The sequence below is a fragment of the Onychomys torridus genome, chromosome 3 (genome assembly GCF_903995425.1).
Source record: "Onychomys torridus chromosome 3, mOncTor1.1, whole genome shotgun sequence".
In the NCBI taxonomy this organism is placed as follows: Eukaryota; Metazoa; Chordata; class Mammalia; order Rodentia; family Cricetidae; genus Onychomys; species Onychomys torridus.
The window spans coordinates 57,402,835-57,547,013 of record NC_050445.1 but is presented as its reverse complement, the minus strand read 5'-3'; positions in this window follow the sequence as shown (position 1 = coordinate 57,547,013).

The following is a 144,179-nucleotide window of genomic DNA, read 5'->3' as shown; positions in this document are numbered from 1 at the left end:
GTAGATTTACTTTGACATTAAAGTAGGTTCTAGGAAAGTTATTCTTAACTTTGTATAGTCATGAGTTGAACATACAGAAAACTAGATTCTCTGTGTCTCTGTCTCTGTATCTGACTCTCTGTGCCTCTCTCTGTTTCTCTCTCTGTCTCTCTCTCTGTCTCTCTCTCTGTCTCTCTCTGTCTCTCTCTCTCTGTCTCTCTCTCTGTCTCTCTCTCTCTGTCTCTCTCTCTGTCTCTCTGTCTCTCTCTCTCCATTTTCTTAAGTGAAAACTGGACTTCTGTATTGTAAACTTATTCACTGACTTCAGCTAACACTACTACTGGCTTGAGAACACATGAGCTTGTCACAGTAAACCTGTATTTTCAAATATGACACCTCCTGGCAACTGTGTTCTTCCACTCCCAATCATTTTCTACAAGAACCAGTTCAAGGCACTGACTCTCTCTGGCCCTTATGCCTGCCAGATGGCTCCCGTGAAAACTTGTGCTCAGAGATCTCATTCTTCTACTATTTCATGGGCCATTGTAAGATCTTTCTTTTCTATAGCAGCAGGTGTGTGGCATGATGGCATAAGGCACCATTAGATCATTATTCCATGAGATCTATGTTTGTATGCAAATTATATCCCTGCAACCCACAAAAAAAGGAATAAGATTACAATGTATGAGAAAAATGTGTTCTTGCATTTTTTTCTACCTTAATACAGAGGACTTTCTGCTGCAGGATTATGTTTGAAACCTGTAGAAGGGCATATCAGGTAGGTTCCTGTTTCTGCTTAGTTGGTGCAGCTGGTAAGTACTCCCTTGAAAGGAGAACAAGTCATGCAAGACTATATTTGATCATCAGCTTAGGCTATTTGCTATGTAAGTAGTTTGTCCAAATAAGTCTCCAATAATCATGAAAGTCAGAACTTAGAGGAACTTCCAGGCATAAAATCATGATCCCCTGGAAAACTGCAATGGCAGCAGGCTAGAACTACTCTGTTCTAAAGGTATAGCCAAACTGAGTGTAGTTTTTCTTATTTGTAAATGGCACAACAGCAGCAAGCTCATTAAGGGAAAGCAGCTATTCCCTTCAGTTCAAGAAGATGAAATCTAGGACTGGGATGGAGACCCAACTCTTCAGTGAGACCAGGTCAGTAATCAGTTGACGGGCCATGCTTCAGGAATAGAAGACCACTGCTAGGAAGGTAAATTCACTTTAAATCATACTAAAGAGGTAAGTGAAATAATTATTTCTTTAATGAATAATGTACCTTTTCATCCCCAAACTCCTTCCCACTAGCACAGTAGTTTACAGGGCCACAGTCATGCAGCTTTGTAAATCTACCTGCTTTTCTGAATTACTCAAAATCTTTTCTCTATCTCTATACTAAGTATGCTTCCTTTGGTACTTTGGGCTTCCTTGCTCTTTCTTTAAAATTCCCCTTCCTGTCACATGGTTATTTGCCCATCATGTCCTCTGTGCCACCTTAACTCAAACAGTAAACCATTTAAAAAATATCTTCTTTGTTCTCTTGTCTCTCATTCTCATCTTTTGGGTAGCTTCTGGTAGTTCTAGCTTGCCTGTACTGGGGCTTTCCTCTATAGTCACAGAAAATTGATCTTAAGCTTCGGTTTGAATCTATTCTTAATTTCTCTTTATTTTAAATATTTATTATTTTTTTTGTGTGTGCATATACACATGAATGCAAGTGCTTACATGAACGAAAGGTATGAAGACCCCTGAAGCTGAAGTTCCAGGCAGCTGTGAATTGCTTGGCATGGATTCCGGCACCTGAATTCAGGTCCTCTTCAAGAGCACTATTCTTAACTGCCATAATTTCAGCACCCGTTACTCTTAAATTCCTTTATGGATGAGACTAAGAACCCCATGAACGACCTTGATTTCTCCAGTATCATGTGACCATCATGAAAAGACTCCTCAAAATGTCAAGTAATATAAAAAGAATTCATACTTATCTAAAACTCAGTATTAGTAAAGATATTCAAGTTCTCTAGTTTCCTACAGCTACTCTAGACTTCTCTTGATCCCCAGTTGTCTGTTAACAGGGAAGCTACCACTGGACCATAGAGAAGTCAGAAACTAATTTGCATGAGGTTCTCTGTCTTCTGCTTCTTTGTATTACAAAGCCAAGGCTCTGGCCACAGTCTGATGTCACATTTTGGAAATGCTACAAAGCAATAAATTGTAGAAACAATCAAATAAAATCACAGCAGCATTTTCTATTCTCTACAACAATGTAGGAAATAAACATCTAATAAGAACTAAGGTAGTTTGCAGTAGTGTGGAGCTTGCTCTTGAAACTCTATGCATAAAAACTGTCAACCAAATATAAGTAGCACTATAAATTTTGAATACTGGATGTGTACTATGGGATCATTGCACAAAGCTACAGAGTGTTCTAAGTGGCCCATACTAAACATAAGAAATGTTACCCAAACATTATATACCACCCATCTTGTCAAATAACTCTTCACCTAATATATAATATAGCTAAAGAAAAACGTTATAAATATCTAGAGACTGTTAAAATAAAATTATAAAATTCACAAGTAAATGGACAGAGCTAGAAAAAAACATCCTGAGTGAGGTAACCCAGACCCTGAAAGTTTGTATAATACCAAGGAAAACACTGTCTTTCAGACACAGTACAAATGACACACATATGAACTCACAAGACTGGAAGCATGCATGGGGCCTACATAGGTTCAAGCTAGACAGAATGTGTGCTGGCTAGTTTTGTGTCAATTTGCCATGAGCTAGTCTCACTGAAGAGGAGAGAGCCTCAATTGAGAAAATGCCTACATATGATCCCGCTGAAGGAAGGTTTGTATGTTAATTTATTAACACTAGACACAGGATGGCCCAGACCATTGTGGGTAGACACATCCCTGGGCAGGGGGTTTCTGGGATATATAGGAAAGCAGGCAAAGCAAGTATGAGATAAATCCAATAAGCATTACCCCTCCATGGCCTCTGTATCAGTTCCTACCTTGCTTGAGTTCCTGTCCTGGTGCCCTTTAGTGATAAACAGTGATATAGAACAGTGATTTTTGGTCATGGAGTCTCATTGAAACAAGAGAAATCCTAACTAAGACAGAGTCCCAACAGTGTGTGTGTGGGGGGGGGGGGGGAGGATGTGGATTTAAGCTCCCATTACTAACTAAGATGCTATCTTCAACTGGCATCTGCTTTCAAAGGAGAATGGGTTTTCATCAATAGAGTCTCACTGGGTATATAAAGAGCATTTAATGGTAGATCCCATGCCCAATATCAGATGACTAACAAAAAATGAATTCAATAATATTTTTATAGAATTTTTCTGTGATACTTTTTTTTGTTTTGTTTTTCGAGACAGGGTTTCTCTGTGTAGCTTTGTGCCTTTCCTGGAACTTGTTTTGGAGACCAGGCTGACCTTGAACTCACAGAAATCTGCCTGCCTCTACCCCTCAAGTGTTGGGATTAAAGGCGTGTGCCACCACCGCCCAGCTAATACTTTTTGTTTAGTCATTTGTTGTCTTGTCTTTTGCTTATATGTTATGGTTTCTAAATCTATGTTTTCATGAATTTTTGTGTGTTTATTCATGTGCTTTAGTGTCTGTGTATGTGTGTATTTCTTGTGGATTTTTGTTTCTTTTTTCCTTTAATTATGATTTTTGGGGGGTTGTTTTGGAGTTAGGTAGGTGGAAAAATGGGGAAGATTTTGGTAGAGTTGTGGAAGAGAAAACCATGATCATAATACATTATATGAAATTTTTTCAATAACTTCAGAGATTAAATATCAATTCATCAAATGATGTTTTCCACTTTATGAAGTATTAGACAAATAATAGTACCAAGGAGGAATTCCACTGAAGTATTCTTTTCCTTTTTATTTGTTTGTTTTTCAATGGAATAAATTATAATAATTTAATTTTAGAAAAATAAAATCCTAGTTTTAAAAAAGATCAAAGAAATAATCAAATAGTAAAAAAAGCAAACAAGAAAAAAAAAGAAAAAAGAAACAAGGCCATGTTTTCATTTGTATTCTTTTTTCATACAGTTTTTTATCTCTACCACAGAGCAACCAAAGTACCTCTTTCCAGCTATCATTAGTTTTTGTAAATAAACTTTGAGTGCACAGTGGACACCTGTCCATCAACACAAAACTGATAGCTGCTTCAGAATGAAGCAAGTATAACAGAGACTATCAGGTTAGCATGATAAAAAAATTAAGCATGAGCCATCTCATCCTATGGAAAACTTTTGCCAAATCTGGCTGTTATCTTGGTTCTGATAACACAAAATTGATTTCAATCTGGGTAAGATAAGAATGGTTTCCTTCTTTTTATTTTCTCTCATAGATAAATTTAAGTTTCATAGTTTTCTATTATATAGTATCATAAATTCCTTAAACGTTCAATTGATAAAAGTCACATGCCTTTTGAAATTAGATAGCAGCCCATTACTCACTGAAGGCTGTTCTTCTGTATGAATCATTGTAAAGAACAGTAATGGGAATTTGTAAGAATCAAACTAAAACTTATTAAAATTCAACCATAAAGTCACAGGAGATGTTTGTGGATTTGCAAATGTTCTGAGAAATTTAATCACAATAAAAATATTCTTGGTTTTAAATATTACTAAATTTTTGGCATCTACCTTCCAAGTTAATAAATAAATGAGAATGAATGTGATTAATGCAGTTTGTAATCTGAATGTATCTTTACCAGTATTAAGTTACCCACATAATTTTTAGTTTTCCTAAATTTTAACAAACTGAATATCTTAAACAACATGTGAATGTGTGGGTATGGTAAATGTTTATGTGTATGTGTATGTGTGTGTGAGTGTGTGTGTGTGTGTGTGTGTGTGTGTGTGTGTGTGAGAGAGAGAGAGAGAGAGAGAGAGAGAGAGAGAGAGAGAGAGAGAGAGAGAGCATCTTATTCTCTTATAATTATGAAGGCTAGAAGTCCAAAAACACAATAGTGGTGGGTTGGGTCATGTCCTACTCACAGAAAGACACTGGCCTTACTGGATTTCATTCTACCTTGCTTAATTAACTTATTAAAGATCCTTTTTCTACATGCAATTAAGTTCTGAGTTGTGGGGATTTAGAACTTCAACATACAAGTAGAGATCAGAAGATATAATGCAGTTCATAAAAAGCCACAAAATGTAAATACTTAGAGCATGTTTTCATATATGATATACACTAGATATTCCAATTAATAAGTTCAACAGTAAAATAATTGAATTGTGGACCAAATTCATGCTATAAAATCTACCTAGGTACTAACTCATAGTGTTGCAAATCTCTGATGTTTTATATTATTTATATTATTTTATTCTTCTTTAAAATCACCATTGGCAAATTTATTGACAATTTCTAGGAATTCAAAATTTAAATTACTGAAGTTATAGCCAAAAAAACCCAAAAGAAATGTAATAACGTACTTTAATCTGAGTTTTGAAACTTCTTAAAAATTATCTTTTAAATTTAAAGTAGTCTGAGAAAATAAATTAATCTAGTTTCAATGGTGTGGTCTTAAAGTTGCTGCTTTGGCATTCAACTCTACTTTGGGTATTATATAAATGTAGGGATCTGAAATATACTTGTGATAAATACATATTTTACACTATTTGATAGTTAGCAAGATTAAATTAGGGGTCCTTATAAGTATTTTCCAAAACTGTTTTGTTTTGTTTTGGTTTGGTTTGCCCTTAATGAATTACTATTTGCTAAGGAAAATGGCAGGACTCACTGTGTGGTTATATAACCCAAAATTAAACTTTTCTTATGTCTTCTTAGAATTTTGACTTGTTGAATCAAGTTAGAAATACAGCTTTCACTTTCCAGGGTTTTTGGAGTCAGACTAGCTCTTGCTTCTTCCAGCATGGCAATGTGCAGGTAGCTTTTTTGATCATAATTCTAGCAAAACTCAGAAGTCCAATTTCAAAATCTCCTTTGAAAGTCAAGGTAAACTCTTGTGATCCTTATTTAAAATAATTTTAAAGAAAGTTTTACACTCCCAACATATAACGGCATACCATAATGACACCCATCTCAAAAGCAAGGGATGCCAATCTAGGAAGTTGACATGGCATAAAGATAAGCCCAAACCCAGCACAAAAACATTAAATCCTATGCCTTCACTTCTGGCATTTGGAATATTTAAAAATGGGGTGTGAGCTTCAAGGGCTTAGGCACCTCTGCCCCATCACCTTGTTGACTGTAGCACATGTGGCCTCTTTTGTGGTATGGCTGTGCTTGCTTCCTGCTATTCTCCTCAGTGGATTGTCTTCATTTCTATCATTTCTATACTGAAACCTCCACTATATCTCCAACTTCATGCGCCTATACCTGAACTTTCCTTAGAAAGCTTGATGGAAGCTTGCATGACCTGTAAGTCTTGGGTTCTAAATCCCTAAAAAAAAAGGAAAAACATGTTTGTCATCAGCATCTGCAACCAGCTCAACAGTGACAAAATAATGACCTTTAATTACAGCTTCAGAGGCATCTGAGTGCTTAGGTAGCCGAACAAACGTGAAATGAAGCCTATAGAAATAATTTCCTACGTGTTTGTACATGACCAGGTTCCTGGATGATATTCTCTTCTCAAGGAAAAGTGTTTTAAGTAAAATTATAAATTTATGACTTCAGCTAACAATGGCTGATGTTTTACTCATTGCTAAGCTGCCCCAAGCCTTTCTGCTGTTGTTCCAACAAAAAGTTTAGCTTCTTTTATTAGTTGTATTAGTTACTTTTCTTTTGCCATGGCCAAGGCAACTAGTAAAATAAAGGTTTTATTTGAGGCTTAAAATTTGAGCGGGTTATTACTACCATGGTAAGGAGCATGGTAGTAGGCAGACAGGCATGTCACTGTGATGCAAAAGCTGAGAGCTCACATCCTGATCAATGAACAACAAGCAGAGAGCACACTGGGGTTAAAGACAGGCTTCTGAAACCTTAAGCCCACCCCCAGTAACACACCTCCTCCAACAAGGGCCACACTTCCTGTTCATTCTCACTAGCTCCCAACAGGGAGCCATAGATTCAGATGCCTGAGATTTATGTAGGAAATCTCATTTAAACCACTAGAACTATAAATTCTTCAGAAACCTTCAATTCTCAAGTCTCTACTGCACATTTGCTTTTCTAACCAAAATACAGTATTTCAAATCTTCATAATCTGCTTTCTACTCTTGCTTCTTATTGCAAATCTGGATAAAATAATCTAGAAATAGTCAAACTGAATGCTTGACCATCTGAAATTCCTTCTACCAGATTAATTAATCCATTACCTTTAAACTCAGTTTCCCACAGTCTTAAAACTTATATAAAATGCAGGCATATTTGTTTGTTTTGTTTTGATAAAATGTAACACAAATATTCCCCATTTCAATTTCCAAGAATTCATTCCATCTGGAACATAGTGAACCCAATCTTTTTAAGCTACTTATGGTAGCAGGTAGCTGTTCTAGCTTTGACCTGAAAGGACTACCCCCAATGAGGTTTCCAGTAACTGTCAAAACTACCTATGACCTGCCCATGAGGTGGAGCTGAACAGAGCCCGTAACACCCAAGAAATGGATGTACTGTCCCTCTTGGTTCCTGGTGATACTGGATACTGGATGGTCTATCAAATGGAGTTCTCCAGAGAACCCAACTGGACTTCATCTCACCTCTCCCAGATCCTGTAACCAACTCCTTTACTAGCTGTAAGTTACCCCCCCCCCCAAAAAATAAACCTCCGTTTTAACTATGTGGAGTTGCTTTAATAAATCCCTCAATAACCTATTTTAAACACTTTGGTCTTTGAGTTCCCACAAAAATCATCCACTAAATTCTTCTCATGGTTTCCAACATTTTTCTAGCATGCTTTTCTATACCTTTCTGCATTCATCCCACAAACTAGTTCTGAATCATATGATCAGGAACTCACAGCCATGCCTCCTACCTCTTGCTGTTTATTATATGCCTCAGTCTTGTTTCATGCTGTTTTGACAAATACTTAAAACAATTTAAAGGAGTAAAGATTTATTTACTTTTTTGGTGGATAATTTTGAAGGTTATGGTCCATAGTCACTTTGATTGTGTTTGTAGACTTAAAGAGAGACAGAACATCATGAGAAAGAGGGCATGGCAGAGCATCACCATTCACCTCATCATTGCCAAGAACCAAAGAGAGTATATGCCTACACTCTTAGACTTCCTTTATTTATCCCTTTATTCCATCAATGCCCAAAACTGATTTTATGACACATCCAACATCCAGGGTGTATCTTCCTACCTTACTTGATCATTTTTGATAATACTCTCACAGATAAACCAAGAGGTATACTTTACTAACTTAGATATTTCCCAAGCCAGTAAAGGTGATAGACAAAACTAAACACCAAACACCCTTTCCCAAAGCAAAATTTTCAATTGGTTTAATAAGGTATGTAAAACCTGTTTGGTCTTGCCACGGACAGCCCCTCTAGATTTATTTCTTCCTCTCTTTATTCATTCCTAAAAATATGGTTATATTTTCAAGCTTTAACTATATGAAATGTTAATATTTGAGTAGACAAGATGCCACTTTAACTTCTCTCTCTTGTTTTAGCATTTAGGATACTGCCATTTTAACTAAATGTATTTACTGTACCACATCACTTAGAACTGTGTATGATGAAATTTCTGTTTATTAGCTATGGACCATTATAGACAGGAATCTTTAAAATATCCATGGCTACAATTTGGGGGTGTTCTATGGTTAGGATTTTATAATGCGGTAGGTCAATAAATATTTGCTGAATGAAGTATATGAGTTTGTGCTACAGCAGGGAAAAATGGAAACATAATTATAGCTATTGACAACACCTTAGAGATGTGTCAGCTAAAAGCTATGAATGTCCACATTCTGTTTGTTAGAATTTAGAAAATGTGTTAACACTTATCTACTAGACTCCAAGTTTACTGGTCAAAATATTCATGTCCTCTTGGTCTTTGTAATTTATGTATTTTTATGCTCAGCAAAGTTACCATTGTGTAGCAAGTCAATGCTTGTTTTTAATGAATAATAATTCAGATTGCTTCTTGAAACTGAGGCCATTCAAGAGAAGTTTTATCTTAAGTTTTACCAACCAACAATTTAGTCATGTAAGATACAGAACAGAAAGAGAGGCTAAAGTAAGTTATCAAAATAATCAACACTGCCACCCTCATAGCTGTGTTCACACTAAACCATCTCATGGAGCCTCACACTAAGCAGCTCTTCTCTTCAGCAGTGGCTACCAGTCTACCCAAAATCAGTGAGGTTTTTGTCTGCAAAAAGAATTTTTTGAGATCAATGTATTTGGGCAAAAACATTATACAATAAATATATAGAATACTATATTATATTATTCTTGTTTACATATTATAAAACAATCTTGGAAAGTTGACCACATGCACATTTGATAATTGTCAAAGATAGACCTGGCATTTAGGGCAGGCATCTTTAGAGCCTGCTCATCTACCATTATTCTAGGTCTTAGCATTATGAAAATAAAAACTAAAAGTATCTTGAAAGAAATCCAAGGTAGTAAAAATCCCAGTAGGAAGAACATTTTATATTTAAAGTTCCTCAACCTATTCCTTATATCTTATGGAGAGAACTTACAAATACAACACTATTTACTCCAATTACCAAGATCTACTACTCCTGGGCAAATGGCCTTGAGTTTGTATAAGAAAGCAGATTGATCAAACGTTGGGGGGCAAGCAATGAGTACCATTTCTCTACTTCAGTTCCAGCCTCCTGGTTCTAGCCTTGAGTTCCTCACCTGACTTCCCTTCGTGAAGGTTAGCTTATATACCTTTTGGTCGTGTTGTCCATCACAGCAAAGAAACCTAACTAGGGCATTGAACAAGATTTTCTCAAGATGAGATCTGTCAATATTCTGTTATGGAAGAGAGAAGGAATCATAAGATTCCCACCACTCTCTGAGGATTTTCAAATGGTTTATGGTTGATGGTTTATGGTTGATAGGGGAGAGAGAAATATTTGTAGTCATTAATAAAATATCCATACTCCTGCATAAATGAAATAAAAAGAAACACTTGTAATGAAGGGGACTACTTGGGAAGATGAAAGAGGTCAGTGAGAAGGAATCAAAAGAAGATAATAGAGGGGGAATATGATCAAAGTGCATTATGTAAATGCATTAAAATATAATGGTAAAGTCATAATTATTTAGAATTAATATATTTTCCAATTAAATCTTTAAAATAGAGCATTAGGTATATTATATTTAAAATGATACTAGTTTCCAGGTTAACAAACATGTGGAACTGCTACAGGCCACAGCAGAAATATGAAGTAGAAATTCAACTGATTATGACAAAGCTAATACCAGGAAGAAGCTAAGGGCCTTCCAGAGGATTAAGCCAAATCTCAAGGAGTATTTTGGTGTTATTCTGCTTTTAATGTATCAGCTGTTTCCTGCTATGAATTTCTTGTACACTCTCATACCTTCCCCAAGAACTAACAGTGTATTTGTCTTATATACTTCTCTAGACCTAGGAAACAGGCAACATTTTAGGTGCATAGCTTTGTTTCTTGTGCAAATGAAGCTCAGACACCCTTTTTTCTCACAGCTCAATGGCATTCCAGAACAATTGACTCAGAACAAAAGGGTTTTTGTTTGTTTGTTTGTTTTCATACCAGGTGCAATGTAGATATGAGGCAGCTTTCCTAGCTCTGAGCAGAGTTACCCCATCTTGCCAGTATATGGCAGCATAGGAAAATATAGGCAGTTCTTAGTGACTTATAGACTCTTACCTAACCACCTGTAAGACTGTAGTTTGAGTACATTTATGATAGACTCATAACATTCCACCTAACCACTTATAGGAATATGTTTTGAGCACATGAATTCCCTTTCTAACTTATTCCAGGCCTTCTGACCCAACCTCTTGCATTTACTCTCCTTTTGAATTGCAAATGAAGCTGAATACTGCTCTGGTGGGGACATTGGAAGTTTTGGATTATATTGTAAGGATCAGGCTGCTGGTAAGTCTGTGACAGTTTCTGAGAGAGGAAGGGAAAGGAACAAAATGGAGAAGAATGAGGATGGAGATGGAAAAGAACTTAGACTATGAGAGGACAGGAAGAGAAGGGACAGAGAGGAGCTGAGTGTGAGAACAGACCTGAAGCCATGTAAAGAGAGAACTGACTCAGAAATATACAGCAAATGAGCTGAAGGGTTTTGTGTACATAGATTCATTTAACATCATCAAAGATTAGATTATCAGCTGGTTGTAGACTCTTCCCAGACCCTGGGAGAAGGCTATCAAGGGGCTGGACCCCAAACAGTCCTCATCATGGAACAATTTCTTAGCCATTAAGGCACATGCTTCATACACTGTGAACTTAACATTCTCATGGGATCATGAAAGAAGCCAGCAGATAGAAGCCATGGTAGCAAAGAGACTGAGGCTACTACCTTAACTCTAGAACTCAGTACTAACCAAGAAGCAGGCTATGTTGTCGGTATTCTAAACACGCAAGAGAAGATATAATGTGGGATATAAGGGAAATCTAAAAGTTATGTGGATCATGAACTCATAAAAAAATTGCTTCAAGAGTCACTATTATGTGAGCTAAGGAAACTGCATCTTTAATAAATAGGTAGTGAAAGACTCCTAGGTAGCACCAATAGTCTTGATGTATGGCCAAGTTCTGAGAGTCTGAATGTGTGTTGTGACTCCTCATCTAATTAATATTTATAAAATGTTTGCAGCTGTGAATACAACAGGTTAAAATAACTGGACTGGAAATGGTACTTAGCATAAGACTGAGAAAGTAATTAGCTTTCCAAGTGCCTATCTGTCTCTCAGTTTTCAGACTTTAATATATACAAAGATCATGTCTGATGTAATTCACACTTGCTCTCCTTCCACACAACACAATCTACCTGATAGAGACTATGTTTTCATTGTTACCTGCAAGTGGAATTAAATGTTTAAAATTAACAGGTAACCCACAAATTGGTTTATTTTAGAGGAAGCCCCACCAAAGAAACAAAGTTTTATCCTACTACTTTTACTTTTCATCTATGCTTATAGGTTCTTGACACTCAAAAAGTAAATGCTGCATCTCTTGTAACATCTTGAGGGAAAGGCAATGGGTGTGGGATGCCCACTGCTTCCTTGGATATAGTGTAAGATAAAAACCATGCTGATGCATTCACACAATGTCCTTGAAAAGAACACAGGGCTGTATTATCTGTGGTTTCTGGATGACCATAGTATGCAGTGGATAGAATCCTTAACAGGGATTCAGAAAGCCACTCTTTATCCAGAGTCTCTGTGACATTGGCCAGAGGTTCCAAGTCCCAGCTCAACATCCTTATAGTCAGGATAAATTATTCATTTTGGGGTATGAATTACTAACTCTTAACATTTAAATATAGTAACACAGAAGTGAAATAAAAAAAAAAACTAAAAAGAAAAGGGGACACAAGGATGAGAAAGACACAGAGAGAGGGAGAGAGGGAGGGAGGGAGGGAGGGAGGGAGGGAGAGAGAGAGAGAGAGAGATCCAAAGCAATCAAGCAAGACAGGAAATCCAAATCATGGTGTCACCATTATAGGAAATGTAAGCAAGTGAATTATGAATTATCTCTCTTTTTGCAATCCTTAAAATTCAAAGACTGTGTAGACTCTCCAAAAGATATTAATATGAGAAAATAAATATGAAACACAAAAGGTATTTCATTCTTTTTTAAAGGGAGGCATATAATATTGCATTGACCCAAATTCAAAACTTTATGTCAAGATAGAAGGTGATAAGGTCAAAACTGCAAAGGGGAGGTGGACCAATGGAGTTAGCAACACAAAGGACAATGGAAACAGTATATATTTAGTGGGAATTGGCATCTTTCATATTAATAGTTTGAGTCATTAATTCCTCAGGAACATGGTTTCAGCAGGAAGCTCAAGAGTTACAGAAAAATAAGACCTTGAGAACTTACTGAGCTCTGAAATTCCATCATCACTCTCAACAGGTCTACTTTTTTATTTTTTGTATTTATTTATTTTGTCTGTTTGTTTTTACATGCCAGCCACAGTTGTCCGCTTCTCCTCTCCTGCCAGACCCCCATCCCCACACCAGCCACTCCTCCTTTTCTCTTCAGATAAGATCAGACTTCCCATGGATATCAACCAGCCATCATATATCAAGTAACAGTGAGACTAGGCACCTCCTCTTCTATTAAGGCTATACAAAGCAACCTGGTATGAGGAAAGGATCCCAAAAGCAGGCAGCAGAGTCAGTGACAGTGAGAGCTCCCATCATCAGAAGTCCCACAAGAAGACCAAGCTACACAACTGTAACATATGTGCAGAGGGCCTAGGTCAGTTGCATGCAGGCTCCCTGGTTGTTGGTTCAGTCTCTGAGAGTCCCTGTGAGCCCATGTATAGATTTTTTTGTGGTGCCCTTGCCTCCTCTGCCTCCTACAATCTTTCCTCCCCATCTTCCTCAGGATTCTCTAAGCTCCACCAAATAATTGGCTGTGGGTCTCTACATCTATTTCCACCAGTTGCTAGGTGAAGCCTCTCTGATGACCATTAGGCTAGGCTCCATTTTACCAGTATAGCAGAATATCATTAGGAATCATTTCATTGACCTTTTGTTTTGTTTTCTTTTGTTTGACAGTCCTGTTTGATTCTATCCTAAGGTGTCTGGCTATCTCACCTCTGGGTCCTGACCCTCCAGACAGTGGCAAAAGTGAGCTCCCTGTCATAGATACCAAAAGGACATCTGCTCAACTATGTTCATAGTACCTTTATTCATAATTTCCAGAAACTAGAAACAACCTAGATGACTGTTAACCAAAGAATAGATAAAGAAAATGTGGCATGTGTACACAATGTAGTATTACTCAGCTGTTAAAAAAAAATGACATCATGAAATTTGCAGACAAATGAATGGACTAGAAGAGATCATTCAGAGTGAGGTAACCTATACTCAGAAAGACAAACATGCTATGTTTTCATTCATGAATGAATATTAGCTGTAAAGGTACAATCTGCAGACCCAGAGAAGCTAAGTAACAAGGAGGGCTCAAGGGGAGATACATAATTTTACTGTGAAGAGGAAATAGAATAGACATTGCTAATGGATGTGGAGAGGGGCTTGTATGGGGGTGAGGATAGAAACAGGAAGAATCAGAAGATAGAGGTAGATCTACTTTCAAGGTCAGTGAGATGGCTTAGCAAGTAAGACTGCTGCCTAGAGTGATGACATGGTTTCATCTCTAAGACCCACATGATACAAGGAGAAAACTAACTCTTTTGAATGATCCTCCGACCTCCATATATGCTCTGTAGTGAAGACACATGTAAAAGTACATATAATTTTTAAAAAACAACTCATAATGGAGGGAACTCTATGTTAACATACTACATCAGTGCTTCTCAACCACCTTATTGTTTTGACCCTTTAATACAGTTCCCCATGTTGTGCTGACCCCAACCATAAAATTATTTATAACTGTAATTTCAATACTGTCATGAATTGTAATATAAATATCTGATATGCCAGATATGTGATCCCTGTGAAAGGATCATTCTATCTCCAAAGGGATCATGGCACACAGGTCCTCATTATTCTTTGAAACAAGAAAATAAAGCTGTGTTTGAAATTCTTACACTCAATCTTGATTTCATAAAACATGGTAGGGAGTAAAGCATTTAAAGTAGTATATTGCCAGAAGCCAGCCCCAGCAGTTTACAGGTCGCAAGAGTATATAAGATGTCTGTGAGGGAAAAAGTGACCAGGCCTTATGGTCAGGGGAATCTTGCAGCCTGATTGACTAGCAGCCAGAGAGTTTCTTTATTTATATAGAATTCAGCAAACAGGGATGCATTCACGTTGTTCCAAAACATAGATCATATTATTTTTAGTTTTGGACATGTGTTTCCCTTTCTTTATTCATCTTTTGGTCATCATTATTAAGCTATGACAGAACAGAATCAATTTTCCAGTCATTTTCCCTCAAGTTTTGACAACATTGATAAACAGTTATTATTTTTACTCATTAACCTCATTGTAGTTGGAAGTTTTCCTGTGTCCCACCCAGTCTGCAGTCACTCAGACCCAAATAAACACACAGAGGCTTATATTAACTGTGAACTGTATAGCCATTAGCTCAGCCTTATTACCAACTAGCTCTTACATTTAATTTAATCCATAATTCTTATCTATGTTTAGCCACATCGCTTGGTACCTTTTCTCAGTTCTGCCTTAACATTTTGCTGTCTCTGTGTCTGGCCAGTGACTCCTGACTCTGTCCTTCCTCTTTCCAGAATTCTTTTAGTCTACTCACCTCACCTATACTTTCTGCCTGGCTACTGGCCAATCAGCATTATATTTATCAACCAATCAAGCAGCACAGATTCACAACATACAGAATGACATTCCATAGCAATGCCCCTTGTTTGTCTAATCAAAAAAGAAGGTTTTAACTTTAGCATAGTAAAATTACATATAACAAGACAGTGATCAAGCAAGAATTACAGTTACAATATCTAGTCTATTTTTATTTTGCAAAATTAAAGAAAATATTCTACCATCTATCCCATATTTGCGTGTCTAAAGTTTCATATCTAATTTATCTTTTATAATAACCAAGGAAAATTATAACTATCTAGCCTTCAACTACATCAAAGACCTCAGAAAGATATAACATTACCTAAGTAAACAGGAAATGCTTTGTAAGCAACTTCCAAAAATATGAAAATGGCAGAGACAGCTGGATGCCTGGACAGTTACCCAAAGTTCCTCTATAACGTTGGGGCATCCTTATTCAGCCTATAGGTCTAGAGTCTCTCAGTCACTTCTCTCTGTGTCTTGTAGAATGTCTGGCAGTTTCTTCTGTGAAACAGGAACCTGAAGGACCATCTTGCCTTGTAAAGTTCAGTGGTCACCTTTCTATGGGTCCTATATGTCCAGTTTATACAACATATTGTCAATCAGTCAACACAAGGGCTTTTTTCCTTGCCCAGTGGCAAACTTTTGCCACAAAGAAAGTAATCTCTATAATGAGTTTATTCAATGCCTATAATTCTTCTTGAAGTAATTGGTGCTACCAGGAGCAGACATGTCTCATTGAGTCCAAGTTCTTAAAACATTTTAAAAGTCATATTTATGGGTCTTTGAAGTGTTTGAAGATTACCTAATTGAAATATATCTATGTATATCCAGAAAACTTAACTAACATGACTACAAGTTTGATTATCATAAATGATCAGCTATTAATCTGTATTTGCTAATGATACATTAAAATTTTAAATGAGTTGTATAAACATAATACCTTAAACAAGAGTGAAAATATACATATAAGCTGGGTAGTGGTGGTGCGTGCCTTTAATCCCAGCACTCGGGAGGCAGAGCCAGGCAGATCTCTGTGAGCTTGAGGCCAGCCAAGTGAGTTCCAGGAAAGGCACAAAGCTATACAGAGAAACCCTGTCTTGAAAAACCTGTATGTGTGTGTGTGTGTGTGTGTGTGTGTGTGTGTGTGTGTATGTATATATATACACATACATACATACATATATATAATTAACTTTAAATTTGTATCAATAAACTAAAATCCATAGCATTGTAAAATATTTTACACAAGTTGTTACTCTTTAAAAGTAAATTCGATAATCTACACTTTCATCCTAGCATGTCTATATCCTATCCCCCTTTTTTCTTTAGAAAGATATTGACTATGACCAATAACAATTCACAACCAACAATCTAAACAAAGAAAAACATCCATAATCCATTTTTTTGGGAGTATGGGCATAGGGTTCTAGGCTACTTATTGCTGATAGGGGGTGCTGGTAGTCTTATGAGGATCCTGAGAAAATTCCAGATAATGTTCAAGTCCTGGAAAGACTAGCTATAACCTGTGTTGAGAGGTACCATCTGTTAAGGTTCAGAAGGTCTGGCTTGATCAAATCTGATCCATCTTAACCTGGAACAAATCCATAGCCTCTTGCTTCCTGTGGACACAAAAACAGAGACTCTTTTCCAAAGCAACACATCCTTAGATCCAAATGTTGAAGTCAAGATACCTTTAAAATATACATATTGATTTAACTGAGTAGCCTTTACAGTCAAATATCTCTCTGCAGTTAAAAATCCCAAAGACAATATAATCCGGACTCTCTGTGTGATTTCCATCTTTACATGGCTTATTTTCTACATTACTTTTACTTTCTCTTTAAAGACTTTAATTTTTAAAACTTTCTATTTCTTTATATAACTGTCTATATTTCTTTTTCTCACTCTTTCAAGCCTATGTACATTTTTACACACATTATAAACTGTTGAGAGGTTTATTTCATCTGAATCTGTTTTATTGTGAATTTATTGCTTTAAAATGCAGCATGACTAGCTTTGGCTGCTGGCTTTGCCCACCTCAGCTTTTCAACATGGCAGAACTACATTTACTACCACTAGCTCTCAGGGGACTATGCTTATCATTGACTCTGTAAAGCAGAGGGTCTATGCTTCCATCCAGCAGCATGTATCCAAAAACCTTTTTTTGTGTGTTTGGGGTTTTTTATTTGTTTGTTTTTGTACAAGCAAAAGCTATATCCACCACACACCATGCTTCATGGCTTAAGAAACCTCTGTGTAATCTACCATGCTATAGCTCAAGTCCAGATGCCACAAACCAACCATACTGTAGCTCAAGTTTGCATGCCACAGTGTCTCCATACCTTGGCATCTCTAGATCTCAACCCACATGAAACATGAAGTAGAAAGCTGGTTTGGGCTCCATTATTTTGTATTTAGAAACCCCTTTTAAACTCTTTTAGGCCTTATGGAAATTTGAGAGCCCCACGTTGGTATGACAAAATGTAGTCAAAAGTTTTCCTGTGTCCCATCTGGACCACAGCCGCTCAGAACCAAATAAACACACAGAGGTTTATATTACATGTGAACTATATAGCCATTAGCTCAGGCTTATCACTGACTAGCTCTTACACTTAATTTAACAAATAATTCTTATCTATGTTTAGACATGTGGCTTGGAACCTTTTCTCAGTTCTGCCTTAACATCTTGCCTCCTCTGTGTCTGGCCGGTGACTCCTGACTTTGATCTTCCTCTTCCCAGAATTTTTTTACTCCCCTGACCCACCTCTACTTCCTGCCTGGCTACTGGCCAATCAGCATTTTATTTATCAACCAATCAGAGCAACACACATTAACAGCATACAGAGCGATATTTCACAGCACCCCATAACTGAATTTTAAGTATCTAGAGGCATATAACAGCCTGTTCTCAGGCTGGTAGCTCTGGTTGCTTCAAGGACATTAGATCAAAACAAAATTTCCAAGCCAGCCCAGGCAGATTGCAATGTCCCAAGCAGAGTATTATTAATCTTAAGGTTCAGAATACCCAAGAAAAATCCTCAGGCCAAGGCTATTGCAGTTATTATTCAAATTCTGGCATGCTATTGCAGTTATTATTCAAATTCTGGCATAATACAATGTTTATATTTTATATCTTTATCGAGTTTTTTCTATATGTCTAATCCTGACATTTTGTTTTTTCTGGTTCATATGACACCATATTGGCTCTGCATTGTGATAACTTTTCTAAGAGAAGGAGGTCCTGACCTCTCATTCTTTTATCATCTTTCCAGTACATTCTTTGTTCATCAATATAAGTCTCTATATAGGGCAGAAGCAACTTCAGCTAATCTAACTTTGTTGCTGTATATGATACATAATTGCCTGAGTGTATACTGGGAAGAGGCTTGCCATCTGATTTGTGGCCAACTCCTCTAGCCCACTGAAACTTGTTGGCCTTTTTAAGTTTACTTTGATTTGAATATCTTGTTCCTGAGTAAGTACAAGGACAGATGTTTCAAGAATATCTCATAGATTTATAAAGAGACCTCTGGCTTCTTCGTGTGTGTCACAACATCCAAGGCATAAGAAAGACCATGAAGTAGGTAAGGATATCTGCCTAAAAGTGGGAGGGGTAGTATGTTTAGGATTTTCTAGGGAAAACTTGATAGAAGTACTCCTGGGACAAGGCATAAATGATTCAAAAGAAAATTTCCATCAATCCAATATCCCAAAATTGTACAAATAATAAAAGTCTGGCAAGTATACAACAGGTAGAGATGAAAACTAAAGGTGGCACAGTGACCATCATGTGGCTTAGCTTTGCTGGATTTTTATCAAGCAGATATGCTGGCCTTATGCCTCATGCTGTTCTCATCAGATATGGCTGTCCCAGGGTATTTAAAAAACAGAGGCCATGAATTTAAAAGTGCAAGGAATGATATGGGAGAGTCTGAAAGGGGAAAAGGAAAGGAGAGATAATGTAATAATATCACAATTTCAAAAACAAAATAAAAACAAAAATAAATAAAGTGGAATTTTTTAAAGAGAATGTTCAGAATAGGACTTTATCTCCAACTCTCTTAAATTATATTTGAAGCTGGACTCAGTGGTTGTCTTTTCCATGTAGTAGAATAGAAACTCTTAGAACAGCTCACAGCATAAAATCATGTATGAACAGCATGCATGCCTTAAAAGTGTTTCTTGTCTTCCATAGGGAAACAAAAAGGTAAGATGCAGTCATGGGCAGGTGCTTTGACATTATGAAACCCACAGGTAGAGAGAGGTGCCACCAGGGAGGAAGACATAGAGAAGAGGGCAAAGGATTCCCATGTCTGCTCTGTAGGGCATTGTTAATGAAGACCTTAATTTTCTACTTTTCCCCCTTTATTAAAACTTTACCCACCCTACAGTCTTCACAGGACTTGCTCACTTGCTCAGAAATCCCTGGAGAAAGGCTGTCTTGATCTAAATGTCTATATGCACTAAATATGTGTAAGAGGAAAAAATATTAGCTACAACTTCCTTGTTAAGCTGTCAAGAGTACACAGGGGCTTTTCATAATGACATTGACCAGCTTCCTGCTTATCCATAGAGACTCTTTAATGCAGTCAGAAAAGAATCCACTGCATTGCATTCATGATGGTTGATTCCATTCAACTGCTTAAGCACAGAAACAGAAATAGTGAGAGCCCAGTGATCATGGGCAGCCCCTTAAGTGTCATGCAGAAGGCAAGGGAATCATGGAAGGTTGGAAGGTATGTACCTTCTTCTGTACTCTCAGAAGCTCAGTGAATTTCCATAGTTTCAGAAAATATTATTTAGTATTTTTTCAGTCTGAGTAACATTTGTGTCTTGACCTGAAATCATCAAAAATTAATTTTAATTAAAGTATCTTCTGGATGTATCATCTCTATACTTTAAATCAAATAAAATATGAGTCATGGTTGGGACCTTTCAGCTGATCTCTGACTATAGTGGTACTGATAGGTTGGGATATAAAGTCCCAGCTGTATGAACAGAAAGACCTATTTGTAGTTAGAGTTTTCCTGTCTGGCCCACAGTCAGGACAAATCTCTCTTACCCATCAGTCCCAAAGTCGCTCAGACCCAACCAAGTAAGCACACAGAGTCTGATATTGTTTACAAACTGTATGTCCATGGCAGGCTTCTTGTTATCTACTTCTATCTTAAATTAACCCATTTCTATTTATCTATACTTTGCCACATGGCTCGTGGCTTACCAGTACCTTACATCTTGCTTCTCATGGTGGTGGCTGGCGGTGTCTCTCTCCAACCTTCTACTTCCCAGAATTCTCTTCTCTCTTGTCCCGCCTATACTTCCTGCCTGGCCACTGGCCAATTAGAACTTTATTTACACAGAGCGATATCCACAGCACTTCCCCTTTTCTTTTTTTTTAAGGAAGGTTTTAACTTTTACATAGTACAATTACATATAACAAAACAATTATCAAGCAAGAATTACAGTTACAATATTAAAGAAGATATCCTATCTACCTTATATTTGTGAGTCTAAGGTTTTATATCTAACTTATCTTTTATCATAACTGAGGAAATTATAACTATCTAGCCTTCAACCACATCAAAGACCTCAGAAGGATATAATATTACCTGAGAAATGGGAAAAGGATGCAAGCAACTTTCGGGAGTCTTACAGGGTAGACAGAGACAGCTAGCAGCCTGGACAGTCACCTAATGTTTCTCAGCAATGTTGGTCCATTCAAATTGGCTACAGGCCTACAGTATCTGACAGACTATTTTCAGAAGCAGGAATTCTGAAAGACCATCTTACCCTGTCTTGGCAAAGTATAGTGGTCACTTTCCTTGTGTCCCGCTTGTCCAGAAAGGACAGCATTTGTACTGTCAGCAGTTGAGGCAAGGCCAGTTCTTTGCCATTTTGTGCCAAGAAGACAAACTTCCAAATGGAAATGTCTTAGAAGCCCAACATTCTCTCGGGATCAAATTGGTGCTGCCAAGAGCAATTGTGTCTCACGTCAATAGAATTCTAAGTTATTTAAATGCCATATTCTCTAGGTCCATAAAGTGTTTGAAGATTACCTGTCCATCTGACCTACGTATTTATAAATCTGGATAACCTAACTAACATAATTATAGAGATGACAAGCATAGGTGACAATAACTCTGTAAGTCTTATCTACCTAAACAACCTAAGGACTAAGCTTCCTATAAATAAGTCAAACAGTCTGTAAGCAAATGTACAGTAAAAGGACAATGACTTTAAATTGTGACAATACACAAAGTATCTTTAACAGAGGTAGGAATGTATAGTGCAATATGCAATAGGATAATAATCCTAAATATATATCAGTATACAGAATATCTTAAACAGAAGTAGAACATACATACAGTATGACAGATATAAATTCACATTTGTATCAATATACAAATATTTCAAATAAGAGTAAAAATATGTGCACAATATAACAAACATAGTTCTGTATTTGTATCAATATACAAATTATCTTAAACAGGAATGTAAAAAGTTTGTATTTGTATCAACATATAAGAATTCATAACAGTGCAAAGGCTGCTATATTACTAAATTTGTTTACTAATGTATATGATAGTCTACCATAATATCTTATACCTATCCATTCCATTTCTTCTTTTCCCTTTTTTTTTTTTTTTTGAGAATATTTTCTTTCCTTAAGGAGAGTACTGAGTTTAACAGTTTCTTCCACCCCCAACCCTAGAACCATTAAAGATGTGGCAAGAATCTTAAAGAGTTCTTATTAATGAAGTCAAACCTGAGGCCAGTTATTGGGGTGATTGCTGGAAGACCAGAGAAGCAGAACAAGTCACAGCTATCTTACCTTGCTAGTTCCTCGGGTGATCCTATTTCCTCAGGCTGGAAGCTTCTGAGTCCTCATCCCAAAGGCTCTCAGCTGAACTGTGTTGCTCCAAAGCCTGAATGCTAAACCAACCAAATGCTTAACTAACTGCATGCTTTTTCTCTTCCGGTGCCTTGGTTTTCTCATCTTATATACCTTTCTTTTTCTGACCCCACTCCCTGGGATTAAAGGTTGGGTTTCTGGGATTAAAGGCATGGGACACCATACTTAGCTGTTTCTAAAGTGGCCTTGAACTCAGAGATCCAGCTAGCTCTGTCTCCCAAGTGCTGGGATTAAAAGTGTGTACCACCACTGCCCAACTTCTGCTATAGCTTGCTCTGACCCATTTTCTAGCCACCATTTCTGGCTCTGTTCTAGTGACTGTCTGTTCTCTGACCCCAGATATGTTTATTTCAGGGAACACAATACCCACCACATTTCCCCTGTTTTTGTCTAAAATTAAAAAAGGTTGTAACTAATACAAGAAAAACTATCCAATAAGTATATACAATATACACAGTCAAGAATTACATTAACAATGTCTAGTCCATTAACATTTGACAGATTCAGGTGAAAAACTCCATTATATGTATTAACAATGTCCAGTCCACTAACATTTTATAAACTCAGACAAAATTTTCATTACTTATGCTATTTAAAACAAGTAATTTCTTTTTAAAAGTAGATTCAATAATTGACCTTTTATCTGATCATATCCATATTCTTTTTTCTTTTCCTAATAGATTCAATAATCTACCTTTTGTCATTTTTATATTTTTCCCTTTTTCTTTTTAGTGTAGATTCAATGATCTACGCATTTATCCTATTATTTCTTCATCATTTTTCCTCAGAGTAGATTCAGTGAATATCTATATTCTCCTTTTTCCTTTTCTCTTTTAAACAAAACCTCTGAATCTAGTCTTCATGTTCAGCTTTTTTCCTAATCATTAACAATTAACAACTTGTAACCAATCATCATAAACAATGACAATATCCAAAACTCATTAAACAACCGAAAACCTCCCATCCCACCTTTTGGGGAGGTGGGCGTTGTCTTCTTAAAATTACTTCCATCTTTAGGGGATCCTGAAAAGAAAATTTTTGGGTTAATTGTCAAGTCTTTTATCATTTGTGCAGCCACTGCATAATGAGAAAGTGCAGGGCTTGTTTCAAGACATTGTTCAAGTAGTCTGTCAGGCTGGATCATCTCAGCTAGCCATCTCAAAATTGTCCTAAGTAGTTTGTAGTCCAAAGTCGATCTTTTCATGGTGTTAATGGCTTTACCATAGTCCATGTGGCATCATCATTGTGGAGTCCCATCATCCTTTTGAAGATTTCAAGGTCACTGTTAGGCATGATCATGGTTCCCTTCAGATTTTTTTTTTATTTTAATTTTATTTATTTATTTATTTATTTATTTATTTATTTATTTATTTGTGTGCCTCCTCTGTGGTTTGGAGCAATCACAGTCTGATAAATGTCCGTCTCTCGGGACCATGAACATTCTTCCCTAGAAGAGAAAATCTTCACAGCAATTTCTCCCCAGCATTTCTCTTGCCAACCCTTTCCAAACTGACCTTTGCTGATGCTTTCTTATAACACGCTGGTCCTGGCAATTCTTCTCTGAACAAGCAGCAGTAAATTCTTTGTTCCAGGTAGCAGTATCACCAAAGTCACCAACACGATGAAAAGCAGCCGGCAACTGGAAGCAGCAGCCACTGCCTCTATGGTCCCACCAACACTGTGTCTCTGCCCTGCCGAAGGCCTCAACTTGGGATCCTCCTGCCTCTGCCTTCTTCAGTAAATCCTACCAGCATGCACCACCACCATCGGGCCTGAGCTGGGCCTCAAAAACCGCTTGCCTTGGCAGTGGGTCCGGCTTCCCACCTGGGCGGGTCCGGCTCCCTAGCTCTGGAGCTCTGGCCTAGCTCAGGCCTAGCTCGGCTTAGGACTCAGGCCCAACCTACCTTAGCTACAAGCGGTTGCCACCACAGCTGGAGTTACTTGCTTAAAAAACCCGGTGCTACGAACAACTCAGGACTGCGGGAGCTACTGCTAATTGCAGTAGCTACATGCAACTGCAGATAGGCTGCTTTTCGCTGAAACACCAGTGCACGTGGTCGGTCGGAGCTTAAGGAAGCCAGGTCTTTGATGAGGTTGGAGATTAGCAGTTATAGTTACAACTTAGTATATATACATATATAATATCTTAGATAGAATATATTAAGTATTAGACTCAGGTTCTTTAGGATAGGACACCTTTTGGAATGATCTTTGTAACATGCCACCTACCCATGCCCTAGACTTCCCTGGATTTCACTATGTGTTTTTTGCTTGATATTGTTTGCACTTATTGTAATTCCAACTTATCTAAGTCATTATCCCTCATTACTCCTGGACAATATTTGATAACCATCTCTTTGTATATAGTCTTGTATTAGGTTAGAACTTTCTTACTTAGACAAAAGGGGGAGATATAGTGGATAGCCACCCCAGCATTGGCCTGGAAGTTCCAACCCCCATTGAGACTTCGGTAATGGTCACGCCCACAAGGCGGGACAGAGAAAGGAAGCTGAAGACCGAGGATCGAGAGGAGGTCTCGCTCTTGGTTCTGGGACCCTGGACACTGGAGGTAGACCGAGCAGAGTTCTCCAGAGAACACCGCCGGACTGCGCTATACCTTTGCCAGACCCTGCAACCTACCCCTTCATTTGTAAGTTACCCCACAAAATAAACTTCCCTTTTAACTACATGGAGTGGCCTTAATAATTTCACCAATACCTATTTATTAACATGGGAAAAAGACATGTGAATGTGGCATGTTAAAAGACAGTAAATATTTCATGATATGTGGAACACAACAGACCTTATGATTAAACTGCATTTAACCACATTCTCTCTGTTGTTATTTCCCAGGCACAATGTCTCTGGAATCCTATTTGATGTGTTGGCCTGTAACATTTGACCACACTTACAGCACAAGTGTAAAATCAATTTTCTGTTCCCCATTTATCTCCGTGCTGATGTTAGTTGGCTCACTAATGGAATGACTCTTCTGGAGAGGTAGTTATTTTACTTCAGAGTGGCATTTCAGAAGCCTTAAATGGGCTGAAGAGATGGCATATGACCTTTAGGAATATTTTAGGTCTACATTTCTTTGAGAAAGAACTGCTTAACCCTGTGTGTGTTCCTACATGGCTGACACTGCTTTTGTTCCTCTTTATATTCATTATAGTAGAAGAGACTGCATTTTTATATGCAATAATGTTGGGAATTTTAGTGCTTGTAAATTCTGATACCTTTGTCTTTACTGAAAGATAGACTTTCACAATTAAACTGTATATATTGTCCAATATCCAGATAAAACTTTCCCACAAAATTGTGTTCTAACCTTGCTTTTGTCAACTTTTAAAAGTGATATATGTACAAATGTACATATATCTGTATAAAAAGGAAATAATTTTTTCAATAAACATTGCAGTTGATCTACTTCTTTTGATTATATGGGCAAATATCATGATGTTCTTTTAAAATATGATTTTGTGTTTTCACTGAGAGCTGTTTCATATATTCACCACTTATTTATTTATATTTTTAAAAATTATTTTACTTTTTTATGTATATGAGTATTTCCCCCAAATGTATATCACCACATGTGTGTCTGGTGCCCACAGAGACCAAAAGTGGATATCAAATCCCCCGGGGTTGGCTTTACAGACAGTGTAAGTTACTGTGTCAGAGCTGAGAACAAAACCCAGGTCCTCTGGAAAAGCAACCAGTACTACTGATACTCAATCCTCTTTCCAGCCCTACATTCTCTTTTTCATATGAATTATCTATTTTGTTTTATTTCAAATGAATGCTGCTGATAAAATCTGAAGGCAGAGTTTCTTTTTCTGTTTTACTTGAATTATAAAAATATTGAGATATAATTTTAGCAATCCTTTTCAGTTGGTTCATTCACATAATTATAACCTATCATTTTTATAAATCGCTGCATACATGGTGTCTTTCCTAGCAAGTGGTGGTCTCCAAATGTAATTTTCTCCTCCCTACAGACAATAACAGTGTGTAAGCCCCACTGAAATACCTTAGGAGGAAACTTTAAAATAATCATTAAAAGATACATTTATGGTTTAAGCTAGAGAGATAGCTCAGTAAACTCTTTGTCTTGCAAGCATGAGCACCACACTTTGATCCCCAGAACACATACTAAATCCTGCTGGACTTAGCAGCACATGTTAGTAACCCCAGCAGTGGACAATCAGATTCATGGGGCTTATGGGCCAGCCAGGCTATTTGACATGTGCCAGAACAGGGAGGGCCCCTGTCTCTAAAAACAGTAGCCAGTATCTGAGGAACCATATCAATACTTGCCTGCTGGCCTCCACAAGCATGGAGGTATGCACACACAACATAAACTATGGTGGGCTAGATTCTTCAACTTTAGAACTAGACACAAAACAGTTTATTGTAGTCATTATGAATCATACTTGATTACTTTTCCTTCAAATATAGTTTGCAATGAAAGATACATAAGAAAGCTTTTTTAAATTGAGAAACAAATATGTTTGTGAAGTCTTTGTTTTCTGTTATTCTAGTCTGTTTTTCTGATATAAGAAAATTAGCAGCTGCATATTTATATTTTATAAATATATAGCATCAATAGGAAAACCTAAGTCCTACGCCTGCCAATTGATTGGGTCCTAGTGCATCAAACTATTGAGTCTTGCCAGCAATCAAAACATTTTACACAGGTCAAAATTACCAAAGACCTCAAGAGTGCTCGAGAAGATGAAAGAATTGACCCAGTGAAATGGGCACACTGCTTGCATGTTGCTAGATAGATGACTGTTAGTCTGATGTCATGAACCTTCTTACACCTTAAACATTTTTAACCAGGCAAAACCCTCTATCTTATAATCTACAAAAAAATGCTTTCCTATTAATAAGGAGGATATTCAAGTATTTGTAAGTTGTGACTAAGGAAGAGGTCCACACACTCAGCCCGGTCATAGAAGAAAGCCATCCGAACAGTGTCATTCATGGTAAACAGTCGACACTCAAGAGTGAGAAACCCCAGAAAAAGATTTACAACGCTAAGTGCAATTTTGCCATATACAATTGTATATTTTGTCACAGAAACATTCCACATATGGGATATATGTAAGGAAATGTACTCTTTTATTGAGATGTCATAGTCATGATTTTGTTGTTGTTGTGTTTGTTCTGGGGCCAGTTCCTATTTCTCCAGCAGACAGCAATGATCCTTTGCTTCTCTTTCTTCTTTGGCACTAATTTCTAAATCAAAGATTTGTTCTTCATACCCCTCTGACATATAGGTTTCTCAGCATAATTCTTCACCTTGTACTGTCTCTTTACTGCAGCTTCTACTTACACTAAGACAATGAGTTTGGCAGGATTTAGTTAAATACCAAGTAAATTCTGAGGTCAAATGTTGCTGATACTTAGAATAGCAAAATACCGATTCATCTCAACTATCTGAGCTTGCAATTGTCTAGGATTATTTATAAATCAATGCTACATAAAATGAATTAGAAAGCACTTGAGAAATCTAATTTATGAAATAGTGCTTTAGAGTTAGGCAGGCTTTTCACTGTCCTTTAGAATTCTGGCTGTTAGAGTTCCACAAAAGTGTTTCTATATTTTTATTCCCAATCACTAATCAGGATAGCGCTCATAATGATACTTAGAATAAAGAAAGGAAGCACTTTGAGAGCTATAATAATATTAAAATGACTTAGCAAATCCATGAGGAGATGGCAGTTAAGTTACAATCAGAATACTAAACATAAAGCATATAAAGGATTTTATAGACAGGAAGCAAATAACTTGACATACTGCACTGGTATGTCAGTGTCAGAATAATACTAGGATTTAAAACAATCTTGTCATATTTACTTTATTTCAATATTCCTACTTAGCACAAGTTTTTATTCAGGCTCTCGATCATAATTGAAGTATGTATATGGAACTGGAAAAGGAACTGTACATGATAGTGCCGTGGTTCAGATGGGGTCATAGGAAATGAGACCAGGATATTGCTTTTGTTGTTAATTCCTTATGTTCCATTCCTGGCATACCTTCCATATAATGTATCTCAGCAAACAGTCCCTATATAAAGAAAAAAAAAATCTACTGAGAGAAACTGAGATCTTCCACCTCTTTGGTAGTATTGGCAAAAAATAATCTGACAAACCCAGTTGTTTCTGATTCAATCTGCTACATAATCACAACCTTGTGTAAATAGAGTTTTTAATGCAGATTTCATCATCTAAGGCTTATAGCAAAATAAATAAGTTTTCAGTTTTATAGAGTACATATGTATAAAAATCTCACCAAGATCAATATCTTCCTATTTGAGTTATTCTATGTAATACCCCACGATTCCTGAAATACACATACATGCACAGGCAGCTGCCATTGGCAGTCTGTGTCATTCTCTCATTCTTATACAAAACATTTAAACACAAAAGCATCATGGGAATCATCCTAAAATATGTGAAAATGTCATTTTGCCAAAGTTGTATCACCAATCTCATTTTTGTTCTTTATATAACAAAGCTCTCAGGAAGTAAATAAACCCTGTACAGAAAATTGAAAATGCTTATCAGTTTAACCAAAGCACAAACTTTGATCCATAAAGCCAAAGTTATAATTCTTTTCATTATAAAACAGAGAGGCTTAATATCACAGAGAAGTTGACTTTCTGCTTGAGGAGGTGCTGGAATCTATGAAACTGCATGGTAGAGTCAGTCTACAGATGCATCAAGTTCTCGATCATTAACACTGAACTTGCTTGTTGTATCGACTTAACCTTCTTACATCTTATTTTGCTTTTTGTTTCTTTGTTTTTTAACAAAGAAGCTTCAATCGATCTAGAAGGTACTTATTACATGCTGCAATTTACTCTCCTAAGGAATCAAAGCGATGGTTTACAATTCAAATATTTACATTATATGCAATTATATAAAAATCACAGGCTGTCACATTTTAGGGTCTTTATGTTGTATGATTTTATAAAAAGAAATACTATTTCAGTGCCTAACAGAAATCTTTCTAGAAAGGTGCTGTAGTATGTTCTATTTATTTAACAAAATTGACATGTTTATATTAGTTATAGATAACATTTAAACACCTTCTAAGTATATGTATGATATATCACTATATTTCTTCCAGGTCTTCAAAGAATGTGGAAAGGGTGTAATGTTAGGAATATCTTTGAAGCTTATAGGCACATACATACATACACATACACACACATCACACACATACACATATGACACATATCCTATTCACACACACATATAAATATATCACAATATCCTACACACACACACACATATATCACATATCCTATACATACACACACATACACACACAAACACATACACACATTACATCACATGCACAAACACACATTTTTGTTTAAGAATGAGTGAGCCCGGAGGAAACAAACTAACTCTGTCTATTCTCTACATTCCCTTAAGTCACATGGTGACTCTTCATCCCTCTTAAGTATTAAGTACTGAAGCAAAACTGGTAGGAAAGGAATGCTAGCTCTGTATTTATTCATTGGTGAATGAATCAAATATTCTAAAACTACTAGATATGTGGCAATATTTTGGTTGAATTCAGCACAGGGTTTGTTTAGCAGACATGGTTTGATATACTGACTGTTTCAATTTTCCTAGGTAGTTAATGAGGCTTTCTAAAGAAGTATCGTATCAAGTAGAAGGTTCAAACACAAACCCGCCCCCTGAGGCTTCCAAACTGGATCACTTCACATTCATAATCTGAAAGAGAACGATTTTGACACTGAATTTTTTGATACATCAAAGGATGCATAATTTCCCTTTAATTTTTTTCTGATGTAATTTCTCCTTTGAGGTTACATGCCTGAATACAAATTTATTGTCCTTTCTGTGTATGAATACCTGTAATATAGATATAATGAAGCGTTCTTACCTACACTGCCAAGTATAGACTTAGAGTCTTCAACTTGGTCACAATTGGAAATTTGGGTCAAGTAATATTTTTAAGGGGAGCTAACTTGTTCACAAAAGGAAATTAACATATGTAGCCTGTTTCTACTTAGTGCCTTTAGAAATCTACCTCATGTTGTATTTTAAGAAAAATTTTGCTAACCATTTATGTCAATAAGGTGAATTGGTTCAGGTATTAAAAATCTGTTCTTTTCATTTGAAATTAATTTTAACTGGTGCAGAAACAAATGACCCTTTCTTATAAGTTATCATGTGATCTGATACACATGCATGTTCAATAATGTTTAAATCACAATATAGCTCCCAATGTTCCCGTATGTCCTTTGATGAAAACCCTCATGCTCCCTTTTCTTCTAGTTTCATGGAATGCACAGTAATCACCTTCTTGCACAGTAATAACTCAGCAAACTTCTCTCTCCTCTCCAACTGTGAGATGATAACGATTAACTAACCTCCTTATCCTTCTCTCCCTGCTCTCTGCTAAATGCCACCTTTCTACACATAACTTCTATGAATTACATTTTGGGGATTCCACATGAGTGAGACCAGGAGATACCTGCCTTTCAGCTGTTGGCTCGTTTCAAATAACATAATGAAATGTTTTTATTATGTTTCCTATAACATAATAAACTGGAGAGTTCATTCATCTTGTCACACGTGGCAGGATTTCATCTCTTTTTGGCTGAATACTATTCCCATTGTATACTTACCTTATTGTCTTTGCCGTTTGTCACTTGATGGGTACCTGGGGTGCTTCCGTTGGCAGTTGTAAATGACGCTGCAGCAAATAGGGGAATACATATGCCTCTGCAATACACTTACTTCCTGTCCTTTGGTTGTATGCTCAGTAGCAAGAGTGCTGGATCATGTAGTATTTTTTTTTTCATTTTAAAGAAACTTCCAGGCTCTTTTCTGAATATCTGTACTAATTTGTGTTTCTACTAAATATACTTGAAGGTTCATTTCTCTTTAATTACCATCAGTTCTACTGCAGTATAGAGGGTCAGAGGACCATTCTCAACACTGATAGTCTGTTCAAAACTGCATGAAGGAAGTAGAATGCTGTGTGCAGATTCATTGGCTAATGCCATCTTCAAACCTTTTGTTTAAATGTATAGATTTTTCTGTTTTAATCGTGGTGGAGTGCTCTTTGGTAAAGGCGATATTAGAACAACATGAATTAATCAATGAATATGTGCCTATGTACCTGTGAGGGCATGCCAAAGTACACAATAGAAAATGCCTTCTTTACAAAGGGAGAGCACACTGCTAGACCATCAGACATGGGACTGTCAATACATCTTACTCTGAATTTTACAAACTGCTGCAGTCGTAGTATGCCCTGCTTCTAAATAACAACAAAAACCCAGTTCAGTGTGTGAGCCAAATGGAAATCTGTCAGAAATAACAGAAATAATTTCTTTAAAATATCCACAGGGATATAGAGTTAGGAGACTTAATGCAGTCAATGCATCATTACTTCTCAACCTCCTTCAACAAAAGGGGAATCAGTTGTGGGTGTATGGTGTATTTCAGCGCAGAATAATAAATACATGTACATTATACATATAATTCTAAACCCAATTGAATAAAGTAATTTTGTTTCTAAAGCAGCAAACAGAGGAGTCCATCCATCAGCTGAAGTACACTGTGTTTTGTACAACACGTGTGAAGAATAAGTGTGAGAGTTTGTGTGTGCCTTGCATGCTGTGTGAGGACTTTCTGGGAACCACTGACACCTGTTGGTCACAGATTTTAATGCATTCGATATTTATAAATAGGGTCTTTATCACTGAGTTAATGATTTTTCACTAAAAATGATTGTTTATGTTAGTGCACATTTTTCATATTTCACTTGCAAAATGCTATTTCAAAAACTGCTAGGATTTTGAAATAGAATCAAACCTTGGTGCAGACAGGCAAGTAATACAGAAAAAGATATTTCTCTAAGAGGCCTCTCTGTTTACTGATGGCTTCCACAGAGCAAATCCTGTTAACGAGCACGAGGATCGTGCTGTTTCACAGAAGAAGACTGTTGTCAAACTAACAACTGGAGAAAAACATAAGGATAGGACTTAGAAAAGTAGGATTCCTGTGAACAAGAAGGGGGGTCACGGGAACTGCACACACTCAGAAGGGACGGTTATATACAAATACCAAAATAAACATTTTAATGTTATTTAATTGTTAATTACAAGATAGAAAAAATACCCATATGTGGTGCTTTATAAGGTAAGTACAACAAAATGCTGAATTCAAAATATATCTTCAAATCCACTTCTTATTTCAATATATTTTCAGGAGTTTCAGGAGTCCAGCTAGGAAATTATGTCAGCCATCATAATAATGCTGTTTTTAAAAGCTATACAATAATTTATTCAATGTGAATTTTTTAATTTAATTGACAAATTTAAATTGTGTGTATTTATGATGCGCAACATATTTTGATATATATGTATAATGATAATTATTAAATCTTCTTAGCATATTTATGCATCACACTTGGAGGAAAGAGAATATTTCAAAGCTGTTCTTTTAGTAATTTTTATTGCTACAATATATTGTTTTTAGCTTCCATTGTCATTCTGCATAAGAAACCAACAAAATAGCTCATCATGCAAAATCTCATCAACTTCCTTGGCTTCTGTGAGCTCAACTCTTCAAGATTGGACATGTGAATGACATAATAACATATTCACATGTCTATCAGTGGAATATTTCCTTTAACACAATGTCCTATAGGTCCTTAGTGCTATGGAAAAAGACAAGATTTCCTTCTCTTTGGAGATCAAAGAACATCTTTTTTAAAAATCCTTTAATCAGTTGGGCACTTAGCTTGTTCTCAAACTCTGGTTTGTGTGTGTAATGCTCCAGTGAATGGGAATGCCAACACATGCATCTTCAACATACTAATTTCATTTCTTTTGAATTTTCCCCAAGAATTAGAATTGCCAGCCAAAGCAATACACACATTAGATTGTAATGCAAGCTTCATCTAATTTTCAATGATTTTTTTTTACAAAAATAATAAAACACAATTTTAAAAGTTGAGTGGAATCACCAAAAATACTGGAAGCAACCAAAACAAAGCTAGGAACATTTATCTCACTATTTGCTCCCAAAATGTTTTTAAAAGGTATTTTTATATAGAAGGCAAAGTATTGGCATAAAAAAATCAGATATGGCAATGAATGAAAAATACTAGAGAATCCAGAAACAAATTCTTACATTTACAAACAACTACTTTTTAAAAAAGGAAGCAAGGGTAAGAAATAGAAAAAGCAATATATTCAAAAAGAATGTAGGGAAAATTAGATTTCCACAAATAAAGGAATAAATTTGGGTCATTATTTTACATTATATAAGAAAGTAAATCAAAATTTATTATGAAATGATAATAAAGTCTTGAGGAATTAAAAAATAATAATATCTATAATTAGCCACAGGAGGAATGCACCTGACATTGGTCTGGGCATTGAATTTATTTTATTATGACCACAAAAACTCAGGTAGCAAAGATAAATATAGATAAGTAGAGTTTCCATGAACTGAGAAAGACAGCAAACGAAACAACAAAATGAAGAGATGAGCTTCAAAATAGAAAGGGCATTTCCAAACCATTCATTTAATAGGAGATATTATCCAAATGTTAAAAAACATTAAGAGTGCAAAAGCAAATGACTTCAGTTAAAAATGGTGAAAGGGCCAAAATAGTCCTTTACCAAAGTAAAACACACCAATAGTCAATAAGTAAATAAAAAGGGGCTGAATTTCACTGGTTATGAAAGTAATGAAAATTAGATCTACAAGGAGATGCCATCTCATACCTGTTAAAAGGCTTCTGACTAAAAACATAAAAAGCAGCGAGTATTGGCAAAAAATGTGGAGAAAACAAATCTACGTACACTTTTGGCGGATTGTGACATTATCCACTGTACTAGAGTGTATACAAGAGTCTCAAAAATGTATAAACAGAACTACTATAGGAGCTGATGCATATGTTTACACAGGAGTACTTGTTCCATACAGGTGTCCCACAGGTACTAGAGGTTGATCTTATGATCACAGATAAAAAGGCCATTCCATTTATTAAATAAAACGATAATCCAACTGTTGCTCATTGCGCATCATGCTGGTTCTAGTGAACCCTTTCCATCTTCCCTACATATGGAGTGGAACAACAAAGAGGAAAATGGAAATGAAATAGGAAGGATTAAAATGGGGGTACATGGGAGATCAGGGTAAAAGAAGGAATGTGGGGAAAGGGATAACTAAGACTAAACACCTTTTGAAAATCTGCTACAGTAGAAGATTTAGTTGCTCTATAATGGGCAATAATATTTAAATATGAGACCCTCAGCTAGACACCACACACTGCCAAATAAAAACCCCCAATACCAAAAATGATTACCTTTCTTTGAGTTGTTGGTTAATGGGGTCCCATAAAGCCCTAAACATTACAGGCTATCACTGTTTCTCACAGTTATGCTGTAGAATTTGATAAGACCTTGTTGCTGAAACCATCACAAACTTGAGTCTTAGAACACAGAGGAATCAAGCTGTTATAAACCTGAAAACTTTCTCTCTATTAGCCAGCTTTCATAGTGCTGGAAGAGCCTGTGCATGTGATGATAAGAGAAAAGTCATCATCAATCTCACTCAGCTTGAACCCTGTGAGCTGTAATAATGACCAGCCAGGTAAGAGATGCCTACCAGTGAAATAGCGGCACAAATGTTGTGGGGTAACCACTCACTTTCTGGCTGAATATAAGGTCCACTCCACTAGATAGAACCCATTCCTGGCATTGTTAACAAGGCCAAGAACTGTGACTAGATAGGTCATAGGCCCTAGGGGAACATTTACTACTATCACAACACTAGGAGGAACATAGCTCTAAAATGATCCCAGATGATTTTTTACTATACTCATAGATCAGTACATCTCTCAGCCTTCATCAGAGATGCTTAGTATTGCAGTAGGTGGTGATTAACACAGAGACCCACAACTGGTCAACATGTCAAGAGTAAGGTTTTAGCCCTAAATAGGATATTTCTATCACAGCTCTCCCTTCATGTCTTAGGGATCTTCACAGAAGAGGGACAGAATATTTTAAGAGCCAGAGGTGGTAAATAACATCAACAAAACTATTTTCTAAATACAAGACAGATATACAGACTCACAGCTACTGTGACATGTATGCATAGCTTAAGCAAATTCAAGACAAAATCCTAGCATGGTGGGGTACAGGGAGTCAGGAGTTGTACATGTAGCCCCATCCTTAGCTGGAGAGTTTTTAGCATTTGATAGTTATTATAAAGAGAAAAGGCAAGTTCTCTAATTTTGTGATTCTGATACACTATACTTCAGTGTGGGCCCCACACCCAAGAGTACTTGGCTAACACAAACTGGGCTCCAGGCATTTAAGAAAAAGAGAAGAGACAGAGCACAAAGCTGGGTGAGTTAGTAATTCTGTTAACGAGCACAAGGACCTAGTAATGAATTCTGGAGGAGTTGGGGGAGGGGAGACAATATGATAAAAATACATTGTATGAATCTCTCAATGAATTAATCAAAATATTATTAAAACAATGAGAAGTACCTGGAAGAATTGTATAAGCATGAACCCTGAGATGTACCTCACTATCGTTGAAGACTGCAGAAAGTAGTGAAAAAGAGATTAAAAAATGAACAAGACCCCAATGTCAGAGTGGAGAAAGCCAAGGAAAGATTGTGACAGAAGGCTTCTAAGAATGACTTCTTTACTTACATCATCTGTAAAGTGTAGTGGGTAGCCATCCTAGCTTTGGCCTGGAAGTTCCAACCCCCAATGAGGCTTCGGTAATGGTCACACCCACAAGGGGGGGGGGCTGAGGGAGGAGGCTGAAGACCCAGGATTGAGAGGAGAGGCCTCTCTTGGTTCCAGGACCCTGGATGCTGGAGGTAGACTGAGCAGAGTTCTCCAGAGAACACCATCAGATTGTACCATACCTTTCCCAGACTCTGCAACCTATCCCTTCATTTGTAAGTTACCCCACAAAATAAACCTCCCTTTTAACTACGTGGGGTGGCCTTAATAATTTCACTAATAGTAAAGTCACCAGTTTCTGCTTTCTTAAAATTATTTTCTCTTTTTTCTTCAAATATCAAAAGCATAACCCAGAAAAAAATTAGAATAAAGAACAGTTAGATTACCTTTCAACCATAATAATTCTGCTATTCTAATCAAATCTTAATGGTAGCTTCATATTCTAAAAAATACACTATTGTGAACCTTGTAATTCTTTTAATAAACATAAGCTCTCCTGTGAAGGTATTGTGTTTTATTTTCATGTTGACAGGTAGAGGATTTTTAAATATAATAATTTATTAGTTCTTTGAGAATTCCATACATTCTTACAATATATATTAAGCATATTCACCCCCACTCCCTCCTACACCTAGCCCCCTTCAGATGCATCTCCTATTCCCCCAGCCCTCCTAACTTCATGTCCTTTATTTTTGTAAACCCACCAAGTTCAATTTGTGTTGCTCTTGTACCTGTGAATGTGAGGTGATCCATTTGAGCTTAGTCTGCTTTCCAGGACCCACATTATTAAAAAATAACTGTCTCTTCCTTTCATAGAAACCATCAACTGTCAATAGTTCCTCTTCTAGTGGTGAAGTTTTGAGCCTCACCCACATCCCCAAAGTTAGAATGCTGACTTTTTACAGGTCTAATACAGACCTATACATCAACCATAGCTGCCATAGGTTCATGGCTACAGCAGTCCTGTCATATCCAAAAGACACTGCTTCATCCTGATCATCCATGGCCTCTGTCTCTTGCAATCATTCTTTCCCTCTTCCATGATATTTCCTGAACCCTGTAGAGAGGGACTATAACATAAATGTTTAATTTATAACTGTGAACAGACAATTATTCTCTGCATTTTGGCCAGTTTTGTGTTTCTAAATTAAACACTGTCTACTGCACAAACTTTACTGATGAGATCTGAGAACTGTACTAATTTATGGGTATAGAGATACAAAATTAGAGGTCAGGTTTGTATTTTTTCCATTTAGGAAAATAATAGTAATAGGCTTACTCCTGGGTCCTATGAGCTCCACAGCTTTGTATTTCTATGGATCAGGCCTTAAATCTGGTCATAAAGTAGCTGGTCACCACCATAATATTCATACCACTATTGCACTCAAAAGTATACCTTGATAGGCTGGTCATTAGTGTAGACTGTCAAGTTTGCAGGTGAATGAGACTGATAATGAATTTCCTTCCTCAGAAGCCAACACAGCTAGCCACTTGGAGAAAGCATCTTGGTCAGGACTCGCTTTACTTCTTCATGTCCTGCAACCAAAATGTGTCATGCCTTCTACAATAAAAATCGTATCATCAAATTATTGTGGACAACCAAGAACAATGCCAATAATATTATTGACATGATTATTTAGGGGGTCTATGACTCATCCCTGACAACCACTTGAAAAGAGCTATTCCACACAAGACACTGTACTTTTTCTTTGGTAAACTATGGCTTCTGGATGAGCATTATCCCCTGTGAATGTAACTGCAGTTAAACTCTTGTATGTGTATATTTATGATGCTCGTAAAATAGTGGAGTTTCATATGGCTTTTTCAAACATCCATAATGTTAGTTAATCCTTCCTTCATTCCTTCTACCCTACTCACCCATCCCTTTATCCCATGTAAAACTTACTCTTCATTTTTAAATTTCTTTATGTATACACACTGTCATTTTGGAAGCTGTTCATAGTGTCCTACTTGTTCCTTTCAACCAGCATTCTAATAGTTAGTTTCAAATATTAATATCCTCTTGTCTCCAGATAGGTAATAATCTGGTGAAATGTAAGATAAAAAAGCACATAATTATACTGACCAAGTATGGGAAGTAAACATAAGAAACAGACATAAAAGCCATCAAAACCAGTCTTATAATGAGTAGCAGGAAAGTCAGATGTTTCCTGGTGGGATGAATTGACCAGTGGGGGCTTGAATGGTGGCTTAAAAGATGATTAAGAATACAAAAATAAGCAAATGAAGTAGAAAGATATAAGATCTTCACAAAGAAGAGAATAAAGACACATAGATAAGTATAAGAAAGAAGTTTCTTAAAAAACAGACAAATATATGTAAGAATAATAACAATATTGCACTCTATAATGGCTATATAAAAATGCCTAGAAATAAAAAGATGGGAGACATAAACTTTAAAACTAAAATTAGTATTGCTTAAGAGCCTAAAATGGAACAAAAATAGTAACTATTAAAACAAGTAGTAGAAGAAATTTCTGAAAAAATATTTAGATCTTTATACTTAACAAGCTAGACAAATCTGAAACATATTGATTCACATAAAGACAAATAGAGTTGAAATTAGTATACTTTGAGAACAATAAAAGCATGTAGTAAAAGTTGGTACCACAAATATAAATCACTAGCATGAAAGGTAAAATATTGAATTCAAAATTCGATAGGATAGCAAAAACAATTTGTATCATACCAGGCATTAAGCCTCAGGGTCTTGCATATGCCAGGCAACCCCTCTAAAATAAAGTCACACCTCCATATCCAGAAAAATATTGGTGTTAAAGAAAATTAATAGGGTCAGAAGATAGCTAATAAGAGTTAATTATTAAGCAGTAGCTAAGAATCAGGTTTCAGGGACATAATATGGCATCATTGTGACTAGGGTGACATATAGATTGATAATCTTATATTTCCTTTCCCTAAAAATAAAAAATGATGATGGGTGGCATGTACTATATCTGGGCCTCCTGCTCTAGAATTCTAGGTCTAGAATTGTTTCAGAGAAAGAAAAAAATCTTTCCAACAGATCTATCTTGGAAAATGAAGATATAAGTAGTCATCATCTGTAGCTCAGTGGATCGCATGGGAAGGGAATAGATGAGGTGCATGGTGGTTCAGAAAACTCTGTTTTGCATTGGCAAGCCTGAGTAGGGATGTCACAGTGGAGTTGCTCACCTTATTGAGTACACTTACCAGATCACCACACCTGGCACCCTTGATACTTATCCTTCAGCCAGTGCCTGTGGTTTCCCTACACATTTGCCATGAAGAGTTAACTGAGCATGAAATGATGCAAGCAGAATGTGTTATTGTGTCTTCTTTTGCTATGATGAAAGTACACAACAAAATGAGCTTAGGGAAAGAAGGGATAATTTGGGGCTCATAGTTCAAGTATGAAGGTAATTGTTGTATGTCCTGGCCAGCGGGGTTTCAACAGGGGCGACCCACCTGTGGGAGTGAATGAAAGAGACAGAAGACACAAGGGACCACAGCAAGACAAGATTCTGATCAAGCTGCAGATTTTATTTTTCTCCAAAAGGCTTATCTAGCATAGGAGGGGAGGGGGCAGGAAGGAGGGAAGGGGAAGGGACATGGAAGGGGTGAAAGATGTGGGAGATGTGCAGGTCGTGCAACTGCAAGATATCGGCTAAAGACACTGGTCAGGGGCCATTTGTTCTGTTGCTAGGCTACCTGACCATGGAATGCTCTTTACATTTGGTTGTCATGGCACCTCACTGTGGAATGTCTTCTTATCTTTGGGAGCCTCCAGTTAGTAAACAGGTGTTACTGCTCTGGGGAAGGGCAGTGGTCTTATGACTTGTTCCCTGGCCTAGCTAGTACTTTTCCATGGTTCATGTTTGGTTCCTGACATCTTGGTCCTTGACAGTTGTACAGAAGGCTGGTCACATAGCATCAATAGTTAGGTAACAGAGATGAATGTTCGTGCCCAGCTTGCTCTCTTCTTCTTATTCAGCCCAGGACCACAGCCCATGAAACAATGCCACTCATGATTATGGTGGGTCTTCCAACTTCAACTAACCTAATCTAGATAATCACTCACAGGCTTGTCCAGAGGCCAATCTAATCTATCTAATACCCTACAGGCATGCTCAAAAGCTAAACTGATCTAGATACTCCTTTGGACGCATATGCAATGGCTAACCTTATCTAGATATTCCTTCACAGGCATACCCAGAGTCTTGTCTCCCACATGAGGCCAGATGATGTTAATTGACACTCACTATTAACCATCACACTAAATCAATTAATCCCACAGGATATACTGAAAATAACTTAAAGTTGACCTGTTGCAGCCTTCACAGACATACTCAGAAATATCACTATATTAAAATGATGATATTTATCCTTAAGAGAGTAACATCAAGCTTTATATTTTTTCTATAAGACTTGTTCCTGATGCCATTCTTATGAAACCACCTGCCTCTTGTCTCATTACTGGATAATCTTTTGTAGAACTAAACATAGACATGCTTCTTTTCATCATTTCTTCCTTTCTTTTGTTCCTTCCTTTTATTTTAGAACTTTGATCCATCTTTCCAGGCCCCATAGTCAATTTCTTCAGAATGCCTAATGCTGTGAGAACAATTGATTCAAAGGAATCCCATCATCAGGTATATCCTGTACCCAAGAGCATCCAGTATCATAACCTAGAGATTCACTCTTCTCTCAGCTTGTCCCCCACAATTTCCTATTTTAGGAAGAACTAGGATGTGCTCCTGGAGATCAGTGTCCCAAACCTTTACTACCAATATCCTATGAGGAGGGGAGGGGAAGAAGAGAGGAAAGGAAGAAAATTTGGAAGGGATAACAAACCTGCCATACACCTTTCCCAGAATAGCTTTTCAAACAGTCCTATTTCCTACCCTCCAAACCTCCAACAAGTCATCTGGCTCCATGATTCTGTTCTGCTACTGCTCTCTAGACATACCATCAACACGTGTGATTCTCTTATGTGAAAAATGAAGTTGCAGGGACATAAAGCAGTTAATACAAAAACAATAAAGTCAAAAGACTTGTCCTTAAACAATTCAGAATCATGCAGTGCTTAGAAATACACATCAAATGGCTACTACATTCCACAAGTATAGCATTTATAAATGTATGTATAAATCCCATTACTATCTTATCAATGTTCTTAATAAAAATGTTTTGATTAGCTGAAGCCTGCTAGAACTGTTTAGCAATTGTGTTTCAGGGACAAAAGCATTCTTTATATGCTAAGTCACACAAGTGAGAAGGAAAATATTCACACTAAACACAAATCTAAGATACTCGGGTGAGAAATGCACTCACTGAGCACTTAGAAAATATGAAATGCTAAAGTGATTTGATGTTTTCCTGATTTTTATGATGTTTCTGAGATTTGCTGAGTTGGTTCTAATGAAAAAAATATAACTAAAATACATAAACATTAGATAACAGTTAAAAACAACAAAAGCCATCATTCTACTCAGTTGGCTTTAATTGTTGCAGAGTCTGCTCTATTGTGCATTTTGTTTAAACACAAATGCTCAGCAGAAAGATAAAGAGGAGCCTTCAGCGCTCTTAGCTGAAAACTTTGAAATACGGATACTTGAACATGGAATGAGAATTAATCAATTTCATGGCCCCATTGCCAACAGAATTGAAGCAATAGGGGAGTTCTGAGGAACCTGCCTTATGTATGCACCTGCCGATTATTACACAGCTACTTTGCATTCAAGATTTCAACATTGAGAAGTCAAGTTAGGAGAGTCAAGAAGGGTGAAAACCTTTATGAGGATAAATGATTCACCCACAATGTGATTTAGATAGAGTACACATTTGCACAGACAATCCCAATCACTGCAAAAAGAAATACCATTTCCTAGCACAAAGGACACAAGTGTATGTCAGAGTACATTTGGGAAGGAATTTCTCCCAGGACCTTGATAGCGCAAGTATGGACAGAATAAATAAATCTGTCAGTGTAAACAAATTACTCACAGAACCTGCTCTCAGGGGCAGTGTTTTTGCTCTCGATCAGACCTTTAGAAACAGCAGGATCTGTCACCCAGGGACAGTGAGGAGAGGCTCTGTCAGATTAGCCGAGTAGTGACTGCGTGCACATTCTCAGACAGGCGTCTCCACATGAACAGTTCACCTGGGGTCTGCCGCCTGGGTATCATCCTACCTCCTCCTGACAACCTGCCCCTCAAGCCTCCCCAAGGGCACTATTTGTTGATAAAGTCCTGACAAATCCCTGTCTGAGATATCATAAAGCTGCTGAAAGCTCAATTAATTTCACTTAAAATAGAAATAATGTCTGGATTTCATTCAAATCCAGTTTGATGTGTGTGTCAGCAAGGAATCTATAAAGAACTCCCCTGGGGCTTTCTGTAGCATTTCACTAGACCCTCCTCTTGTGAGAAGCTAACCTTAGAAGTTGCCGTACGTTGTATTAAAACATGAAGCCCTGTTGATAAAGTCCTAAATTGCTAAGTCTTGGAAAAAACCTTTTTCCTCTAGTTTTTTCCATCTTCTATTTGTTTTTTAATGCCACACTAGTGCTCTAATATTTTGTTTTGGCTTTCTAGATATGGCCTTATGTAGCTCAGCTTGGCCTCAGACTCACTATGTCTCTGAGACTGGCCTTAAAGTCCTGATCTACTCCCCTCTACCTTGCAAGGACTGAGATTACAGATGTGCACTACAATGTTTGCTTGTTTCAAAAATTCACCCTATACCTAGTGATTGGAGTTTTCTTATTTATAGCTCATAGTTGTTGATTCTAGAAAAGGGAAGGCATTCTGTAGACATTTGTAATTTGGGTGAAATTAATTCTGTCTCCAATAGCATGGACCTGTTTCAGCCTGTTTTCTTTTACACTAAGGATGGATTAAAGCAGTTTCAGCTCAAATGCCATTTCTCTACCAGGTGAAGAGGTCTGGTATTTCTCAGATAAAAGTTAGCAAAGGTGAAGAAGAAAGTTTCTGCTTCCTTCTCACCTCCTTGGCCATCCTTTTGTTCCTTCAAACACAGCTCTGTCTAACATCTGAAATATGCACTCTGAACCACAAGATGTAAAGAAAAGAACACAGAGCATTTTTTTGATAACTTCAGATATTTCCGCTAGATGTCCTGAGAAAAGAAAAAGGAAAGCACAATTAACACAACTACTTGTATATGAAAGCATTATAATCCATCATTTGGGTTAACAAACAGAAATGCCTCTGTTTCATGTCTTCAGGTAAACTTCTATGAACACCTGTACCAACACAGTGTTACAGGTCCTAACATTTCCATGAGTTCTTGAGCTGCTTTTTCCCTCTGTGAGAAAGAAATAGCGCAAACAGAAAATGATAGTATGCATTTGAATAAAATTAAATTATCTAACTTATTAAAATATGTCTATCATAGTACATGTTGAAATTTACTGTTCTAATATTACAAAAACAACCTTGTTTGTCATCTGTTGAGCCCAAATTTTAAGATACATGCCACTGTTTGCATTTGAAACAACTGCCAGGCTTACATTCATCCATGAGTCTTGTGCACTAAGGAATTTTAGAGTATGTACACACTAGGGAATCAAAACTCAGATTCTACCTAATACCATACTCCACACCTAGTTAAACTAAGAGCTTTAAGTACCTCAATCTTTTTGTACACTCTGGATAATTTTAAGAGTGAAAAGTCAATAAAGAGATTAAAATCTGTGGTTTAATATCCATGCAGAACCTTTACCTTATTATGTGAAACAATGATTTGTTTAGAGGCCAATGAGATAGCTTAGAGGGCAAAGAAGTAAAGGAGCTCACTGCCAAGCTTGACTACCTGAGTTCAATCACTGTGAACAACCTGGTGGAAAGAAGAACCAATTACTATAAGTTGTCCTGACCTCCAAATACATGCTGTCAGATGCACATGTTTATGCGTGCGTGTGCACGCGCACACACACACATACACACACACACACACACACACACACACACACACACACACTTTTAAAATGTATTAAAATATCAATTTATTTGTACCAAGTGGTAATGATACAAATATAAAAAATAACTTACAAATTACTAAAATAAATCTAATTCCATGTGTCCTTAATATTTATATTGCATATTTTAATGGCAAATTAGTTATAATACAATATAATAATAATCTTTTAGCTGGTTTTACAGAACACAGAAATAAGGACATTTCATAGTCATTTACAGCTTACATGAGTTGATACTTCTAGGTGGCAAAGGTGTTCTTGGATTCTCTACGCATTTTACAATAATACTTTATAGTTTTCTATGATTATTTTGTGTCTTCATAGTTGTTTGTACTATTATGATTCAATTCAAAAGAATGAATACAGTCAAGTGTATTTAAAATCATAGAGCTAGGAAGGAATTTTGTTCTTTGAGTAAAATAATGCCAGTTGAAAGATTGATGTAGGAAGGTACTCTGCAATTATGGAAAGAGGAACCTTAACACCAACCAGCCACAAAACCCTTCACCTACAATCTATCCTGCCTGAAAGATGTACTAGATGGCACAGAACTTGTGGGAGTGGCCAACCTATGTCTGTTTTAACTGGAGGCCCAAGCATGAGAGGGAACCCATGCTGTACACTGCCTGGATGCTCAGGAACTAGAGACCTATAGTAGAACCAAATACAACTGGGGAAAAAAAAGACAGACAGAAAAATATTCAGTGAAATGATTCTTAATGATACTCTGTTATACTCATATTTCAGTGCCTTATCTGGTCATGATCAGAAAGATGACCATCATGTGGTCATCATCCTTCTTCCCACAGCAGGTATGAGCAGATGGAGAGACTCACAGCCAGACATTATGCAGAGAGACAGAGACAGAGACAGAAGGGTGAGAGGATCTAAATTGGAAATCTCCACTGGGTCCCTCACCTTTGAGAGGGGAGAAAAGATTGTAAGACTCAGAGGGGTTAGAGGAATCCAGAAGAACATGACCCATTTAATCACCTAAGCAGGGTTCACAGAGACTAAGGTGGCAAGCAGTGGGCCTGCATGGGTATACAGCAGCTCCTCTGTATGTATGGCATGGCTATTAGCCTGGTGTCATAGTTGTATCTCTGTGATTCACTAGTACTATAAATTATGCTCTAGCCATCACATCTGTACCTTGGTGGCCAAATGAAAGAGAAAAGGGATGGTCTTCCTAGAATTTATTCTTTTTTAAAAAAAATTATAAGATTTATTTATTATGTATACAGCATGTATAACCAGAAGAGGGCACCAGACCTTATTACAGATGGTTGTGAGCCACTATGTGGTTGCTGGGAATTGAACTCAGGACCTCTGGAAGAGCAGTCAGTGCTCTTAACCTCTAAGCCATCTCTCCAGCCCAGAATTTATTCTCAAAACTATTCTTATATATAATTTGCCAAAATCAAAGCTTAGGCCCAAACTTTTTTGCAAAGACACCTGAGATATGCATTCTTTGGCTGTAACCATATACTCAGTTAATGACTTCATTCAAGAAAAAAGGAGGATGAATGTGTGGGCATCAAAAATCAGCCCATGGGGAAATGAACTAGTCTCTTAAACTGAGATCACGTTGAACAAAATCCATATTCTGGCATCCTTCTAGAAGAAAAATTCCCTCTTCTGATGGCTGAACAAAAATCGCAATGCCAGTATTTGGTGTCAGTTTTTATTCAATAAAGGTACTGATATTATAAATATGATAAATTAGTAGGACACACATTCAACAGGTGTCACCACATACCTCAGTGAATGGCAGCTCTAAACCGTGTTGCTCCGTGGTGTTTCTCCACTAAGAGAAGTCCCGCAGACTTCTTTTTGTGGTCTAAGATAATCTGTAAGACAGTGGATCTGAATGCCATTGGTTTACCTTTCAGTTTAAAGTTAAAATGTAATATTTTTCTTTTGCATTATCCTAAGTTGTATGGGATGAGTCAGTTTAATGTCTCTCTGGAGTCAACTTAAAAATCTAAATGGTTTGGGAGGATCACCAGTCCAGTGAACAAATACTTAGGTAATTCCTGTGAGAAAGTAATCATTGTCACTTAGTAGCTAATTATACTGAAAGAAACAGAGTCCCCTTGGCTGCCCCTCCTTCTTCTCACATTGTACACACAAGGAGCTGTACACACAAGGATGAAGCATTAACACACCAGGCTTGATGTGTATATGACTGCTGATTTGAAAAGCCCTGCCTAACCCATTGATACATTCTCACTTTTCTTGTGGATAATTTGGTGTGATCCTTAGGAGAAGAAATAAAGTGAAATCTTTGCCAATAGAGTAACTTTCGGGGCCAGAAGAATGCATTTCCTGGTAGCCTGAACTCTCTCCAGCTTCTCAAAAGGCTAACATAAAATGTTGGCCTATGCTGGGAAAGGAGGGACTGACTTAGAGTGAACGGAGATAAATCCCCGACTGTACCTGACACCAACAACATCCCAAAGGCTGTGCACTGAGCATCCCGAGTGACAGGTGAGCCTCCATTACTGATGACAGCACACAGTATGGCAAACCTATTACTATGAATCAGAGGTGGTTTTTCTTTCATGTCCATGTATCATTTAAATAAATTTCAAGTGCCAATTTAAAAAACTAATGATCTAGGTAGATTTTCCAGAAGACACTGACAATAGGACATAAAATCCCACAGTCCAGTAATATGGAACAACTCATCTCCTCCAAGGACCACGGATCTAGAATCTTGTGTGTAGAAATTAAGTTTAGTGCAAAGTGGCAAAGAGAATCTAGGATCTTACTTGAAGGCAGAAACAGTGTTGATCAGGGATTCCAAAGAATGCTCTCAGGCTCAGTGATTAGTTACAATAATGAGAGGAGGGTCTAATCACAAATACGATTTATGATAGCAAACAAATACAGATTAAAATCAGAATCAGAAGGTGCGAACTGGACACAGGCCTGGCAGCAGTACAGTTCTCAATCACATTCTCCCAAATGGAGTCATGGTTACACTAAACTGTCCCATCTACAGTTCGTAATCAGAGATATAAACTGTTGCTAATCAGGAGTGCTCACCCAACCTTGTGTATGAATGATCCATATAGACAGCACAGACCGCTCACACAGCTGTCTGCCATTGCCCTACCTGCCAGGAATTAAGAAGTCAGTCTGATCTGACCCTCACCATAAATGACCCTCTTTGAACAATAACAACAACAACAAAAATGTCATGGGCCAAACCTCCAAGTAAGTGAACATACTTAAATCAGGCAGAGTAATGTAGAGGCTTAGACTCTTTCTAGGAGCCAGACCAGGGTCTGATGCTCCAAGGGATAGTCAAGATTTGGACAAAGCTGACTTCCTGAGTTTGTGTTTCGGCACTACAGGTAGAAATCTCATGAATTTGGTATTGATGGAATCCTGCAGGGTGAGTCCAAGTCAGAATGAACCTTTAACAACTCCATTTTATGGGGAGTTGAAATCCTATGAGCTTCCCATGTGCATAATCTAGTTGTTTCTTTTTGCGCATCTTGTAAACAAAATTGTCTGTTTTCTTGCTTTGAAAAGAGACTCAGAAACAGGCACTTGTAAAGCCTATAAGCTCCGCCCTCCTGCCGTTTAGTCCATTGTTCTCTAGCTATATTTTTAAAGCATCAGCTTTAATCATTGCATCTTGTTTTTGATACATAAAATATTTATTTAAAGAAAGTATAAATATAAAATAAAATTTAAACCATGGGATCTTTTATTCAACTTTTGTTAGTAATTCTTTTTAACCACAGTTTTCTCTACCACTTTATTGGATATTCTTTACCAACAATAGACACAAATGCTAATCTTAATCACAGGTATCCCTAAGTAAGCTAGTACATATTTTTAAAAAAATGCATTTGTCTATCAAGGTTGAAGAAACGGCTCGACGGTTAAGAGTACTGGCTGCTCTTTCATCGACTGAGGCTTGATTCTCAGCTCCCACATGACACCACACAACCTCAGTAACTCCTGTTCCAGGTCATCTGATGCCCTCCTCTGGCCTCTTTGGAAATCAAGTACACACATGTTACACAGACACACAGGCAGATGAAAGACTCACACACATAAAGTAACCCTTTAATTAAAAAACAAAAACGCAATTTCCAGATTTTGAAACAGAACATTTATTGCATGGGGACAAGCGCACAGGGGTACCATGATGAGTGTATGGTGGCCATTGCCCGCATGTGGAGAACAACGACAATTCTTTCTGAGGAATCTGTTTTCTTTCCACTATGCAGCTTCCAGAGACATGACTTAGGTCCACATGCGTGGCAGCAGTTTCTTCCACCTGACAAACCACCTCACTAGTCCCCACTGTTAACATATTTTACCTCTGATGTATTCTCATTGCTTTCTCTTTCAGGTTCCCAAAACTGTATCAAAGCTACTTTAGATCCAATAATTTAATTTCCTTGTCCTTTTAATCTCTAAGATGCACCAGGAAAAGAGAAGCAGAGAGAAAACCATAGGTCCTCACTATATTCCTTGGTTGGCCAGAGATAGGCAGCTACATGAGAATGTGTGCTCTGTGCCTCAGAGCACTGGAACCACAAAACAGAATGGGCTGATATATATTATGGGCCAGCCAAAAATGAGCTCAGCCCAAGACCCTCTGTTTCTAAACCCTCTCCAAGTTCTCTCTGGGCCAGTAGCAGCCTTGGTATTGGAAAATGTGACCCTCAAGTGCGTACTGGCTTTTCTCTTTCCACCGCAGACCCAAATTTTGGGGTGTGTGAATTATTTCAAAATTTCAGCTTCAGCAGCAAAAGCATAAATAAAATTTTTGCACTTAATATGTGCATTAACTTTGTAAGTTATATTCATGATCTAACAATGGAATCTGTTTTATATGTTGTAAGCAATGATACATCAGTGTAATAACATAATATAAAGCACAGAAAATGAACATGAACAGGAGTCACAGCCTCTTTTTCCATTGCCTAGTCCTTGGAAGCCACCCCACTTAGGACACTATTGTTCTAGAACCAAAATCTTGGTTCCAAAACCTCGTGGCAGACAGTCATGTGCCCCTGAACCCTTCTTCTCTTGCAACAGCATTCTCCCAGCTGAATCATCTCTATTGAATGCAGCCGAACAGCTGCAGCTCTCTGCAGAAGCTTTACCAGCGTTTCTGAAAGAAAGGCTGTTTCTTAAAACATTATAACATATTTTAAACACACACAAAGAGTCTTTAAATGCACACTGATTTCCTTACACTGACCTAAATTCCTCCAAGTGCAGTTTGAGGCTTCTGTATGCTGATCTGTCAATAGTGGGAATGAAAAACATCTGCTGCTATTCTACTCCTGTGATTTCTTCAAATTCATGAATGTCACTATTATGTGAAATGGCCACTTGTCTGATTTAAGGCATTTATTAATTGACTATTGGTGTCCCAGTGTATTTTGTTGAGCAGGATGATAGAGTCATTAGGACTGAAATCTCCCCAAGACATACAACTATTTAAAGAAATGAATGCTCTCTGATTGTTTTTAGCAATTCCACAGGAAGCCTGTGAATAAAGCCCAAGAGCTCAGTTGACTTAACAAAGCTGTGACATTAGACAGGCGCATTGGCCCAGTCAACTCCATTCCAGTCACAGAGATGCAAGCATACTACAAATTTCAGGTGACGGCAGAGGATTACCAATGCGAGCTGCCACTGTTTGATTCTGCCAAAGTTATTCAAATCATCCTTGTAATTCACTGGATCATGAGTCTCCCACACAAGCCTCTGGGCTATGGCAATGACCCCCTGCAAGATTAGCAGGCTTTGCTCAGTCTCCTCTGCCTTTGAGACTGATCCAGAGCAAAACTGATGTCTTTTCATATGTCAATCCCTTTAGAGTGTGTCCTCCATGGGATCAGCAAGACTCTCTGGGATTAGATTTAGCATATTCCAGGGAATACATAATGTTAAAATTGTTAGAAAACTTGTGTAGAAGTAGGAAATTTTAGAGATCTTAAACTTCGGAAAAAGTACTTTTAACACAGTGTTCTTTGAGGAGTCCTGCCAAGTAAAGTATATTCAATCATCCTCTGTGTTTAGAAAAATGAAAATTATAAATTTAACTGATGTCAGCAGCCCATATTCTCAAACAAAACTGTTCACAATATTCTTTGAAAGGTTCCCTGAAAAAAAACTTTGCCCATGATTATTATGATGAAGTTGGAAGTGAGAATGGGTGCAGGAGGTAAGGAAAAGGTAGGTTGGGGCAGAAGCCAAAGTCTCAGAGAAAACTATGACTCCCTTAGGCCAAGGGTAAGTGTTTTGATGGGTGCTTTAAGTGGTAAATGGTGTCTGTTCCCTCACGTATTGCTGCAAACTTTCAGAACGTAAAGAAGAAATGATACATGGCAAATCTGGGAAGCCATGTACCAGGTCCACAAGCCTTGAGTAAAGCCAGGCTTTCATGCCTGATGTGAAAGAAGTGAAATCAGACAAGAACAGCAAGCAGAAACAACTGCAGGAGGCAAGGGGCCTAAGCACTCAGATGAGTCTTGCAAGGAGAACTGTTAGTAATAAGATAAAAACTGAATTTCTTTTCCATAGGGTGAGGAATCCGGGAAAGAGACAGCTAATATTTCAAATACTCAGATATAGTGATTCATTTTACCCACAAAGAAGGGTAAAATTTTACCACAGCAATAATAAAATAGTGGATCATATCAGTTTGAATGCATTTGTTTGTACTTTACCTCATTTGAAGTCTGAGTTAAAGATCCTTAAATAGTAAGGACTTTCTTTTTCTAAACTTCAAGATGTGGTAGACATTGAGTGTAAAAGTAAGACTGTAAGTCAGGGATATTATTAGTTTATCATAGCCAAGTCTGCCAAAAATAAAGTCAACTACTTATAAATACATATCTATCACTTACTGTTATTATCATATCATTTGATTTAGAATATTATCACTGTGACTATAGGAAAACTTTTTTGGGGTGGGGGGAGCTTATGACTACAGAAGTTTTAGTCCATGGCTGCCTGCCTCATTTCTGTTCTCTTTTGGGTCACAATATCATTCTGGGAACAGGTGAAGGAGCAAAGCTATTCACCTCATGGCAGATGGGAAACAGAGAAAGACCAGGACCAGATAGAGCCTTCTCAGTCATCCTCCAAGGACCTAATTCTCCAGTTAGTTCCCACATTATAAACTTTCAACCTACTCCCCAAATAGTACTACATAATTTTTATTTAAAAACACTAGAATTTTTATGTCTAAAATATATGTAAATGATAGTGTCTGTATTGGCCTGTGCACATATATCTGCCTGCTGACAGATGCATCTTGGCTCTAAAATTATATTTTTGCAGTGCAGCCATGTTGATATAAGTAGTCTAGTTTATTCATCTACTGCATGCGCCATTTGTAGTTAGAGTTTTCCTGCCTGGCCCAGTCAGGACAAATCTCTCTTACCCGCCAGTCCCACAGTCGCTCAGACCCAACCAAGAAAGCACACAGAAACTTACATTGTTTAGAAACTGTATGGCTGTGGCAGGCTTCTTGTTATCTACTGCTTCTATCCTAAATTAACCCATTTCTGTTAGTCTATACTTTGCCACATGGCTCGTGGCTTACCAGTGAGTGTCTTTACATGTTGCTTCTCATGGCGGCGGCTGGCGGTCTCTCTCCCCAGTCTTCTACTTCCCAGAATTTTCTTCTCTCTTGTCCCGCCTATACTTCCTGCCTGGCCACTGGCCAATCAGAACTTTATTTACACAGAGCGATATCCACAGCACTATTCCATCAGATTTATTAATCCATTCTCCTTTGGATGGAAACTTAGATTGAATCCACATCTTCCTACCACAGCAGTTCTCCTAAGTGATGCATATCAGTCTCTTTCTCTTCACATGTCATAATTTCTCCAAGATAGACCAAGGAAAAAAGTGTTCATGTTGAAAATGTAAACATTTTAAGTGTTGTGATACTGTTCTCCAGGGAGGATTTATCAATGTATTACCTATCACTGGCATTTCATGACTTTGTATTTTTCCATATCTCTAACATAGTTCCAGTTTTAAACATTTGAAATTTTTTACCTTTAAATATTTGTCAGAGTGCTTCATGGAAGTTTGTATTTGTTTTCTAATCCTGCCCTAACACAAGCAAAAATAACCCAGGTTCAGTATGTCCCTGTACTAGAGGGCAGAAGCATAATGCATCTAACATCAAGAGCTGTAGAGCTCCAGTCGTGTTTAGAGCTTGTGGGTAGTGGTTGCTTTGCATTTCTAGTTTCAACAGACTACTTCATGTCTGGGCGCATGACTCTCCCATCTTCAAAGCTGGCACTGTGATGTTTTCAAATTTCTGCCTCTGATCTTCTGTTTTCTTCCATTTATAAGAGCCCATGAGATTGCATACTTCTTATCCAAATAATCCCAAATCATTTCCTTTTCTAAAGGGAAGCTGAGTTTCACTTCTGCCATTGTAGCTGAAGTTTTCCTGTTTCCCACCTGGCCCATGGTTAGGACAAACCTCTTTCACCTGCCAGTCCTGCAGCTGCTTGGACCCAAGTAAACACACAGAGGCTTATATCAATTAAAACTGCTTGGCCTTTATCCTACCACTGACTAGATCTTATATTTAAACTAACCCATAATTCTAATTTATATTTAGCCATGTAGCTTGGTACCTTTTCTCAGTTTTGCCTTCATATCTTGCTTCCTCTGTGTCTGGTTGGTGATCCCTGACTCAGCCTTCCTGTTCCCAGAATTCTCCTCTCTGCTTGTTCTGCCCATACTATACTTCCTGCCTGGCTACTGGCCAATCAGCATTTTATTTATCAACCAAATCAGAGCAACACATTCACACACAGCATACAGAGCAATATCCACAGCACTTCCCCTTTTCTTTTTTTCAAAAAGGAAAGTTTTAACTTTCACATAGTAAAATTACATATAACAAAACAATTATCAAGCAAGAATTACAGTAACAATATCTAGTCTATATAATATCTAATCTATATGTATTTGGCAAAATTAAAGAAGATCCTATCTATCCCATATTTGTGAGTCTAAGATTTCATATCTAACTTATCTTTTATCATAACTAAGAAGATTATAACTATCTAGTCATTAACTACATCAAAGACCTCAGAAGGATATAATATTATCTGAAAAATGGGAGAAAGACACAAGCAACTTTCAGGAGTCTTGCGAGAGTATATAGAGATAACTGGCAGCCTGGACAGTCATCCAAAGTTTCTTTGTAAAGTTGGGGCATCTGTCTTCAGCCCACAGGTCTAGAGTCTCTCAGTCACTTCTCTCTGTGTCCTGTTGAATGTTTGGCAATTTCCTCTGTGAAGCAGGAACCTGAAGGACCATTTTGCCAAGCAAAGTTCAGTGGTCATCTTCCTATGAGTCCTGCATGTCCAGTTTATCAAGCAGTCCAGGCAAGAATAGTTTTTTGCCCAAATGGCTATTTTTGCCAAGAAGAAGGTAAACTCCATATAGAGTGTCTTTGATGCCCATCCTCTTCTCTGAAGTAAATCAGTGCTGCAAAGAGCAAACATGTCTCACTGTCCAGAAAAATCTAAATTTTCAAAACATTTTAAATGCCATATTCTGTAAGTCTTTGAAGTGTTTGAAGATTATCTACCCAATTGAATTAATCTATGTATGCCTAGAAAACTTAACAAGACTATAAGTTTTACTATCATAGAAGACTAATTATTAATCTGAATTTTTAATTATCCATTACAATCTAAATGAGTTACATAAACATAACACCAGAAATGAGCATAGAAATATATATACAATATAACAAAATTAAGTTTAAACTTGTATCAATAAACTAAAATCCATAGCAATGTAAAACATTTCTAAATAAGTTGTTGCTCTTTAAAAGTAGGTTCATTAATCTACCCTTTCATCCTATTATAGTTATACTGTCCCCATTTCTTCTTTAGAAATATATTGCATTTATAAACAAGTTTCTTTAAATAAAATTATTGGTTTTTCTCTTTCTCACACCAGAGGGCTCATCTGATATGGGACAGAAGACTCTCTCGGCCTTTTCTTTTAGCAATATGCCTGGGTTTAGAGAAGGAGTGAGCCAATTCCATCTCCAAAGCCAGCTTCATATATTTGGGAATTTGGGCGTAGCTTCTCCTTCCTTCTTGCATTGTACCTCACCTATGTCCTGACATCAAATTTTGGAGTAATTGCTTTGTCATCAGGTTGAATTTCATATTGTCCTGCTTACAATTGAGGCTACTATTTTCAGATGTTTATTCACCCTCTGCTTTTTGTTTATAGAGCTCCACATTTTTAGCATTGAGTTTTTCCTTTTCTATAAAATTTAAGAGACTCCTTTTTATTTTCAAGATTCTAGTCTATTGTGTATTGCACACATTTTGGATAAAATCCCCCAAGCCAGTAAATGCCTTGTCCTTCCTTTGACTGTCTTGAATTGAGAAGCACCATTGACAATACTGTTGGTGTGGAAGGGTCATTAACTTTATCCTTCTTGAGTTACAGTTTTGTTGCCTCATGGAATCCTTCCTGCCTTGAAGCTGTCATCATTATTTTAAGCTGTTATATAAGTGTAGATCATTCTTGCACGGTCCAGAAGTTCTTGTTCTCTTTTATTAATCCTAGTAGTTCCACCTAAATTTTCTTTGATTCCCAGGGTAGACACTACAACATCTTCAGATAAGGAAGGATTTTGTTTCTTTCTCCAGTTCTTGCATGTTTTCATACTTTATTGTATTGCTGGGAACCTCAAGTGCATCATTGAATAAAATTATGATAAAGGCATTATAAGTTGCTTCTTTGACTTGCAGTAATTATTTCTAAAATTTTATCACTGAGAATACATCTTAAAAGCTTCTGGTAGAATTCTTTAGGACTTCTTACAAATTTAAATAATTTCTTCCTATTCTAATTTAGTAAGAGTTTTCATGCAAGTAAATATTGAATTTTAAAAAATGATCAATTCAATTTTTGTTATGAAATTATAATTAGAGATAAATGTAGATTAATTATTCTTTTCAGTAGCCAGTAAAATTTTATTGAAGCTCACATTTATTTTATTTTTAAACATCAAATACTAAAAACATGTAGAATTATGCAATTCCTGAATAAAAATTTCACACAACCTGGACCTGCCATGGGTAAAAATAAGAAAAACAGTCAATTTAGAAATACTCATTTTCAGGCACAAGAGGTTTCAATATGCTTTCAGACTAAGAGGGCCTTCACTATGACTTCTAATGATCCAAGAACTGCCACTTCTCCAAATGCACCTTCAAGAGTGGGGAAACACCAGACATAAAAAGGTCACCTTAACCATTTTCAACAAGAGAGAGCTGCATACCTTTTCTCCCCCGCAGACCTTCAGACCTTCACCTACTGTTAGAGAAGCTTTAGCTATTAGTCTGAGTGTTTGCCAACCTACACACACGCACACACACACACACACACACACACACACACACACACAAACACACACACAGGCACCTTTATTTTTACTGCATAACCAGATAACAAATAATGGCAGGTTTTAGGACTACTGGTTAGTAAGCATCCTGAAGATTAGCAAGATCTTGGTTAGCAAGATCATACTGAAGACCACATTGTGTTCTTCCTCCACAGAATCTCAATATTCACCTTCTGGAAAGGATATACTTCACAGAACTAGACCTTTAAAAATATGAGATGTCTTTCAGAATTTTCAAATATTTTCTAAAAATCTATTTTGAACTCACCTTTAAAACATAACTTTAATTTAAAAAAAATGAGATGTGTTACTGTTTTGGACATCAGTTGAAAGCAGAAATCAGACACATTCAAAGTTAATTGCTGCCTTCAAACAATCTCAGTGGTAACCGCACTGTGGTACACTTGTGTTTCTTATACATCAATGTCAGGAGGGTTCTAGAACAAATATCTAATAAATGATAGTATGCTTTATATATCTATAACATAAGAAAATGGACAAGTTATACAGTAGGATGACTAGAACTAGCAAGGAGAAAAAGTATGGAGGGAGGAAAAGATGGAGAGAGAGAGAGAGAGAGAGAGAGAGAGAGAGAGAGAGAGAGGAGAGAGAGAGAATATTTCTTTGCAGACTCATGATGCTTTAAATAGTAGGCAGCAAGCACTCAATCTGAAGACAAGGGCTGGCAGAGATCTTGCTAGTCTCAAGCTTTTTTTTCATACAAAATCAGACAAGACTTGTGGTGTCTATTAAATGTGGTATGGAGTAGCTGGTTAGCAGCCTCAGAGGTGTCCCGTCCTACTTTTTGTAGCATCTGCTATTGGAGCTATCACTGTTACTGACAAGAGCCTTGTACTCCCTTGCCAGGAGGCAGACAAGTCAGTGAACAGCACTCAAAATGATTGCACATTCTTTCTCAAAAGCTATGACAAGAGCTGATCAGTGCTGCCAGGGCAGTTTATGCAGACCATCACTGCCCCCTTGTTTCCCAGAGAATGCTAGATGCCATGACTTCTCAGAAGAGTGCTGAAATCAATCAACTGTATTAAATAAAAATGAGTGCAGGTCTATCTATTTCATTGTAAAAGTTCAATGCATTCATATCTTTGATTTTGTCTAACAGTAATTTATTGAGTGAATAAACTCCTATTCTGAAAAAAGATCACTAATACAAGGTTAATCAACTTAATTGTGTAAATTAAACAACACTTACTCTATCTTAATCTAATATTTCAACTCATTCTAAAAATACCAGCTCAAGATTTTGGTTTGGTTTATACTGATTGTACACAGTTGAAGGTACATTAGCAAATGTCTATGTTAATTAAAGAACAACAGATACAGTGAGGAAACCCAACAGAACACCAGAAGGCTATCTTCTCTTAATGTTAAAATGTCACCTGATAATCACAGCATAAAGAAAAGGTTCAGAGTAAGGCATTAATTATTGTACAGACTTCCTGCTGAACAAAAATAAATAGTATTTAAATGTAGAGTGTGCCTTATAAGCCATTTTATTGCATTTATAATATGTCACTAAATGAGAAATTTAACTGAAAATAATCTTGTCTCTCTCCTCTCATGTTTTAAGTATCATTTTTCAGCTTCTATAGAATGATATTTTAGTCTGTTTAAGATATTATAGCAAAGAACCACAGGTGGGGTACATTAAATAACAGACATTGCCCCAATTCCAGAGTAGTAAAGCCTCAAATCAAAGCACCAGCCAACTGGTGAGTATGTTTCTAATGGTTTGCTAATACCTACACAGCACAGGGGAAAGGCAGAGACTCTCCCCTATATCCCTTATTTCTTATTACAAAGGTACTAATCCAATTCATGAGACTTTCCCTCTCATGATCTACTTATTTTCCTAAAACCCCAACTCAAAATACCATTATGTCAAAGTGTTTCAACATATGTATTTTGTGAATACATAAACCATAAAGTCATAAAGTTGACATAGAATAGATGATCAACCATTACAGTCAAACTCATTAAATGGAAAATAATGTCTCTGCACCTATTTCATACAGTTCAGTACACAGTTATGAAAACTTTTGTTGTATCCTATGCAAAATATCTACTTACATCCAAAATAACAGGGCAAACTTTGTGGCTACATGAAGCTCCACAATGTTTTATTTTTGTTTATATTCAGACATCATTTTCTTTTTAAAAAAAAGGATGAAGTTGGAGTTCACTGATTTAACCAGAGTCTAATACATTCTGTGTCCACAGATTATAATGAATTCCCCTCCATTCCTGGTCTAGTGCCCATTAGTCACACCATCCATGAGAAAAGCAAAAACTTAATAGACAATTTAAGAAAGAAAGGCTACTGTCAATTCAAAAAGAAATATTTAGAACACCATAATGCTGAGGGATAATGCTTTTGTATTCTGGTTTAGTAAACACTGAATGGCCAGTAGTCAGACAGGAAGTATAGGTAGGATGAGCAGACAAGAAAAAGGCTGGGTCAGGAGATGCCAGCCTGCCTTCCAGGGAGCAATAGGTAATGTCACACAGGTAAAGCCTTGGAACACATGGCAACATATAGATTAACAGAAATGGACTGAGTTTAAGTGTAAGAGCTAGTCAGTAGTTAGCCTGAGTTAATGGCCAAGCAATTTAAATTAATATAAGCCTCTGTGTGTTTACCTGGATCTGAGCAGCTGCAGACTGAGCAGGACCAGGAAAACACCAGACATGAGGTAAGAATTTCCACCCAAAACATGAGAAAGCTTTAAAAAAGGGTTCTAAAATGGAACCAAAAGCATCGTCTTAGTTGTGTCTCTCAGGCAAGCTGTGATACAGAGATAACATGGTGTGCAGGCTAGAGCTACGGTATGGCAGGGTCATGGCATATGGGCTTGAGTACAGCATGGCAGATTCCTGCTGCTGTACACAGTGACATCTGCAAGCCGCACAGCACACTGAATGGTGGATATAGCTTTTGCTAGTACAAAAATAAATAAATAAAATAAAAAGATGTTTCTGGGCTACACAGTGCTTTAATGGAGGCATAGACCCACTGCTTCTGAGAGTTGATGGTACACATGGCCCAGAGCTGGGGGTGAATTACCTCTGCCAGGTTGAAAAGCTAAAATGGGCAGAGTCAGTAGCCAAGACTGCTGCTTTGTACTCGCCATGCAGTTTAACAGTTTAAAGTATCTCCTGGACAGAGAAGAATTGCAGATTCGAAGTAAGACAGATTCACTTTAAACAGTTTACACTGTATGTAAAAATATGTGTAGGCTTGAAAGAAAGAGGAAGACAAACAGTTAAATAAAGAAATAGAAAGTTTTAAAGAATAAAGTCTTTAAGAGATAGTAAAGGTAATATAAAAAATAAGCCACATAAAGATGGAAACCACAAACTTGGCCCCAGTTTCTGGCCATCTGGCGGACCCCTCGGTAAGGTTCCCCCTTTCCAAGACTGCAGGCAGACCCTGCAATCTCCACACCCTGCCCCCCACACCCATCTTCCCGAGACACTAGCCACTTCCTGAGAGTCAGAGACCAGCCCCCCAGCTCCCATCCCACCCAGACCTCCCATCTGGACAAGATGCAGAGACCCCAGCCACTTCCTGAGACTTAGAGACCAGCCCCCAGCTCCTATCCACCCCAGTACTCCAATCTGGACAAGAGGTTCTGGTCATTGCACAGGATCCCCCCCAACCCCATGGGGAAGGTTTCCCTTCTCCAAGACCTGGCTGACCCTATAATCTCCACGCTCTTCCCCTACACCCATCTGCCCGAGACCCTAGCCACTTTCTGAGACTTAGAAACCAGCCCCCAGCTTCCATCCTACCCAGAACCCCCATCTGGACCAGGTGTGAGTGCCTGGGGACATAGGCAGAGAGGCCTGCCCCTAGGTCCCACCCTTGGGCACCAGCCATCCTGGGGAAGAGCTACCCAACTTGGCCTCAGTTTCTGGCCATCCAGCAGGCCCTGTGGGAAGGTTCCCCTTTTCCAGGACTGCAGGCAAGACCCTGCAATTTCCACACTCTGCCCCCACATCCATCTGCCCGAGACCAAAGGCACTTCCTGAGATTCAGAGAGCAGCCCCCAGTTCCCATCCAGCCAGCACTCCCATCTGGACCAGAGCTTCCATCTGGACCAGAGAGAGGATCCCTAAATCTGTCAGTTCTGTCTGGACCAATTACACTGATAAGACCAAGAACAAATCCAGGAGGAGATGGGCAGACTTCAAGGCACAAGTACATACAACAAAATAAAGAGCGATATAGCATCATCAGAAACTAGCCCTCCTCCAACAGCTAGACCTGAACATAACAGGATGGAAGAAGCAGAAGAAGACAACCTTATGAATAACATCATGAAGAGGCTAGAGCCTTATATAGAAGAAATAAAAAATGAAGTTGAAGAACAGACAAACAAAAAAAGGGAAGAAAGCTATAAAAAACTAGAGAAAAGGATAAATTAAAGCAGAAGAAAACAATAAGTCCCTGAAATAAAATCATGAAAAATCATTGAAACAGATGAGGGAAACAGTCCAAGACCTGAAAAGGGAAATAGAAAAAATGAGGAAGTCACAAACATAGGGAATGCTGGAAATAGAAAATCTGAGTAAACGAACAGGAACTTTAGATGCAAGTATAACTAACACAATGCAAGAGATGGAAGAGAGGATCTCTGGTGTTGGAGATAAGGTAGAAGAAATAGATTCATCAGTCAAAGAAAACACTAAAGCCAACAAAGCCATGACCCAAAATATCCGCGAAATTTGGGACACCTTGAAAAGACCAAAGATATGAATAATAGGGATAGAGGAAGGAGAAGAATACCAACCCAAAGGCACAGAAAATATATTCAACAAGATCATAGAAGAAAACTTTCCCAATTTAAAGAAGGAAATGCCTATGAAGATACAAGAAGCCTATAGAACACCAAACAGGCTAGACCACCCCAAAAAGAACCCTCGCCACATAATAATTAAACAACTAAAATTACAGAATAAAGAAAGAATATTAAGAGCAGCAAAGGAAAAAGGCCAAGTGACTTATAAAAGCAAACCCATCAGAATAACACCCAATTTCTCAATGGAGACTTCGAAAGCCAGAGGACCTGGACAGATATAATGCAGACACTAAGAGACCATGGGTGCCAGCCTAGACTAATATGCCCAGCAAAACTTTCAATCATCATAGATGGGGTGAACAAGATATTCCAAGACCAAGCCAGATTTAAACAACACTTATCCATAAACCCAGCCCTACATAAAGCACTAGAAGGAAAATTCCAACCTAAGGAACTCAGATACACCCTTGAAAACACAGGCAATAGATAACACCACAGCAGTAAACCCCAAATAAGAGAAGTGCACACACACACTACCACCAAAATAATAATAATAATAATAATAATAATAATAATAATAATAACAATAACAATAATAACAACAACAACATGAATGAACAATCATTGGTCATTAATATCCGTTAATAACAATAGGCTTAATTCACCTATAAAAAGACACAGACTAACAGAATGGATACAAAAGTAAGACCCATCTTTATGCTGCATACAAGAAACACACCTCAAATTCAAAGATAGACACTACCTAAGAATAAAAGGCTGCAAAAAGACTTTCCAATCAAATGGTCTTAAGAAGCAAGCTGGTATAGCCATCCTAATATCCAGCAAAATAGACTTCAAACTAAAATCAATCAAAAGAGATCAAGAAGGACATTGCATACTCATTGCAGGAAAGATCCACCAAGATGAAGTTTCAATTCTGAAAACAAGGGCACCCACCTATGTAAAAGAAACATTACTAAAGCTTAAATCACATATAAAGTCCCACACATTAATAGTGGGAGGCTGCAATACGCCACTTTCACCTCTGGACAGATCTGCCAAATTGAAACTTAACAGAGAAATAAAGAACTTAACTGACAGTATGACTCAAATAGATTTAACCGATATCTACAGAACATTCTAACATCCAAACAAAAAAGAATATACCTTCTTCTCAGCACCCAATGGAACCTTTCTAAAATTGACCACATACTTGGCCACAAAGCAAATCTCAACAGATACAAAACAATTGGAATAACCTCCTGCATTCTATCAGAGCACAGTGGTTTAAAGTTAGATTTCAAACACAACAAAAACTACAGAAAACCTACAATCTCATGGAAACCGAAAAATGCTCAAGTGAATCACCAATGGGTTAAGGAAGAAATAAAGAACGAAATTAAAGACTTCAACAAAAATGAACATACCACATACCCAAACTTATGGGAAACTATGAAAGCAGTGCTAAGAGGGAAATTCATGGCACTAAATGCCCACATAAAGAAGTTGGAGAAATCTCACACTAGTGACTTAGCAGCACACCTGAAAGCTCTAGAACAATAAGCAAAGTCTCCCAGGAAGAATAGACACCAGGAAATTATCAAATTGAGAGCTAAAATCAATAAAATAGAAACAAAGAGAACAATACAAAAATTTAATGAAACAAAGAGTTGGTTCTTTGAGAAAATCAACAAGATAGACAAACCCTTATCAATACTAACCAAAAGACACAGAGAGAGCATCCAAATTAACAAAATCAGAAATGAAAAGGGGGACATAACAACAGACAATGAGGAAATCCAGAGAATCAACAGGTCATACTTCAAAAACATCTACTCCACAAAACTGGAAAATCTAAAAGAAATGGATAATTTTCTGGATAGGTACCACACACCTAAGTTAAATCAAGACCAGATAAATCATTTAAATAGTCCAATTACCCCTAAGGAAGTAGAATCACTCATTAAAAGTCTCCCAACCAAAAAAAAAAAAAAAATCCCAGGACCAGATGGTTTCAGTGAAGAATTCTACCAGATCTTCAAAGAAGAGTTAATACCAATATTCTTTACATTGTTCCACACCAAAGAAACAGAAGGAATATTACCAAACTCTTTCTATGAGGCTACAATTACTCTGATTCCTAAACCAAACAAAGATGCAACAAAGAAATAGAAATACAGATTGATCTTCCTCATGAACATTGATGCAAAAATACTCAATCAAATGCTGGCAAACAAACTCCAAGAACACATCAAAACAATTATCCACCATGATCAAGTAGGCTTCATCCCAGGGATGCAAGTGTGGCTCAACATACGAAAGTCTGTCAATGTAATACACCATATAAACAAACTCAAAGAAAAAAACCACATGATCATCTCACTAGGCACAGAAAAGCCACTTGACAAAATCCAACACCCCTTCATGATAAAGGTCTTAGAGTGATCAGGAATACAAGGAACATACCTAAACATAATAAAGTCAATTTACAGCAAGCCAACAGCTAACATCAAATTAAATGGAGAAAAACTCAAAACAATACCACTAAAATCAGGGAAAGGCCAGGCTGTTCACTCTCCGCATACTTATTCAATATAGTAATGAAGTTCTAGTTAGAGCAATAAGACAACATAAGGAAATTAAGGGGATACAAATTGGAAAGGAAGAAGTCAAGCTTTCCCTATTTGAAGATATCATGAAAGTATATATGAGTGACCCCAAAAATTCAACCAAAGAACTGATACAATTTATAAACACCTTCAGCAAAATAGCAGGATACAAGATCAACTCAAAAAATCAATAGCCCTCCTATATACAATAGACAAACAGGCTGAGAAGGAAATCAGAGAAACATCACCCTTTACCATTTGTAAATGATATAAAATACCTTGGAGTAACTCTAACTAAGCAAGTGAAGGACCTATATGACAAGAACTTTAAGTCCCTGAAAAAAGAAATTGAAGAAGATGTCACAAAATGGGGAGATCTCCCATGCTCATGGATAGGCAGGATTAACATAGTAATAATGGTGATCATACCAAAACCAATATACAGATTTAATGCAATCCCCATCAAATTACCAACACAATTCTTCACAGATCCGGAAAGAATAATACTCAACTTCATATGGAAAAACAAAAAACCCAGGATAGCCAAAAGAATCCTGTACAATAAAACAACCTCTGGAGGCATCACAATTCCCTACCTCAAGCTCTACTATAGAGCTACAGTAATAAAAACAGCTTTGTACTGGCATAAAAACCGACATGTGGACCAATGGAATCGAATTGAAGACCCTGACATTAATCCACATTCCTATGAACATACAATTTTTGACAAAGAATCCAAAACTGTACAATGGAATATAAATCATCTTCAACAAATGATGCTGGCATAACTGGATATCAACATGTAGAAGGCTAAAAACAGATCCATATTTGTCACAGTGCAAAAAATTTAAGTCCAAGTGGATCAAAGACCTTAACATAAATCCAGTTACTCTGAACCTGATAGAAGAGAAAGTAGGAAGTAGTCTTGAACCCATTGGCACAGGAGATCACTTCCTAAATATAACACCAGTAGCACAGATACTGAGAGAAACAATCAATCAATGGGACCTTTTGAAACTGTAAAGCTTTTGTAGAGTAAAGGACACAGTCAACAAGACAAAGTGATAGCCTACAGAATGGGAAAAGGTCTTCACCAACTCCACATCTGACAGAGGGCTGATATCCAGAATATATAAAGAACTCAAGAAATTAGACATCAAAATTCCCTCAACAGTACAATTAACAAATGTGCTATATAACTAAACAGAATTCTCAACAGGGGAAGTGCAAATGGTTGAAACACATTTAAGGAATTGCTCAACGTTCCTAATTATCTAGGAACTGCAAATCAAAATGACTCTGAGATACTACCTTATACTTGTCAGAATGGCTAAGATCAAAAACACTGAAGACAGCTTATACTGGAGAGGATGTGGCACAAGGGGAACTCTCCTCCACTGCTGGTGGGAATGCAAGCTTGTACAGCCACTTTGGAAATCAATATGGTGCTTCCTTAGAAAATTGGGAATCCATGTCCCCCAAAACCCAGCTAAACCACTCTTGGGCATATTCCCAAGGAATGCTCAATCATACCACAAGGGCATTTGCTCAGCTACATTCATATCAGCATTGTTTGTAATAGCCAGAACCTGGAAACAACCTAAATGCCCTTCAACTGAAGAATGGTAAAGAAAATGTGGTACATATACACAATGGAGTACTACTCAGCAGAGAAAAACAATGACATCATGAGGTTTGCAGGCAAATGGATGCATCTAGAAAAAAAAAATCATCCTGAGTAAAGTAACCCAGACTCAGAAGGACAAACATGGTATGTACTCTCTAATAGTAGGATACTAGATGTAAAATAAAGATGACTAGACTGCTACTCACAACTCCAGGGAGAGTACCTAGAAAACAGGACCCTTAGAAAGACACAGGGATTGCCCAATGATAGAGAAATTGATGAGATCTACATGAACAACCTGGATATGAGTGAGGGTAATGAAGGGCAAGATTTGAGTGAAAGAGAGCTTAGGGGAGCAGGAGATCCCAGCTGGATCAAGAACAGAAAGGGAGAACGAGGAATAACAGACCATGATAAATGAAGTCCACATGGGAATAGGAAGAAGCAAAGTGCTAGAAAGGTCCCCAGAAATCTACAAAGATACCTCCACTGTAGACTACTGGCAATTGTCAAGAGAAAGCCCAAACTGACCTACTCTGGTGATTGGATGGACAAACACCCTAACTGTCATGCTGGAACTCTCACCCATTAACTGATGGAAGTGGATGCAGAGATCTTCGGCCAGGCCCCAGCTCCAGGAGTCCAATTGGTGAGAATGAGGAGGGATTGTAAGAGCATGAATTGTTGAGACCAAGATTGGAAAAAGCACAGGGACAAATAGCCATACTAATGGAAACACATGAACTATGAACCAAAAGCTCAGTAGCCCCCAAATGGATCAAGCCCTCTGACAATTCAATAGCTTGACCTGTTTGAGAGGTACCCAGGCTGTGGGACCTGGACCTGTCCTTAGTGCATGAACTGCCTGTTTGGAACCTGGGGCTGATGCAGGGACACTTTGCTCAGCCTGGAAGGAGGGGACTGGACCTACCTGGACTGAATCTACCAGGTTGAGTTGAATCCCCAGGGGAGTCTTTATCCTGGGGGAGATGGGAATAGAGGGGAGGTGCTGGGGGAAGGTGGGGTCGGTGTCGGGAGGGGAGAGGACAGGGGAACCCATGGCTGTTATGTAAAATTAAATTAAAAATTAATTAATTAATTAATTAATTAATTAATTAATTAAAAAATTACCTAAGCACAAAAATAAAAGATGGAAAGTACACAGAGAGTCCAGATTATATTGCCTTTGGGATTTTAACTGCAGAAAGATATTTGATTGTAAAAACTGCTTAGTCATTTGTAGCTGAAGTTTCTGGGTCCCACTCAGTATGCAGTCACTCAGATCCAAGTAAACACACAGAGGCTTATATTACTTTAAACTGCTTGGCTATTAGCTTAGGCCTACCACTGACTAGCTCTTACACTTAAACTCAGCCCATTTCTGTTAATCTATCTGTTGCCACATGTTCCATGGCTTTACCTGTGTGCCATTACATGTGGTTCCCTGGACAGCAGGCCGGTGTTTCCCAGAATTCTCTTTGTCTGCTTATCCTCCCTGTACTTCCTGATTGGCTACTGGCCAATCAGTGTTTTATTAAACTAGTGTACAGAAGCATTATCCCACAGTATTTCCCCTCTTCTGTTTAATTAAAAAGGAAGGTCTTACTTTAACCTAGTAAAATTACATATAACAAACTAGAATCACAATTACACCATACAGTCATTTGGCTCAAGATTAAAATGTGAATATAATTTCTGTACTTGCTCTTTTTCTCCATGCCTCAACAAAATATTTGACAAAAAAAAAAACCCACAACTTGCAGCTTAATGGTCTTATTATGATTAATAATATAAAGGTATTTATTATGAAGCAAAAGAAAAGGCAGAGAGGGAGGGTCTCACAGGGATGGCTGGAAGATGAAGCATCTAGTCACACTGTGTCCACATCATAAACTACAGACTCCACTTGCCTTGCACTTTATAATCCAGTCCATAACCCTAGCACATTGCATAGTACCACCCAAATTCAGGGTGAGCCCTCATCCATAATCAAACCTTTCTGAAAAATAGTTCTCACAGACATTTCCAGTTCATTTTTAGTTCATTTTTAACCCTCTCATACTGACAATCTAGATTATCCATTGCATTATTAAAATTGTATAGATTTTTATTAGAGTAGTACTTAATATTTACATTAATAATAATTAATTATTATATTAATTATTCATAGTAGTAAGTTTCAAAAAGATATTTCACATGAATTTATCATTCTTTGATCATAAACACCCCATACAAACCACTACCACTCTAACCTTCCTCCCACTAATATTTTTTATTCTCTTAGTTTATTTTTATTTCATGATAGTATATAAATGATTTCATTTATTTATATAAAATCTAGAATTCACCAATGACAGAACCCTCTCAGGCCGGTGAGATAGCTGAGCTAACAACCTGAGTGTGATCACTGAAGGGAACTGACTCTTGAAAGCAGTCTTCTGACCTAAGCTCACAGCCAAACTTCCTCACCACAATAATAACAAAATTGTAACGAAGTACCTATGTGAGGTGTGGTGATTTTTTAATTGAATGGCTCCCAGAAACTCATATGTTTGAAAGCGTGGTCCCTGGTAAGTAGAACTCTTTGGAAAAGATTGGGAGGATGTGTGGGCTAACTGGAGTGGCCTTGTTTGAGGAGATGTGTTACTGGGAGTGGGCTTTGAGGTTCTAAAAGCCCATGCCAGACCCACTCTTTCTTGGCCCACAACTTGCTGATCAGAAGTAAGCTTTCAGCTACTGCTCCATCACCCTGCCTGCTTGCCTGCCACCATACTCCCTGCCATGTTGATAATGCATTAACCATCTCAAACTACAAGCAAACCTCCAACTAAATACTTTTTTAATTTTCATTTTTATTCCTATTAAGAGGTTTTCTATTCATTTTACATATCAACCATGGATTCCCCTGTCCTCCCTACTCCCACCCCCCAGGCTTCCTTCCCCTCCAAACTACCCTCCATTCCTATCTCCTCCAAGGCCAGGTCTCCCCTGGGGAGTCAGCAGAGCCTGGTACATTCAGTTGAGGCAGGTCCAATCCCCTCCTCCCTGCACCAAGGCTGCACAAAGTGTCTCAGCACAGGCCCTAGGCTCCAAAACGCCCGCTCATGCACCAAAGACTAATTGCTTTTTTGTGTTACCTTGATCACAGTGAATCTTTACAGCAGTCGAATAGTACCTAAAACAAGAAATATGAATGTGTTACACTTAGTTGTGTCATTTCATAATGCTCTGTATATTAAATAAAATCTTGCTGCACACCTTGAATGTATGACTTTTTGTTAATTATAGCTCAATAAAGCCAAAAGAAACCAAATTTAAACGCAGAAGTTAAGCAAACTTTAAGCTGCCATCAAGAAAATGTTAGCTGTGGCTCTTCATGTCACCTATAATTTCAGTAAACGTCACTGCTTAAATGTGGAGGAACTTAAACAAGATGTGTAACTCCATTGAAGTTGTATACAATTCACAATGTCTTGAAGGTTGCCTCACCCAAAGTTTTATAATTACAAAAGTCTCTTAGCACAATCAAATCAATTGCTAGCACTCTGAAATTAAAGCAAAATTACACAGATGTCTTTTAAACTTTGGTTAAATTGCTTTTTTTAAGATGTAGAATGAAATATTGCTACAAATAGTTTTATTTTAAAAATCAGCATACTTCATTTATATCATAACCAATAAAAACAAGTACCCTAGCTGACTATTTATACCAATAGTTGCTCATCTTCAACAGATCTGAGAGAAATATTGAGCAGTAAACAGAACAGGAAAATACAGATCCTGTCTTCTGAAAATGGTATCTGCAATGAGTTCTAAGTTAAAGTACTCTATTCATGAAAGTGATCCTGAGTTCGTAATTTGTTCACATGAAATTAATCCCGTGAGGGTGATTAAGAAATTCAACCACTCAATAAAATGTGCTTCCTCATTTGAATAATTCACCTTTATATCTTGCTGCAGTTATCTGGCGGGTTTTCATTATCCTGTCCCCATGCTGGCTATTATCAAAAGTATTTACCTTTAAAACATATCATTAGAATGTAGAACACCTATACTGAAAAAAGAAATTCTTGTTAGTAAAATTGATTCTGCTTCTTTTATTTATTTTTTAATATTTTTATTTTTTGAAATTGAAATATAGTTATACCATTTTCTCCCTTTCTTTTCCTCCCCCCAATCCTTCCCATGTACACTACCCCCTTGCTTTCTTTCAAATCATTTCCTCCATTCCTTTCACTGCTGATATACAAATATATCATATTTTATATTATATATCCCTAAATATACAATTATAACCTCAATCCATATAATGTTGCTTGTGAGTATGCATGATCTCAGGGTAAACACTTGGATAATCAATTGGGGGGCTCTTCCCCATGGAAGACTATTTCTCCTACTTTGTCTCTTTTGTGTTGTATGTTTGTTTATATCCTTGTTCAAGTCTTATTTAGGCAGCCAAGTTGATGAGACCTCATGGGTATAGTTTCTCCAACATTTCTAGAAGACAAAATCTCACAGCACACTTCTTATTTCACTGGCTTTTACAATCTTTCTGGCCCCTCTTAAAACTATAATCCCTGAACCTTAAGTGTAGGAGTTATATTGTAGATGTGTCAGGTGGGTCCAGGTACTACATGATACTTTTTCTCTGAATTTTAACTGGTTTCTGTTTTCTATAATAATCTCAGTGTGTTTCAAGAGGATGTTTCTTTGATGAGGAGTGAAGCTTATATTTATCTTTGGGTGTAAGGATAAATATTTAGAATGTAGTTAGGGATTATGCTAGTTTAGTAAAGAAGCAGATGTAGGTTTTCCTCCAGGACACTTGATTCCATTAGTCTTTGGTATTTGTCTATATTTCCAGTACCAGGTATGATTTCCCCCTTGTTGAGTAGGCTTTAAGTTCAATCAGAAAAATGTTGGTTGCTACCAAGGTATAAGTGTCACTCTTGTGCCCTTAGAGTTATCATACCACAATGATTATTATTTTTATATAGTTCATAGGCATCAAAGATTGATAAGACTATCAATTGCTTTTCTCTGATGGAAACTTGTATGTTGACTTCTGTTACCTCTTCTGTTATTCCCCAGGAAAGGCAGAACCAGCTTAGAAACTCTGGGTTGTGTGTTCAAAGGACATGGTGTCTTCAGCAACAGGGACTTAATTTCCACTTTTGAGAAGCAACAAGGGGCAATAGTAATAGCATTTGTTTTTGGAATCTCTTGGACAAGCTAGAGCAACAGCTTAAGGGCAAGGGGTGCTTCTCATGCCTCTCATTTGGGATTTATTAGACAGTCTATGGATCTTGGGAGAAGCACTATCATCCTAGAAGAGAAAGTTTCATTTAAACCATTGTGTGTGTGTGTGTGTGTGTGTGTGTGTGTGTGTGTATGTGTGTCTGCACATGTGCGCGTGTGTGCATGTGCATGGGCTTATAGTATTACCTGTAATTTTAAGTACAAAAACGATAATATAACTCCTTGTGACTTTTCAGGAATCTTTACTGTTACTTTGTCCCCTTCTTTATCTCCTTCTCCCTTCTGATTAAAGCTCCCATTGCTCCTGGTTCTCCTTTCAGCTCTGTTGTACCCTGATATCCCCTCTCTATTTCTCACCGCTCACCCCAAGGTCCCTTTTAGTTTCCTGTTTCCACAGTTACTCCACGTTATCAACTCATATCTGAAGACTTGGAGCTAAGAGTCACAGATGAGAAGGAAAATTTGTCCCTTTGAAAAAACTGATAATCCTAAATATAAGGCTGCTTAAAATTATAGGTTGTTATAGAATCTACTTAAGAGACCATACATATTAAGAGCACCTAAGATCATTTTATTAGGTAATCAATCGTTGTTTTAAATTTAACAGTCAACTTTCAAGCTAAAATGAATTTTTTTTGGAAAAATTTTGGCACAAAACCATACTCCTGATTTTCTGCTGGTTTTTTTTTCAAATTTCCCAGTTATATATTCATTTTCTTTCCAGTTTTGTTTTTGTTTTGCTGTTGTCTTGGGGCGGGGAGAGCTTGCATGGTTTTGGAATGCGTTTATTCTGTTTTGTGTGAGACAGATTTTCACTATGTACTTTTGAGGGACCTGGAATTTTCTGTGGCAGATAAACTGGACTTGAACTCACAGAGATCTGCCTTCCTGCAGCTCCTGGGTGCTGAGATGAAAGGTGTTATCACCATATCCGCTGTATCTTCACATTTTATTGTTATTATTTTATTCTCTGATGACATTGTATACATACATAATACATTCTGGATGGTTGTACTTACTCCCTACTCTCTCCTCTCCTTCTCCAATCTTCCAAACCTCCTTTCCCACACAAAGGCATCATCCCACTTTTTACGTCATTTTTTGTTTGTTTGTTTGTTTATATTTTTTGCTTTGAGACCTACTAGGTTTAACCAGGGCCACTCCAAAGGGCTGTATATATAGCTTTTTACTGGGGCATGAGTAACTTTCAGTGGCTATTTCACTACAAGCTATGGCTTCCTTTCCTTTTGGCATCCCTGTACTCACACTAGCTGTCACAATGTAATTGGATATCCACTGCTAACAATCATCCTGGATTCATTAGTTCCCACAATCCACCAGCAAAAACCACTCATTATACAATACACATATGAAAACCTACCTCAATAAATTCTACATAGATTCAAAATGGTCTTAGGTTTTTGTTCTTACTTCCTCACTTTGTATACAGTGGGAAGAGTAATTTTTAAAACATTGATAACCTGTGGTGGTTTGAATGACAATAGCCATCATAGGCTCATGTATTTTCCTGCTTAGTCCCCAGCTGTTGAGCTGACCGGGAAGGAGTAGAGGGTGTGTCTTGTTAGAGGAGATGTGTCCTGAGGGGTGGGCTTTGAAGTTTCAAAGGTATATGCCAGGCCCAGTGTTCCTCTCTCCTTCAGCCTGCTGCTGCAGATCAAGGCATAGCTTTCAGCTACTTCCCCAGCACTATGACTGTCTGTGTGCCTGCTTGCACCCTGCCATGATGATAATAAACTACCCTTTTGAAAGTGGAAACAGGCCTCAAATGCTTTCTTTTCTAAGAGTTGTCTTTGTCACGGTGTCTCTTCACAACACTAGAACAGTGATTTAAGACACCTTCTAATATTTTTCAAATATCTTCAAAAAAATAAAATAAAATAAATCAGTATAATCTTGCCTGATCTGAAGTTATACATCTGTTTGCTATAGTTTAAATATTGAACATTCCTCCAGAGCTTGCTCTCTAATTTGGTGTCATTTTGAAAGTAATGGAACCTTTAAGAAATGGTTCTTGGTGGCAGTAGATTGTGGGACCTAGATCTTATTCTCTGTCTCTGCCTTCCCAATCACTGTGAGGTGAATGAGCATCTTTTACCATACCTTCCCCTCCCATGATGCATTGCATTCACATAGGACAAAAAGTAATGGAGCCACTATGAGCTGAAAACTCCAAAACTATAGTAAATTCTTCCTCTGTAAACTGATTATCAATTATTTCATATATTTCATCACAGTCATGAAAACCATACACTTCATCAATCTTATCACTTCCTTACTCCTAGTAAGTACTTTTCCTTACATTCAGTATACCCAATACTTCTCTCTGACCCTTCCAAATACTGCTTCCTCTGCCAGGAATATTCTTCCTCTTTCCTCTGCATACCAGTTTCCTTCCCATTGTTCACATCTTAGCCTTCCCCTAAGACAAGCATTTGCATGTTAGTTATATTTTGTGATAAAATACCCAAGAAGAGAAGCTTATTGGAAGAAATGTTTATTTTATCTTGTACTCTGAGAGGATACAGACTCTCATGGTAGGGAAAGCATGGCAGCCAGAGCCTAAAACCAAATAGCTGCATTGCAGCTACAGTCAGGAAGAGGAAAGTAACAAGAAGTAGGTAGGACTGTAAAACTTCATGTCCTGCCCTCAAGACCCACTTCCATAGCAAGCTTTTACCTCCTAAAAGTTCACAACTGCCCAAACAGTGAGACCATCTGGGGAAAAAGCATTCGAACATATGAGTCTATGGGGGATCATAATCTAACCATAACGCTTCCCTTTAACCTTGATAGATGCCTTGAATCCAAGTCAATACATTTATATTACTTCAACTCAGTAACCAGTTAGTTTAGGTGAATAATTTACACATACAGTAGTCTTTTTTCTATCATTTACCTATTATGATGTAGCTTTTTTTCCCCATCTTGACTATAAAGACTTTGACTGTAGCAGTCATATTTCCATGAATTCACAGAAGTGTTTTCAATATGTAGCTAATTTAACTGGTCAATATTGGATAAATTAATGAGTAATTGGTAAAGATGTGAGCAAAGGTTTGAATCCCTATAGTACTTCATAATTCATGGAGCTTAGAAAAATAACAAAGAAATGTCAACAATATCAAGATAAGGAGAGAGAGTGATTCTGAGAAAGTGATACTGTAGAGAACATACTAAGTATTTCCTTTTCCTTTTCCTAGTGGAAACTTGAGGTATTTTTAAAAATTAGATTCTTCCTAAGGTGTTTAAAGTAAACAAAGTTTTTGAGAAAAGCATTCCTAAGGTACTACACATCTTTACATAGTTAAATATTGCTAAGGTTGGGAAATAAGTATCTTCAAGTCAAACAATATTATGGAGTCACTATTGGTAGTTATTCATCACTTTGGTGGATATTTTCTGATAATGAAATGCTCTATTGCTCTTTATAACTTGCATGCATTGATAATATAGCTGGCAAGAGTTAGACAGTATCTCAGGATCCAGAAGAGAGATTTTCCTCAGTATGAAGTTAATTAAGCCACACAGGGGCTCCAATCCCTGAACTTGCCCTCATTAACATCATGCTGTAACCAACCAAGCCAAATAGCCAGATAATCTGAAGGCCAGAGTACTCCTACTGGCATTCCAACTCTGATTTTCTATCAGAGAAGAATCAGCTTTTGATATAGAGCAAAATATTAGTGGTAAAATCCACAATTTAATTACATAGATATTTCAAAGCCAATATCAAGGTCACAGCTAAAAGACATGTATAGATTTTATAGATAAGGCCTGTTGATTTTTCTTTGAATTGTATAATTTCCCCAAGCATTCTCAGTTTTGGAACTGGAAAACTCACAACAGTGATCTTCATTTAGCACTTGAAGTCTACAGAATACAAAAAGAAACAAAATCAACTCAAAATCTAGTGGACCTTTTAAAATGAAAAAAATCTGATTTATTCTAATGCTATTCATTTCTAAATGTGTTCCTAAACAGTGTCACTTATGGAACATTGTTCACATATTTTCTACATATTCTGAGTGCCATTTATGCTCCAAGTCAACCAATGAAAGCTTGCACTTTGATTACTTTCAGATATTTCATGACCCTGAAACCTATATTTGCACACTTTTTGCTATGTATTTTGTGTTTAGGTGAAAAGAAAAATACTAACCTGTGAGTATTGTCAAGAGAAGAACATTACATAGCACTGAAGCCATTGTTGAGAATAAAATGTTGTTGGATGCATTAGCCTTCTTTCTCTTGCTGTTATCAAACACTAAGTCTAAAAGCAACTCAGTGAAGTAAAGGTTTATTTGGGCTTATGCTGCTAGAGGAATATCATGGTGGGCAAGAAACATCAATAAGCAGGGAAGATATGATGGCAGGAGTATTAGCTGAGAGAACAGGAAGTGAAGACAGAGTGGTTAACTTCCAAACCCATTTCCTGTGACATGTTCTACCTCCTAAAAGTTCCATAATCTCTTCAGGCAGAAACATCAAACAGGAGCCAAGTGTCAAATACGTGATCTTATGGTGGACATTCCTCATTCAATGCACACATCCTGGCCCTCGCTCCATAGGCATGACCATTTCACGATGCAAAATTAGTCAGCCCTATTTCAAAAGTACCCACAGTCTTTAACAGAATAAACACTGTTCAAAAGTCCAAAGTTTCTTCTGAGACTCAATGTCATTTCTTAACTGTGAACCTTTGTAAAATAAAAAAAAACAAAATACATTCTTCCAGCACACAATAGCATAGACTATATATTCAGATTACAAAATGGAAGGATTAGGAAATAGTGAGGAAAGACTGGATTTAATGAGACTGAAACACATAAAGAAAAACATCAGATCCTGTGACTCTATGTCTGAAATGTGTTGTCTTAGTTTCAAGGAGCTTAAATATAAGCAGATCAGCTAATGTAAAGTTTTGAAATAAATTAAGAAAAATATGTAAAGAAAAAATAGAATATTAGATAATAAGGAAATACCACAAGTCTTTGGCATTGTAAAGGATATAGTGAAAGGCATTGCACATTAAGATAGAATAAGGGCCTGAACAGTAAGAAGTCAATTATATGTGGGAACAAAATCTTAGTTAATATTACATTTCAGAATTTGGCAAGATTTGACAGGTACCAAAGAACAGTGTGAGAAGTGCTAGAAATAGCATTTTCTTTGGAATTGTGTTGCACTGTTGGTAAACAGCCATCACATTTCTAAATATTTTTTTTAACATTCAACAAAATATATCTACAAACGTAGTCTTAGAGCCATACAAAAGCTTTGAATGATATGTAAATAATCTGAAAAGTTTCACTGAAAAATCAAGAAATCAGCTAAATAATATATTGCTACACTACATTTACAGTCTGATACTCATTTGAATACATGCTTTTATTTGATTTGATGCTGTTGTCAATAGATCAGTTGGCATTATGGATCTCCAAATATTAAATTGCACTAAATACACAAGCTGACTATTTTCATTCTTCCAGCAACAAGACATCACAGGATGGGAATCCTGGAAGGAAGGAAAATATAGTAAGTGAGCTTAGTGACTTTACACCACTGTGCTGAGATATGCATCAAATAACGACTCAGAAAAGAAGCCTAAGCAGGACATAGACAATCCAGAGAGGTCTGGAGGTGGAGATCAGGTGGAGGATCACTTTGGCATGTGAACACATTGTGGGCCTGTAGTCAAAGAAGAGAAAACTCTTCAGCAAAGCAATTTCCAAAGTTACACTAGGCATCTCTCTAGTTCTTCTGTTAACTATTAGGCTTTGTATAAAAGGGCAAAATCCTGGATGTGTAAACTAAACACAAAATCATAATATTAAAAAGAGCCATGATATTTAACAGCCCTAACTACACAGCTAGATGCAAAGCTCTAAAACACTTTCAATAAATGAATATATTTTTCTTCTGGGATAACTTAGAAATCAAGAAAAGTGAGGTATGATGGAAATTTCCAGTGTAATAAAAATATTTGAAAAACCATATCTGTGACAAAATCATAAGTTAAAGAGGTGATCAAAGAAGTGATATCTGATTATAATAATAGCATGAATTATCAAAATCTGCAGTATATGCTTGCTGGCAAAGTCATGATTTCCATTGCCTGTTATAACAAGAAAAAGGAAGCACTGAAAAGGCTTAAACACCACTGAGAGAACTTGGAATATTCTTAATATTACCATGTTACAGTATTGAGTCTTGTTCCCAAAGATGATAAATACCTTCACATTACAAAATTGTGACTATGAAGATTGCATCTTAAAGGGAATAATTGCATAAATATTTGAAAATTAAAATTATATGTACCATATTTAAGAATTCATATAGTTAGCATGTAGTCATAAATCATTTACAATAACTCAATGACCATTCATCACAGTTTCAGCAAGTACAGAATAGAAGAACACTGCCTCATACAGATAACAGGCACTCCTTTTGAAAGCTCCAAATTGTACTTTAATCATTGATGGAAAACACGTTCTTCCTGAAACTGGAAAGGAGTCAGTTTTCTCTGTGTCCTAGGAATCTAAGCCAGTGTAAAAAGAAAGAAAGCAAAAGAAAATTACTCATTGTCAAAAGAAAGTATCAATCAGTCTCTATTTAGAAACAAAATTATTATGTACATGAAATGCTAAGAAATCTTATTTATCTAGAAAGTAAATAAAGTATACAAGACTGGATAAGATAAAAACAAGCTCCATTTTTATATGATAGAAAAGATGAAAATGAAATTTAAAAAATAAAAGACAAAAATTATTAAAACATTAAAAATTAAGAATGTTTAGCAAAATTGCTACCATGAAAATACCAATGGGTGACTGAGATGAAATAAGGGCGATATTAATCATTGAGATGATATGGCATTTGGGGGAAGACATGATAGTACTAAAGTAGAATTTTCCCAAATGGATACATAAATTCAATGTTCCCAATCAGATTTTATAGAAATTGTCAAGTTTATTTTAAAATTTATGTGATGATGTGGAAAATTCACAGCAGTAAAAATTAATCTTAAAAAGTAAAACATTTGTATTTTTGGTTGTGAGCCTAGCCTTTAACGGCTGAGCTATCTCTCCAGAGCACAGAGACAAACAGCCAATCGAATGGAAGCACATGAATTATAAACCAACGGCTGAGGAGCCCCCAGCTAGATCAGGGCCTCTGGATAAGTGAGACAATTGAATAGCTTGAACTGTTTGGGAGGCATCCAGTCTGTGGGACCAGGACCTGTCCCTAGTGCATGAGCTGGCTGTTTGGAACCTTGGGCTTACACAGGGACACTTTGCTCAGTCTGGAAGGAGGGGACAGGACCTGCCTGTACTGAATCCACCAGGTTTAAATGAATCCCCAGGGGAGTCTTGGCCCTGGAGGAGATGGGAATGGAGGGGAGGGGATGGGGGGAAGGTGGGGAAGGTGTGGGAGGGGGGAGGACAGGGGAAAAAAAAGGAAAAAAAAAAAGTAAAACATTTGGATGTTCCAAAATTTCTGACTCTAAGACTTAAAATAACGTAAAGCAGTTTAACATGGAAGCACAATCCTGTAATCCCAACACCTGGGAGGCTGATGCAGGAGAACTATTTCCAGTTTGAGGTCAGATGGAATATATAGTCAGTATCAGGCCAAACAGAATAAAATAGCAAAGCTCTAACAAACACAAAAGAGAACTACCTACAAAACTCTGTGCTCTGTAATATTGTCTTGACATAAGGCTGAAAGAGTGCAAGCGAAACAGAAGAAAGCAGGTGATTGCAATCTTTTTAATTTGAGTTTCTCATGGATCAAATGTAGAAAACAACGATAATACCCAACAAGTAGAATAGTGAGAAATTATGAGACTATGTAAGATGAAATTTTAGAATAATAATCTAGACCTTCTGTAGTCTTGATAAAAGTTATATGCCATTATTCTTATTCAACTAGATATGACCACATAAGAAAGACATATGTTTCAAACTGCATATGGATATGGATCACACTGTGTACTAATAGATTCATGTACTTCCTGGAATTATGGCTAACTTTTGCACATGCTTTTTCTGCATTTTAATAAGTGCATTAATTTAAATTTTTAAGTGTTTATCTTCACAAATCTCAAGCAAATATATAAGATGCCCTCCAGAACATCTGTCCTTGAAAATTCAAGACACCATCCTTAGTGAATTGTGTGCTATAACCCTGTGACAATATCTTCTCAATAATTAAAGCATTAGCCAGTTGACTTTTTCCATAAAATCATAACAGAATAGCTGATGACCACATTATGATGGAACTCTATCCCATGGCTGGAGATTAATAGAATGGCAAATTCCACTGACATTGTTGTAGTCAGCAACAGTGTCCTCTCCACACAGCCACAGAAGTGGGTATGCTGTTCTGAGCCAATCTAAGGTGATTACCACAGAAACAGCCCTCATTTTGCTAACAGCAAGGCACATTATCCTTCATGCATGGTCTGGCATTGAAGTTTAATAAGATTTTGAAAGTGAAACTGGGGACATCTGGAATAAGGGCCCTCAATCCTCTAGAAAACATTTTGTAGTATCTTATTTGTTTATAACCTGTTGTTAAATAATCACCTCTATTATATCAACAAATCAGATAGTTAAAGTGAAAGTAGATACACATCTGACAATAGAAATGAAGCAACAATGATATATACATGAAACTCTGATTCAAATAGTGATAGTGTTTAATCTGTTATAGTCATTCCATGAAAGGAAAAAATGGGAAACAATTTCATATTAGGGTACCACAAATATATCACAACCTGTATATATATTTTATACTAAGAACTACAGTTACACAATAGCCTTCTAAATCATAACTTTTGGTGATGTTAAGATATTAGTTAGATGTCAAGACTGCACTAACAGCTAAAACCCATCAGAAGATTTCCTCCATCAAACAAGAACAAAGTTAAAATGGCCATGAGAACAGGCCACAGCTCCTGCAATCCACCTCCATCCTTCCCCACTCTCACTTCCATTGAATTCCCAAGGGTTTCAGCACCACAATGGTACTTAGTTATCTCTTAGCCCTGTTCTGTTTTACATATGATGTTTTGGCACATGCCATGTGCCATATATAAAATGACCTGTCCTTTATCTTGTTTATAGTCACATCCAATATAACAAGCTTATTAAATGTACAAATGTCACACTTAGTTGTCCCTCCTTTGTGCTGCTGTCCATGCTTGGCACACATAATACATTAAGGTCAGGATTGTTGGTGTGTGCTTGTCTCCATAACAGACTCTGTGGTTTATGGATGTGAGAAGACGTGTCTTCTAATAAAAGATGTTTTATAAAAATATATTAAATGTCAACTGATGACTAATGGAATTAATTAGGGAAAAACAAGCTTTAAAAAGCAATCAACACAGAATATAATCAAGATAATCTACTCAATAATGAAGGGAGAAGACACACCAGCTCACTCAGTCTTTATGAGTTGTATTTTGCTAACGTTTTATCCAATTTCTTCATATGTATACTAAATAAAATTCTATTTACAATCTTTCAGATTCGTTGAGTATGACTCATATCAGTATTTCATCTGATATTAAAAAGCTTAAGAGAATTGCAACATCACAACTGAAGTTGAATGCCAAGCTTAAATAACACTCTTTCTCCCCTGAAAGGATGAACAAGTAAGTGCCTGCTCAGAGCAATATACCTATGCCTGGGCACTTTTCTACACACATCTCTTGGACTAAAAACTGTAAAGTGTGGCAATATCTGAATGTTCAGTGGAAATTAGAAGACTAGAAGATTACTGGTCAACTTTAGGGCAAGGAACATGTCTTGTTCCTTCTAAGACTGTTTTTAGAATTCCTTGACCAATGATAATTTATATACCAATAGAGATTATGTTTGACTTTTTATTTCTAATATAAACAATATCACAGGTGTATCTAATGCATATAAGTAATATCACAGGTGTATCTATAAGATTTACATTTAAAATGCTAAATAAATTATTTTCTACAACTGGCACACTCTAGTCTCTTACATTGTCCCCATAGACACAGAAATGTGACTTCAACATAAAAACTTCAGGTAAGGGTGGCTTCTGGAAGACAGATTTCAAGTCTAAGATGAGGTGACAAACAAAAATCATGAGTAGAAAATAGTTAAAACTTCAAAATTCAAGGCAAATCATTGATCCAGGTCTATGTATGGCAGGTGAAGAGTATTTATGCATTCAACAGAAGCTTAACTGAAAGATTAATACAACATAAGAGAAGCTGGTTTCACATGATAGGGACGCTGGAGTTCATGCTCTAAATAAAAACATAGATACATAATATCACTTTCATATTCTGCCACTGACTAGCTCTGAGGCCTTTAAATTTTTCCCTGTAGTCAATAAGACAACTGGGACAATCCCAATAAATGATTTATGTAAAGCATCTGGAACTTTGTCACTCAAAAGTATTGAAACATTAGTCATTATTATAATCAACACATTTCCAAAACATTAATTCAGAACTGGGATGAAGCCACAGAACTACTTATATCAAATTCCCAAAGGAGATTTAAACTGAACTGCCGACATCTCTTTATACAAATGAGGAAAAAGAGGAAAATTAAGATGCACAGAGGTGAGTGCCTGGGTTATAGTCAGAGAGGCAACTGCGCCTGAGTCCCACCACTGGACACAGGCCACTCCAGGAGAACCTGACCAACTTCGTTCCAGTTGCCTGCCAATCAGCAGGCCCTGCAGGAAGGCTCCCCTTTTCCAAGACTGCAGGCAGACACTGCAGTCTCCACACCCTGCCCCGACACCCAAATGCCCGAGACCCCAACCACTTCCTGAGACTCAGAGACCAGCTCCCAGCTTCCATCCTGCCCTGGAACTCCCATCTTGACCAGAGACCAGAGGAGTTCCCATCTGGACAAAATGAGAAGACATCAGGGACTTCCCGAGACTCAGAGTCCAGCCCCCGAGCTCCTATCTGGCCAGCACTCTCATCTGGACCAGCGCTCCCTTCTGGCCCAGAGCTTCCATCTGGACAAAGGAGAGGCTCCCTAAATCTGTCAACTCTCTCTGGACCAAGTACACAGATAAGACCAAGAGGGAACACAAGAGGAAATGGGCAGACATTAAGGCAGAAGTACATACAACAAAATAAAGAGCAATACAGCATCACCAGAACCTAGCCCTTCTCCAACAGCTAGACCTGAACATCTCGGAATGGAAGAAGAAGAAGAAAACAACCTTATAAGTAACATCATGAAGAGGCTAGACCCTTATATAGAAGAAATAAAAAATAAAGTAGAGGAACAGACAAACAAAAAATGGGCAGAACACTATAAAAAACTAGAGGAAAGGACAATTAAAGCAGAAGAAAACAATAAATCCTTGAATGAAAATCATGAAAAAGAAAGGGAGACAATCCAAGACATGAAGAGGGAAATAGAAAAAATGAAGAAGACACTAGCAGAAGGAATGTTGGAGTAAACAAACAGGAACTTCAGAGGCAAGTATAACCAACAGAATGCAAGAGATGGAAGACAGGATCTCTGGTGTTGAAGATACAGTAGAAGAAATAGATTCATCAGTCAAAGAAAACACTAAAACCAACAAAGTCATGACCCAAAATGCCCAAGAAATTTGGGACACCATGAAAAGACCAAACCTACGAAAAATAGGGATAGAGGAAGGAGAAGAATACCAACTCAAAGGCACAGAAAATACATTTAACAAGATCAGAGAAGAAAACTTTCCCAACTTAAAAAAGGAAATGCCTATGAAGATACAAGAAGCCTATAGAACACCAAACAGAATAGACCCTCAAAAAAGTCCCCTCGGCACATAATAATTAAACAACTAAATGTACAGAATAAAGAAAAAATATTAAGGGTAGCAAAGGAAAAAGGCCAAGTGACTTATAAAGGTAAACCCATCAGAATAACACCCGGTTTCTCAATGGAGACTTTGAAAGCCAGAAGGACCTGGACAGATATAATGCAGACACTAAGAGACCATGGATGCCAGCCTACACTAATATACCCAGCAAAACTTTCAATCATCATAGATGGAGTGAACAAGACCTTCCAAGACAAAACCAGATTTAAACAATACATATCCACAAACCCAGCCCTACAGAAAACACTAGAAGGAAAATTCCAACCTAAGGAAGGCAGATACACCCATGAAAACACAGGCAATACATAACACCACAGCAGTAAACACCAAAGAAGAGAAGTATACACTCACTACCACCAAAAAATAAAGATAAAAACAGGAACGAACAATCACTAGGCATTAATATCCCTTAATATCAATGGACTTAATTCACCTATAAAAAGACACAGACTAACAGAATGGATACGAAAACAGGACCCATCTTTTGCTGCATACAAGAAACACACCTCAAATTCAAAGACAGATACCTCCTAAGAATAAAAGGCTGGGAAAAGACTTTCCAATCAAATGGTCTTAAGAAGCAAGCTGGTGTAGCCATCCTAATATCCAGCAAAATAGACTTCAAACTAAAATCAATCAAAAGAGATGATGGACATTACATACTCATCGCAGGAAAGATCAACCAAGATGAAGTTTCAATTCTGAACATTTATGCCCCAAACACAAGGGCACCCACATATGTAAAGGAAACATTACTAAAGCTTAAATCACATATAAAACCCCACACATTAATAGTGGGAGACTTCAACACCCCACTTTCACCTCTGGACAGATCGACCAAATTGAAACTTAACAGAGACATAATGGACTTAACTGATGTTATGGCACAAATGGACTTAATCGATATCTACAGAACATTCCACTCAAACAAAAAGAATATACCTTCTTCTCAACACCCCATAGAAACTTCTCTAAAATCGACCACATACTTGGCCACAAAGCAAATCTCAACAGATACAAAACAATTGGAATAACCCACTGTGTTCTATCAGACCACCATGGTTTAAAGTTAGATTTAAAAAAAAAAAAAAAACTACAGAAATCCTACAATTTCATGGAAACTGAACAATGCTCAACTGAATCACCAATGGGTTAAGGAAGAAATAAAGAAAGAAAGTAAAGACTTCCTAGAGATCAATGAAAATGAGTACACCACATACCCAAACTTATGGGATACTATGAAAGCAGTGTTAAGAGGGAAATTCATAGCACTGAATGCCCACATAAAGAAGCTGGAGAAATCTCAAGCTAGTGACTTGACAGCACACCTGAAAGCCCTTGAACAGGAAGAAGCAAAGTCTCCCAGGAGAAACAGACACCAGGAAATTATCAAACTGAGAGCTTAAATCAATAAAATAGAAATAAAGAGAACAATACAAAGGATTAATGAAACAAAGAGTTGGTTCTTTGAGAAGATCAACAAGATAGACAAGCCCTTATCCAAACTAACCAAAAGACAGAGGGAGAGCATCCAAATTAACAAAATCAGAAATGAAAAGGGGGACATAACAACAGACAATGAGGAAATCCAGAGAATCATCAGGTCATACTTCAAAAACCTCTACTCCACAAAACTGGAAAATCTAAAAGAAATGGATAATTTTCTGGATAGGTACCACATACCTAAGTTAAATCAAGACCAGATAAAACATTTAAATAGTCCAATAACCCCCAAGGAAATAGAATCAGTCATAAAAAGTCTCCCAACCAAAAAAAGCCCTGGACCTGATGGATTCACTGCAGAATTCTACCAGATTTTCAAAGAAGACTTAATACCAATACTCTTTAAATTGTTCCACACAATAGAAGAAGAAGGCATATTACCAAACTCCTTCTATGAGGCTACAATTACCCTGATTCCCAGACCAAACAAAGAAACAACAAAGAAAGAGAACTACGACCAATCTCCCTCATGAACATTGAGGCAAAAATACTCAATAAAATTCTGGCAAACAGACTCCAAGAACACATCAAAACAATTATCCACCATGATCAAGTAGGCTTCATCCCAGCGATGCAAGGGTGGTTCAACATACGAAATTCCGTCAATGTAATACTCCATATAAACAAACTCAAGGAAAAAAACCACATGATCATCTCACTAGATGCAGAAAAGGCATTTGACAAAATCCAACACACCTTCATGATAAAGGCCTTGGAGCGATCAGGAATACAGGGAACGTACCTAAACATAATAAAGGCAATCTACAGCAAGCCAACAGCCAACATCAAATAAAATGGAGAAAAACTCAAAGCAATACCACTAAAATCGGGAACAAGGCAAGGCTGTCCCCTCTCCCCATACTTATTCAATATAGTACTTGAAGTTCTAGCCAGAGCTATAAGACAACATAAAGAGATTAAGGGGATACAAATTGGAAAGGAAGAAGTCAAGCTCTCCCTATTTGCAGATGACATGTGAGTATACATGAGTGACCCCAAAAATTCAACCAAGGAACTGATACAGCTAATAAAAACCTTCAGCAACATTGCAGGATACAAGATCAACTCAAAAAAATCAGAAGCCCTTCTAGATACAGTAGACAAACAGGCTGAGAAGGAAATCAGAGATATACCACCCTTTACAATAGCCACAAATGTTATAAAATACCTTGGGGTAACTCTAACTAAGCATGTGAAGGACCTATATGACAAGTACTTTAAGTCCCTGAAAAAAGAAATTGAAGAAGATGTCAAAAAATGGAAAGATCTCCCATACTCATGGATAGGCAGGATTAACATAGTAAAGATGGCTATCTTACCAAAAGCAATCTACAGATTCAACACAATTCCCATAAAATTACCAACACAATTCTTCACAGATCCGGAAAGAATAATACTCAACTTCATATGGAAAAACAAAAAACCTAGGATAGCCAAAAGGATCCTGTACAATAAAACAACCTCTGGAGGCATCACAATCCCCAACCTTAAGCTCTACTATAGAGCTACTGTAATAAAAACAGCTTGGTAGTGGCATAAAAACCGACATGTGGACCAATGGAATCGAACTGAAGACCCTGATATTAACCCGCACACCTATGAACATATAATTTTTGACAAAGAAGCCAAAAATGTACAATGGAAAAAAGAAAGCATTTTCAACAAATGGTGCTGGCATAACTGGATGTCAATGTGTAGAAGGCTGCAAATAGATCCATATCTGTCACCTTGCACAAAACTTAAGTCCAAGTGGATCAAAGACCTCAACATAAATCCAGTTACTCTGAACCTGATAGAAGAGAAAGTAGGAAGTACTCTTGAACACATTGGCACCAGAGATCACTTTCTAAATATAACACCAGTAGCACAGACACAGAGAAACAATCAATCAATGGGACCTCTTGAAACTGAGAAGCTTTTGTAGAGCAAAGGACACAGTCAACAAGACACAGCCACAGCCTACAGAATGGGAAAAGGTCTTCACCAACCCCACATCTGACAGAGGGCTGATATCCAGAATATATAAAGAACTCAAGAAATTAGACATCAAAATGCCCAACAGTACAATTAAGAAATGGGCTATAGAACTAAACAGAGAATTCTCCACAGATGAAGTTCAAATGGCTGAAAGACATTTAAGGAATTGCTCAACATCCCTAATTATCTGGGAAATGCAAATCAAAACAACTCTGAGATACCATCTTACACCTGTCAGAATGGCTAAGATCAAAAGCACAGAAGACAGCTTATGCTGGAGAGGATGTGGAGCAAGGGGAACTCTCCTCCACTGCTGGTGGGAATGCAAGCTTGTACAGCCACTTTGGAAATCAATATGGTGCTTCCTTAGAAAATTGGGAATCCATCTCCCCCAAGATGCAGCTGTAGCACTCTTGGGCATATACCCAAGGTATGCTCAATCATACCACAAGGGCATTTGCTCAGCTATGTTTGTATCAGCTTTGTTTGTAATAGCCAGAACCTGGAAACAACCTAGATGCCCCTCAACTGAAGAATGGATAAAGAAAATGTGGTACATATACACAATGGAGTAATACTCAGCAGAGAAAAACAATGACATCATGAGGTTTGCAGGCAAATGGATGCATCTAGAAAAAAATCATCCTGAGTGAGGTAACCCAGACTCAGAAGGACAAACATGGTATGTACTCACTCATAGGAGGACACTAGATGTAAAACAAAGATGACTAGACTGCTACATAACTCCAGGGATGCTACCTAGAAAGCGGGACCCTAGGAAAGACCCAAGGATCACCCAAAGACAGAGAAATTGATGAGATCTACATGAACAACCTGGATGACAGTGGGAGTAGTGAAGGGGAAGATTTGAGTGAAAGAGAGCTTAGGGGATCAGGAGATCCCAGCTGGATCAAGAACAGAAAGGGAGAATGAGGAATAACAGACCATGATAAATGAAGACCACATGAGACCAGGTATAGGCAGAGTGCTCGAGAGGTCCCCAGAAATCCACAATGATATATCCTCTGTAGTCTGCTGGCAATGGCCGAGAGAAAGCCTGATCTGACCTAGTCTGGTGATCAGATGGCCAAACACCCTAACAGTCGTCTTGGAACTCTCATCCAATAACTGATGGAAGTGGACACAGAGATCCTCAGCCAGGCCCCAGGTGGAGCTCCAGGTGTGCAACTGTGGAGAAAGAGGAGGGTCTGCAAGAGTGTGAATTGTTGATTCCAAGATTGCAAAAAGCACAGGGACAAATAGCCAAATGAATGGAAGCACATGAATTATGAACCAAAGGCTGTGGAGCCCCTGGCTGGATCAGGCCCTCTGGATAAGTGAGACCATTGAATAGCTTGATCTGTTTGGGAGGCATCCAGTCTGTGGGACCAGGATCTGTCCTTAGTGCATGAGCTGGCCTTTTGAAACCTTGGGGACACTTTGCTCAGTCTGGAAGGAGGTGACAGGACCTGCCTGTACTGAATCTACCATGTTTAAATGAATCCCCAGGGGTGCCTTGATCCTGGAGGACATGTGAATGGAGGGGATGGCCTGGGGGGAAAGGGGGGGGGGGGAGGGGAGAGGCATGGGAACCCATGGCTGATGTATAAAATTTAAAACACATAACAATAAAGAAAAAATTATTTATTAAAAACAAAAGATGCACTGGATCACTCCTGAATTCTTATTCAGAGCCAATTGTCATTTCAGGTTTAATGGCAAGTCTCAGTTTCTCTTGAGAAGCCAGCCTCACCTGATCAATCTAGCTTATGTGGCTCACAAATACCCCCAACCCTCCCAACACACACACACACACACACACACACACACGCACGCACGCACGCACGCACGCACGCACGCACGCACGCACGCGCGCGCGCGCGCGCACGCACACACACACACACACATTCGGGAGGGGAATGGTGGACAGAGTACTCACAGGTCACTGTGGAATTTTTTTTAAGTTAATATTGTCCCAATAACTATCGATAGGAGCAGCAATTGTGCTTCTGAATTCTGGGGATGGCAGATCAAAATCAATGTCAAAGTTGACTTGAGGAATTCTGAAACACAGATGTGGACAGAGGAGCACTTGCCTCAAAAACACTGCTCTCATCTCAACCTTTAGTCGTGTTAGGAAGTGTAATTATTCCTCTCAAAGTCTGGGCTAGTCACATTCATCTACCTTGATGTTACCTTGTCATTACTGTTTTTCATATTCTTCTACTATAAAGATCAGCTCAAAATGAGACACTTACAATGCAATGTATAGCTTTGAGTTCATATCTGGATATCTGAGATACTTTTTATGTATATGGTTTGTAACTGTAGGGAAAATATTTTCCCCTCTAAAACATCCTCAATGAAAATTGTTGTGTACACCAGATCACTTACAAAGCATACACTAATTTTAAAAATCAGCCTCTGAATTGTACATTTTTTAGTTACAGCCATTCTTCTGATGGACATAAAACTTTCCAAAGTAATGCAAAAGGGTTGCTAAGTGGAAATATTTCAGGAGCTCTGGAAGTATAAGCTTGACAGAGTCATAGCCTTGAAATCCTGAGTTTACAAGAAAATTTATTGTACTCACATGTTGTAGCAGTGAAATGTAGTGTGTAGCATTAAATCAAAAAACAGAAAGAAGGGAGCACCAAACACCTACAGTTCTACACTCTAGTTTAAAAGAAAAAAAAAAAAAACTATCACAAGACAAGGAAAAAAATCTAAGTACCAGGAGGAAAATGACAATAAAAAGTGCCTTGGAAATGCCTAACTATTATTTTCTAGGCCCTGATCTTAAGCTCTTAAGAGACCATCTCCCCCATTTTAAAATAGTTTATGGGTTCAACAGAAGGAAAATACAAAAAAAAAAAAAATACCAGTGAATTCATTGGAACATTTTTTTACATCTCTGTACATCTGAGACATTGTACACCAAAAAGGAAAACTGAATCCCTACATGAACACAGGCTATAGCAGTTTCACAGATAACATGCATGTAGTTGGCGTGAGGAGGAAGGGAGAAGAAGGCATTATAATTTTGTGGAATACAGCGTGTGAACTTGTGCAAGCAGAAGACCATGATTTCCAAACAATATGACACCTGTGGCAATACTGCCTGCTCTGCATACAGAGCTCATCTGCCTTTCCTGTAGGGAGGGAAGTATGAAATCATTCAAATATCTAAGAAACATCATTTGAACCTCTTGAAAATATATTTTGTTAGTTAAATAAAATGTGGTAATTTTACCAGTACTGATGGCTTCACTAAGGCTGCTCACAACCCTTTGTCTTAGCTTTCTAACCATAGTTCTCATGAGTAACCTCAAAATACTCATTACATCATCAGGTGTAAAATACACAAGAACAAATAATTATAAACTGTTCTCAGTAACATGAACTCAATCAGAATGTAAATGAGATGTGCCAAGAAACACTGAGAAAAAGAGGAGGAAGGAACAGAATGGAAAAAAATATAAGGTAGTCACATTAGCAAATTAACCTCACTTAATTTGTGCAGTCTTGTAAGTTAGAAACACATTTAGTGTGCAAAACACATATTTCACCTGGTGCATAGTAAAAGGCAACAAAACAAGATTGTTATCAGTGATCATAGCCAAGAGAAGGAATGTGTAGGTTCATGTATTCTCTGCATATCATTACAAGGTCCAAGATTTAAAACAAAAATCTAGGTGATAAATGATAAATTGAATTGTATAATAAAATAAGGTAATCCTTCGGACTTGCATGAATTTTGACCACTTTTCTTCTTATGTTCCCTAAATAATGTACCTGCTGTGCTATTTTGCTGCATGCATCCATGCATGAGCTCCTTTGTTGGGCATGTTTATGTTTTGAAGAAAAGACTCAACAATGGGTGTTTACCCAACAATAGCACAGCCCTAATCACAATCCCAGCAAACACATAATGAATGCAGCTAGGTCTAAACTGTGCCAACTAGATTGTTATGCTGACCCTGTGGGACAATTTATCATGTTTCAAAACAACTATTAGTAGCACATGCAGACAAAATGTGTGATGGCTTCAGTTTTTACTTTGGAGTCTGCAGCTGGTTCTGTGTTTTCTACCTACCATCTGAAACCCGTAGTCCTTCTTACCTTGCATGAAATAGTTCAGGTAATCGTATCCTCTCCAAGCCACCCTCGTGCTTTACAGGGGCTAGTCTCTCTAATGGCCAGAATTTGTGCCTGAAATATTAACACACTACGCTATGCATGGGGAAATGAGACAGAAGTGAGAGCTGCACATGCATGCTCAGCCTCCTCTGTTCATCTGGATAATGCTCCGAGAACAAATATTTGTTATCGAATCCTAATAGTGGAAGGCATTATGTTGTCCATCCAGACATTCCAACAAATTTAAGATGTGAGACATGCCCATGGTTCAGCCATACCTCCTTAGCCTCACCCACAGCTAGTCTTCCAGGTCCTTAGAATAGGAATGATATTTTCACTGATGACAAGGCCAACACTGCCCTCTGATGACCATCTATCAGATTTTGTTGGTTCCCTAAATTTGATAGTTGATGAAGTTCATTCAGTAGTAATAAATAAAAGGTAAATACGAATTTTGCTGTTGTAAACAAATGTCCAAAGACAAGTTGCCTTGGAAAATGGTCAGCATTAAAGTCATAGGCTTCTCATAACAAGGCTTCCAGTAATCATGTAATTTTGGAACAATACTAAAGAAATTCATGAGCAATTACAATCTACAGGAATGAAATTTAGCTTATTGTAAACCATGTATAAGCTATGGAGACTAAAACCTAGATGTCAGTGCAAATCATATAGAATTGATTTAATTGTCAGTCTCAAAACATACCACCTGAATAAAAGTTAGGCTAGAGACGCATACCTCTATGTTTACAAAGGTAAATTTTTATTATAAAAGTATGTTTTTTATTATTTTTAAGTATTTCAGCATCATATGCATTTTATTTTATAAATTATTTGAGAGTTTTATGCTCTTGAAAAAATGAATTTTAGCTGGCTTTACACCCCATTTCTTTTTCAACCACCTGTCTCCCACTGAAACTCTTCTTCTCAACATACACCCCTACTATAATGTTTTGTCTTAGTGTGTGTCCCCCCCCACCCTGAGTTTAATTATATTTTCTTACCTGAGCATGCACTGAGGAAAATGGCATTGTCTTTTCTATAAACTTCATGGGCTCTACCTCTATCCATAATGAAATGTCAACTGGCCCAATCTTATCCAACTCCTATGCAGATAACCATTTACCCAAACATGTGAGGTAATTTTAATAGGTAGCAATATTTACTGGTACTGACACCAACTAGATACCCTTCCTAATTTATTATCTGTTTTTTCTGTTACTTTTACTTTCACTAGAATGTAAACTTCGTAAAGCTATTGGATTTTGGCTTTATGTATCTCTAGTCAGTGCCCAAGAGATATATCTGAATGGTGAATGAATGAACCTTGTACATAAAGTAAATGTCTGGACAGAAAAACCTTAGGTGCATATTTCTTAGTACCAGGCATAGAACAAGAAAGAAAAGACAAGTAAGCGCTATCACATTGCTATTGCACATCAGTAACCCAATCACATCATACAGCACAACAGTGGTATGCAGGCATGTCTGCATCTTCATGCTAAACCACAAGAACCATCAAGATTCCTTGTTACATTAGCATTAATATTAAAAGTTAATCCATTTTGAACAATTGAAAATCACTTGTCATCTTTGACTTTTAGTTAAGAGTTTATAGATGTCTTAAGGGAGGATTTGTGAGATTTGTGAATGATGGCTTAGCATGACATCCCTGTCATCAAATCATTTCACCCATGACATAAAGGGAGCCCCTGAAACTAAATCATGTCAAGTGCACCACTTCAAAATAAAAAACTGAGTACTTAAGATCTGAAGTCACCACTAATGGGATAAAAATTCAGAGCTTGGGAAACAGTGACAGAATTGCTGAGGCCATTTTAAAAGGTCCACAGATGTGAATACAATATATCTTGATAGTATCTATCCCTAACTCCCTCTACCACACCCACAGGGACTTTTCATCACTGTTATCTTCCAAATTCATGTTCTAGACATAAGAAAATCTCAAAGAATGGATACTTTTGGAAAGGTGCACATATTTGTAAGACAGTGTTCAAACCCAATTGACTACAAGGTTAAAAATGGATAATAAAAGCTACATCTTGTGAAAGAATAACATTAAAAATAATTCAGGTTTAATAGAGCCTATCATAAAACCAAAGCAGGACTTTCTGGGCTTCAAGAATTCAGTTCACATATTTTCTGCTATGTGTTATTTGCACTGACAAGATTAAGCTATTGCTGTCGATAGAATTGACAATCAACTCAATTTTGTTTTCTGACAGCTGCAGTTTGTTTTGCAATTAAGACATAGAAAGTGGGATGAGGTAGATATGTCTTTTTTGTATTCTGTACAATAAAGGCCAGAAGGATTTCCTTCCTGTCTTTTTAAAAACCAATGGAAATATCTGAGAAGAGGTCATCAGTAGTCATGATAATAGCATCCCTGTGTATTTCTGTCTCCTCATCACATGTGGCTAATTCATTGAAGCATATCACGTGATGTTGTTTATAGTTTCTTAATGAAGCAGACATTTTTCACAGTAAGGTTTTTGGGGATCTCAAGATTCTATTCTTGAAATTTTCTATAATGCTACATTGAAGCAAAGCAAATGTGTTCAACAAATCTACATATTTTATACCACTAGATACTCTCTCTGTCTACCAGTATGTTTCACTGCCTGTGACTGAGACTGATAGACTAGTTGCATGAAGTAAAACTTTGGAGATGTCGACTGCTGAAGACCTGAGATGTTTCTCCTTTTTCCCAGCAGCCTGGCTGTACTTCCAAGTTTCTCAGTTCTCACAATGCCCTTTGACTCTCCATATCATTGTAGTGATAGCTTAATCAACCCTCTGGATTAAGTATTCCCAAAGGCAAAAAAAAAAAAAAAAAATGGAACAATCTAATTCATAAATGACAGTAGCAATGACATGAAAAAATAAAATAGCTATGCTGCATCCTTTAAAGCCCATTCCTCCTGAAAGCCTGCTGTCTGCACGAGGATGGATGATTAGCCCTGATTTGTATGCAGCCAGCAACTTGTCTGAACCCTTCAGGTTATGACCATGACACCAGGATACTTTTGATTTTCTTCTTAATTGAAAATCACATGGTAACGATGGCCAAGTTCTATGTAGCGCAATCTCATCATCTCTCAGGGGCAATCAATGACTTCCCAGCTGCCTGTAACTAATAGAAGCTCAACTGAAGAGCATTCAGAACACAGTCACTGCCTTTCACTTCCTCAACTTTTTCAGCACAATTCTCTAGCAATGGAGGGAAAAGTGATGACTAGAAGATATGTGATTTTTTTTTATTTTGTTTTGTTTTATTTACTTTTAGCTATGTCACTTCAGACAAGTCATTTCATGTGCCTGAGTCTTGATTAACACATGCATAGAAACAGAAAATAATGGGGCTTGTGCTGCCAGTCTTGAAGGGCAGTTAGAACTGAGACTGACTGAAGCTTTTATGTGGAGCATCATGAAGATATAAAGGTCACATAAAGAGATTTTCAATCAAGATTCTGACTTTTCCTTTCTGATTTTATTTTCCTTCTCTCACATGTCTACAATGTAGAAGAATTACAATATGGAGGAAAATAAAAATTCATGATGCTTTCCATCATGGTTTTCACGTTTTAAAAACACAGGATGGTGGGTTCATTTTTGCTTCTTTTAGATTACTTTGTTTCTAATTTCACATGCTGAAACCAAAATATCTGCTGTTAATAGGAAAAAGTTATCGATGACAAATGCCACAGATAATATTAAATTGGATGATTTCATTTCTTTGCACATATATTTATAGATAAATGTACATTGTTAATATTTAATTGCAGTATTTCCTCTTTTTAATTTATCAGGATAATTTGTAGATTCTTAGTCTGTAAAATATAGAATTTTAAAATAGAAACTCAATATTTTATTGACTATATGTAACAGTTAATTTTTTAATAAAAATAGAGATTTTTTTCAAGGTTAGATTGCTGTCAGTAAACATATGATTGTCTTTGTTTGCAAGTTGTTGTTTTATAATTAGTGATTTTGTTCCATTTTATTCAAGAATTGTCTTATGAGTTATTATAAAGCATGGGGATTCTATGGCAAACATTTTGAATATCTTTATACATTTTGTTATAGATTTAATTTTTCTTCCTATATAGCCTTAAATTTCCATAAACTGTGAATACAGCCGTCTTTTGCCCCGATGAAATCAAGTGACACACACAAGTTCCCATAGCACAATATAAATCAATACATGTCATCCATGGAGAGAGAACATGTGGCAGTTTATAGTCAGACCCAAGCAATAAGAAATTTTATGTGTGACGAGACATATTCTAGAAACTTGTGGTGATAAAGCACACAGGTCTGAGAATTTGTTTCTAGTTGTCTCTATTTTCTTTGTATCTACTCCTAAACATAATTGTATAGCTTATAAACAACTTAAAAAAATTCAATAAACACCTACCACTTTGTCTGTGTCAGGCATTATTTTAGGCATTAAGCAAAAACTAAGAAACTAAACAGAAATTGTTCGAGGGATTCAAGCTCTGTTGTGAGTAAAAAGAAAATAATGGAATTAGTGAGTAAAATATGAACGATATTAGATTTTTTTAACAGGCAAGTCCAAGCAGCAATGGGACTCTTCCAGATCTCGTAGCTAGGGAAGGCCGCTAAGAGGCTACCCTAACTCTTGGTCCTTCACATTATTACTTTATTAGTGTCCTTGTGTCACTTGCTCCGGATAGGTTAACATGATTTTTAGAAACTGTCCAATAAATTTAATGGAACGATGGCTTTTTCTGGCCTTGGTACAATCAGTCTCACTGGTGTCGCAAGAGTCGGAGCAGACAGTGAGGTGTAAGTGTCAAGGACTTCATTCTGTCTGCAGCTCTCAGTGTGTGAGGAAACAGGAAAAGATTTCATCTAAACAGGGCAACCAAGGGGCAAAGGCAAAGCTCACAGCATGCTATGCATTTGTTAGATTCTCTTCATGTGTTATGTCCACATACTACAAATTCCACTTTTTCACATCAAAAATTTTCAGGCCTTACATATACATAAATATATGACTGGTCATTTAATTGATAATTGTATATATCTTACATACACATAAGTACATATATATAATTTATGTACCTAAAATAAAATCTAGAATCTGAGAGAAAAAGTAATATTTATCTTTCATTTTTTTTATTTAATAAAGTTTTAATTTTCCAAATGTACAGTTAATCAAACATATTCATGCATCTTCACCTATTGTTAGTTGTTTTTCTCTTTTGGGGGCCCCACCACTCTTCTCCCAAATAAATCACACACAGAGGCTTATCCTTAATTACGAATTCCTGGCCTTAACTTGGCTTGTTTCTAATTATATTTCCTTAGCTTAAAATTATCCCAGCTACCTTTTGCTTCTAGGCTTTCCCATTCTCTTATTTCTGTAAATTTTACTCTTACTCTGTGGCTTGCTGTGTAGCTGGGTGGATGGACCCTGGAATCCTCTTACTTCTCTGGCTACTTCTTCCTTTTCTTCTTCCAGATTTCTCCTTCTATTTATATGCTCTTCCTGCCAACCCCCCCCTCCTTTCTCACTATTGGTCAGTTCTTTATTAGACCATCAGGTATTTTAGACAGGCACAGTAACACAGCTTCACAGAGTTTAATAAATACAACATAGACAAAAGTAACACACCTCAAAATAATATTCTGCAACATTCACCAGGAGCTGAAGCATCTCCACCCTTTGTGTTTTAGGTGTAAATTGCTTGAACTCTTTGCTTTGAAACCAGCTTGAAAAGTCCTTTACTAAGGAGGTCCTTAAGGGCTGCTCTGGCCAAAGAACTGAAAATCTTCAGTCTCTCAGAGACCACAGCAAGAGTAATGAGCTTACATTTGGGGACTTCTTTGCCATGTGTTAACAGTATGTAGCTCTGTCAAATATCATTAGATTGTTAATCTTGTCCCAAACTTTGTCTTTGGACCACTTCTTATTTTTGGCTTTGCCTACAGACTTGCTTACTGGTACTTTGTTTTTACTGGCCAACTTTGAACATCTTTCTTCTTGTAGTTCTTATTCAACATGACAAAGCACAGAGCGCAGAGATTAACACTAAAGCCTTCCTAAGATGCTGAACAGAAAAATGTATTTTTCTTAATAGAATATTCTTCAGTTGTACCCATTTTTCTGCAAAAGATATAACTTCTATTTTTGTAAAGATTTATTTTTATTTTATGTGTATGAGTGTTTTCTACACAAATGTACATGTAACATGTGTGTGTCTCATACTGTAGATACCAGATGTAAACATTAGAGCTCCTGGAAGAAAGTTACAGATGTTGTGAGCTGTCTGGGTGCTAGGAATTGAACCCATGTCTTCTGCAAGTGCTCTTAAACTGCTGGATCATTTCTTCAGCCAATGATAATTTCTTTGTTATGGGTGAATAAAATTAATACTAATTAATCAACATGGCCAAAGCAACTTGGGTAGAAAATTGTTTATTCAGTTTACGTTTCCATATCACAATTCATCAAAGAAAGTCAGCACAGAAACTCAGGCAGGGAAGAAACCTAGAGCCAAGAGCTAACAAGGAAGCCATGGAAGAGTGCTGCTTACTGGCTGGCTTGCTCAGTCCACAAGTTTGGATGTCTTAGCAGATTCACTGCTGAGAAAAAGTGTTCAACTATGTGAGCCTATGGGAGAAATTTCCTATTCAAACCACAACAGGTGGTATAAATGGATCATATGGTAATTTTAGTTTTAGTGGAAATATTCATGTTAATTTCAATAGCATCTGAACTAATTGGGATACCTTTTGTCCCCATCCTAATCAACATTTTAAATTATTTGTTTTCTTAATAATAGTCATTCTAATAAGAATAAGATAGACTCCCAATGTATTGCCTTTCCCTGGTGGCTAAGGATGTTGAATATTTTCTTCACATGTTCCTTGTCCATTACTTACTTTCTCTTTCTGAGAAATTTCTGTTTATTTCATGAACAAATTTATTGATCTGAATGGTTTATGGGTATGTAGTGTTTTAGTTCTTTACATATTTTAGATCAATCCTTCCTAATATGTATAACTTACAAAGAGTTTCTCCCATTCTGTTGGCTGTTTCTTCACCATTTTTTTTTTCTTTGTTGAGCAAAATTTGTTGTTTTCATGTATCTCCATGAAAACAATATGTATCTGTCAATTCTTGGTTTATTTTCTGAACCATTGGAGAAAGTTCTTATTAATCTTGTGTGTTCAAGTCTATTCATTATGAAATTAATATATGCATACTGTCTTCTTAAGAGTAAAATGCTTTATTAATTAATTTATTAACTAATTTAATAGTTTCCTAACATTTATAACTGTTCCAGAAAAAAATGACTAACTACAGAAGAAAAATAAAACGAATTCACTGTGGACAAAAAAATTAGATAATGAGTATTAATTTACATTTTTCCATTTTATAATAATATCATTTGGATAACTTTATACATCAGGCTTTTAATTTATGAAGATAACCTCTGTTTTCTGCCAAAGACCACCAATAAGCCTACTGAAAACTAAAGCTAGCTATATTAGCCTAACTGCAATCACAAAAGAGACTTGGCAGTGGCCATGAAGTATGTAGTGTAGAAGGCATAGGCTGTTTCTGCAAACTGGTCTCTCCAAGACAGGCAGTGAGAATTTAGCAAATCTGCTCAAACCTAAACAAATTGTTTAGTATTAGTTGTATGTTTTCATATGCAAGTAAGTATTATCTTCCTAAAATATCACATAGTACAAAGTCTACCTGATTTTATATAAAGGTGAAATAAACCCCTCTCTTACCTAAAGTATTATATGGGACTCACTACCAAATAAATTCTACAAAGTAACAGAATAAAAAAAGTTATGAAGTTTAGTCAGAATATTATGAAGAGCAAGGTCAGTGAACAGCAAACTGTTCTATCTTTCTGGAGAAAACAAAAAAACAGGTTTTGAGATCCAAAATGTAAAAACATACTCCTCCTAAGCATGTAGTGCAGATGATATATTAAAACCAAAGAAAGGAATGAAGCCATCATCAGAGAAAGCAGATGTGAGCAGCATGTTGTATCAGTCAGTTTGTCAGCTTCATGGAACATAACACAGTGAGGAAGAGAAAAGCAGTTAAAGAAGCAAACTACATATCTCCTCAATGCCTTGAGTGAACCTGTGGCAGGAGAGAATGATATAGACAGGTCAAGTTGATACAGAGATGTGTGACTTGGTTCATGAAAAAATCTTGGCATAAGTAAGTTAAGGGAATATTTTCAGAAAATATTCAGAAGTGGATATTTTATAAATAAATTATGTAGAGGGGTGGACAGCATGGCGACTTAATTTCAAATTCTAGCACCCATGCACTTAGAAAGTCTGCTGTGTTGATGAATGTGCCTATAACACTAAAAAGCTCTGGAGCTTGCTAGGTGCTAACATAGTCCTGGTCTCAATGAGAGACCCTGCTTTTAGTGACTCAGGTGGAACTTGATAAACTAGGGCACCTGGAAATTTCCACCAGCCTCAGAACACCCACGCAAGCGCACACACCTGTGCATAGCTGTGTATACATTGAACACACATCTCACACACACACACACACACACACACACACACACACACACACACACACACAGTCTTACACTGTGTGCACTACATCTTGCAGTCAAACTTTCTGGCAAATAATACATCGAACTAATTCTTTGTCCTTGAAAGTTTCCAATCATCTAAAGCATGCTTCATTCAGGTAATTAGCTCTCTTTAAATAACTATTAAACTGATAGAAAAGAGAATAAAACCATAAACTGAGAAAAATATGGCCTATCATGTTGGTGCTAAAGTCAATATTGTAAAAGGAAGTTTTAAATTTTATCCAAATTACTCAACCACTCTCCCCAAATTGTCTTGCCTTTAAAATCATCTGTTAATTTAGCCTAAAATGTCTTCATTTCACTTAATGTAACACAGGCCTTGTCACAGTACTCTGTTACCAAAAATAGTTATTATGTCTTTGGGCAAAAATAGGCAGACAGCATTGGTGAGAAGAGCATGTGAAAGCTTAGCTCCCCTACAGAGATGGAGATTATATGTCTGGCTTCCTAAATACTAGAGGCAATATTTGATTAGAAGTGTGCCATTGAAAGACTCCCAAATGCAGCTGGGTGCAGTCCAAGGTTCTTATTTCCCAAATATACCTGATTCCCATGAGAGAGGGAAGAGGGAGATGGGAAAATGTTTTATTTTTTTCTATTCATTATTGGCAGACGCATCGTTTGTGACTAGATATCACAAAGAAATGGAATGCTCTTTCCAGAGTTACAATTTTCACAGTGTTCTCTGACCTTGGGAAAAAAATTTCAGGCTCAACAGAACCACCAATAAAAATCTTTTATACTTAGCTTTGAAGGTTTGTTTAATTGGCAAAGTGCCCTGAAACACTACATTAAAAGCACTGGACATGTGTAAAGTGTCTTCCATTATTAAGTCCAGGTTTTAAGAACAGTGAAACAATCATGTAAGATCTCTATCCAGACTGTCCATCACCAGAAAGATAACTATGTATGGGTTAATGCAGGTAGGGCAGAGAACATAGAAGAGAAAGGAATCTCCAGGAAGTGTGGAAAGATGTATTCCTTTTAAATACATGTGGAAATGAGGTGAGCAATGTGAAGGTATACAGAAAGATACTGCAATGGGACAGTCAGTTCCCAAGAGAGAGAGGTAATGTTTCCAAATGTTTAGGACTTAAGATGATTTTGCATGCAATTGCAGTTATGGATATAAGGCATTCATTTATTTTTAAGTTAGCACATGAAGTAATGGGTTTCATTTCGACCTTTTCATACACATTTGTCTCCCTTTCCCAGGGTCCTCTCTTCTTCCTGTGCCTCACTCCCTGCTTCTCCTCATCCTGCTAGGTGCCTCCTTTGTTTTCCTGTCACATGTATTTTATTTCTGTCCCTCTCCCTTTCCTTAAGACCTCTTCTCCTTTCATGTTCCCCTTTTTATTTGTTTTATAACCCTCACACTCTCAAAATGCATACATATGTATGAAAATTCTCTGCATACACGAAAAAAAGATATGACATTTGTCTTTCTGAGCCTGGAGTATTTTACTTAGCATGAACATTTCCAGTTTCATCCATGTTTCTGCAAATGTCATTGTTTCACTATTTATAGCCAGGTAATATTCTATTGTGTGTATATATACCACATTTCCTTTATCCATTCTTATGTTTATTGACATCTAGGGTGGTTCCATTTCTTGACTATTATTAACAGAGTAGTGTTGAATGTGAATGTGTTTCTATAATAGTATCTATAGTCCTTTGGGCATGTATGAAGAATGTTACAACTGGATCACATGGTAGTTATATTTTTGTTTTTTATGAAATGTCCATAATGACACAAGCACAGGGTGGCATGGGTCTGTACCAGATCCTGGATGTGTGTGCTGTGACTATTAGATCGGTGTTTTGTGGGACTCCTGACAGTGGGAACCTGTGTGTCTCTAACCCTTTGGCCTGCTCTTGGGACTCCTTTCCTCTTATCATGTTGCTTTGTCCAGCCTCAATATGAGAGATTTTGCTTTGTCTTATCATATCTTGTTTTGTCCTGTTTGTGTCTGCCAAACTTCTCCAGTTGCTATGATAAAACACCTTCACAGCAGCCATATAAGCAATAAGGAGTGTTATTGCATCTCACAGTCTGAGGTTACAGTCCATCACAGTGTGAAAGCCACAGCAATAAGGAGTTAAGGCAATGTTAACGCTGAATCCAAAGTTAAGAAGCAGATAACAATGAATGCTTGTGCCCTGATTACCTCATTCTTTTTATGCAGTTCCACTACCCCATCTTAGAGAATGGCAGCAACTACCTTTTCAATACATCTTCCTCCCTCAATTAATATGATCAACATAATCTCTCAAAACTGTGCCAAGAGAACAAATAATCCTTCACATGTGTTACTGAAGGCTTGTCTCCTAATGATTCCAGAACTCATAAAGGTGACAACAAACACTAAACTTCACAGTTAGGGTAAATAGATCTGGGTTTTGCTCTCTCATCCAAGAAAATTTTAAATCAAAATGGTCTAAAGACAATGATCTATCACTCTGGTCTGCCAAATCTGGAACAATTATATTAAAAAGTTAAGCAATATTTATTATGAACCAAAGTGTAAATAAGTATTTATGAATCAATTATACAAGTAAGTGTTTTTTATAAATGTTGGTAACAAAACACATTTTTTCCAAATGACCAGTGAAGATACTCTGTAGTCAGTCATCCTAACTACCATCCTTAGGTATTGGATATGCAATAGTATTTACTTCCAAAAAGGTGGAGGAAATGAAAGGGAAAAGAGCATATCACATTGGAGTAATTTGACAAGGTGATCAAGGTTAGCATCAACAGTGATTTCATATATCAGCATATGCCCCATATAATGTGATGAAAATGGTATTTATAATTGGGATACAACTCCTAGTAGCTTATAATTCCAGGCTCATCAGGAGAAAACAAGAGGCAAACTACAAGACTTAGACATGCTATAAAATGCCTTACCAGTTTTCTCAACATTATGAAGGTCATCAGAAACAGGAATTGCCTTAAAAATTACCACAGCCAAGAAGCGCCTAATGAGGAAACTGAAAGTTATTGACTTCACTGCTTGAAACCTTAGAATAACAGAAGAAGACAAAATAACACTAAGAAGGAATAAATAAATTATGGATTTAATTAATAATTAAATTAATTAAATATTTTTAATTAATATTAATTTAATTAACAATCATGCATTAGAAATGGTGTCAGACAATATGTCAGTAAAAAAGGCAACTTGATGTAAACTATGTGAAACTTAGTACCCCTTTCTTTCTTTGAAAATAAAATTACTTTGCCTTACAGAACCTTTTCCGTTTCATGCAGTTCCCCATTTGTTCCTTGTTGAATTTAGTGCCTGTACTATCAGCATACTGTTCAGAAAGTCTTCTCCAGTGTCAGTGAGTCCAACACCATTCCATACTTCCTCTTCTGTCAGGTTCAGTGTATTTAGTTGTATGCTGAAGTCTTTGATCCATTTCTAGTTGAGTTTTGTGCAGGGTGATAAGTATTGATATATTTGCATTCTTCTACATGCAGATATCCAGTCGGACTAGTACTATTTGCTAAAGATACTTTTTCCAGTGTGCATTTCCAGCTTCTTTATCAAAAATAAGGTATCCATAGGTGTGTGGGTCTTCCCATTTAATGTCTGGGTCTTCAGATTGATTCCATTGATCAATATGCCTGTTTTTATGCCAATACCATGCTGTTTTTATTATTATAGCTTTGTACTACAACTTGAAATCAGGAATGATAAGGCCTCCAGCAGTTACTTTATTGTTCAGAGTTGTTTTAGCTATTTTTATATGAAAATGAGAATTGTCTTCTCAAGGTCTGTGAAGACTCACTTAGGAATTTTGACGGGAATTGCACTGAATCTGCAGATTACTTTTGATAGGATGGGCAATCCCTGATCATGAGAGATCATTCCATCTTCTGATATCTTTTTCAATTTCTTTCTTCAAAAACTTGAAGCTTTTATCATATAAGTCTTTCATTTGCTTGGATATATCATTCAGATGAAGAGGCAGCCTACAGAATGAGAAAATTTTTTACTAACTGCACATTCAATAGAGGCTAATATCCAAAGTATATAAAGAACTCAAGAAACAAGATACCAAAAAATCTGAAAATTCCAACTAAAAATGGGCTGCAGATCTAAACAGAATTCTCAGTAAAGAAAACTCAAATGGCTCAGAAACACTTTAAGAAATGTTCAACATTCTTAGCCATTGGGGAAATGTAAATCAAAAATATTTTGAGACTACAGCTGTCAGAATGACTACAATCAATATGACAACTCATGCTGATGAAGATGTGGAACAAGAACACTCCTCCATTTCTGGTGGGAGTGAAAACTCATACATCCCATATGGAAATCAGTATAGAGGTTCCTCAGAAAGTTGAGAATCAATCTACCTTAGATGCAACTATATCACTCTTGGGAATATACCCAAAGGATGCTTCATCATACCACAAGGACACTTGTTCTAGCATGTTCATTGCTGTTTTCTTCATAAAAGCCAGAAACTGGAAATAACCTAGATGTCTCTCAACAAAAGAATAAATAAAGAAAACATGGTACATTTACACAATGGAGTACTGACATCATGAAATATGCAGGAAAATGGACGGGACTAGAAAAAAGTCATGTGTGAGGTAACCCTGACCTGGAACGATAAATGTGGTATATATTTGCTTATAGGTGGCTATCAGCCCTTAAAAAATGATAATAAAGCTATAATCCATAGTCCCAGATAGGATAAGTATAAATGAAGGGTCAAGGGGGGTACATGGATCTCCTTGAGAGAGAGAGAAATAGAATAGATTTTATAGACTGACTGAGGGTAGGGGTGATTAGAACAGGAAGAACAGTTGGGGAGAGCTGATGGGATTGAGAGAGGGAATGCAGGGAAAGAAAGCAAGAATTGAGGGTCATTTGAGTGGTGGTATATAGAAGCCTAATGCAGTAGAAATTTCTTAAAATATATGAAGATAATCGTAATTATGTCTCCAAATAATGAGGGAGACAGAGTTCTGGCTGGCCATCTCTTATCACCAAAGGGAGCTTCCAGTACCAGAGACTGGGTAACATGCAATTGAGTTGTTAACCAAAACAGTCCCATGGAAATCACCAAACAACCCAGGGTTTTGCCAAATCACTAGGCTGCTTTCTGCAAACTGATAGCCAGGCCTTGCTGGTGAAGACAACACCCACAGAACTCATTGAACATGGGGAGATCAAGCTGGTATCTACATAGAACCTTTACTCCTGTGTTCTAGTAGCTATTACATGGAAAGGAACTCAGCAGATTGCCAAAAGAGAAACGTAAACACTAACTCAACAATAAAAATCTTTGATTTATAATCTGTCCTGCTTGCATTGCTAGGGCAATGGTGGCACAGACCTTGTGGGAGTAACCAATTGATATATGAGTTGACTTAGGGACTACTCCACAAGATGGAACCCATGCCTGACACTGCTTGGCTTACCAAGAACCAGAGTCTAGATATCCCAGAGTCCCAGAGTAAAACCGACTACTATTCTAAAGAAAACAAAAAACAAAAAACAGAAAACAGTAACAATAAAATGACTCCTAATGGTGTTTTTGCTATAATCATAGATCAGTTCCTTATTCAGCCATTATCAGAGAAGCTTCCTCCTGCAACAGATGGAAATAAATAGAGACTCATAGCCAGACTTTATGCATAGAGAGAAACCTTAGAACACATAGCTCTAAATGAGACATCACTATCAAATCCCTCTCCTCAGAACTCAGGGAACCCAATGGAAGAGGAGGCAGAAGGAGCTGGGGAGAGGGAGGGGAGAGAGGACACCAAGAGAACAAGGGATATTTTGTATGAGGAAAGAATCTGTTTTTAATAAGTGGAGAAAATGTAATAAAAAACAAATTTTCTTAATGAGTTTTGTAAAAATAAATGGAAGTTGTGAGTGAGAGTTGAAAATGCCTGCATGAGGGCACTAGACCCCCTGCCTATATATTGAGGTTGTTTAGCTTGAGGTTCTTGTGAGAATCCTAAAAGAGGGAGTGGAGTGTCTCTGACTCTTTTGCCTGCTTGTGGGACCCTTTTCCTCCTATGGAATTGCCTCATTCAGCCTTGATATGAGGGCTTGTACCTAGTCTTATTGCATCTTATCATGCCAAGATTGTTTGGTATCCCTGGAAGGCATGCTCTTTTCTGGAGAAAAAGGGAGGAGCAGTGGATCTAATGGAGAGGAGATATGGGGGTGAACTGGGAGAAGGGGAGGGAGGAAAGGCTGCTGTCTGGAATTATTGTAAGGGAGAAGAATAAAGAAAAAGAAAGAAAGAAAATGGTTACAAGGATCAAACTGTCTGAGAACTGATGTCGAAAATTTATAGAGGAAGGGTAGAAGCAAAGAAGGCAGAAAGTGATATTTTGTATTCCTCCGTGATCAAAACTTGCTGCTGTCATGACTTTACTTGGGAGTCTGTTACTGTCACTGCTAAGGTTTCAACACCACAATCAGCATCCCACTTCCATCTTCTCCACCGCGTATATCAATGTAACTCGTCAAAAGGTATGCTTTACTCTTCAAATTCTTCTCCTCCGCGAATCTGAGGCAGCCCTTGGGTCTCCTTAACCTCATGCTGTTTGTCAACTCATGTTCTGTCCTTCCAATGTAGTTGTAGAAGGCAATGAAATTGAATATGGAAAATAATAAGTGTTCCAGGGTTCAGGCTGAGGTAAAGTGTGATCATTTTAATAGAAAATGGTTTGAATATGTATTCATTATATAAGGCAACTATCTCTGTAGAGTTTGGATTCCTAGAGATGACGTGTGGCCTCCTAGTTTCCACCAGCTGTTGTCGGGAGCAGAGCAAGAGAGTGCTCCGAAAATTCCTTCATAGAGAGCGATGTAGCTTTAGTAAAAATCTGCTAAGGAATGGAAGAGCAGATGGCCATGGTTTCTGCCTATTTGTGGGATATTTGTAGGAAAGTTTGCCAAAGAACTCAGCCTATCCAAACTAGAAAACTTTTTTCTGACCTTATATCTGATTACCTAATAATGCCAAATTCCCTTTGCTTTGACTTTCCCATTTTCTAATTACTCATATGTAAAATGTAGGCTTATCGTGGTCAATTTTCAAGCAGTCAGTCTACTATTTCATGAACTTATAAGATAACAAAAAAAGGATTTTAGAAAACCGTAGCTATCTTGAGAGTAAAATTATCATTTATAAGGATGAATCAGATAATATGAAAAGAATGTGTACTGTCAAGCATCAACAAAGCTGAAAGAGAGATACTAGGAATGTTATTCATTCATTTGTATACTCATCCAAAAGTGAGAAAAGCACCATGATGGCCCACTGGATATTCCAATGAATAAATTAATAGTAATTGGTTCATACCTTATTGCTCTTACAACAGGAAAGGATGATGAAGAGTAGCTACAATTACCCACACATACACATACGCTCTCTCATAATTCAAAAAGTTTGACAAGTGCAAAAATAAATAGGCTAATTCTGAGAAAATGGTATTTGGACTAAGATGTGTTCCATAAAGAGTAAGAAAATAAATGTATTAATTATCAGAAGCAAAAAAAAGTCAGAAGCCATTGAGAGAACTGAAAAAGGCAGTCACATAATTAGATTATAGTGATATTTTTTCAAGTTAAAATCAGACCAGTGCTAACTATTGCAAGAACGTATTAGTGAACTTGGATGCCATTCATAAAATAAGCAGCAAATAAATTGCACATGATCTTCTCTACATTTTCTAAATATGTTTTTTAGCCTTTATTTTGATAGGACAGTGAAATTGTGGGCAGTCATAGTTAAGACTAGAATTAATAACCTAGTTTCTTCTGAGATAATAATAATATAAACCTAGGCCAAAAAATAATATAGGTGGTTAGAACTGGAACATGAATGGAGTGGGAGAGCAGTGAAAGAGATACCATGATAGAGGGAGACATCATGGGGATAGGGAGAAACTGGGAGCTAGGGAAGTTCCCAGGAATCCACAAGGATGGCTCCACCTTAGGCTACTAGAAATAGTGAAGAGAGTGCCTGAACTAGCCTACCCTGGTAATCATATTGGTGATAATAAACTATTTTTTAAACATTAAGAAGCAGTAAGAGTATCAGAAGTTCATTAGATACTTGATTCGAATCTTATGGTTTTTTTTTTAAAGTATATCTTACTTTATTTTTTTTATATTTGTGTTTTAATTTTACACATTAGCCATGGGTTCCCGTGTCCTCCCCCATCCCGCACCCACCCTCACCTTCCCCCATCCCCTCCCCTCCATTCCCATCTCCTCCAGGATCAAGGCACCCCTGGGGATTCATTTAAACCTGGTGGATTCAGTACAGGCAGGTCCTGTCACCTCCTTCCAGACTGAGCAAAGTGTCCCTGTGTAAGCCCAAGGTTTCAAACAGCCAGCTCATGCACTAAGGACAGGTCCTGGTCCCACAGCCTGGGTGCCTCCCAAACAGTTCAAGCTATTCAATTGTCTCACTTATCCAGAGGGCCTGATCCAGCTGGGGGCTCCACAGCCTTTGGTTCATAATTCATGTGCTTCCATTCATTTGGCTATTTGTCCCTGTGCTTTTTGCAATCTTGGTCTTAACAATTCACACTCTTATGTCCCTCCTCTTTCTCAACAATTGGGCTCCTGGAGCTCCACCTGGGGCCTGGCTGAGGATCTCTGCATCCACTTTCCATCAGTTATTGGATGAGAGTTCCAGCACAAATGTTAGGGTGTTTGGACATCTGATCACCAGACTAGGTCAGATCAGGCTTTCTCTCGACCATTGCTCACTCATAGGAGGATACTAGATGTAAAACAAAGATGACTAGACTGCTACACAACTCCAGGGAGGCTACCTAGAAAACGGGACCCTAGGAAAGACACAGGGATCACCCAATGACAGAGAAATGGATGAGATCTACATGAACAACCTGGATGACAGTGGGAGTAATGAAGGGCAAGATTTGAGAGAAAGAAAGCTTAGGAGAGCAGGAGATCCCAGCTGGATCAAGAACAGAAAGGGAGAACGAGGAATAATAGACCATGATAAATGAAGACCACATGAGAACAGGAATAGGCAGAGTGCTGGAGAGGTCCCCAGAAATCCACAATGATACATCCTCTGTAGAATCTTATGTTTTATGTGCGTGTCAATAAATAAATGATACATGGCTCAAAGACAGAGGAATAAGAGAAGGCAGTATGGCTGATTTAAATTTTTCAATGCACTAACCACAGTGCTTTTGTACTGAAAGTATAACTGTGAGCCAAGCAGACCTTCACTATCCTCATGCTCCATACAGTTCAGTTGAGAGCATAGATAAATCAAATAAAAAACATTTAAGATGTTAAATGAGCTCAAAGTGTAATATGTGTGACAGTGTGACTCTGTAAAAGTCTCTTTTTATTGATTGCTAACAGAGGAGAGGAAGAGTCATAAGGGTGATGTGAGCTAAGATCAGAGGAACAGAAGAAACCATGGTTAAGGGAATAGAAAAGTTTAGACAATGTGCCAGGCAATAATGAGTTTGGAAAGACTGTGGAAGATTTAATATTTGAAGACACCCAGAGGAGAAAAGAAGGAAAACAGGTTTAAGGAAAGACATGGGCTCATTCAGAGCTTTATAGGCAATATAAATGTTTGGGATTCTGTTCTAAAAGTGGAGTAGAAACACCCATGAGGTTAAGAAGTAAGAAGACAGAAGTTGAAGTGATAAGTTATTGTATCCAAGCTATAAACTATAGACTCTTCTGAAATTTCTACATTTTTGCCTCTTTCAAAGATAGCAGTATAAACCACATTTTAATCTAAAAATGCATTTGTATAAAAACTACATCAATCTCTATTTTAAAATGCTAAACAAGTGTCCTTGATTATTCTCTGTTGCTGTGATGAACATCCTAACCAAAAGCACTTGGGAGGAAAAGAGTTTGTTTCATTTTGTATCTACCAGGTCACAATTCATCACTGATGAAACTCAGGACAGGAACTCAAGGCAGGAGCTTGAAGCAGAAACCATTAAGAAAGCTGCTAATTGGCTTGCTTTCTCTGGCTTCTCTGTAACACTTCCTAAATAACTCAGGCTTACCTTCTCAGGGACAGCACTGCACACAATGGTCCAGGCCCTCACACAACAATCAACAATCAAGGAAACTCCTCAGAGACATGTTTAATCTGATGGAAGCAATTTCACAATTGAGATCTCTCTTTCTAGATATGTCTAGGTTTGTTTCAAATTGACAAAGATACCTATAACAACAACTAAATTTTTATGTATAATACTTTATAGAATATGTAAATATCTTTTAATATAAGCAGTCATTTCTAATTAATTCTTTTGTTTTAAAATAGCTTAACAAAGATATGACTTTAGACATGGAACTTGCTCTCATAACCTCAAACAAGTCACAAAATTATATGTGGGTTATGACTATGCTTTATTTTTAGGATGAAGCATTCTAGACTATATATGCATCATATAAATATGAAAGAGTTACAGACTTGCATATTTCACTCTCTGAGGCATTAGAGCTGACAGGGAGTTGTGACTTGGTCCTGTAAAGAACACAGATATAAATGTATTTTCTCAACAGATAAATACTAAGAGCTTACTAGGATCCAGACACTATGAGAAAAGCAGGAAACGCAGTGTCCTTGCCTCTGTGGAGCTTATGCTCAAAAGAAATGCTTCCAGAGAATGCTCGGAAGGCTCCATCAGTATAACCTGGTCTCCAACCTGAACCTACCACACCTGAGGCTCTGAGAAAATACTCCAGCAGGCACTTGTAACCTTTAATTGAAATGTTATATCTGAATTTAGTTATGAGATTCCTGGAATATGAAAACGTTTTATTTTTTTAGGACAATTTATGTTTTATTTAATCATGAGTATTGCTCAATAAGCCAAAAATTTTGTAATTTTGCACAGAAGGCAATGAAGGAGATTCAAAGACATCAGATCACATCAACAGTAAGATCATGTAAGAAGTAATACAAGGTTACTTTTCATTAAGAAAGAAGTTAAGCCTTTAATCCCAGCACTTGGGAGGCAGAGGCAGGCAGATCTTTGTGAGTTTGAGGCCAGCCTAGTGTACAGAGCAAGATCCAGGAAAGGCACAAAGCTACACAGGGAGACCCTGTCTCGAAAAAAAGAAAGAAAGAAAGATAGGAAGGAAGGAAGGAAAGAAGGAAGGAAGGAAGGAAGGAAGGAAGGAAGGAAGGAAGGAAGGTAGAAAGGAAGGAAGGAAGAAAGAAGTTAAGAGATATCCTTGAGTTCTTTGGCATAGCTCAAGAAGGATCTAATTTTATAGACATGGGAGGTGGGAAATGTGAAAAGAATATGAAAGCTGTTTAGACTACAAATTAATAGAATTTAATGATGGCTGTATAGTAAGTTGGGAGGTATTTCGTTGTTTTTTGTTTGGTTGGTATGTTGTTTCTTTTTTGTTTTTGTTTTTGCACTAGAAGCAACTTGGTCTTCTAACCTGAAGTCTCTGTAGATGGAAGAATGTTAAAGGACTATTACCCAAGGGTTAGTTCAGGGTCAATAAAACAGATGTGTACATTATTACCAAGTTGATAATATCTGAAAAGAAAGTTAGGGTACAAATACAAAAACTAAAGTTAAGTACGAGAAATCTAAAACGAGGCAAAATGAACAGGAGTGAGAACAGGGATCTGGTTGGTGGTCAAATACACCCGTCTCTCCTCAGAACCCAACTTCCTATGGTCAGAAACAAGCATGCTAGAATAACAACATCTAATGGACTTCTCTATTTTTCTATGGCAGCAATATATACAGAAGAAACCCAGTAAGCGGGTGTTATCTGGGTAGATACATTTTATAATATTTAATAAAGTTTAAAAGCCCTTGGACCTAGAAGTCTCAGATATAGATACACTAAATTGAGTTATTTTGTATGCCATTTATGAAAGCAGTTCATGTTACTATGCCATGTATGTAACTCAACAATTCCTTTATTTTCCCAAATGCTAGGATGTAACTCAATAATTCCATTATTTTGCCAAATGCCAATGTAAGCTTTAAATATGCTAACAGACGGGTTCTTTGTTCCCAATTTAAATTTGCCTACAGGAAAGGGCCTACATAGCCAGAACCAAAGAAAAGAAAACTAATTTGCTACATTTTGAATCTCGGAGTAGGCTTTTAAAATTCATAGAAAAAAAATAGTTTAGAAAGCCAAGAATTTTTCTATTAAAAGCTGTATTCAGAGAAAAGAATGAGGCTTGTGTTCCAAAACTTTCATTTGGCGTGTCAAAGTAAATATCTAAATTTAAAAAGATATAAAGCTCAGTGTACACATAAAATGTTTGAAGACAAGCTAAAAGATTGTCCTAACCCACATCCAGAGTTTGATCTGATCTAGGTGTAGAGAAAGTTCTGAAAGAATAGAATTGCTGGCCTTGGCTCCTAATACTATTATAACTGTAATTCTTGATTGATAATTGTTTTGTTATATGTAATTTTACTATGTAAAAGTTAAAACCTTCCTTTAAAAAAAAGAAAAGGGGAAGTGCTGTGGATATCGCTCTGTGTAAATAAAATTCTGATTGGTCAGTGGCCAGGCAGGAAGTATAGGGGGACAAGAGAGAAGAGACTTCTGGGAGGTGGAAGGCTGGGGCAGAGAGATGCTGCCAGCCACCGCCATGACAATGAAGATGTAAAGGTACAGGTAAGCCATGAACCAAGTGGCAAAGTATAGATTAATAAAAATGGGTTGATTTGAGATAAAAGAACTAGATAACAAGAAGCCTGCCATGGCCAAACAGTTTATAATATAAGTCTCTGTGTGCTTACTTGGTTGGGGCTGAGCGACTGTGGGCCTGGCTGGTGAGAGAGATTTGTCCTGACTGTGGGCCAGGCAAGAAAACTCAAACTACAGTGGGTGGTAGACAGAACATAAGAGAGCATATCTGATTTAAAAAAAAAATTACAGGTTTTCCTATTGACATAAAATTGAAGTAGATTCTGAAGTTCTTTTCAAAACATGGACAATAAGAAAAAATTCCAGTATTCCCTAGCATTTAAGTTACCTAGCAGAGAAGGAATGAAGTCCTCAGCATCAGCTCCCTCCTCTCAAAATAGTGACATTTTTCAGGCTGAGGAAAATCCCATAGCCGATATGGTATCATTTTAGAAAAGAGATAATGGTTGTATTATGCTAATTTGCGTAGCAGAGATATCCAACTTTTGAAACTGTGATATGATATTGTCACCTATAAAGTTCATATTACAGAAATCCACTTTTAATTTGCCAAAATCACAAAGAACTATAACTATGTTTTATGTAGGTTTATGATTTTCATTTCAGGCTATATTCATGACTACCCTCAGGCATACTCAATGTATGATCAGAAATACCTTCAAAAACTTATATGACAGAATATATATATATATATATATATATATATATATATATATATATTTCATATTATATGCATATTTTTGTCCTATCACCAATAGGTTCTGAGTAATTCAATAATAACCATTTGAATACTTTTGAGGGAATAACTCAGCATCTATTCAGTACCCAAAGCTTGGTACCCTAAAGGTCTTCACTCTTATTCTCTGAATCTAAGGTCTAGAGGATTCCTGGAGTTGCTCCTCTCATATGCATGCTCAAAAGCTGAAGAAGCAGAAATGTGATGTCAGTGTGGAATGACAGCAGGGGTAGCAGCCGCAACAGAGACAGATGCACTTACTAGCAAAAAGTGAAGGCAATAAGGCTACAACCATGATATCTCCTAGGGTCTCTTAATCTGGGCTGCCTGCCAGAAGGTGCCAGTCACAATGAGTATGTTTTCTGCTCTCACTTAACCCTTCCAGGAAATGCCTGCACATACATGCCCAGAAGCCTGTCTTCAAAGTTGATTCCAGGTCCCCTCACGTTGACAATCAGGCTTAAACATCACAACAGTTTAAAGGGATAATGAGCAGAAAATGAAAGTTGTCTTCAGAATTTAGTTGTGAGAATTTATTGACAGATACTAAATCTTAAAGTTCTTAGCATAGTACTGGATGCTGTAGCTTAGTTACATAATGATCACTCAATACTCGGGAAATATTCACAACCTACACAACATATTTTTAATCTCTAAATGTCACCAGTGACCTACAACTGCTATTGTTTCGAATTTCTATGACCATTGTGAATACCATAGAGAAATTGGCCCTGATATCTCTGTGACAGAAAAATATTCACAGCAGCACTAGGTACCTCAGCTGTTGTGTGGATTCATTGAGTGTGTACATATGCTCAGGATCTACACTTGCTTATACCATGCCATCTCCTCCTCTTTCTTCAGGGCAAAGTCTTTGACACAGTGTCTCTTTGTCACACAACCTTTACCAGACAAACTTATCTAAAAGCTACACATATCTGTGAGCACATCTTCCCACAGTTACAGACAGAATTCATTTTCACCATTCAACTTTATTTTCTCTGCATGTATAGTATCCCATTACTGGCTGACATGATATATATTTCTTTGCTTATTAACTGTCTCTTTCCATTATAATGTAGGGTCCAAAGTGGGAAATGTTGTCCAATGTGCACAAAACAATATTCCTAATTACTATAACAGTGCCTTACACATACACATTCAATATATTTTTGCTAAGTGAAAAATTAACATTTTTAAGAGTTATTCAACACTTTTCTGTTTTGAAACTTGTATAAATCATTTTCTGAAATAATTAACTTATCAGCCTGAGCATTCTAATATTTTATTATAAATATTTTTATTAATAGTATTTTGTTTTAATTGAATGTGACTTGCTACAAAATAGTCTTTTATATTAATTTTCAACATACCTGGAAAAAGACTATTTCCCTGTTTCTCACATAATTTCATGATTTTCTACATAAAGCTTTCTCATCAAGTTGAGTTGTGCAACCACCATTACATTTTTAAAGTAGCTCAAAGTTGGAACTGTGAATGTACCTAATTTTGTTAGGGTTAAATGGGGAAAATTAGTCATAGAAAGCTAATGATTTTTCATCAATTGAAATCTTTATTTACCAAATGGGAATACCTTAGCTCCAATGTACAGAAAAACTTACCTTAAAACAGGAAAGAAATATGTTTCTTCTGCCTTTGTTTACATTTATTTGTTTTATATGTATGTATCCAACATCCTCATGCCACGACACGTGTTGTGGAGGTCAGAAGACAGAGCTGAGTTCCTCGCGCTTGGTGCCAAGTTCCTTTACCAACCAAGCCATCTTGCTGTTCCTTTGTTTGGTAGCTCTATGTCCATCAGAACAAGTCTCAAACCCCATCTAAATCTTCTCTTCATACTCTTAATTTATTCTGTGGAGTACCTTCACTGCAAAATATCTGCATGTCAAGAAATGGAATGATCTCTTTTTCAATATGCTTTGAAAGACTAGGTGAAACATTTCAGTAAGGAAGTCTGTCTCTCATGCGAGTGGTCCCAAGCAATGGATGCTCTATTTCCAAGTCCTCCATGAGGAACAGACAGCAGTAGACATGACTTCTCTGAAATAAGTGTATGTGAAGAAGTAAACTAATGAGCTCTTATACAATAGAGCTTTAGCAATAATGTTGAAGAATTTTTTCTTGTATCTGAGAAATAATAGAGCATTTCTCTTTTTTATTAACTGTTCAATAATTGTGTACAATGTGTTTTGTTCATATCACCCATACACACCAGCTCCTCCCAGACCCCCTCTTCCCTAGATAGCCTCTTTAAATACCCTCTTTTTTCATTTTTTAAACCCACCAGGAGATGCTATTTTTGTGTGCACATATTCATACATATGTTACCACACTGGAATGTGATTAACTTAATAGAGTCTACTGTTAAAAACTGACTCTCCCAACAGTTAGCCATTGTCAATGGCTCCTTCGTTAAAGGTAGAATTTCATGTTAAACTCATCTCTCCATACTGGGATTTGGTCTGCTTTGAGTCTTCACAGGCTTTGTGTATGCTGTCATAACTGCTGTGAGGACATAGGTGCTACTACCCAATATGTCCAGAAGACACTGTTTCCTTTTAGTCATCCACCACCTCCAGGTCTTATACTCTTTCTGCTGCTCTTCTGTGATGGCCCCTGGATCTGTGGAGGAGGTATAATTTAGAAGAGCAGTTTAGGGCTGAGCATTTTGTGGTTTCTTGTACTCTGGAGTTGGGCCAGCTGTGAGCCTTTGTGTTAACCACAATCTACTGCAAGTAAGTGCTTCCTTAATGAGGGTTATAAGATACATTAATCTATGCATATAATAATAAGTCATTAGGATTGTTTGTACTTCAGCAAGATAAAACTAGTCGATTATTCCCTAGGCTATCACATGTTTATCCATAGGTTTTTGTCCCAACAATGATGCCAAGTATGGGATTCACCTTGTGAAGTAGGACGTAAATCCAATGATAAAGTGGGTGGCTACTCTCATGATATTCAGAAAAGCATTGCAGCAGTGGGCAAGTCCTGTCAGGCCAGTCTTTATTGCAGCTGTTGCTCACAGCTCAGTATGATTTATGACTCCTTTGCTCCTGGAGTGGCATGCATAGCACTTTGCAACACTATGATAGCAGATAATAAGATCCAGCTGAGTGGTAGTTGGATGTCTCCATGTTCTATGACTCAGGTATGCAGTCACTTTGGAAATCGGTGTTGAGGTTCCTAAAAAGCTAGAAATAGACCTACCCCATGATACAGCTACCACAGCATATATACAAAGGACTCTTTATTGTGATATCAAGACATCTGCCCATCCATGGTTATTGTTTTTCTATTCATAATAGCCAGGAAGTGGAAACAGCCTAGATGTCCACCAACTGATTAAAGGATAATGAGAAGTGGTTTGTTTTCACAAAAGAATATTATTCAGCTGTTAAAAAAGAAACATGAAACTTGCAGGTGTGCTGGATAGTTTTATGTCAACTTGACACAAGCTAGAGTCATCCAAGAGGAAGGAACCACAATTAAGAAAATCTCTCCATAAGATTGAGCTGTAGGAAAGCCTGTAGGGAATCTTCTTATTAGTGATTGATGGGGGAGGGCACAGCCCATTGTAGGTGGTGCCAGCCCTGGGTGAGTGGTCTCAAAATCTATAAGAAAACAGGTTGGTTGAGCAAGCTACCGGAAGCAAGCCAGTAAGCAGTACTCCTCCATCTGCTTCTTGAGTTCCTGCCCTCACTGCCTTTGATGAAGAGATGTTATATGGAATTGTGAGTAAAATCAACCCTTTCCTCCCTAAGTTGCTTTTCGTCATAGTATTTCATCACAGCAACAGTAATCCTAAGACAAATTGGTGCTAGGATAGTACCAAGTATTGCTGTGACATACTTGTCCGTGTTGTTTGGAGGTTGATTGTGGAAGGACTTAGGAACTTTGGACTAAAAAAGCACTGAGTTGAGCAGTTCTTTAAATGTCTTTCAGCCATTTGAGCTTCTTCTGTTGAGAATTCTCTCTTTAGTTCTGTAGCCCATTTTTAATTGGACAGTTGGGTATTTCGATGTCTAATTTCTTGAGTTCTCTATATGTTCTGGATATCAGCCCTCTGTCAGATGTGGGGTTGGTGAAGATCTTTTCCCATTCTATAGTCTATTGTTTTGTCTTGTTGACCATGTCCTTTGCCCTACAAAAGCTTCTCAGTTTCAGGGAAATGCAAATCAAAATGACTCTGAGATACCATCTTACACCACTCAGAATGGCTAAGATCAAAAACACTGAAGACAGCTTATGTTGGAGAAGATGTGGAGCAAGAGGAACACTCCTCCACTGTTGGTAGGAATGCAAACTTGTATAGCTACTTTGGAAATCAGTATGGGGCTTTCTCAGAATATTGGGAATCAACCTCCCTCAAGACCCAGTTATATCACTCTTGTGCATATACTCAATCTTACCACAAGGACACATGCTCAACTATGTTCATAGCAGCATTATTTGTAATAGCCAGAACTTGGAAACAACCTGGATGCCCTTCAACTGAAGAATGGATAAAGAAAATGTGGTACATATACATAATGGAGTACTACTCAGCAGAGAAAAACAATGATATCATGAGGTTTGAAGGCAAATGGATGGATCTAGAAAAAAAAAATCATCCTGAGTGAGGTAACCCAGACTCAGAAAAACAAACATGGTTTGTATTCACTCATAAATGAATACTAGATGTAAAGCACATGAAGACTAGACTGCTACTCACAACTCCAGGGAAGCTACCTAGTAAGGAGGACCCAAAGAAAGACACAGGGATCACCCAATGACAGAGAAATGGATGAGATCTACATGAGCAAACTGGGTTTGGGGTTGGGGTAGGTAATGGAGGGCAAGAGTTGGAGGAAAGAGAGCTTAGGGGAGCAGGAGGTACCAGCTGGATCAGGAGAAGAGTGGGAGGACAGAGAGGGAGGTACCATGATGAATGAATACCCCAGAGGAATAGGAAGAAGCAGAGTGCTAGAGAGGTCTACAGAAATCCCAGAAATCCACAGATACCTCCATTGCAGACTACTGGCAATGGTTGAGAGAGTGCCTGAGCTGATCTGCTCTGGTGATTGGATGACTGAACCACCCTGGCTGTCATGATAGAACTCTCATCCAGTGTCTGATGGAATTGGAATTATAGATCTATGGCTAAGCCCCAGGTGGAGCTCCAGGAGTCCAATTGGTGAGAGGAGGGACTGTATGAGTGAGAGATACTGAGATCATGACTGAAAAAAGCACAGGGACAAATAGCCAAACTAGTGAAAATGTATGAACTGTGAACCAATGGCTGAGGAGCCTCCATAGAACTGGACCAGGCCCTCTGGATAAGTGAGACAGTTGATTAGCTTGAACTGTTTGGGAGGCCCCCAGGCAGTGGAACCAGGACCTGTCCTTGGTGCATGGACTGGCTTTTTGGAGCCTGGGGCCTATGCTGGAACACTTTGCTCAGCCTTGGTGTAAGGAGGAGGGGACTGGACCTGCCTCGGCTGAGTCTACCAGGCTGGACTGACTCCCGGGGAGACCTAGCCTTGGAGAAGGTGGGAATAAGGGGTGGGTTGGGGCAGAGCTGTGGGGTAAGAGGAGTGGGGACAGGGAATCTGTGGCTGATATGTGAAATTAAGTTAATTATAAAATTAAAATATTTTTTTAAAAAAAACACTGAGTTGTCAAAGCTTAGTGAGCTTTGCTGTTAGAGCTTGAAGATAAGAATGTTGAGAACAATGTATGCAAATGAGGTCAGGCTTGTGAAATTCCAGAAAGAAGTTTGTAAGTCACTGAGACTATCAGAACCATTTGCTGTTTTGAGTTGAAAATCTGTGTTTCTGGTTATATAGAACTGAAGGAAAATTGGCTTTGATTAACAAGTGACTAGAAGCACTGAAGTAAAACCTTTGCTTTACTGCGAAAATTAACGTTGGTCAGCTAGAGCTAAGAAATTAGCAGTGATTAAGACAAGACCAGCATCACTGAAGTGAAATCTTCTGGGAAGTATTTCCTTAGAGTCAGCATGAAAGGGAAAAATCAGTAGCTATCTTGAGAGCTGTGTCTCTCTCCCCTCCTCCAAAGGTATTTGCTGACCAGCAGTTTTAGAAGTGATCAGAAATTGAACTTATAAGGCTTGGATAATAAATATATGTATCCTGGACTTGGCAAAACAACATACGGGGAATAATGGATTCAACTGACCAGAAGTTGACCTTAGAAGAGTGTAGGACTGCAACAATAAATCTGAATGTGTCAACAAAAGCAGGGCATAAGGAATAAAAATTTATGTCTCTATAGATACTCTGAATCCTGTTAGCAATTAGTAACCTTATGCTTACCTCACCCCTATTCCCCTCGTCCAATCCCAAGCTACATGTAAACTTTCCCTATATAAACCCCTTAAAGTGAGTGCTCAGGGCCCTTCTCCTCCATCTGCTGTGTTGGGTGTTGGATGGCAGACCAAGCTTGCTTGTCTTGTTAATAAAAACCTCTGTGTACTTGCATCAGATAATGGCTCTGTGGTGGTCTTGCTTGAGGGTATTGAGACCCGGGCACAACAAGCACACAGAAGCTATGTTCCAGATGTGGCTGAGATTGTACTTCTTGGTGGTAGCTCTACTCAGTCATGTTTAAGAGTTACCCAAGCAGTGCTAGTTTTGAAGATATGAGGGGTCATAGAGACCAGATGAGGCTTGGCACTGTGAGAAGTTGGTAGAGGCCAGATGAAGGTACCCAGAGTTGCAATGATAGCCCCAGGATTAAAGTGGTCATAGAGTGATTTCAGGGTTTGCACCATGAAGAGAACCCAGGAGAGGATATTGGTAAAAGTGCAACCAGTTGTATCAAAGGATCCCAGTACTATGGGATGTCTGCCAAGAATAGCAGCTGGCATGGAATAGAACCAACCTGAGCCTAGAAGACAAACTATGTTTGCTGCAGAAGGTAGAGCCTGAGAAGCAACCCAGGCCCTTTGGAGGAGTCCAGAAAGTCATGAGTAAATCCCAGATATTGGACATTGAGTGATTTATACTGTTGAACGTTGGTTTTGCTTTGATCTAATTATGACTGTGACCTGGTTCATCCTTTTTTAAATAAGAAAGTATTAACTTATTTTTGATTTTATAGGAGCCTCTAGTTGAAAGACTTTCAGTTTTCAAAGAGACTTTGGAGGTTTTGTTAATTGAATTTTAAAGTGTTTGAATTTATAGGAGTGTGTGACTTTTAAATATGCAAAATATTTTATATTGTAATGTTTTTATTACTGTGTTATCTTAGTGATGAACAATAAAGGAAAGGTTGAGGCTTTATAATGATGTTTATCTGTTGAGTTGATGAGGAGTCAGTTTTGCTGGGTAGTTTTATGTGAACACAGGTAAGTTCATGTGAAAGGAGGGAACTTCACTTCAAAAATACCTCCATAAAACTGGGCTATAGGCAAGCCCATAAGGCATTTTCTTAATTATTTATATATGGGGAATGGCCCAGTCCATTTAAAAACAATGACTAGCCTCAATTGTTTACATATAAGAAGAAAAATTGAAAACATGAATGTGTATTTTTAAATTATCATAAAACAACATTATATTTGATAAGTACATAGAATCATTTGTCCAAAGGAAAAATTAAAATAAGGAAGAAAAAATTCTTTAAACTGATTCAAAATCATCTTATAGTTGGCTCCAAAGATTGGAAGAAGGTAGATTTGTCACTCCCTTCTTATCCTTTTATTGTATTACACATTCCTTGGTTAATTATTAGCTTTCACTTACTATGAAGTACAAACTGGGTCAGGTGAAAAATTCAGTCAATGAAAAGTACTAACTTGTAGAATACTAGAATCATGTAACACATTGCTTTCTAGATGGTGTTTACATTAGAATTTATTGTTTTACTATTTTCCTCTCAGTTCTTTTCTCTGTACACTTATTCCCAAGAATCTTTAATTGCCTTTGAGGAGCACTGACACTTAACTAATAACTCTGATGTATATATAATATAAAATTACAATGGACTCCGTGGCTTTCTTGATATCTCTCAGAAACATGAATAAAGCAACATCTACTTCAATGCAGTGTCTTTTACCATAGTATCTTTTAATCTGTTGTGCTCTCTGATGGAAGGTTTTAATGGAGGGGATTTCTGATGCTATTCCCTCAGTCCACAGCCACCCATCTCTAACAAACAACTCAGCATATCTTGTCCCTTCAGTATTGTCTAAGAGTTATTCTGTGCCTTCTTAAATCCTTCTGCAATCTTCCCAGTGGCCAAATTTATTTCCTTCTATTATATAATAATCTGGAGATAAGATCTCCATCTTGTAGCAAGCCCTACTTTAATAAATAGTAGCTGATAGTAAGAAAATGGATCAGTGGTATAGCTGAACCATTGTCAAGAGCTTTGGTAGATGTTATGTTAGGATATAATTTATTATTCCTGTTGCTTGAAGTCAAAAGATTTAAAAGATAATTTAAGATTAAATTCCTGTGTTATTGACAAGTTAGAGATGAAATCAGAACATTGTTCAGTGATTATGTTACTTTTATCCCATGATATAACTATTTTCCCCTCAAGAGGAGGTAAGGTATGACTTTTTCCTTCATTTGAACTTTACTTATTCAATAGTGTTGAATGTGGAGCATCAGTGCATTTAGACAATGCTTTATTTGAATAGAAATAAAAACAAAGTGTCTCAGAATTCTGTGCCGAATATTATTGAAAAGGTGACACAACCATGAACAGGAACTGGTTTTGATTCTCTCTCTCTCTCTCTCTCTCTCTCTCTCTCTCTCTCTCTCTCTCTCTCTCTTTCCTTGCTCATCGTGAGTTTCAGCATGTCTGCTTATGATTCAATCATCAGCTTGGTGATAATATAGACTGGCCAGGACATCCAGAGAAAGAAGCAATACACAAAAGCCATGGTGGATACTTGTCAAATGGTATAAAATTCGTCAAATGGTATAAAATGATTGCTGAAAGTACATATCAGAGGAAGAAATGAAAATAATAAATTTTCTCAAAGCAGTGTAGGAATGGATATTTATCATTATATTGTCAAGAAATCATAAGCACAGAAGACAGAATGACACTAATTTAGTTCCATAATGAAATGCTCTATAAAATAGAAGGTTTCCTGGATAATAGAGCTCAGAATAAGGGTTTACAAGTATGGTGAGGGAAGAGATCAGATATTCCAACCTAACATTCATCATTTCTTTCTCCAGCATCCTGAGGTTCTGCCAGCAACAGGCTAGTCCTCTCCTGATGGTCATATTGCAGTATATCTCAGCCACACAGTGAACAATGAATTTCACAAAGCATGAAGCTACAGTCTTGTTATTGAAAGCCATTTTCCTCTGTGCCACATTACCCAGTGTTTCATTGTTTCAGATTTTCCAAGGGGTCAAAACCTGCTTGGCTTTTTTGGCATGACAATCGTTACAATCACCTCTAGCCCTCAAATGCATGAAATCTGAAGGAGTCTCTACTTGCAAAGCAGGAAAGCACAGGTGTCTTTCACCCTTGGCTCTATTCTTCACATAGTCTTGAAAATTATTTCATTTTAGAGTTTCTCTAAAAGAAACCAAAGTTCAAAGATTCTAAGAACCTTAAATTCCAATACTGAAAACCCAGAGCTGGAGAAGTCAGGGGAAAAACAAAGAAAAGTATGACAGAGAGGAAGACTTTATAATGGAAAGAGGCAGAAAGCAGGACAAGAGATGGCTTACATCCAAAGTTTAAAGCAAAATCTTCCTTCTAAATTGTTAAAACTTTATATAAACTGAACTTCCTGCAGAAATTCTTGATCGTTTAAAGGAGTCATAGGAAGTGTGGTGTTTCTCCCAGTCCAACTCATTTTTCAGCTGACCTTCAGCAAAGTTAAAAGTAAGCTGTGTGCTGAAAACTGACAAAATAAATGGTTTTAGAAGTGGCTGCTGTAGGCTTTGTTTTGAGGAAGAGAGAAGCAACCCTTGGCCACACAGATAAAGTTCAATGTGGTAGAAGCATCCATGTACTTTGCAGCAATGACTGCCCGTGTTCTTATCTTCTCTTTCTGGTCAGTTTTTGTCTGGTTCTGACAGCCCAAGATTTATTGTGCAACAGTCTCAGTAACTAGTAGACAAATCATACTAACTCTGAACAAATCAATGGCTTAATTTTGGGAGACATAGATCTCCACTTTCCTTCCTTCCATTTTCCTTCACCCTTCCTTATCTAAATAGTTGTGCCATTCTTATAAGTCACCAAGAAGCTACAGAAATTCTCATATGTCTACTGTAGGTTAATGAGGAAAATATTGTTTTCTATTTGTCAGAGATTTCTAAAAGGAGTCAAGAAATCAGGGCTGGGAACATATCTTGGAAGTAGAATATTTACCTAACATTCATAAGATACTAGATTTGATCCCCAGTAGCATAAAAGGTCAAAAGAGAATCTAAAATTCTTTCTTGCACCACAAGAATTACCTAAGAGTAATTGCCCATAGATTCTGTTGTTTCAGTAAATTATTGTCTCTCCCATTTCTACAGGATCCATTTTCTCAGCAACAGGACATCAGAAGCTAACCAGAGTTCATGTTGGAGTATTATCCAACAAACACCCAGTATCACCAGTTATTTGACTCTGTAATTGGTACTAGGACATTACTCTTCATTCAGGGGTCATCCCCATTGCATGTTTTATGGCTCGATATGCTATAAAAATAGTGGAGAACTATTTCAGAGTCCTACCATTGTGAAATAGAGAAAGATAAAAAGACCCCAACAGCACAGTGACAATTAACAGACAAGTGAGCATTGCATTGAAATATCAGGCTAAGCCGGGCAGTGGTGGCGCATGCCTTTAATCCCAGCACTTGGGAGGCAGAGGCAGGCAGAACTCTGTGAGTTCGAGGCTAGCCTGGTCTCCAAAGTGAGTTCCAGGAAAGGCGCAAAGCTACACAGAGAAACCCTGTCTCGAAAAACCATAAAAAAAAGAAATATCAGGCTATACTTCATAAATGTTTTAGTGCTGTGTGTATCAGGTATTATATATATATATTATTTAATAACTTGAGATATCACACATATCACATATCCCACAAATATGTATATTTTATACATGTTTCATTTAAATGTAGATTTAAGAATTTAAATAGAGAAGTAGGAAAGCCAACTAGCATGAGTTGATCAATGCACATTAGATTTATAAATTAAGTTACTTTCTGTGCCTAACAAATATATGCAGTTAAATAATAATTAAAACATTAACTAAAAATTTTCTCCTTCCATACATAGTTTATAAAAATTATACAAATTGTCAGTTCCAATTTAAACACAATTTTAAATATTCTTTACATGGTTAAAGAAATTGGAACATTAAATAAAATTGATTTTCAAAGACAAAAACAGTACATAAAGAGATAGTCAATAGATAAGTTTTCCATTTAATTATATACTTTCCATGAAGAAGAACCATACATTTCAGTGCTGAGGCAATGGATCAGTGCATACAGGGCCTGCTGCACAAGCGTGAGGACCTCAGTTTAGATTCCCAACACCCAACTCTTGCAAGAATCGTGTGAGGCAGTGATGGAGATTGGAGCATCACTTGGGTCTTGCTGACCAGCGTGTCTAGAAGAATCCCTGATCTCCCAGTTTAGTGAGAGACCCTATCTCAAAAAATATGATGGAGAGTGATGAAGTCAGACACCCAGTGTAGACCACTGGCACCCAAATGCACACATGTGCCAGGTGCCGCTGACATAGTAATCCAATTAAGTACTTCTCAACCAATTGTTGTTCTGTTCTGTTTTGTTTGTTTTCCATAAATGACACCAATTTAAGTAAAACACCTTCCTTTTGCACACTCCTATATAAATGTATTAATAAAAATATTTATATACAGAAATAATAAGATGGCTTATTCCCGTGGCCCAATATGAGGCTAATATGAGCTTCATATTAGATGCTGAGGTAAGCACACCTTCACACCTTTCTGTCCCTCATGAACCAAAAATGTACCACATGTTTTAGACTGAACAGTTTCTACCTCGAGGTAGTTTTTATAAGGTAACATACAAATAATGGGCTTCATGATGGTATTTTTATATGTATGTCATTATATATTATTCTTATTCATCAATTCAACTCCTTTGCCTACAGACTTTTCAATTCCTCTTTGCCACCTATTTCCTGGTACCCCTCCTCTGCATCTCTAAACTACTCCCATTTTCACATCATATATATTACATAATCCTCTTTTTATCCTTCCCTTTCCCCCTTCATTACACATGCACAAACACACACACACACACACACACACACACACACACACACACACATGCACACACACACACACACATGCACACACACATGCACACACACACACACACCACTCAGATCTAGCATACATTATACATATGACAGAAAATGTTAATCTTTCTGAATCTAGCTCACTTTGTTTAACTTAATGATTTCCAGTTTCACCCATTTTCTTTCAAATGTTATTATTTCCTTTTGCCTTTATATCTGGATAAAATTCCATGTGTGTTTGGTTATATTTCTTGAACTGCTGATGAACAACTTGGCTGCTTCCCTTCCTTAGAAATTATGAATAATTGACAGTAAGCATGATGATATGCAACTATCTTTTCTATATGTTAATATCAAATCCAGATAAGAGCAAAATATGAGAAAAGAAAGTATTAACCAATTTCCCTGATAAATATAAATTAAATTTTTCTTAAGAAATACTTGAGAAGAAATCAAGAACTTCTTAAAAGGATGAAAACCAAGTAGCTTTCTTTCCAGAGATATTAAGTGATAGATAATATGTAATATAATTATATATTTTATAATCATATTTTGTATTATAACATTGCATTTATTAACATAATAGACAAGGACAGAAATTATATGATTACTTCTATGAACAAACAACAACAACAACAAATTCTTTTACGAAACCTCTACATCCTTTCACAGTGAAATATTAGAATCTCAGAACTAAAAAAGGAAAAGAAGAAGACAGAAAGAAAAAATGTTCACTCATAGGAGGATATTAAATGTAAAACAAAGATGACTAGACTGCTACACAACTCCAGGGAGGCTACCTAGAAAACGGGACCCTAGGAAAGACATAGGGATCACCCAATGACAGAGAAATGGATGAGATCTACATGAACAACCTGTAGGACACTGGGAGTAATGAAGGGCAAGGGGGCAAGGTTTGAGGGAAAGAAAGCCTAGGGGAGCAGGAGATACCAGCTGGATCAAGAACAGAAAGGGAGAACAAGGAATAACAGACCATGATAAATGAAGACCACATGAGAACAGGAATAGGCAGAGTGCTCAAGAGGTCCCCAGAAATCCACAGTGATACATCCTCTGTAGACTGCTGGCAATGGTGGAGAGAAAGCCTGATCTGACCTAGTCTGGTGATCAGATGGCCAAACACCCTAACAGTCTAGCTGGAATTCTCATCCAATGACTGATGGAAGTGGATGCAGAGATCCTCAGCCAGGCCCCAGGTGGAGCTCCAGGAGACCAACTGTCGAGAAAGAGGAGGGACTGTAAGAGTGTGAATTGTTGGGACCAAGATTGGAAAAAGCACAGGGACAAATAGCCAAATGAATGGAAGCACATGAATTATGAACCAAAGGCTGTGGAGCCCCCAGCTGGATCAGGCCCTTTGGATAAGTGAGACAACTGAATAGCTTGAACTGTTTGGGAGGCACCCAGGCTGTGGGACCAGGACTTGTCCTTAGTGCATGAGCTGGCTGTCTGAAACCTTGGGCTTACACAGGTACACATGCTCAGCCTGGAAGGAGGGGACTGGACCTGCCTGTACTGAATCCACCAGGTTGAATTGAATCCCCAGGGAAGTCTTGGTACTGGAGGAGATGGGAATGGAGGGGAGGAGCTAGGGGGAAGATGGGGGTGGGTGCGGGAGGGAGGAGGACAGGGGAACCCATGGCTGATGTGTAAAATTATAACACAAATATAATAATGATGATGATGATGATGATGATGATGATGATGATAAAATGTTCTCAAAGAAACTAGGAAAAGAGGAAACTCCTCAACACTAGAAAGGCTATGCATGACAAAGCAATTCTATTAGTGGGCAAAAAGTACAATAATTTACTCTAAATTCAAGAACGAGTCAATGGTGCCACGGTTCTCAGCTCTTACATACTTTATTACAAATGTTTAGCTCGAGTAATACATGTTTTTAAAGAATAAAAAATAGTTAAGAAAATCCAAATTAAAGGATTGCTTGCAGCTGCTATGGTCCTATACTTTAAAGATCCCAAACACTCACCCACCAGGAAACTCACCAACATGTGATAAACAACTTCAGCAAAGGAGCAGGATACAAAGTCACTACGTAAAAGAAGTACCTTTCTCTACAATAATGATAAAGTCACAGAGAAAAACACCACTGAAAACATCGCATTTAGCGTCAAGGAGCACTTCATGTAGAGGAAGTATCAAATTATTTAGGAATGAACTATAAACAAGAGTATTGATATCATTTAAGACAGATCAACTTCTAACTATTGATAGTAATCCATTCTTAAATTGGAATGCTAAGATCATGGTATCTTTGTTATACAAAACTGGCTCATTATTCTTGAAGTTGAGAATGCTTCTAAGTCATCTTCACATGGAAGCAAAACATTGAAATGGTAATCAATATAAATAGATTAAAGACATAAAAAGGAAAACTAACACATGGACCGGACCATCTTAAAACATTTGTAAGTTAATATTGTCTAAAACATTAAGATTTTTTCTTACATTCTCTTGGCTATACGTAAATTATGATCTACTGTAGAAGATATCCATCTAGTACCAAAAACCAAAGGAAAGCAAAGAAAAACTGCTTTCCTTTAATATAGTATTATTGCTGGCATTTTGATACAGAAAATCACAGGTTTACTAGCAAATGTGATAAGTGTTCCATGTCTGATGGAGCCCTTTATCAAATGCCATGTGTGAAGGATAAGCTCAAAATGTATAAATCACTAAAGTAGCTCATGTTTTAGATTGAACTATTTGTGCTTTCGGATGTTTTCAATGTAGAGGGAAATAATGTTCAAGGATCAATAAGGCACCAACAGACTCAGGATTGGTGGGGGCAAGAAGGTTTATAAAACTGTCTCTCAACATTTTTAGTGATTTTTGAATGCTCACAGTGTAGGAAGCCTTCCCTCGATGGCATTTACCTGCTGATGACTGCACTTTACCATCACACTGCTTATTTCTAAACATATTAATTTCAGTATGACATTTGCTTTATGAGCATTTGATTCTCTGAGTTAAGAAAACAGCTTAACTAAGAAAATTGATATGAAAAATTAAAGGTTATTTATATAGTCATGAACACAGTGATGTTTGAGAGTCTTAGAAGTGCTGTGAAATTTTAAGGTTATGATATGTTGCCATATATTTTGAAATGATAATTCAAAGCAGTTTAGAAATTTAGCACTTTTCGATCCACTGAAAATTTCATTAACAATAGAAATGTGGGGTTATGATCAAAGAGATGGCAGAATGCTTGAAAAGATGTCTATGAAGGATACAATGGGGTTCCTCACTTCAGCATCTTCAGTTGAAACTCATAATGAAAAGATTATTCAAATGTACAAGTATTAAGAAGAAATAGTAATGAAGTCATTAGAAACAGAGTGTAAATGCTCAAAAATTAAATATCAAAATTAGATTAATTTTAAATGGCAAGTACCTAGAAAATAGATTTAGATATTAGAAAGTGAGGAAAAATAAAGGATATTAAAGGTCATAGTGTAAATAATTAAATCTACTGTATTATGTGAACATCTCAGTATTATATGAAGGTATGTTCTGTCACAGCAATAGAGTTGATAGAATGTCTAACCATATTCTGTGTCTAGCCACACCTCATGTCTCTTCAGTACTGGATATTTTCCTTAAAGAATCATCCCAGATTGCTCAATAATTGCAACATATTTGGAGAATAATATAAAAGTGTCTTTTCCTTTTGATGATGTGATATCAAAACCATTGCACATGATTTTGAAGTCTGATTAAAAAAATCAATTTTTCAGTATTCCTCTGAGACAAATTATCTATAATTCTCCCATTTCATATTTTTTCTCAATTCTTTCACTCTACAAAAAAAAAAAGAACTCCTATAATTAAAGTAACCTACTTCGAGCTTATTGTCAGGGCTCCTCTGGAAAGCAGGTTTATAAAGCTATTTTGTCCCCACCTCCCAGATAACTGTGGCTATGTTGGGAGGTGAAGTCATAATCTTCATAGTCCTTCAAATGAGATGCACAAGTATGTTAGTCACCCTAATTATCCAGTACTACTGTTACCATTTGAAAGACATCCAGAGTTTTTCAGTTTTCTAGCTCTGAGCATTCCCTAGAGAAGTACCCAAGGCCTTGACTACCACTGTTCAGGAAACCCTTCTGAGTATAGTACTTCAATGTGCTACTCGCTAGCTAATTCTAGTTTTGAGGGTGAAACTCCATTATCAATAAAACCTATCAATAAAACTTTGGTATGGCTGAAAAATATTTTGGGAAAATTTGAATAAGTACACTAAAGTAATCATTGAAATTCAGGACTTAAGTGTGAAGCTAAAATGTTTTAATGAATGGCCTTTGGATTAAGAAGTAATACATCCAGGAGGAGGAGTTTATGAGGTCTTATCAGTCCCTGAGGAGTAATTGCCAATTAATGGTTTCTTGGAGAGGAGATGTGGGAGTCATCATTTTCCCAGGTGGTATAGCCACTGGTGTTGCCTTCATCCATGTTCATGGAGCTACCCTAATAAAATTCAGTGGGTGACTGCTGTGGGATGTTCTGTATGTCAAGTGTGTTGCTCTGATTGGTTAAAATACATGAAGTGCTGATTGGCCAGTGGCCAAGCAGGAAGGATAAGGTGGGCAGGAGGAGAAGAGAATTCTGGGAAATGAAGGCTGGGACAGGAGATACTGCCAGCCACCACCATGACAAGATGTAAGGTACTGGTAAGCCACGGGCCACGAGGCAAAGTATAGACTAATAGAAATGGGCTAAATATAAGAGTAAGAGCTAGACAATGGTAGGCCTGAGCTAATGGCCAAGCAGTTTAAATGATATAAGTGTCCGGATGATTATTTTATACATAGGTTGTGCGACCGCAGGGGCTTGATGGCACCTGGAGAGAAGCTCTCCAACTACAAAGGGCTCCCAAAGTGCTGGCAAGAGTTTCCACCTAAAACCTGAGAAAAAAGATTCTAAAACAGAGCTAAAAACAGCTTCCTAGTTGTCTCTCTCAAGCCCGTTTCAGCTGCTATGGAAAGGAGTCTCTGCTTTTGTTTCCCCAGAAAGCCAGAGGCTATGGATTTGTTCCAGATTAAGATACATCAGGTTTGATCAGCCAAGACCACCTGAAAGGTCTCCGATGACACCATGGCCCAGATGATCCGACATCCAGAATGTTTTCAAGGCAACTGGCTCAAAGGTTTACCTTCACAGACTACTCCATAATCCCAAAATTTTCTTTGTGTCCCCATAAAATACAGAGCCTCCCTCCAACAGGAAGTAGTAAGAGAAACTATGCCCAATTTCCCAAAATTATCAACCTGGCTTTGGAGATGAAATTGGCTCACTCCTTCTCTAAACCCAGATATACTGCTAAAAAAAAAATGGTTAAGAGATTCTTGTGTCCCAAATCAGAAGAGCCCTCTGGTATGGGACAGAGAAAAACCAATATTTTTATTTAAATCAGGTTGATTATAATTGTGATCTCTTTCTAAAGAAAAAAAATGGCATATGATATAGATATAATAGGATAAAAGGGTAGATTAATGAACTTACTTTTAAAAAACAACAACTTGTTTAAAATGTCATACATTGGTATAGATTTTAGTCTATTGATACAAACTTAAAGTTAATTTTGTTATACTGTATATATATTTCTACTCTCATTTGAGATATTATGTTTATGCAACTCATTTAGATTGTAATGGATAATTAAGAAATACAGATCAATTAGTCTTCTATGATAGTTAAACTTATGGTCATGTTAAGTTTTCTAGGTATACATAGATATATTTCAGATAGATAGGTAATCTTCAAACACTTCAAAGGTCTACAGAATATGGCATTTAAAATATTTTTAAAATTTAGACTTTCTGGACAGTGAGACATGTCTGCTCCTGGCAACACTGGTTTACTTCAGAGAGGAGAATGGGCATTGAAGATACTTCATATCTTATCTTCACCTTGGCAAAAATAGCCATTTGGACAAGAAACTGTTCTTGCCTGGACTGCTTGATTGACTGGACATGCAGGGCCCATAGAAAGGTGACCACTAAACTTTGCTTGACAAAATTGTCCTTCAGGTTCCTGCTTCACAGAGGAAACTACCAGACATTCTACAGGACACTGAGAGAAGTGACCGAGAGACTCTAGCCCTGTGGGCTGAAGACAAATGCCCCAACTTTACAAAGGAACATTAGGTGACTGTCCAGGCTGCCAGCTGTCTCTGTCTACCCTACAAGATAGGGTGGGCAGGAGAAGGGGAAGAGAATTCTGGGAAGTGAAGGCTGGCGCAGGAGATACTGCCAGCTGCCACCATGACAAGAAGTAAGGTACTGGTAAGCTACAAGCCACACAGCAAAGTATAGATTAATAGAAATGGGCTAAATATAAGAGAAAGAAATAGACAATGGTAGGCCTGAGCTAATGGCCAAGCAGTTTAAATGATATAAGTGTCCTATGATTACTTTATACATGGGTTGTGGGACCGCGGGGGCTTGATGGCACCTGGAGAGAAGCTCTCCAACTACAGGTGGAACTAAGTCACACAGTATACCCTTTAGGCCATACATCCTTACTTGCAAATGTTCATTGCAATGAGTCAGCTTCTATGAAGAGACTTTTGTTTTTGTTTTTGTTTTAGTCTTTCTATTTTATTTTATTTTAGGGGAAGGTTGTAAGAGCAGAGGGCAGATAAGACTGGGAGATGAGTGGTATTGGGATGCATGCTGTGAGATCCACAAAGAAGTAATAAAAAAATTAAAAACAAAAACAGACAAAAAATAAAAGGCTTGACAAAGGAGGGAAAGGTAGGATTTTGAGGAAGAAGAGGTTCAGCAGTAGTGGGATAAGAGAAGGCAATGGAGAATAGAAGTTACCAAAACTTATTATATACATGCATAAAATTATTAATGAATAAATATTTTGTTTTAAAGAAATGATATATTCTATTGAATAGACCAAAGATCTTTGAAGTCTTTAAATATTTAATATTTAAATTTTTTAATATTTGAAGCCTGTGCTGGAGCAGGGACAGGCAAGGAAAAGGCCAGTCTCAGACTAAGATGACTATATGAAAGTTTGCCTGACTACATCTCCACCATTAATACGGGAAAGAGTTGAGGGTGTAAAGGGTATGAGGGAATAACTGCCATTCTGCCCAGATGAAAGCTTCCCAGCTTTCCAAATACCAGGAGCAGACGGTCGACAAAGGTTACTGTTGATGGCACTGACCACTGAAAAGTGAGTTCAGGTGTCACCTCTGCACGTGCTCCAACTTTCACAATAATCACAATAAATGGATGCTCTCTGTGATTTAACAATTGGGAAATAACAAAAATAATTTACAATTTATAATGCAGCAATACAAGGAAAGGTAAAGAGGTGTCCTTCCAAAGGCACACTGCATGGGGAATCATGAAAATTTCAAACAGAAGGGTGTTTGAGCACAACCAACTAGAATTGCAGAGACAGTTTTAAAGACATGTGTTCAAATATCATCTGCGGATAACAATTCAGTATGTCTTTGTTTTCATTTATACATCTTGACTTAATATCTGAGTATTTCCAATATGCTAAAGCTAAATCAGATGTCAGACCTCACAAAATATAGCATCAAATGTGACATATTAATTATTCATAGTTGAAGACCCACACAAGAGCCTGAATGATGAAATTATTTTTTTCAGGAATTTTCGCAGGATTCTCTGCAATGTGTTCTTGTGCTGCACTTTCAGTTTTAAGTTCTATTCTTTTCTCCAAGATTGGTCTTTTCTGAGAAAGAATCTCATTGCATCTGCAATGTCATTTATTCTAACACTGCAGCTGTTATATTAACGAACTCTGCGTTCTTGATGAAAAGCAGTGGAGGACTGGCCATCCAGGATGCATTTTTCTCTTCCTCTCAGGGAATTTTACTTTCACTTCACTACATGGCTCTTTCCTCTGCCACCAACTTCTTTCTTCAAATGTCGAATTAACTTAGTGTGTCTCCAATTCCCCCAAATCCTCTCTTCATGCCATATATCATTTGGCTCTTGGTATTTCTATTTCTTGTCACATCAGAACATAGCTAAGAAATATATTACCAGTCACTTGCCATCTCCAAGTTATGCCCGTCTCCTCAGCTGTGCCTCCTCTACCATTGCAGAGACTGTCTTCATGAGTCATTGACAGTGCCATTTTATAATTTGATGGATGCTTCTCTGTTACGATTCCTACACAAACCAGTCCCCCATTCTTTTTGTTACTTTTCTTTATTCTTCAGAATTTCATGTGTGGATAAAATGAAATATCATATCTATTTCTCACTTCCTCTCATCAACTGCCCCCTTGTTCTCTTCAGCCTACTTTCTCTCAACCTCATGTATTTTTTCATAACCTACTAAGGCCAATTAGTGCTTGCCATATTTGCTAGGATGTGGGATTATCCACTAAATGATGAAAAAACTACCATTGGCCACACTCTCAAAAAAGAATGGTTCTTACTATACACCCAACCCTACAGCAGCCATCCCATACATACAGTTCCTCAGGAAATTATAGCACCTAGGATGCACCTCTACCATCTATGCTGGAATTTTGGTCAGCTTAATTGTGTGAAGGTCTTTTGTAAGTAAATTACAGTTCCTATGAATTCATGAATATGATGGCCATGTCATGTCTACAGACAGTGATTCACCACCTTCCTTTCTATCTTCTGGCTTTTACATTCTGCCTCTATCCTCTTACAAGATGTTCTCTGAAGTTGGGGGTAGTGACATGTTAAAGCTGTCTTTTATACTCTGACCAATTACACATCCACACTGACTGCTGCCCACTGCAGAAAGGAGTTTCTATGACTGAAATGGAGAGCATCTCAGGATGATGGGAACCTTAACTCAGATTTCTCTCTCAGAACTTAAGCATTCATCTTTTCCTTGTCCTCCTCATCCTCTTGTGGGGAGCATACAAAGTCTTGAATGGCTGCTGTTCATGTGAGCACAGCCATGCACGAACCCCAATGCCTCAGACCTGTGGAAATGACAAAGCCTACCCCAGGCAAGGCTCAGAAGAACAGAAAAGCCTTCCTCTTGCCCAATTATGAGTCTCTAGAAATGATTGAGCATTGTGTGCAAAATATAGCAATACAGCTTCCTCCTACCAGATGTCTGCAATCTAAGACTCTTCCCCTATATATCTATAGAGACCTCACCCTCATACTGTAGCATAAAATAAAAGTGCTGAGCTTCTGGGTTAAGTGATAGGTGCCATCATTTATGTGAGCACTGCCCACCACATCCCAGCTTTGCTGTATGTGTAACTGTTTTTCCAGTGTCATTTCTTCATTCCCCCTTTGCATTATTCATGTTTTCAGAACCAAGCAGTGCAGAATACAGCAACCTTCTCCCCTCCCCCAACTGTCTTCCTCCATTCAGTGTTCATTGTCTGAATAACTTCATCCATTTTCAAAGCTTGAGTTACTACCTTCTGATTGAGCACTTTCAGATTTCTATCTCTGGCTCTGAACTCCTCACATATGGTTTTCTCTACTGTTCTCCACACCACTACTTAAATGCTTTATAAAGGTAAAAATTGAACTATGTAAATCTTACTTCTCATTTTCCCCCAAAATATCTTCATAAAATTTCTAAGCACATGGTCCATTCCTTTTTCAAAATAACTCCAAGCTTACCTACTTTGTTGATCATTGTCATTGAAGGCTTCACCCTTTAAAGAATCACTTCTACAATGGCAGCCTAAATTCTGTCTTCTTCTTATTGCTACTCTTTTCACACCCAAATAATTTATCTATCAACTGACTGGATCTTTACAAAAAAAAAAAAAAAAGACAAAACAAAAAACATTGTTTCCCTCCTTAAAGCTCTGAAAGCTTGCAAGGGCAGTTAGCAAAAACTCAAGCTCCTTACTAAGATCTGTGAGACCCACTCACGATCTTGCCATGTGCCTGTCTCTTGGATCTTGTGTTCCGCTCTTTCACCCTTCTTTTCATGAAAACAATGACATCATTCTAAGGAAAGAGCATTTGAAATTGTCACTCTGAGAGTTCTTCCTTGGCTGCCTGAACAATTAGGTCTTTCTCCTTTAGGAGGATTGTGTACAAACAGCTACATCTCTGGGCAACTTCCCTGGAGCGCCATCACTAACGCAGCTGCCTGCAACTGAAGCAGCAAGCCCCAGTTTTAGAAAACTGCTTACATCTGCTCAGGCATTCATCTCAAACAATGTGGTCTGCTTCTTACTGTCTGTTTGTGCTTGATAAAATACAGAGGCAAAGCATCTTGTTCAAATTCTTCATGATTATGAAAGCCTAGAATACTGTCTGGCATACAATGAGTATCTTATCAATGTATTAAAGAGATGAGTGAGTTGATACATGAGAAGCAGAGTAACACAGAGACATGTGACTTTAAAAATCATTGCCACTCAACTCTCTTCCACTGGTGAAAGAGCAATAGTGTCCCAACTACTAAGAGAGGCAGAAGGTACTGTCTGGGGAAAAGTCATGGGCCTTGGACTACATGTGAACCCCTCATTCATTCAGAAAAACTAAGACCACCCAGGACATCAGGATAGGGTGAAGAGGCCTAGTGTGCTGACTAGTTTTATGTCAACTCAACACTAACTAGCATTATCTGAAAGGAGGGAGCCTCAGTTGAAAAAAAAATGCTTCCATAAGTTCAGACCAAAGGTCATTTTCTTAATTAGTGATTAATGGGAGAGGGCCTAGCCCTTTGTTTGTGGTGCCATCCTTGGGCTGGTAGTCCTGAGTTCTATAAGACAGCAGGCTGAGCAAGCCATAATGAGCAAACCTGTAAGTAATACCCCTCCATGCCCTCTGCTTGAGCTCCTGCCTCCAAGTTTCTGACCTGTTTGAGTTCCTGCCCTGACTTCCTTCAGTGATGGACTATGATTTGGAAGTATAAGCCAATAAACCCTTCCCCCAACCAAAAATATAAAATAAAAAAATAAAAAATAAATCATTGCCACTGTACTGCCAAGTTTGCTCATTGGTTGAAGCTACTTGTTGATCTTGCAGAGGACACAGGTTAGGTTCCCAGTAAGTACTACATGGTCACACCCAGCTGTTTGTAGCTACAGTCACAGGAAATCTATGCCCTTTTCTGATCTTTGTGGGTACCACATGTGTAGGTGGTGCACACACAAACATGCTGACAAAACACTTATACACATTAATAATAAAATAAATAAATCTTTAAAAATATTTGATCTTGAATACTATTATCAATTCCTTCGTTTGGTGGGTATCAACAGAAAACAGAAAGCACATAGTTTATCAAATATTTTTACTAGAAGGTTTTCATTTATGTTGTGTTGCTGTTGTTATTAGACTATGGGGTAAGGAGTACCTACTATACCTAGAATAACTAGACCTAGAATACCTGTCCTATTTTCACATGGAAAACCTGATCAAATTATCCATTGTATAAGAAGCTGACGTACTGAGGCCCAATCACATCACTCCAGCAAATTCCACTTTTCTTCTGTAATTTGGCTATGTTCCTGTAACTACCCTTAACACCAGAATTTCTCTTTTCCAGTATCAGTGGTTGATCTTTGGAGATTATCCCAACATCTTCCTGAATTGGACTTGTTCTGTGGGCTCTTCTCTTTCTATACCATCTCAGACAAGATATATCAAGTTTTGATGACTTTAAACTACTTAAGTAGAGAGTTCTTTAATAAAAGTCAGATGATATTCTTTTGACATACTTATAAAATTACAGGATTTCTAATTAAATTTAAATTATAGATAAAAATGAATAATTAGGATATGGTTAATATCATGTGAAATCACTTGCAATTAGAGAACTATGAATATTATTAATTATTTACCTCAGTCATACATTTTACTGGATTTTATCTGACAACTACACATTTTTGAGACCTTGACACTAACAAAGATAAAGTATCTTCGTGGATCTAAATTATATCTACAAAAATAAAGAATTTAATCAAGATAATTCTAAAATTCAATGAGAATTTGTTGATCAAACATTATGTATTTAGCACTCAGAATTTTTGATGTTCAGTAGTACACATAACAGACATGTATTAATCCAGGTGTATCATCAAGCAGAACAGAAAAGAATATGCTTTAAAGTAATTGGGTAAGCTCAGATCTGCTCATCTTTGTGATGTTTCCCCTCAGTTTACTTCTTTCTGTCTGTCTGACTGTCTCTGTCTCTCTATCTCTATCTCTTTCTGTCTGTGTGTGTGTGCATCTGTCTATCATGTATCTATCTATCTATCATCTCTTTTTCTCTTTCTCATGCACACAGACACACATACATTTATTTCACATAAATTTGGCATAGTTCTGTGTTTCCTTTCTTTAAATAAAGCAACATTCTTTTTAAGGAGAGGCAAAAATATTCTAACAGTAATATCATAGAGAAATAAAATGATATTGATGTTTTACATGCCTTATAAAATTGTTGAAATATTTATTTGAATTTTATTTCTTAAAGCAGAATAAATCCCAGTGTTTTTAGTTAAGTACCACTGAAGGTATTATGAGTGCAAGGTCTGAAGAAAATACTTAGTAATACTCAACCATCCGCATCCAACTTAAATTTTACCATTAATATCTTCTGTAGTATGTTACCATTCCCTTGAATTGTAGTGCCTTGGCTATAAGCATGAATTGATTCTTGCACAAAGTCAGATAGGTCAAGAGATGTGATATAAGGACCATTATTGACTTGATATAATAAAAATTAGAAAACTTTTCTGCATTTGTATATATATATACTGACTAAAGATATTTAATATAATCTGATTATTTTATCTGATTCTGTAAAGGTTGGTATGAATTTTCTTATTTATTTATTGCATTTATTTTCTCCTTTGTACTGAAAAATAATTTTTTTTCTCATACAAGATATCCTGCTTACAGTTTCCCCTTCTTCCTCCCTGTTTCTAACAACCTTCCCTTCCATCCATATTCACTCTCTTTCTGTCGCTCATTAAAAATGACAGGCTTCTAAAAGATAACAACAAAATGTAACATAATAAAACAAAAATCGTTATATCGAAGTTGGCAAGGCAAACCAACAGAAGAAAAGGAACCCAAGAAAAGCACAAGAATCAGAGTCCCACCCATTCACACACTGGAAGAGTTCACACACACACACACACACACACACACACTAAAAACACTAATATGAGCACTATAATAGAAACACAGAGGGCCTGGTGTAGACCACTGTAGGTCCTGTGCTTGATGCTTCAGTCTCTGTGAGTTCCTATGAGCTTTGCTCAATCAACTTAGAGGGATCTGCTCTCCTGCTGGCCTTCCTCATCTGCTCTGGCTCTTACATTCTTTCTGCCTCCTCTTCCCCTAGAGGTTCCCTGAATACTGAGGGGAGGATTTTGATGGAGACATCCCATTTTGAGCTCCTGCCAAGGTTTCTCCCGGCCCTACCAATGTGCATGCGCGTGCGTGCGTGCGTGCGTGCGTGTGTGTGTGTGTGTGTGTGTGTTGTCTGGTCATGGGTCTCTGTGTTTGTTACAATCTGCTGCAAGAAAAATCTCTGATGATGGCTGAATAAGGCACTGATCTATGAATACAGCAGGACATCATTAGGAGTCACTTTATCACTACTTTTTCTTTTTTCAAATGACCAGTTGTGTTTGGTTTTATCGTAGGTCTCTGGGCCATCTAATCTCTTGTTCTTAGTCACCTAAGCAGTATCAGGTATGGATTCTATCTCATGGAGTGGGCCTTAAGTCATATTAGACTTTGGTTAATTACTCCCACAAGCTTTGTGCCACCATTGTCCTAGCATATTTTGAAAGCAGGACAGAGATCAAAGGAATTGTGGCTGGGTTGGTGTTTATATTTCTATTTTGAAGCATTTTGAGTCCCTTCCCACACCAAAGACACTAAAATATAGGGGTAAGAATTTTATACAGGTGCCAACTTGGTTTCTCTCTGTTCAACGAATTGTGTGGGTGTGTCCTCAGCAATTGGGCCTTGCTGTCAGTTTGTGGAGAGCAAACTATTGTCTTGACAATAACCTTCATTGTTTGAGGATTTCCATGGAACCCCTTTGGCCAACAACTCAATCGGATGTTACCCAGTCCTGGTGCTGGACATTTCATTTGGTGACAAGAGATGACCAGTTGGAACCCCATTTCCCCCCATTATTTAGAAACTTCATTAGGATTGCCTTCATATATTTTAGGAAGTTTCCACAACACTAGATTTTCTGGATAAATACTTAATAATGTTTTCTTTGAGAATATTGAATGAAAACAAAGATGTTTTAAAGATAAAGATTAAGAAACTTATTTTGGGACTATCACCTCTGATGCACAGGACATGGAAAAGGAACAACAGGTCTAAAATGATGCTCACCTAAGACTTGCCAGAAACAGACAGCAGAGTATAAAAATCCCCATACAACAGCAAACCATATAACTTCTGTGTAGCTAGCCTTTGGTATTGGACAACCTTCCTACTTTTCTTATTTGTACATGCGAATACCCCTCTCTCTCTCTCTCTCTCACACACACACACACACACACACACACACACACACACACACGCACGCACTTTGAAGCTTTGAAGATCAAACTGAGTAAGAGAAAAACTTGAACTTCACTAACTTCCTGAGTGAGGAAGCTCTTTGAATCTGGAATATGTCAACCTCAGGATTCCACAGTAGAAGAAAAAGAAAGGAAGGACAATATATTTCCTATTCTGGTCATTGAGTCCATATGTATGCTATTCTGTAAGTCCAGATATCATAAATTCTTCATTTAATCAACCTCATTAAAAATTCTGCTGAAAACTGTTCTCAATCCTAGCCTGGAGGCATTTGAAGAAGCAAGTTTAACTTGTGATTTGTTATTAAAATGGAGTTTCACTACTTTCTGCATGTTAAACATATGAAATTAAGTCATCTCAATATTACCTGATAGGTACCTTAATAATGAGTATATGTGTATACAGATGTGTATGTGTCTTTACATTATATTTATTTATTCATCGAAATTTGTGTCTAGTTATTATTGTTTTGGTCACTGTAAGAGCTAACTAAGAAAATATAGTTATTAATGGTCTAATGTCCAAATTACAGAATATATATGTGCTTGTGATAATGTCTAAGTATTTGATATTCATTTGAAATTATTATTTAAGGCATATATATTCAATTACTAACTCCCAGAGAAGTGTGTATTTGTCTTTGAATGAATAGATAAGAGTCACAGACCCTTCAAGTTGTTTATAGTCTGCTAAGAAACAATAATATGTACAATTTAAAATAAGGATAAACCTGGGCAGTAGGATTGAAATGCATCATGAATTCTTAAACACGGTACTAGTCAAGAACCTAAATACAGGATCTAGACTAATTTTGCATTGACCATTGTATCATCTTTCATTGTCTCCACTGTCTTCTATTACACTGCTCAGAATTTTCTAAAGAATTTAAAATGACAAACATATACCCATATACTTGTAACTTTCATCCTAATTCACTTGAGGAATATGCTCACCATATATTCATTTTAATAAATAGTAAACTTTAAGCCATACAAATGATATGTATCCTTTTGCAGTCTACTGCAGTGGTTTCCCACAGTTTTGATGCTTTAAAAAGAGTCTTAAATGAATAATTTAACTAATTTAATTATCAAGGCAGCTGTGGACTCCACACAGTATTAATAAATACTACATTTAAGCAGAAAACCCTAATTCTCAAATGAGGTCACATTGTTAGGAGAGGTACCCAAGGGAACACATTTAGGGTAGAATTTATCTTGAAGTTGTATTGGAAAGAGAATAAGACACAGTAAGTATCTGAGTAGTGACTGAGCCTAAAAGATGCTCATGGGAATAGTAATAGCCACCTTCAAAACTCAATGCTTTTCCTTTGTTTCTCAAATTGATCCTACAGGATGTTATGAGGAATTTCTACTATGCTGAATGTATCTTATGCTTTTAACAGTAAATGATGTTTAAATTAAGTATCTATTCCATAATAACTAATAGATAAGTATACACAATGCTTGGGATTTAGGAGAATAGCTAAATCATTATGCAAATGTAGAAGATGTCATTAAAATGTATAAGGAAAATTAAAGACATGGTATACATTTGCACATTGGGTCAATAATGCCACTAAGATGGTTTTAATGTTACCTTCAGCTTTATTCAACTTTACACCAACTGTTGACTCTGAAATATGACCTCCTTTTTCTTAGAGTGTTTGCTTTAGAAAGCTTAGAATTTTAAATTCTCTCTCTGCCCTTTGAGATATAAATCTTTTAAAGGTGTTCTTGAAATTTTTACAACAAAGCATATCTTTCTCAAGGGCCTGAGAGTCATGTCTTTGACCCTTGTCTTCAAAAAATACAACATACTACATATGTCTTCCAGTTTCTGTAGAGGTTAGGGCTCCTAACTTCAGTGGTGTTTTGCTCCCAATTACAAAAATGTCTTGTCTTAAAAATATGTGAATTAAAATTGTCCTTTGGTTAGAAAAACACAAACGGCTGTGACTCCTCATGTGCTGGTCCTTTCCCAGTAACTCATAGTGTCCTCTGAAAACCTTACCTGTCTTTTTAAAATAATTTATTCAGTTTTATTTCATGTATACACATTCTTTGCCTGCAAGTCTGTCTGTGTAAAGTTGTTAGATCACCTGGAACTGGAGTTACAAACAGTTGTGAGCTGCTCTGTGGGTGTGGAGAATTGAACCCTGGTCCTCTGGAAGAGCAGCCAGTGCTCTTACCTGCTTAGCCATCTCTTGAGCCCCCTTAGCTGTCTTATTAAACAGCACTAGCCTTGATTTAGTTTGCCAACTCTTCCATTTTTCAACAGTCTTAAGTAAAATCTTCTTTGCCTGATAATCACATTTGTATGAAAAAAATTTACATTTTGTAGAAAGGAGTCACATATTAAAAAATCAGAGAGCACATTTACACAAAATGAGCAATGTTAAGCCAAACGGGTTTTTTTGTTGTTGTTGTTTCAGTTTGTTTTTGTTTTGTCTTGTTACGTTTTGTTTTGTTTTGTTTGGGGGGGGCTTGTTTTTGTTTTGCTTTCTTTTGTTTTTAATGCCAATGTCAAGATTATAAACTCTCATCTGAGATAAATGTATTTTACTAAATTTCTCACATGGAAACAATTATATTCACAGGCAAGAAAGGTGGCAATTTGCTATGTAAAATGCATTAATTTGAAGCTATTGTCATAAGTTTAAAGAACTCCATAATTAAAAGAAAACACAGCACAGGTTTAGAAGAATAACTAGTATTTATAATTAACTAAATCAAGAAAAAGAATCTTTCATCAAGGAGTTGGCTAGATAGTATGAGCACCTAAACTCAATACCATCCACTATTCTGCTTTTCACTCTCACAAGGAAAGTCAAGACGCTGATTATAGGAAAATGTAAATGAGTGAGAAAAAAATCTCAAGGAAATTGGATACAACAAGCAGTGGAGCATTCAGTTAAAGGAAGAAAAAGTCAATATGAATGCTGAAAAAACAGAATTTAAATTAACAACTTCAAGCTTGAACAATATATGTAAGTTGGTACAGTTTGAATGCAGATGTGAATTGAAATGTAAGGTTTCAATGGCAAAATTGACCTGTTATCACAGTTTATAAAAGAGACAAAAATCAGTTTTGAATATCTCATCAATATTAAATTTCTGAGGAAGACAGGTTAAAATAGAATGTAATTTCTTATAAACTTAGCAGACAGTAGATGATTAGTTAAGACAGCACTTGACCTAGAGATGAAAAATAATAATGAACTACATGTGTTTAAGAGAGACATGAAAATGCAGAACACTAGCAAATCCATCTTTTACTTAACTGAAGGAAATAATCTGTCTTAAGTCAGATAGGTAATCAGGATGCAAATGGACTTGAATTTGTTTAATAATATTCGTGTTACTAAAGATTCCAACACATGTTAGTTCTCGAGATTGTGAAAGTTGAGCTTTCCTTCTAACTCTCATTCCCTTGCTATTGTGAACAGAGAAGTGACAAACATGAATGGACAACTGTCTCCAGAATAGGATCAGAAAGATTTTGGGTGTACAACTAGGAGTGGCCATACGGTAGCTCCAATTTAGGTGTGTCAATATTCTTCATACTAATTTCCATATTGGCTTCTCCAGTTTACATCTATAATAGCAAGTGACAAATGTTTCTCTTTTCTTGTGTATGGTTTTATTTTCATTTTTAAAAATCATTCATGGATATCCATTCTGTAGTTACAAGATTGTTTGAATTGAGAAAAGCAACAAACTCTTATTTTCTTCCTTTTCTCTCCATGGGCTTTGAAGGGAGTTGATTCTCAAAGAAATTATGTGATTCAGGCAGAGACAACTGGAGCATCCCATTTTCCTATACCTAGCAGTTGTTTTGAAATTACATACATGAGCCAAATATGGAGAAAACCAGTAAAAAGTACTAGCACTTTTGAGAGGTTATGTACTTCCCATGATTTTAAAAAACATGTAGCAGAATATGTATAGCAGAGAGCTGTCAGCCATCCAGGCAATCATGAAGTCTAAGCAACACTTCAACTAGGAAGAAAAGAAGGCTTGAAATGATGAGAATACTGTCTTTCCAAGACAGCCTTGTATAATCTATAGAGTCAGCAACTACTGGTATCCAAAGAGACTGTGAAAAGCTATATTAATCATACAATCAACCAAGAAGCTATAGGCACTCCTTCTCTAGCAGAAACACTGAGTTCACAGAACTGTGTATACCAGAGTATCTCTGTCAAGTCTAAAAATTATTAAAAAATTGTAACATCTAGGTTATTGCAAATCCAAGGGAACATCAACATTCCTAATGTTTAGCACACTTATTTATGCTCTTCTACTGACCTCCTATTTGTGTACTATGTATACAGACTGCATGTTATAGTAAAATCCAAGTCTTACCAAATTCAAGAATTTTAAAATTATGCATAAATTTAAAGATGACATTGCAATGAAATTTGAAATAAAATATAATGAAAAATTTTAAAATTCATATATATGTAAATTAAACATGTATATAAATTAAAGAATACACTAGGTCAAAGCAACAGAATAAGTTTGCCTTGAAAATATAATTACAAAACAAGGGAGCCACAAAGAAAACTAGAAAATGCCTTGAAAGGGATGAGGATTTTGCTCATTAGTAGAGTGCTTGTCTAGCATTATCCCAGGCTGGAGGTTCCACCCTAAAAAAAAAAAAAAAAAAAGATTTAAAAAGGATGCTAAATTTATATTTAAGAACTCTCAACAAAGAAAAACCCAAAGACAAAGAGCTCCCTCCCGAAAAAAAAAAATTATATGAAAAATCAATACAAACTTGAGAAATTCTTCCAAAGAATTAAAAAGGAGAGAAGATCATATGTTCATCTTAAGAATCCATCCTCATCCTGATATTAATGATCAATAATGTCATTTAGTTGCAGAGTTATGGGCCCATCATAACTGATACATCTACAATGCACCTTCACCTAAGGCTCAGAGATCCTTTTGAAAGAGTGCAGGAGGAAGAGGATCAGGAGTTTGTTGTGGTACTGTGTCTCCTGGAGATATCAGAAGTTATACCTGTACAGTCTCACCAACACAGCTTTCTAAACATGAGCTGAACCATGGTGAGACCAATAGACTATCAAGTAGAGAGGTCAAGAGGCCTCAACCCTACACAAGGAACTAAAGCAACTAAAGAAATCTGAGATTGGATTATCCAATATCAAATGGTCATCCCTGAAAACACACATACAAGTAATATTATACAAACTGAGAAGCTTGTGTTTATGTTCTTAGGAATACACACACAGATGATAGATAGATAGATAGATAGATAGATAGATAACATAATAACAATGAAAGAGGGAAATAATGTAATTATAATCTCAAAAATAAAAATAATTAACAACCAATAAAATATTGAAATGCCTCTGTATCCCCCACATCTCACATTGTAGATTGTGTGTGTGTGTGTGTGTGTGTGTGTGTGTGTGTGTGTGAGAGAGAGAGAGAGAGAGAGAGAGAGATTTTGTGAGCACCATAATCTTTCCTATTCACATTATCCCAAAACTGGCTCTAAAACATAACTAGTTTTTTTTAGTGTTATGGTACAAGAAATATATTAATGTATTTGAATGATTCACACATAGAATAATTTTGAAGACAATAAAGAATTTACTTCTATAATATAAAGGGATCTCATATTTTGTAGGGAGAAGTTTAAGACAGATGCATGATAAATTACTTCACATGGTATGCTGAATCTCTAATTCTTTTTTATTAGTATTATTATTATTATATTTGTGTTTTAATTTTATACATCAGCCATGAGTTCCCCTGTCCTCCCCCCTCCTGCCCCCACTCCCACCTTCCCCCCATCCCCTCCCCTTCATTCCCATCTCCTCCAGGGCCAAGACTCCCCTGGGGATTCATTTA